This window comes from Ornithodoros turicata, chromosome 4 (genome assembly GCF_037126465.1).
Source record: "Ornithodoros turicata isolate Travis chromosome 4, ASM3712646v1, whole genome shotgun sequence".
In the NCBI taxonomy this organism is placed as follows: domain Eukaryota; kingdom Metazoa; phylum Arthropoda; class Arachnida; order Ixodida; family Argasidae; genus Ornithodoros; species Ornithodoros turicata.
In genome coordinates, this window is record NC_088204.1 from 58937923 (window position 1) to 59082101 (window position 144179).

At 46.7% G+C, this 144179-nt stretch overlaps 3 protein-coding genes and 1 long non-coding RNA gene across 5 annotated transcripts; 3 read left to right on the forward strand and 1 right to left on the reverse strand.

Moving 5' to 3' along the window:
* The first annotated feature begins 2203 nt into the window (after positions 1-2203).
* On the forward strand, positions 2204-3253 carry LOC135392481 (uncharacterized protein K02A2.6-like). Its single transcript, XM_064623189.1, has one exon. The coding sequence runs from the start codon at positions 2204-2206 to the stop codon at positions 3251-3253; it is 1050 nt and encodes a 349-aa protein (XP_064479259.1).
* A 13624-nt stretch (positions 3254-16877) lies between these two features.
* Positions 16878-17903, reverse strand: LOC135392482 (uncharacterized protein K02A2.6-like). The gene has a single exon (XM_064623190.1). It carries the CDS (start codon positions 17901-17903, stop codon positions 16878-16880), a length of 1026 nt encoding a protein of 341 aa, XP_064479260.1.
* A 13332-nt stretch (positions 17904-31235) lies between these two features.
* LOC135393236 (uncharacterized) lies at positions 31236-61891 on the forward strand. 2 transcript variants are annotated; one of them, XM_064623721.1, is made up of 8 exons: positions 31236-31321; positions 36056-36201; positions 36308-36425; positions 48259-48787; positions 48967-49203; positions 56010-56093; positions 59355-59511; positions 61329-61891. In XM_064623721.1, the coding sequence occupies exons 1-8, from the start codon at positions 31283-31285 to the stop codon at positions 61726-61728; spliced, it is 1710 nt and encodes a 569-aa protein (XP_064479791.1). In that variant the 5' UTR covers positions 31236-31282; the 3' UTR covers positions 61729-61891. The 2 variants fall into 2 exon arrangements, with proteins under 2 accessions (XP_064479791.1, XP_064479792.1); XM_064623722.1 differs by lacking the exon at positions 61329-61891 and having other exon boundaries at positions 48967-49151; positions 59355-59474.
* A 57584-nt stretch (positions 61892-119475) lies between these two features.
* On the forward strand, positions 119476-120317 carry LOC135393237 (uncharacterized). Its single transcript, XR_010422545.1, has 3 exons — positions 119476-119726; positions 119834-119953; positions 120280-120317. It is a non-coding gene; the product is annotated as an uncharacterized LOC135393237 (long non-coding RNA).
* Positions 120318-144179: the final 23862 nt, after the last annotated feature.

A 144179-nucleotide genomic window follows, 5' to 3' on the forward strand; every position in this document is an offset into this window, starting at 1 on the left:
TGGCCTCATGAGGGCCCTCACTGCGGGCCTCATGAGGGACAATGCCTCACGACTGTCCTCGTGAGGAATATTCAGCGTGGTCTGGCCTCACTCACCCTCACCTCACGACGACGAGGTGAGGGTGAGGCGTCTTCATGAGGGTCCTCATGAGTGAGGACGCCCAGCTATGGCCGAAACCCTGTTGAAAGCTCACATTAAAGGAATCACACCAGTACTACACCCAAGTACAGACTGGGATGTACATTATGGATGTCTTTCTTTTTGTTTTTCGCTTTTGTTCTTTCGCTTTTTCGATTATTGGCGACGACACATACAGGACCTTATGGCGTAATCGACGTCCAAAGCTTCAACCAGAACCAACAGCTTTGTCAACTTTGTCGGGCCAACCGTTGACACTTCTGGGGAAGATCTCGGTTACCGTTCAGCTGGACGACATCTCGCATGTTGTACCCCTACGAGTAGTGAAGGGAGCTGGCTCATCTCTCTTAGGGCTCGACTGGTTCCAGTGCCTCGGAATCTCCGTCAAGGTCAACCAGATACGCATGGCTGAGACCATCGATACTGTACTGGCACAGTATTCGGACGTCTTCGATCCGGCCTTTAACGGACACAGTGGCACTCCAGTGAACATCACCATGAAACAGGAGGCACCACCAAAGTTCTTGAAAGCTCGGCCTGTACCTTTTGCACTCCGGGACGCGGTGTTTAAGGAACTCGAGAAGCTCCAAACGCAAGGTATCTTGAAACCTGTGCAAGCCTCAAAAGGGCTACGCCAATTGTGATCGTTCGGAAATACCCTCCGGATTTGCGGGGATTAACGAACGACAGTAAACGCAAGCGTGGAATTGGCGTCGTACCCGCTGCCAACGATAGACCAGCTTCTGTCAACGTTGCGAGGAGGAAGGTTTTTCTCAAGAGTGGACCTGACTCAAGCATATCAACAGCTTCGCGCAGACGAAGCCACGGAGGAAGCACTAACAATCACTACACTCAAGATATTGTTCAAGGTGAAACGTCTACCGTTCGGAGTCTCCGTCTTCCCGCTGGTCCCCGTCTCCCCATGGGGCTTGACAGCGTGGTCGTCTATCTTGATGATATTTGGATTTCCGCAGCAACAATGGAAGAACACTGCGGACGTCTCACAGCCGTACTACAGAGGCTCAGGAAAGCTAGGCTAAAAGCAAAACGGGGGAAATGCATCTTTGGCGTGCAAGAGCTTGAGTTTTTCGGACACATCGTCAACGCAGAAGGCGTTCGATCTTCTCACAGCAAAATACAGGCTATCGCCTATGCTCCACCACCCACAAATAAAGCGCAGCTGCAGTCCTTCCTGGGCATGCTGGCGTTCTACTCTAAATTCATCAAAGACCGAGCTACGATTGCAGAGAGTATGCATAGGCTTTTGGATGCGGAGGCCCCTTGGCGTTGGGAAGAAAAGCATCAGAGGGCATTCGACGAGCTGAAAGGAAGGTTGCTGTCCGCTCCGGTCCTGCAGAACTATGACGAGAAGAAACCCCTGTTCTTGTCCTGTGACGCCTCGCCGTACGGACTCGGCGCAGTCCTGGCACAGCCTGACGATCAAGGGAACGAGGCTCCAATTGCATTCGCTTCGCGCACACTGGGGAAAGCTGAGCGCAACTATGCACAGTTGGATAAAGAGGGCTTAGCAATCGTGTTTGCAGTGACGCACTTCCACCAGTATACCGCAGGGAGAGAGTCATCATCTACAGCGACCACAAACCCCTACTGGGCATCATGGGCGCGGACCGCCCAATTCCTGCAGTTTTATCTCCACGTATGACAAGATGGTGCCTGTTGCTCGGGGCGTACAGCTATAAACTCCATTACAGGCCGGGAAAACGCCATCAAAACGCCGACGCTCTCAGCAGACTGCCTCTACCTGTAGAAGAGGATGAACCGGCTTGACCTGGAGATGTGTTCATGATCGAGGCGGTTTCCATTCCCCCTCTCACGCCTTCGGATTTTTCGCAGTCAACTGCACAGGGTACAACCCACTTAAGAGTGTATCAAGGTGTGCAGTCGGGTTACGTCTCAGATTGAACCGGGAAAGATTTCCTGCCCTTCAACGTAAGAAGGAACGAACTTTCTACCCACAAAGGTTGCATACTTTGGGGTTTGCGAGTGGTTATTCCCCCAGCGCTACAGTCGCAAGCTCACCCTGCTTCACGCTGGCCACAGAAGAATGACAGCCATAAAGCATGCTGCAAATTATTTCTGGTGGCCACAACTCCACACTGCCATCGAGAACGCCGTAAGCAGCTGCCACACGTGTCAGCGCTATGCCAAGTCTCTGCCCAGACAACCACCACCACCGTGGTCTCGTGCTCGCGTCGCTTGGTCTGTCCTCCACATGGATCTCGCTGGACCGATTCACAGCCAATCCCACCTCGCTGTAGTTGACGCCGTCACGAAGTGGCTCGAGGTGCGACCTGTGTCCACCGCAACAAGCTCCGCCCTCATCGACGCGCTACGCGCCATCTTTGCTACTTTCGGACTTCCGCAACTCGTGGTCAGTGATAATGGCACCGCCTTCGCTTCCAGCGAGATGAAGCCGTTCTTCAGCCGCAATGGTATCCGCCACGTAACCAGCGCCCCATATCATCCCTCTACAAACGGCCAGGCGGAGAGGATGGTTCAGGAGTTCAAGCGGGCGCTGAAGAAACACACCCAAGGAAGTATTCACTGTCGTCTGTCGAGATTCCTCCTGAGCCAGCATATCACAGCGCATGCGGTAACCAAGGGGACGCCAGCCAAACAAATGTTTGGAAGGGAATTGAGGACTGCCCTGGACGCAATTCACCCGCATTACGAGGACTCGCCCCCCGGCATCCAAGCCCAGCTTGACGACCACTTCAAGGTCGGCCAGACCGCTTGGTTCAGGACTTTCACCAATAATGGAAAGTGGTGCCAAGTGGAAGTCTGCAGGAAGGTCGGCAAACGTTCCTACGAGGGCCTCACACAGGATGGACGACTGCTTCGTCGGCATGTGGATCACATGCGCAGGTCCTCTTCGCCGGTTGACAGTACACCACTTCTCACGTCAAGCTTCCGGTTCCCCACTGGTGACATAAATTCGCCACCTGCAAGGCTGCCGGTGCCGCCAAACGACTCGCCTTGCCCCACAGACGTGGTCCACATCACTTCCAAAGCTCGTTCGAGACATTCCTCAATTACTTTCCACAGCGGCGGAGCATCCGCCTCACGACGACGCTCCACTACCGGCAGCACCTAGGGACATCATATCGGGGTCTACGTCATCTCGTGGTAGACCACTCAAGAAACCTGTGCGTTTCGGACATTCAGTTTCAGATTAAGGGGGGAAAAAGTGCAATATAGTGACGACGACAAAGTTGCGGAACTGTTCACGCGCTGCGCGTCCTGTTGTGTTCTGACTCTTGCTGTAAGCTTCCGTTGGGAGCGGATGGTTTTCTTCGGGCTCTCTGGTTTTGAAATAAACCTTTTGATGGTTCATCTGCTGGCTCTCGATGATGTAACACTTCCTCCACAAGATCAAGGAACCCTGACTGGACTGTAATAGCCGTATCACTGTCTCGTCCCCCATATGCCTCTGCTACGAACGCAATATGCCCACTGAAAATAATATCTAATAGAAACTTTACTGTCATGCCACTTTTGTAGTTAGAGCATAGGCTTCGCTGTCTCTCAACAGGAGCAGGTGTTTCTTTCTTGGTTTCGGTGCAGTTAATGAGATACTTGCATGCATGATAATGTTCTTTGAACCATACCAGCATAGTGGGTTGAACAGTGTCACGAGATGGAGGAAATATGCATTTCTGTGTTGCGGTTACCAAGTTGGTCAGAATAGAAAAAAATATTCGGCTTGCAGTCGTTCGGTGAACTTCAAATAGGACACCCAGACTAGCAAAAATGATTCCTAGCTTAAGTTTCATTAAAAACGTAAGGAGTTTGTTCGGGACAGTGACATCCACCGGCCTTACCCGGAAGCTTGCAAGCAGGCTAAGAAGTAAGGTGAAGCCTCGTGGGCTTACCCCTCATAAGTCTTGCAATGTTGCCACGTCATTAGGAACATTTTCATATCCTTGAAAGGTGCAGACACGCTCTGTAGGGCCAGAAGAAGCTGACTTTGTCTCGGGCATAGCCTGAACTGCGGCTTCAGTCTGACAGGCGCGGCTGACCTGCGTATACTGCAAGTATTCTCCAAAATTGTCCAGGTGGACATGGAAAATAAAGTGGTAGTGACTATGCAGCTGCCATCTGTTTGTGTTTCCTGCATGATACATTATTTGTTACATTGATGTTACTTATCCATATACTTGGTGAACAAATTAAAAAGGGTTAATATCTGGGCGGTTTCATACCTCATATTACCCCATTGCCGGGGAGACCAGCAAGAACGGACATCGCCAAAATTATAAAGGCAACTGGATGCGATGTTGAATAAACAGTTTCTCAGTCAGTGCTGCTTGTGTCCGTCCTTTTTTGCCTCCCCCGGCACTGCGGTTTTTCTATTTTTTAACGTGTCCAAGCGTTTTGTCGCTTTTATTTGCTAATTTGTCAACTCTGTGGTTGATAGATCAACCAAAATTAAAAGATACTGGTAAAATCAGTGAAAAGCAACAAAAACTCTGTTGGCAGGAATGCGTTATATTTACCACAGATGAGTGTTGACACGGCGCTTTTCCATCAGGCAGCTCATAGTGATCATTAATGTTCATTTCTTGCATGCGCACGTCCGAAACAGCAGTAACGCTTTCTGTCACGTGTGCCGTGACGATGCTGTGTGACATCACATGGCACGTCTTTTCGATCTGTAATTTCAAGCGACTGCAATTAGCAAGTACACACGAAAAAGATGATTACCAAAGTTACCGTGTCGGTAACTAAAGCAGGTGTGTGTCTGGGTTTGTTTACCTTGCGTAGCGTTCAGTCGACGCAAGTCCAGCGGTAGACTTTCCTTTGTAGACTGATGGAAAGACCATTGGAATATAGAATGGATGTGCTTGATCAGGAAGCAGTACACGGAGCAAGATAACTTACACGGAACGCAACTTTAAAAAGTTTGCTTACTTGACTCGACTTACGGCAGCTCTCCACAGTCCTCACCGTCTCTTCTCGTACCATTTGGTCAGAAAGCAATAAAACTTTATGGCGGGCTGCTTGCCTCTTAGGCTCTTACGCTAACGTGACTGTTGTGGCACCCTACCACACAGCAGTACCTTCCGTTTTTTCTTCTTTTCGGGTTCTCTGTGTGATCGGCTCAGATAGGACAATATGAATTTTCGAACAACTGAGAAATAACGACAGCGGCACCTTCCGCATGGATGGCCGCAACGCGGTGTGACCTCATGGTGGCAGAGCTTTACGCTGCGTCTCTCCTTAAAGGGGCGCGAGCATCGCTCGACAACTTTAGTGCACGGTGCCTGTATTTCTGCACAACCGCATGTTCCAGGTTAAAATACGCGTGTATGAAGGGGCGCTCCCCTCTTGTCTGTTTTATTTTATTCTTCATTTGTCTTTCTTTCGTCTTTTTCGCTTACTTTTGTCACAAGAGCGGCAGAATTAAACGGGTGATTAATTCAACCTCTCCGTAGTTTTGATAGTGTAACTAACTAACTAACTACCCATGCATCACCGTCTTTAAACAGGACGCGAACTAAATTAGTTTTGTATTCGCATGACACTGGAAATAGTATTGTGGATTTGAAATGCCATATTGTATGCATGGGTGTACCGAGAAGGGGGGGGGGCAAGGGGGGCCGTGGCCCTCCTGGAACTCCAAGGTCCCTTGTGAAAATGGTACACTCTTTAGTCATAGGTCGTAATGATTGTTCACTGATGCCATGATAGGAACCTCCGCACACCCACAGTGTCCCACAAAGTGCGCAATGTCCGCCTCCAGAAAAAGATGTGTTGGGGGGGGGGGGGTGCACTCCTGTCTTCCCCCCACCCAGAGGCGCTTTGCCCCCCTTGGAAAAAATCCTGGGAACGCCCATGCTTTTATGTAAATCCGAATTTAAATCGTCATTAAAGGGGAAGACACATCGATTTGACACAAATTTATATGCCGCTTAAACATGGTTTGATTTGATAACGCAACTTGATTTCCATTTGACTTGCTACCTCTTTTAAAACGAGGTTTCGATCTAAATCCGATCTGTTCTTTTCGTACCGTTTTTACTGTTTACTGCTTTTACATATTTGCAAGTATATCAAATTACGTCCAATTTGTAGGGCTGGCGCGAACGAGTTCCGAAATTTACGTGTGGTGGCGCAATATTTCTCAGCAGTAAAGCAAACCAGTCCAAGAAATTCTGTCTCGTCTTTATACGTAAAGTTACGTTCTAAATAAAATAAAACGTCTATTACCTGCACTCCCTCTTCAACGCATTATCCCGCATAAAAAAAAGTCGGAAAAACAGTTGCTTCCTTTCTCCGACTTTTTAAAGCTAATTTCTATTAAAGCTCAAACTGTGCGTAGCCTTCACCACTGTGAATGTTTTGTATTCATATAGCGTGAAAAAATATGAGTGCTCTAGTTTTCATGATGTTGTGCATGCACGTCCTTTATCCATGAAACCTATACTTTGCAATGAGATGTATTTTAAGGCAAGTTGACAAATTTATGTCCTCCTTTCAGATGAGAGCAGTTGTACATATCTGAATGGCTCAGAATCATTTCGTGCCTTGTTGAAGAAACGGAAACAATGCACTCTCATTACCGTAAAGTGAAAGTTTCTGAGGTTTATTTAACACACGATGGAACCTCATCGTACGGCACCCCGTATTTAACGTTTCTCGCAGAAGAGTGCCGTGTACCCCACCAAAACGTTATTTGCGACCTTGTCCGGGTTGGTATTTGCATCTTCGGGACCGGAAGGTGTACACGCTGCTCACTGACACACCGATACCAGCCCAGCACTAAATGCTAGTACATTTGCTATCTGGTCCAGCCCATCGAACGTTATTGCATTCTTCTTTCATTGTTATGAGATGCCCGACTCAGTATCGGTCGGTAATGTCGGTATGCCAAGCTACATCAATAATGAGGAAGATAGTATCGGTTTAAACGGTTCATACTTTTCGTTGCAACTACACTCTTAGAAAATAGGGTGGAGCAGTTACACCTTTCAGGAGGTAATCGTTGTCGCATATGTTGTGCCTAAAAGGTTCCCAAGTTGGACAGCATAGCACGTTGTTCGCCAACCATTGTCACGAATGATATGGTTATCGCTTCTGATTCGGTGAGCGAGGGGGCGTACGCCTTTTTGTAGAAATCAGGATATATGATAATTTCTTTTTCCATCCTTTTTCACCCTCTATCAGATGCAAGCACCGTGCTTATTGCACGCTCTAAAACAGCCACCCTCACACCACCAAAGCGCATGACATTTGTTTTATATCATAGCCTAAAAATATAGCCAGCTGGGGCTGCCCTATCCCATATACATGACTCCTCTGTGGGCCCCTGCATCAGGTCATTCACCCCACACTCTTAAAAATGAACTTGACCGCATAGCACGCTCCTAGCCAACCATCATCTCGAATGATATCGTTATCGGCCCTGATTTGTTGAAAACGGAAGGTGTACGCTTTTTTTGTGACAATTATGAAGAGCATAAGTGTGTAGAGGACGATGGTCTTCCTCTACATGAGCCCCGACCGGCGATGATGGTATGCCACGGAGCGGCGATGACCGTGGCCTATCTCCGTGGCCGCGCCGGTGGAACTGAGGCAGGTGCTCCAGGCGCGTGGCCATCTTCGTCGTTGTCCACGGCCCGCTACAGGGCTCCCCCCTCAGACGCGGAGCGGCGATAAGAAAGATGGAAGAATCACGTCTATACCGGAGGGAGAGAGCGAGAGCGGCCGTGGATGACGTGCACTACAGGACGAATTCGTGGGACGGCACAATACCCGTTGCGTGAAGCTCTCGATGAGCGAGGCAGATGAAGGGCGAATCGTTGGGCGTGAGAGTCGTGGCCTGGGGTGCCGCAACCGGCACGGGAGCGTGAGCTCATAGGGTCCCAGGAAATGATGCTGCGTACCCGTGAGGATTGCCGTGAAGACTGCCGAGACGCTGGCTAATGCGGGCCGTGGCGTCGGCGGCCGCGACTGCCGAAACCGGCAGGCGAGCACTTTGCTCTGTTGTCGCGGCCGGCTGCGAATGAGCGTCGAGAGGCGGAAGGGAAGTGGCGGGTAGTGAGTGTGCCGGGGTCCGTGCACAGCGCAGGGCGGTCTCCGGGATCCGTCAAGCGATGGTCGGTTAGAGGATCGTATGACCAGTGAGCGGTTGGAGCGTTGCATGGTCGTCCGAATCGGTACCGTGGAGGGGGACGGTACGTGAGCGTCGGCGAGTCAGTTGACAGGAGAAGGGCAGTCGTGATGCTGTCGTCGTGAGCCTGATGGTGAAATGCTGCACGGCTGCAGAGGTGGGCGGGCCGTGCTGGACGGTGAGGCCGCAGGTGGAAAGGCGCCGGGTACGTTAACGGCGAGGTTTGCTGGCGGTGGGTCCATGTATAGTGCGCTGTGGTAGTGCTCGTCGAAGGCGTCGTCAGGAATTTGGGATAGTAACGAGCCGAATTGTATCCGAACATGGTGTTCGTTGTTCGGGTCACCAATGTAGAGGACGGTGGTCTTCCTCTACATGAGCCCCGACCGGCGATGATGGTATGCCACGGAGCGGCGATGACCGTGGCCTATCTCCATGGCCGCGCCGGTGGAACTGAGGCAGGTGCTCCAGGCGCGTGGCCATCTTCGTCGTTGTCCACGGCCCGCTACAAGTGTCACAAAAAGGCGTACGCCTCCCGCTTTCAACAAATCAGGACCGATAACCATATCATTCTAGATTATGGTTGGCTAGGAGCGTGCTATGCGGTGAAGTTCGTTTTTAAGAGTGCAGCGTCTCTGGGACCATGGTGCGCTCGGCGTAAACGAATGGCAATGTACGCAGCTCGTTGAATATTCCAACAGTCATCCGCTGACCCCATGACTTCATGTAAAAAGTTCTACATTGAAATCCACATAAAGGTCGTGTTAATCCAATGCGGGGTGATTTCACGTTTGTCTAGCCAACCTCATTCGATTCATTTTTTGAAACAAATATTGAAGCAATCATTTTCTTAATTGTCATTCATATGTGGGCCACAGTGTTTGACATCGCGTATCTTTATAACCGTACATGGAGAAAGAGAAGGAACCCTAAAACAAAGTGTGTGGAACAAAGTACTTTTGAAGCATGTGTAAGCGATACGAAATCTTTATACTCTCCCTCTATGTCTATAAATAGACAACATGAGGTGCCATTCAGTTCGAGCTCCCACCACACACAATTCGAGATAGCACATCGACACGGTATGGGGTTCGATAGCAGAAGGGGTTAATCGATTTCTTTTCTCTCTCTCACTTCATAGGACTGATGAAAAGCACATTTTCTGTAGGACGCATGGTCCTCGATGTTGTAAGAACCTTCTTCCAATGGATACATGAAGAGAAGTGCCGGAGGGAATCTATGAATCTTTCATGAACAAAAGATTCAGCCCCAATGATAGGATAAACAACTCCGTGGACAAGATCTTACGCATGTACTACATTGCGAAATCGAGCGAGAACAAGAAGTCGCAATTATATTCAAGATATCACGTAATCTCGATGAAGTCCTAAAGAAATTGGGTTACGAAGACATCGTACCTGTAGATATCTTTCAAGCTCTCCTTCTGCTACGCTTGCTAGTCTATCGGTGGAATCAATCTTGTTATATAATTTACGAAGCAAGCAGCCGTTTTATCTTCCCAAGGATTGAGTAAAACTGTACCACTCTCCGGTACCATAAACGTTTTTTGCATCAAAAATCTATGGATGATTACACACTCAATGTGTGTAAACAATGAAGATTTTGCACTGTCACTAGATACCTTCCTATAGCTACAGAAGGGGAACATGTGCTTACTGCACGTAGTTGGTCTCTCCACCAGATAGCGTGTGCACGGGGGATTTGTTTTATATCATCAAAATAGTCATGGGGTTGCTCCATTCCCGCAACCATTTCGTGCGAACCTTATGAACGTTTGTCGCAAAAAGACGTACGCTTCCCACAAGTCAAGCTTACATTTTTTTCCCAAGGATTGAGTAAAACTGTACAACGCTCCGGTAAAATAAACGTTTTTTGCATAAAAAAAATATGGATGATCACATCCTCAATGTTTCTAACAATCAAGATTTCACGATGTCACTAGATACCTTCCTAGCTACCCGAAGGGCAATATGCTTACCGGACGTACTTGGTCGCTCCGCCACAGAACGTGCACGCAGGGGATTTGTTTAATGTCCTAAAAATAGTCGTCGTGGTTGCTCCATTCCCAAAATTGTTTTGCGCGAACTTTACAAACATTTGTCACAAAAAGGCATATGCTTCCCACAAGTCAAGTTTACATTTTTTGAACTATGGACACATTCCAGCGACTCATTTCGTGAGTAAATACATGGATGTGTGCGTGGGAACTTTATGAAATATTTTCAGTCATGATTTGTGGTTGTGAGCATTGCACCTCTGTTTTCCAATAATCTTGATGCGAATGAGCTGAAATAAATAAAGAAGATGGAAAAGTTGTTTATTGCTTAAAAACACGGTGTCCTTTATTCACAACACTCTAGCGAGGACGTCTTCTAACGTGAAGACAACTCGTTCCTTTCCCGCGACGACAGTAATGTCCAAGCTCGTGTGGTTCTTTTGCCAGTAGCCACGCATCACGGGGATGGAAAATCCGGCATTTATGGTTGTCTCGTCGATGGGTTTTCCGTTTCTATATCGCTCCAACAATTCCAACTTGTATCTCACAAACAGTCTTATTTGGAATAGCTCTTAAAATGTCACTAAGATCACTCTCTTCTCCGTGTCCATTTAAAAAGTTGCTTAGACGCTGTAAATCTGTGAGCATGAGTTTGCATACGAACTGATCCATCTCAGACGACATACTGTATTTTGAAATTGGAAAATACACGTCTTTATTTACGGGTAATTACCGGTCTTCACGCTTTTGAAGATGTCAAGCCGCTGCTCATCACTTTTTCTTAGTGAAGATTATGTCAGGGGATCTCTTACCATCCTTGAATCTCTCCAGTGTTAGATTTCACAATTTCTTCCAAATCTGTTAACTGCTTAAAAAACTTCTGGGCACCATTATACATGTCATTTTCCATTAGGAGTCCCACGTATATCGCCTCCCCCCAACACATAGTTTCGATCTTGCGCAAGTCAAACTCGTAGAGGTTTGCATTCTTCGGAACAGAGCTTATTTTCTGAATCGCCCGGTTTCTTTAATTTATCGAGCTTCGCGAAGAGATGACATATCTCACTTGTATTATGATGACTTCTTGCTATGGCACTCTACACACAGAATGAATTGAAAATAAGGACAAATAATAGGTTAGTTTCCTCATAACCCCTGGAGTCGGCTCAGTAATCTCAGACAAGTAGCTTCTTGAAGCGCAGATCTCGAACGAGTTATATATATATACATCGCAACTTTTATATAATGCCCCGGTGGTGGGATGTGGCTATTATTTAGCGGATGGTTTTGATTTGTATTGTAATTCGCATTGTTGTTGGTGAACGATAGCATTAAACGATAGCATTAAACGATAGCACTTAAGCTAATTGCGGTGAATAAAGCGTTGTTGGTCATCGGCGTGAGTCCATAGCTCGCTGCCGCGATCATGATCGCGGCAGCCTTGCCAGTGCTTCGTGATCGCACTCATGATCGCGATCATCAGGCTTTGATAAGGCATTGCGATCATGATTGCGCCGACCTATGCGTGAGTCTGGTCGGATACCTCGCCTGTCCCCGTGCGGCCGCTTGGCGGGATACACCAGATATCGCACTCCTACCGCAGATTTTGCTTTAAGATGTTTCTGCCACAGGTGAAGCATTTCTGGCAAGGCAAAATTACCTTAGCTTACACAGGGTACAGAACGCGATCTAGTTAATTTATCACATGAAATACGTTACACTGTAGTTACGTGGGGTGTTCAAGTCAAACCGGGACTTTTCATTTTTCGCAAAAGTAAAATGAACTTACAGGCGAGAAATTAGTTTTATTTTTCAACGTAATCTCCAGCTACACTAATGCACTTGCCCCAGTGTTTCACGAGGGCTTGGATGCCAGCAGCGTAGAAATCCTTATCGGCGCGTAGCAGCCATGATAGGACCGCATTCTTGACCTCGTCGTCGCAGATGAAGTGGCGGCCCCCAAGAACGCCTGTGGCCCGAAGAGATGGAAATTGCAGAGGGCGAGGTCTAGACTGTAAGGGGGATGTGGCAGCAACTCCCAGCCAAGTTCTTATAAGGTGCGTGTCCTGAGATGCGCGGTATGCGGGCGTGCATTGTCCTGTAGGAGGAGGACTCCTTTGGTGATGAGGTCCGGCCGCTTTTGCTTCAGCGCCTTATGCACATCCCTGAGAACCTGGCAGTAATATGCACTATTGGTGGTGGTACCACTGGGCAGAAAATCAACATGAACAACGCCATCCTTGTCCCAGAAAACCGTGACCATGACCTTACCCGCAGACTGGGTGGTTCGGAAAGAGAGAGAGAATACCTGTTTATTTACAAACATTGGAGCTGAGTGACACCATGAGGGGTGTGCTGCTCCATTTCTTGAAAGCGTTTCAATAACGCACGAATAAAATATACATACAGAACAGAAAACACATGCGACAACACAAACACACACAATAAATATATACATGACTTAGGATGTGAGGTACATGTGAGGTGCTGTTGTGATTTAATTTACATAAGTGTTAGTAACGGGTGATGATACGGGAGTCTTTTAAATAGTTGCAGAATGCTGTTAATGCGGCCGTCTGATGCGTTTCATTTTGCCAGGGTCCAATGATCTTCACGAAAGAGACAGGTCGATCATCCAGCTTAGCGAGCGTGCTCTCAAGCCTTGATCGTTCTGTAGAGTACTTTCGGCACTGCATTATTATGTATAGTGTGTCTTCGGTGGTGCCACACGTAGGGCAGTCAGATGAGGCCGATGGTCTGTAGCGATTCACAACACTGTTGGTTAGTAGCGAGCCATCAGGTTGAAGGTTAAGTAGTCTGATGAACGAAGATATAGGATTTCCACAGTTTGACTGATTTTTCCTTAGTAGTTCGAGTGACATTTCGCATCATCTGGTGTGAACGGTATGGGCGACACAGTTGCTTGGCTGTGAGCCATTCTTGCTGTAGCGTCCGCAGTTTCGCTTCCTGGTATGCCACAATGGGAGGGAACCCACTGGAGCGTAACTGTTTTTCCACTATTAACTATATCTTGATGGGAACATAAATTTTATAGACTAGGGAGTTGTTCATGTCCGGGAATTGTAGCGATTGGATGGCAGCTTTCGAGTCTGTGCAGGTTATCCAGATGGGGTTGTCTGTTGTGCTGATATATTTGAATGCCTTGTATATAGCGTAGAGCTCTGCGTTTGTTGAGGAGGTCCTGTGCGAGAGCCTATAGCCTTCCGTGAACGCACAGTGTATCGCACTAGAGGATCCTGTGTCGGTGCATGACCCGTCCGTAAACATTTTCTCAGCCTCTGAGTAAAAGTCGCGAAGATAGGCGATCGTTGACATCTTCAGAACAACTGCCGGTGTGTCCATTTTCTTTTTGATACCAGGAATATCTAGAGCTGTTGGGACAGGTTGAAGTGTCTAAGGAGGAAAGGGTCGGTGGAAGTCCTTCATTCGATGTCTGGGGAGATTCTGAGCCAGGTCGTGAAAGCATGCGTGTAATGTTGAACGGTTTCGCTGTTGAAGCTTGGATACTAGAGGGTGAGAACTATGTCTGGTGATCAGTCGAATTATGTGTCTTTGAGACTCCTGGTCGCGGAGAACTTTTATTGGAGGTTTCCTAGCTTCTGCAAGGACCAGATTTGTTCGCGTCAGCCTTGGTAGCCCAAGTATGGTGCGCTGACTTTGAGCGATGATAGACTGAAGCTTCTTCTCTTGAAATGGCGAGAGACCATGTATGACAGGGAGGCTGTATGTCAAAGTTTGTCTGAGGGAACGGTGAAGAGTGCGAAGAGCTGTGGTGTTTCCTGATCGGTATCCTCCCAGTGCTCGTATGATATTAAGACATGGTTTGGTCCGAATACGTATGCGCTCAATTTAGTCTGTCCAGGTTAGATTTCTATTAAGTTGTATGCCGAGGAATTTGTGTTTTGTTACACGCTTGACTGGTTTCTCTTGAAGTGTTAACTCGAACTTTGGTAGTCGTTTAGCAGTGAATGGCAGGTACACTGTTTTCTCCGGAGATACATCCATCGCTCTCTCTTCAAGGAAGAGTTCAATCGATGTCAGAGCGTACTAGAGCTTGCTTTTCAGGTGTCTTGCCTGTATACCACTTGCCCAGAAGCAGATATCATCTGCATATACCGTCCACTGTACTGTAGACGGCAGTACTTTGATAATCGATAAATTTTGATACTTTGATAAACAATAAAGAGAGTGTGGCTGAGAACCCCCCCCCCCCTTGAGGAACCCCCTGAGATGTCTGGTGGCGGTGAGAATCTCCCTTATTGGTCCTCATGAAGATTGTTCGCCAGGTCAGGTGTGCTCAATCCATCGGATGGTTTTGCCATCGACTCCCAGCTCCAGTATGGCTGCGAGTATGTGCGCGGGGCTGGCTGTGTCGAAGGCCCTCCGAATATCTAGGAAAACTGCTATTACAATAAGCTTATTGGCTTTCGCTTGTTGAACGTATGTGACTAAGTCTACCACGCAATCCATTGTGCACCGCGCTCGACGAAATCCAGCAAGTTGTTCTGGTAAGCTTTTGTTTTCTTCAAGGTACTATTTGAGTCGGTTATTAATGATACGTTCCATAGTTTTTTAGCAAACAGCTGCTGAGGCATATGTGGCGCTATGATTCTGTCAGGCCTTGCTGCTTCAGTACGCTTGAGGATGGGGATGACTGTTGCCTCATTCCACTGTGGTGGAATAATGGAAGTCTCCCAACTGGCGTTAAATATTTCCAAAATGACTTTTGTGGCTTTGGGGCCCAGATTTGCTATGCACTGATAGGTGATGCCGTCTGGTCCAGGGGATGTTTTCTTTTTCAGTGATTGTTTAATTGCCTGTTGAAGTTCTTGGAGTGTAAAGGGACAATCTAAGTCTTGATTTGGTTGTCCTGCTTCAATCCGTAGTTTTATCAGTGCCATCCTCTGTGAATGTTAATGAAGTATACTTGTATAATTTTTTGATTTGGTTGTAATTTCGGCGAGGAACTTGTCTGCAACCTCCACGTCTGATAAATTGTTGACTATAGCAATTGATTTGGAGGGGTTCGTTTGAAGATGTATTGAGCGCAGGCTCTTGACGACCTGCCACATGCGAATAATGGGTGTCGAAACTGTGAGGCTGGAGCACATTTCTTTCCAGTGAATGTTTGCGAGGCGTTTGAGATGCTTCTTGACGCGGGCTTGGGTAGCACACGCTTCTCTCCAGTGTTCGATGTCTCCTGTTCGCCGATATTTCCGTTCTGCGCGTCTTCTTATTGACGGGGCTTTTCAAATTGTGTATCAATTCTTGAGTATTTCATGGGGATAACAGTGGTCTTGGAGATGGCTTTTAGATTTTCCTTGATGGTTTCTGTAAAACCAGAAGCGGTTGTCTCAGTCTTCAATGTGTTGATCTTCCTCAAGGCCTGCCAGTTATATAGCATGGTGGTGCGTCGCAGTGTAGAGCGATGAACCTTAATATGGCTAATTAGGATCGGAATACGATCGCTACCTCGATGTTCTGGGTCAGTTGACCAGGTCAGATCATTTGCTAAATCCCGTGAGCATATGGAAAGATCCAAGACACTGGAGTATGAGATGCCTCGACGGTGACCCATCGTTTAATATGCACATGTCGTACTCTGATGTTATGGCGTCAATAATTCTACCTCTGTGACTGGTTTTTGATCCTCCCCAGAGTGGCGAGTGAGCATTAAAGTCTCCGCAGAGCAGATACGGTTCTGTGAGGCGGCTAAGAAGAATGTCTATACAAGACTTGTCTACCTTAGCTTTGGGATGTATGTAGATGTTCACAATTGTAAAGGTATTTCCCATGAGTGTGATTGTACAGGCAACATAGTGAATTCCATTTGTTGAGTTGGAAGCAATCAGTACTTGAGGGATATCCCTCCGAATGGCCAGTATTGCTTTTGATGATGCCGGTGCCGAGAAGTGGATATGATACTGAGATAGGCGGCAGGATGGGCCTACATCGGCTTCAGAAAGTGCTAATATTGGAATAGGTTGTCTGTAGAGAAAGTTTCTTATATCACCAATTTTGTCTTTGAGGCCGTTACAATTCCACTGCAGGATACTTGTTTTGGTGTAGATGCTACTCATTCCGCAGTCTTCTAAGAATTTGCATTAGCTGTGTCTCAAATGAGAGCATCTGTGTCATGTCTTTCAGAACCAGCACACCATTAACAGACACAACAAACTTTATTGGTCAGCGGCGTGCGGACCCCAACTGAACATTACATGAGAAGCGGTTGCAGTGAAGAAGAGACAGATCGTGACATGTGCTTAAATAGGAAAGGTGGTGGGCGTAGCCCGTTATCACACAAGTGCCAAGCGCGCATGTTACCACACTTGATACTACATATCACTTCTCCACCCTTATACAGAAAGACACTTATGCAATTCGTCTATTTTTTGTCTTTACGCATTAAATGCTATACTGCATGCAAATATAAAATAGCCACAAAGTTCAGAAACCATAAGCCATAAATGAAACTTTCTTCAAACACTGAATAAAGCATTCATTTGATGCCACAACTTAGTGAGTTTACAGAACCACTTAATGAGTTAATACTAAAAAAATTGCAGCAATTCATGTTGGACGATAGAAATCGGGTGGACGTCTTTGACGCTGAGGATATCGTCGCGCGGCGACCGCAGCCTGTCTTTCGATAGGCGCGTTGCATGTGCCAGGTTCGGAACTTCCAGTAGAGTCCCACCACAGGTCGTTTGCTGATGATCCTTGGTGCTGAACTTGATCAGGATACCCAGAGGTCAGAAGCTGGTCCTGATGTCTTCTCCAGACATGAAATCCCGTCCGGGTTGATACCTTCACCTGAAAAGACACTGGCCCCGACTGTCCAACAATCACACCTCTTAACCACTTAGGGTGGCCCCGGTAATTTCGCACAAGCACTGTATCTCCAACGTTGAATGTTCTTCCGCGAGCACGTCTGTTGATGGCACCCTTGAACTGTCGATGTTGGACTTCGGAGTGCAGCGATGGCCTTACAAGATCCAATCTGGATCGTAGACGCCTACCCATCATGAGTGTTGCCGTACATTCCCTTGTAGTGGCATGTGGCGTGTTGCGGTAAGTCATCAGGAAATTGTACAATCGCAGATGTAGAGGATGAACGTTGCTCTTCTTAAGCCCTTGCTTCAGGGACTGAACAAATCGTTCTGCGATGCCATTTGTCGAAGGGAGATACGGCGCGGTTAGCACGTGGCGAATTCCGTTAGCACGCACAAAACTTTTGAATTCTTCTGAGGTAAATTGTGTACCATTATCTGATACGATAGTCTCTGGCAATCCATACCTGCTGAAGGCTTCCCGCAATTTCTGAATTGTCGCTGAAGACGTCGTGGAAGACATCTCCCACACCTCCGGCCACTTGGAATGCGCGTCAACTAAAATGAGAAACATTTTGTTCATGAACGGTCCCATAAAATCAATGTGCACTCTTTGCCACGGCTTCGTTGGCCATACCCAGGGATGCACTGGCGCTGAACATGGATTGTTGCGTTGCTGCTGACACTGATTGCAGATTCCTGCCGTCTCTTCTATGTCAACATCAATCGATGGCCACCAGATGTAACTGCGTCCCAATTCTTTCATTCGCACGATTCCTGTGTGGGAATTATGTAGTTCGTCAAGCATTTTCCTCCTCAGTGTTGGTGGAACAATGACACGTAGTCCCCAAAGAAGACATTCTGGACAGTTCGTGGCGACGTTGAAAGAAAGGTTTTAACTCCTTATCTGTGACATGCGCAGGCCATCCGTGGAGTGTGTACACCATCACGGTTGATAACACGGGATTTCTTTTTGTTTCTTTGGCGATGTCTTTGCAGGTCACAGGAAGCGTGTCCATCCAGAGATGAAAAAAAGAACTGACATCGTCATGCTGTTCGCCTTCTGTGCTCGGCAGTGGTAGCCTTGATAAGCAGTAGGGTTCAACGTTATCTTCTGACGAACGGTGTTCAAGTGAAAAATCGTAAGCAGACAAGAAAACCGCCCATCGCTGCAGGCGTGCAGCGGCGATGGTTGGTATTCCTCGTTTTGGCCCGAAAATAAACTGAAGTGGCTTGTGATCCGTCAGAAGTTGGAAATGCCGGCCGTATATGTACGCATGAAATTTCTTGACGGCGAATCCTAATGTCAAACCTTCTTTTTCGAGCTGACTATAGTTCCTTTCGGCACTTGACAACGTCCTTGACGCGTATGCAATGGGTCTAATGCTGTCTGGTCCTATGTGCGACAGAACGGCACCTACCCCATACGGGGAGGCATCACATCCAAGCTGAATCGGCTTTGCTGGGTCGTAGTGTGTTAATACTGCAGTCGAAGCAAGCATGTACTTCACCTCTTCGTACGCATTTTGAGCCCCAAATCCACGGTTTGTCCTTACACAGAAGGTTGTTCAGCGGATGCAACACAGACGATAAGTTCGGAAGGAACTTTCCATAGTAATTTATCATTCCAAGAAATGACTTTAGTTGTCGCTTATCTTTTGGGTTGGGCGCACACAAAACAGCTTTGACTTTTTCTTGCCGTTGGCCTGATGCTCTCAGAATCAATTAAGTGTCCCAAATATTCCAGTCTTGGTCTAAAAAAGTCACATTTGTCGCGTTGTACTCTAACACCCTTTTCCAGGAGAGTCTTTAGAACTGCTTCTAAGTTGCGCAAGTGATCTTCGTCTGTCTTGCCAGTGACTAGAATGTCGTCTAGGTAGCACGTAACACCAGGTAACTTTTTCAGCATTGAGTCCATAACTTTCTGGAAAATCATGGGCGCTGGGGTTATCCCGAATGGTAGGCGGTTCACGGCGTACAAGCCTAAGTGAGTGTTGATGGCCAAATATTTCTTAGAGTCGTCAGCCACTTCGAGTTGTTGATATGCGCGACTGAGATCGATGCGCGAAAAGTTTTTTCCACCACCCAGGTCGGCTAACAGGTCATCGATTCGTGGTAGTGGGTATTGGACACTGTCTAAAATTGGGTTGATCGTGACCTTGTAATCACCACACAATCGTATCTGTCCATTTCTTTTAACGACAGGCACCACGGGTGTCGCAAATTCCGACGTTTCAATATGAGTAATAATTCCCATTGCTTCCATGTCTTTCAATTCCTTTTCTACCCTTGGCTTTAGCGCGAACGCTACTGGGCGCGCCTTCAAAAAACATGGCCGAGCATTTTCTTTCAAGTGCAGCTTTACAACTTCTCCCTTTATGTGGCCCAGGTCGCCTTTGAATAAGCTAGAGTACATTGAACACAGTTCCGATATGGCTCTAGAACAATTCTTGTTTTCCTGCGCTCTTGATGCGTCAAGTTTATGCACGCTAGTCCAGTCAAATTTGATATGCTCTAGCCAATCGCGCCCAATCAGTGATGGACCATGGTCACGGATGACATGCAGAGGAAGACTAACGTTGACCTCTGTACTCCACTGTCACTTCCAGTACTCCCAACGGCTTCAACATTTCGCCCGTGTACGTGCGCAGAACGACATTTGTACAGTTTAGGCTGACATCAAAAAACCTTCGCAGATATAGTTGTCTTCCGAAATGACTGACACCGCAGCGCCGGTGTCGAGCTCCATGTTCACCTTTTGGCCTTCAATGTCAACTTCAAAACATATGGGAGCAATGCTGCCTTCCAAGCTGTTCAATTGAATCGGCGAACAGTCGCTACTCGTTATGCTCAGATTTCGGAAAGATTTCACCGTGCCTCTTGCTTGCATTCCTTTCACAGTTCGTTTTGATAAGCACGCTCGTTGAATGTGACCTTTCTTCCCGCATCGAAAACATTTCGCACTGCTGAACGGACAGTCTTTGCTGATATGTGCGGTTGCTTTACAGCGGTAGCACGATGTGCGCTGTGGTTTTTGCTGGGGTGGCTCAGTCTTTCCGCGAGTTACTTGGAGTCTGTACTTCTGCTGTTAAGTTATGGTCTTCATGGCAGCTAGAAGCATTCTTACTCGCTTGCTCCAGTGAGAGCGCTTTTTCTACAGCTCTTTCAAATGTCAGAGTTTCGTCTTCAGCAAAAAGACACTTTTGTATATCCATTCGCTGGAGTCCGGTTACGAATCGGTCTCTCATGGTTTCGTCTAAGTTTGTACCGAATTTGTAGGTTTGTGCCAGATGCTTGAGAGCAGCAACAAAATCTGCAATAGTATCGGAATCTTTTTGCTTTCTTACATGGAATTTCGCTCTTTCCGCAATGACGGAGGGCTTTGGTGATAGATGTGCTCTGAGCGCCTGCTTTAATTCGTCTATAGTCTTTGCAGTAGGCTCTGACGGTGCAACAAGGTCGGTTAAGATACGATAAGTTTTTGGTCCTCAGGGGGTGCGTCCGAATAGTGATGCGTCGCACATGCCGTCATAGTGTGCGTCACATGTGCGCCTTCGAGCCAAAGTATTCGGACGAGCACTCTGAGCACCGCTACGCGCGCTATCTGGTACTGATCGTCTGCAACGTCTATTTAATAAAAAAGGCTCCAGAGGGCGCATAGCATGAGGTGCTGCAAAATCGGGCATAGTAGCAGACGACAATTTCTCGGAATTCAGCATGGACACCGAGGCAGTTTTCATTTGTCTTGCAGTTTATCTACATGCGCAGAGAGAGTGAGGTCCACATTCCAGACAATGTGTGTAGAAGTCGTGCACGACAACTGACGGAAGGACGAAAAGTAAGCAGAGCGTAGTAATGTTCCCAAAAGAAGCACTCCGGAGGAGAAGAGACTACGAGAACTCTAATTCTGGCAACGGCAGCGTGATGTAGTACTGGGATCGGCTTCCTGCACATTTATCCTGCCCAAGGCACCCTGCAATCGTGCATGACACCCATCATGCAACCTCGTGAGCAACGGTTGTGTTTGACAACTTATCCAAGGCTGAAAGCGACAATCCCGCACGGGGAGCATTTGTGTGTAGTTTTATTAATCTATTCGCAAATAAATCACAAAACCGTTAAACAAGTTCCGTCTGCTCCGTAAAACGTCGTGTTTCGTTTAACATTCCTACTTCAATACTTGTTGGGGACTGGCAGTGATGGCGTCTCCCGGGTTGCTTATCACCGATCACCTGATCTTATGGGTCTTCCTCCCGATTTTCCAGACATTTCAGCCTATCTTCCTGCATTTCTCATTCCCGTGGAGAGGTGCGAAAACTCGTGTCGCTTTAAAATTAACTAAAGAGCGAAGGATCAAATGTTTAGTGCTAACACGTATCTCATATGAGAGACTAAACTCACAAGCGTAATTGTTCCGCTCTGTTTCGCCTTCGCGGTATGCCCATTTATCGTGGTATTGCGCAAACGAAAGAGCAAAGGAAAGCGCCGCCAGCCGCCGAAAACTGTCGTCTGCTAAGCTGTTCGACGAACGCGCCCTCCCCCGAAACACGGCAGAAGCGGGAAATGCGAAACGCACTCCGCGAAGTCTGCATCGGAGGAGACCTCCCAAAGTGCGCCTTCTGTGACGCACATGTGCGCCTATGGAGAATTCGGATGGCGCACCATTATGGCGGCACGTCCGGTGTGCGGTATGCGGTGACGCATCTCAGACTATTCGAACGCACCCCCAATGAGAGTGATGAAAGCATGGACCTCCAGTTCCTTAGGTATTGAATTTACTGCCAAATACGATGAAACGCGCTGCTCGTACAGCTTGGGACAAAAGTTTACGGAACACGGCATTGGCGTATTTCTTCATGGGAGCGGCCCCCTGCTACATATCAAGAAGATATCAAATAAGAAACGGGTGTCCGGCTATTTTGTCCATCTCTCAATGAGTGCGTCCACCTCTGTTTTCTGCTAGGGTGTCGCTCAAATGGAGAAATGTGACAACCCCGTGTTCCGTAAACTTTTGTCCCAAGCTGTACGTCGTCCATTCTGATATAGACTCATCAAATGGCTCAATACTGCCAATTAAAGGCGTACCTGTGCTCATGGTGCGGTGTGCTGTAGAGGGTTCATCACCGGACGTCATGTTGTCGCTTTATAGTATCCCAATAGGCACAATATCCAAAACGCTGCTGAACACGAAGTTGAGCAAGGCAGGGTATCCAACTCTCGTCGCCATTTATGTCATGTCTTTCAGAACCAGCACACCATTAACAGACACAACAAACTTTATTGGTCCGCGGCGTGCGGACCCCAACTGAACATTACATGAGAAGCGTGACATGTGCTTAAATAGGAAAGGTGGTGGGCGTAGCCCGTTATCACACAAGTGCCAAGCGCGCATGTTATCACACTTGATACTACATACCAATCTGTTTGACCTCTGGTAGGTTTTGAGCGTTGGGGATTGCTGCTACGACTGCTTTGAGCGCTGCCATGAGGAATGGAATGATTGATAGGACTAGTGATGCCTCTGACTGCTCTTGTGAGGCGAACGGTGGTGGCGGGGGTGGTGTTTTGGGGGACGGCCTTCGTGGAAGAGGAGGTGGAACTTGCTTTGGGGCTTGGCCGGGCTGTCCGTCCAGTGTGAGTTGAGATGATTTTGTGGCCCACTTCTTGAGGAAACGTTGGCGGAGTGGTGGATAGTCCTTGTAGTATGTGTGAGGCGCTGGTGCTGACTTTGGCACTGGGACAGATGCCTCTGCTCGTGGTGCTTCAAGTTGATCTTTGAACACGGGAACTGTATCCCTCCTTTTCCAGTGATCTTCTTCGCATGCTCCAGCCCTGACTGCTTGAACCGCTACACGTCGTCTAGGGCAGCCCCCATATGCGGCAGCGTGCGGCCCATTGCAGTTGGCGCATTTTCTTTCTCTTCGATTTGGGCATGTCTTGTGCACATGGGGCCCGGCGCAAATTTTGCACCTTTGTGATCCCCGGCAGTTCTTTGCTAGGTGACCATATCGAAGGCACTTGAAGCATTGTGTGGGACTGAAGAGTTCCGACACTTGGTAAGTGTCGAACCCCAGTGTAACTGAGTCTGGCATTTGCATATCGGACCTGAACGTTATGATTCTGTGTATTCCTTGCAACGGAGGATTCATGCTCATTAAACTTGAAAAGCTGTTGCCTATGTACTTCAACGGCACCCGCATCCCTCAGGAACTCTAGAAGTTGTTCATCTGTGTACGGTGTGCGAACTCCTGTTATTTTCCCGATGTTCCGCGCATATGAGACTGGAACTCTCGTCGTAACCTCGACACCAGCGAGGATTGTTAATGCTAAGAGGCTTTTGGCTGCGGGTAATGGTGCTACTGTGATAACAAGCGAGCTATCTGTCGCGATCCTATGCGTCTTGATCTTTTCTTGGGCTGCCATCATGACCTCTTTCGCTATGGGGGTGCTTCGGAACTTCTTGGGAGCTGGCGAGCCCGAATGCTTCCACTGTTTTGATGCGCGTTTAGACTCAGGAGTGAAATGGTGCACCCAGGTTTCATCGCACGTGATGATCCGATCAAAGAACGGCTGTCCTTCAGTGTCGAAACGGTACCTTAACTCTTGGGAGATTTCCACTCTTCTCTGCCGGTCAAAGAGCTGCCTCGGGACCCAACGGGCACTAACTTTCCGAAACTGGAGGTGTTCATGAATGATAGTGTTCAACATTCCCACAGAAAGGTCCGTCTTTCGAGCCAATTCGAGACATGTTATCCGTCGGTCCTTGAGGATCAGGCGCTCCACAAGTTGGATGTTCTCAGGAACTCTGACACTGGGCTTTGAGCCGCCCCGGCCGGGATCGTCCTGCACTGATGTACGGTCGTCTCGGAACCGTTTGCACCACTCAAACGCGTTGCCGCGGCTAAGTGTATCGTGGCCATACTGAGCCTGAAGTCTTCTGTGAATTTCAGATGACTTTACGTCTTCATTCGCGAGAAACTTCATGACAATTCGCTGTTCGATGTGCGCGCTCACGTCGTTGTCGGCCATCTTGTCCAGCACGTGTCCTCTGTTTTGTAAAAACGTTGGACCACCACGTGGTGAACGCGCAGGCCTGTCGGTTTTGAAAATTACGAAAAAGAAGTAGCGCGAGCCATTTTCACACTCAGGAGACAGAAAGTCCCGGTTTGACTTGAACACCCCTCGTATATGAGCCAAACAAAATCAAGAAATAATAACATAATTCGGGAGTCAGTGTATATGCAAATATGCTTATCAATGCTGTTTGCAAACTTGCTTGGTGGCGGTACACAAGCGATTAACTTTAAAGCAATTGATTGTTCACATCGTTTGACATGTTTAAGAAAAGAACATGATATTTTTTCCTGGAAGTGCTTCATTATGGTGGTCATCTCACACGGGTATAGGCTCTTCGTGGGGAACTCATACTCCCAGACACAGCGTACGGAACCTGGTTTAATCGTAGCGATTAAACGTATTTAAACGTAGTATAATCAAACATTTTGTAACAGAAGCCGTCGCATGGCTGGAAGAATGGAAACAGTTGTAGGCAACAACAGTAACTCCTAATTCCTGTGAGACCTACGCTTTGGTACACTATGCCTATAGCACTCAGAAAGCCGTCTATTCTTGTCTGAGCCACTGTCGCCGGCGAAAGCATGAGCAAAAAAAAAAAAAAACACAAAAAAAAACACTATCATTGCAAGCTCAATGTCAGATAAAATATCTCGGCTGTAAGTAACGACATACTTCGTACACCGTTTTTAGACACATAAATAGTGCACCGACTTTGGACACATGCAGCAGCGAGATGTCTACGATAATGTGTTGCCTAGAGAAGGACATGGTGGCGGAAAAGTTGCGGCATAGTATTTACGTTACTTTTAATTGGTAGTGGTAGCGGAATCGCGTTACTTTTTGAAATTTGTAACAAGGATAGTATTGCGCTACTTTTTTGTGGACTAGCAGGTAGCGGTATTGCGTTACTCTGTGTTGGTAGCGGGTACAACACTGATCTCCACTCACCGCGCATGCGCGCCGCGGCGTGGCTACAGACAGACACCGCCGCGATTCTTGCGTAGCGAGGACTATAATACTAACGCATTAATAAATTACATCTGGGAAGAAGTATACGGGTATGTTTGCTCCTGAAAGTGCACTGTTATTTAAAGGGGCCGTAAACAGGCCCAAACATTTCACAAATAAGGGTACCCCATGAAAGTACGCGGGTCATAATACCCAAATGTACATTTCGTTCGGCTCGTGCCAGCTCAGTGATCCATATAACTGCTTTCAAAGATGAGTAACCAGCGCGCCTCTCTCCACCACGCATACGTCACATGGCTACGTACCTTTTGCCGTCCCACCAAGGGGGGCTCCGGACATGACATTCCGAATTACCAGCCAGGCATCATTATCAGCTGTGAGGCGGAGTGCTCAGTTTGTGTGGAACTACATTTTGTGCTTCGTGTTTCCGAAATTCAGCGTCACGACATCTCCACCATCTTCGGCTGGCGCAAACCTCAACACTTGGGCTGCTATCATATGACGCGATTCGAAGCAGGGTACGTCCCAGCCACGACGTCACATGGCCAGCACGATAACCACTGTGCCATGCGAGCTGGTGACGAGCTGGTGACGCTGGCACGCTAACCACTGTGCCATGCGTGACTCACACCAAAGTACGGCAACCCAGTCGTCGGAACCATTCGAAGATGATGAAGATGACCCATCGCGGACCCACCTAATAGCGAATTCGGGTGGTCATTTCGTAGCAAGACGGCCGAGCGCTCGGAAATTGCTAGGTCGGCGACCGAGCTGGATCACGTGACCGTTGCCACCCGAACATGATTAGTAGTAGGAGGTCTTGTCCAGGCTCAGTCATGTCCAGTTAGAAACATGGACCCCTGGGCCCTGCCCCTGAGCCCTGCGCGTATTTTCCCTGCGTGGCACGTGTGTGGAGGGTAAGAACAATATAACAAAACAAGAAACATGCACGGGTGAATAGCAGAGAAACACTGTAAACGGTGCATCGTTCAAAACGTTTCTCTGCTATTCATCCGTGCATGTTTATCGTTTTGATTGATTCTTTTTCAATTATTTTCCTGCATGTGTCTGTTGTTTACCGTTGGTAGATGCATCGTTTAGAGTGTTTCTCTGCTATTCACCCGTGCATGTATCTTGTTTTGTTATATTGTTCTTCAACTATTTATCCTTTGTGTACCTCTTGTTTACGTGTTGGATTTTGGCTCTCTATTAGCTGTTGATCTTGTTTCAGTAGTATTTTCCTGTCTGTTGTTTACACGTTGGCAGATGCGCCGTTTAGAGTGTTTCTCTGCTATTCGTCCGTGCATGTTTATCGTTTTGATAGATTCTTTTTTCATTTATTTTCCTGCATCTGTCTGTTGTCTATGTGATAGGTTTTGGTTCTCTATTAGCCGTTGATCGTGTTTCTCATTATTTCCGTATGCCTATGCTGTTTACTTAACAAGAAAATGATTAATTGTGTAATGTTGGAATAATCTTCCCTATTGCGCTCGAAAATGTTCATAACTGTCAGGTGTACGCCTCCCGTCTTCAACAAATCAGGGTAGATATTATTAGAGCTGATTGTTGGCTAGGAGTGTGCTATGTGTTGAAGTTCATTTTTTAAATATATTTTCTGTATTGAATTCATAAAACAAAGTAAGGTTTGTAATGTCTCTTAGAATGAAAATTGTATGGGGAAGTCACGATGATGATTTTATGATAGTGACAGATTATTCTCCTCCTCTGTTGTTTTGATTAACCAATGTAGTGTTATAGATTTGATTTCCTCTTGTGTTCATGTCCCATGGTCTTCCAGGTTCTCTGCTGTCCATATACATATATCGGCACATGAAATTAAAGCTCCAGTATGGTGGTCACGTATAATAATGTTCGACTTTTTATAATAAAACTTTTAATTTTGATTGTAATCATATTGATTAAAAATATCTTTTTTGATTAAATGTGTCATAATGGAATATTAGCTGTTGTGCATGAAGTTACGTATCAAAACTTTGTAATTAAAACTCCACTAGAGTGCTCATGTTAGACTTTTATAATAAAACTTTTAATTTTGATACACGCACCACCTGAAAAAAAATCATTCAGCCGGCCCAGGCTGAAAAATAGCCAAAGGAGTCAGCCCAGTGTGTACAACCATAAGTGTACGCTCAGCTCTTCAGCCAGCTGGTAAACACACGGACAGCCCATCATCTGCGCACCGCCCACCGCGCGCTGAAAAAAAAATCGCTAGAGAAGTCGGCCCATACGGAAAAATCGCCAAAGAAGTCGGCCCAGGGCGCACCGAGCCCGTTGGCCTGCTGGTAAGCACCCGGACAGCCCCTCACCTGCGCGCCACCCGCCGCGCGCAAAAAAAAAAAAAATAATAAAAACTCGCTAGAGAAGTCGGCTCAGCTATTGTTCTTGAAGTTACATATCAGAACTTTGTAATTAAAACTCCACTATGGTGCTCATGTGAAACTTTTTATAGTAAAACTTGTAATTTGATTGTAATCATATTTAATAAATATCTTCTCTGATTACATGTGCTATCCCTTCTACTTAATTGAAAACTTCCATTAATAATAAAAAAATGTTGTGTATGATGCGTGATACAATTCAATGCTATTGCATCATGCCTGTAATAAGTATAATCTTTGTTTGTTGTATTGTGTTTCTTCTGCTTCAGGTTTTTGGCTAAGTTTTTCTCCTTCACACATAGCCATAACATAATTCTCGACACTAATGACTTTAGTAAATATATTTTCACTTGTACTTTTGTGTATGGCTATCCTTTGCATGTAAACAGCCTACTGCACACCTGTTGTAGCGGGAAATATTGTGATTGAAGTCGGCACAGGTTGAAAAATGATGAAAGAAGTTGGCCCAGGCTGAAAAAATGTGAGCGAGTAAGCGCTCACGCAACCCTCTGGCCACGCTCCGCCCACCGGTAAGAGCCTCCACCCGAGCGCCGCCTGTCGCGCACGGGAAAAAGTCGCGAAAAAAATCGGCGCAGATTGAAAAATGTCGAAAGAAGTTGGCCCAGGCTGAAAAATATGAGAGGGTAAACGCGCACGCAGCCCTCCCCTCGCCGATAAGCGCGCGGACAACCCTCCACACACGTGCCGCGCAGGGAAAATACGCGCAGGGCTCAGGGGCAGGGCCCAGGGGTCCATGTTTCTAACTGGACATGACTGAGCCTGGACAAGACCTCCTACTACTATGATTGCTAGGAATCTAGCGGTTTTAGGTACTTGGATCACGCTAGGGCCGTCGCGGTCGCAAGTCTTCGAGTTCTGTCGTCTGCTAAGCCACGTGATTTCAACATGCGGGCCAATGAGGGCACTCGCCACCGTTGCAGTGCGGATGTGACGACACCGGATACAGTTGAGCAATCTGCTGCTCGATCGTTTTGAGACCGGGCAAAAAAGTGCTAGCTAGCAAATTCCGAGCGCTCGGAAAGCGCCACGCGAACATGCGAGATTTGCTTCATTTTGACCAAGCGAACATGAGTGCTCGAGATCTGGTAAAAAAAGTTGCTCCGAAATGACCACCCGAATTCGCCATAAGATTACGGTGGAGCTGTAGCGCCGGATATTCATTCGCGTTTGCGGTGTGCTACTGCGCGGAAAACGTAGTGCGCGTGTAATACATAAATTTAACGCATTTCTTTTCCAGTTTGAGGTTGTAACTGTTTAGATTTTGAATAGACGAAGACTTACACCTATTTCCGCAAGCGAAATAAAATCATTCGTGGAACCCTTAATTGTAATTAGTGAGGAAAGCGCCACGTCAAAATGACGCAAACTTTAAGAGCGCAGGGCGGAGCTAAAAAGCGGAAGACTGCAGTGAATATTTCGTCCGTATGGAAACGCCTTTTTGGTTTCGAGCGCCAGTAATTCCAAGGAGCTTTCACTGCCTACAGAGAAATGCGCACCTTGCATACCTGTTTACGGCCCCTTTAATTTGCTTCCCATTAAACAAAAATATCAAATTCTGCTACAAAACACTTCACAATAGAAGTGTTTTGCCCTGGCTTTTCAAACTTTCTTTCTCTTTTTTTTATAAAGGATTCGAAAGATTCGTAAGATTCGTGGATTTGCAGAACCTTTCTTAGATTTGGATTCGGAAAATTGTGGATTCGTCTCATCTCTAAAATAAATGTTTCTTTTAGCCAAAAGTCGCTTCGGTTCGTCAGTTATTTTGAATACGGCGGCAGGCATGAAATCCGGTAGAAGTCGATGGTAGCCAGAATCGGTCGAAAGGTCAGCCAAACGTTAAGGTTCCTGATTAACCGACTTCATAATGCATAATGTGTACAATGTTGCAGTTTCATTGGTCGTGTGCTCAGTGTTGTGTGAATTATCTCAAACTATTGTCTCTATGGGGAGCTGTTGGAGCCTAGTTCGGACACGCCGTCGACCTCCTCATTATGAGTAGCAATGTGTAGGCTGCCGTGCCACCGAAACTTTCGAGGAATTTCGACATTTTTTAAAGCGATTCATCGCCAGGTAAGTGCTATTTCTTTCTATGGTACCCCTCGCATGAATAAACGTTACACGCAAATGCTTTTGAACATGCATGACAGCGCTGTAGAAGACTTCTCTAAGAACTTAGCTGTGCAGTCTCACATGGTTGCGGTTTTAGAGCTCCATTATGCTTTTTGCGTTGCTTTTGGGATGACGGGCTATGTTTTGAAGAAAGGTTGGTTCAGTACAATTTGAAAGCACATATGTATAGTGTATTTGATTGATTGACTGATTATAAAAGGGAAAAGTTGGAGAAAAACGTAATATTTCACTTCAGACGAAATGTAACGATTTCGTCAGGTTGGCTGCGTACTGCAGCTGTGCTTCCAACCCTTGCATGCCCACAAAACTGAAGGCCTTCAGCTCGAGGTAAGTTGTCGTGGTTATGCGAAATATGTTAGATATGACGTGTCCGCCCGATATGACGCATAAAGCCAATGGCTATCGTAATTTGCAATTCAGAGTGTCACAGCGGACACACTACGGCCGCGTGTGAAAAGAAATCAAAGCCCTGATGGAGGGTATCGATGAAATGGACACTACAAGATTTCTGCCCTGGAGCTTTTGTTCCCGTGATGACGGTCAATATTTTTCAAGCAGATCTTGTCATGCCATCCTGACAACGTTAAGTCTATTTGCTCTGCATATATTCGTCGTAACTCACATTCTCATTTTTTTTTCCTTTATCACACTACCAAATGTATTCAATATTATGTGTCAGCCGTCTTCCTCTATCAGAATCTAGCCTACACTTCGGTCACAGCTTTATACAGCTATCTCATCGCGACGTTTGCTTGAAGAAATAAAAGGTACACAAGCGAGCTGGTGTAACGTTGAACTCCAGGCAACTTACTCTCTGCTCCTTGTGTATATAGTTGATGTTGCCGCACTACCAATGCAGGTTGCATCCCAGAGAAAGATGTTTCTTTTATTATTATTACAGAAGTACTAGGCAGTAGTAGAAATCTACTGACAGCTAGGCGCTAGTTTGCAGGCGCTGGGGATAAAGACGGTGACCAAGAGGCTCACAGAAGACAACCCCTGGTGCAATACCATGGGCTCGTATTTATGAAAGGAGCCCCTGTGTCTCTTTAGGACAAAATGAATGTTACTGTGTGTAGGGCTAGGTTTCATAGTCAGGGTACTTTTCTTTTTTGCAAGTTCACACCAATTTTGAGTGCTTCAGTGTCACCAATAAAACTTTTCACTGTGAAACATTGTGTGATTATTGAAATACATTCTAATATGTAGATGTATTGGTAAAAATAATACCAGGCGCGAGAGGGGAAACAGCGAATCGGGTTCTTCTAGTCCACGTAACGTCTGCGCTTTCTCATGTATTTTTTTTTTCAAGAGCTCCCTCGCACATTCACACACACTGTACTTCACCTCTGTACACATACATTCATCATCCTCATCAACCATAGCTGGGTAAGTGAGACACGTTTAGCTAATAACTTACCCCTGACCAATCGCCCTTGGTAGATAACGGCCAGTGAGCAGTGACTAAGGAAGCAGAGGAAGAAGAAGATTAATGTGACGGTGGGTTCTGCTCTATTCTCAGCTAAAGCGTCGTTCTCCTACAGCGAAGATGCGTACAGCCATAATGCGCACCAAATTCACATGCAAGGCAAGTCTGTCTCTGCTCAGACTACGTTCCACTAGAACAGTTCCCGGGCAACACCTATGGGCTCGTTATTGGTAATTATTTCACAGATGCACAGATGCTGTTCCGAAGACCTGCTTATGGGTTTTAAAAATTAGTGACCGCGTTTAAAAGTAATAATGCGTGGAAGTGAACGAAAGTGACATGCCGAATCGAAAAGTATACAAATTATGGGGTGTAGTTCTCTCGACGGGCTTTTTGAACAAAGGGAATAAACATCAAATGACAAATGATCTGACCAGAAAAAAGAGAAAATAACGGATAAAAAGAAACAGGAATCAACGTCGTACGTCGTGCGAAACGTATAAAAATCAAAATTGATCGCCGGTTTCTTCAGGATGATCAGCCATGTTTCCTCATGTTCTCAGGACCCAACCGGCGGCAGTCTCATTCCAATCTGTCCCAATCTGTCACAGCCTGTTATTTAAAGTGCAAGCAAAAAGTTATGTGCGTTTGTAACATCCCATGAAACCCTTCCGAAACAGCAGATCGACGGCCCTATTAAGCCAAGCCTAACAGGGGTGGAGGCCACCGTCTTTTCTAAGGTGGGGAAGTGTTGTGACACTGAGGGTCACGTGGGGAGCAAATGAGAAAGTCGTCTGCTAAGCAATATAGTACTATAGAGTGAAGTAGCTGAGGATTTGAAAGGATACAAAACCTTCTTTTGTTTTTTATTGGGATTAGCAGATTTGTATTTGAAAAGATTTTGAAAATGCTTTATTTCACAAAATACAGGTTTCAGTCTCCAAACAGTGTAGGAGGTCAACAAAATTTAGAAAGAAATAAGGGAGAATGTGTGGTTAGAGTATTGTTGAAAGTAAAAAAAAAAAAAGTGGTGTCCTGTGTTATGTCCAGAACCTTTTGCAGACTGTGTTAACATAGACCATCTGTGACTGTAGGCGGTGAAAATGGCGTAGATGCAGTGTAGCTGGTGGATGCACTCTATAATGTAAAAGCCTCAGTTTGGGCACATAGGGGGATGACACACAACACACGACTCAAACCAGCAAACCAGCTGACAGAAAACTTTTGCTGGTTTGAGTCGTGTGTTGCGTGTCGTCCCTCTGAATACTGTGCACTGATGTTAGCTTAGTCCACGTATGAATTGCACTCGTTGGAGACTGCATTCGCGTAGAGTGCAACTGTCACCAAGTTTAACTTATGCCACGTTTTTACGTAGTTCGCTCGTTGGAGACTGTTCACGTAGGCTGTACAATTGCCACCAAGGTTAGGTTAGGCCACGTTTTCTTCGTATTTCAATCTCTGTAGGCTGTTCACGTAGACTGTTATCCGTCACCAAGACGTAACCAAGGTTAGGCCACGGATCTACGTATTTCACCCATTGCAGACTGCGTTCACGTAGACTGTGCATCCATCACCACTGTTAGATTAGGCCATGTTTTTACGTATTTCTCTCGTTGGAGGCTATGTTCACGTAGAGTAGACTATGCATCCACGAAGTTCATCGACCACTGTGCATCCACCACCTATCAACCAAGGTGAGGTTAGGCCACGGTTTTACATATTTCACTCGTTGGCGGCTGTGTTCACGTAGAGTATCATCCGCCACCAAGATGTAAGCAAGGTTAGGCCACGGTTTTAGGCATTTCGCGCGTTGGAGACTGTCCAGTAGACTGTCCAACTGTCACCGAGGTAATATTAGGCCACGTTTTTACGTATTTCAATCTCTGGAGACTGTTCACGTAGACTGTTATCTGTCACCAATACGTAACCAAGGTTAGGCAACAGATTTACGTATTTCACTCATTGGAGACTGTGTTCATGTAGACCATGCATCCAACAACAAGGTTAGGCTATGCCACGTTTTTACGTATTTCACTTGTTGGAGGCTATGCTCACGTAGCCTGTGCAAGCATCACAAGGTTGGGTTAGGCCACGTTTTTACGTATTTCGCTCGTTGGAGACTGTGTTCGCGTAGCCTGCGCATCCATCATCAACGTTAGGTTAGGCAAGGGTTTTACATATTTCACTTGTTGGGGACTGTGTTCACGCAGGCTGCATCCGTCACCAAGGTTAGGTTAGGCCACGTTTTTACGCATTTCACCCGCTGGAGACTGTTTACGTAGACTGGGTAACTGTCACCAAGGTCAGGTTAGAACATGTTGTTACGTATTTCACTCGCTGGAGACAGTGTTCACGTAGACAAGTTTTGCCCGTTTGTTGTGTTGGAGTGAGACTGGGTCAGCATCGTGCAATCGGAGGCTTTGTCAATGAGTAAACCAATGCAAAAGGAAAATATTGTGAGGGTAGTTGGGGTTGACATATTACATAAATGCATTACTCAGTTTGTGCTCTTTCCGGTAGTACCATTTTCTGTTTTTCATTATTTTTTATGAAGAAACCATAAGCCCCGCTACGGAACTACATTTTAAAAAGATGTGCTGGCTATAACGTTTTTATATGCATTTTTGTGTGATATTAAGCACGTCTGCTACATTAGAACGATGGCCTTGCTAAGCATAATGGAGATGGATGGATGGTGTCTGTCTCCAAACAACTCTTCTACGAGCCCTTTCGCTGGAGTTTGACGTATTGATAGCGTACGCATAGCATCTACGCATTGGTAGCATATAGCAGCGTGAACATCTAAGCGCTGTATAGCTAGTTCCCACATACAGCGCTTTGCTCTATAGCCGTGGAAAACAGCGCTGTTTTTTTCCTTCCACCACTGCTGTACACCGTTAGAATAGAGTGCTGGACAGTTTTGAACTCCTGTCAACTTTTCCTGCACCGATTTGTAGCGCGAATTCCTCCTCGCCAATCACGATGCTCCGATGGCTGTCGCAACGATGACGTCGCGGAAGCGGTGGGCTGTTTTGCTTCCGCCATCCAAGTAGTAAGGCAACAACGCGAAGATGGCTGCCGGCTTTCCGTGCTTGTTCGACCTTACTGATTCCTCTACGACAAGTCATCACCTAATTTAAGGATACTCTAATACAATAGAACCGGCTGGGCGAAATCGGTCAGGAACTTGGAGTGACAGGTATATCTAGAGAAAACTCGTGTGGGAGGCAGCGTCTGTCTGTCACGTAGCCTCGGCAGGAGCACGTTTGATGAGCCTTCTAGATCCCGGAAACGAAAGATCGCCCGAACTCAGAAGCGTCGCTGTAGCTGAACGCAGCGTTGCCACAGCAAAACAGTAACAGCAGGTTAATGCGCCAGTGCATGGCAATGACAGCCCCGGCACGATCGCAGATCACACCTTCTAGGTACGGATACCGTGCGCCGACCCGAGCAGGATAGCACACTCGGATGTTATGGGAACGGCAAGCGGAAAAACAGCGCTAGGTTTCAAGGGCTTTTTTTCTAGCGCTATAGAGCGAAGCTCTGGGAACTGACATCACATATGCAAAGTGTATGCAAACAAAGCAGAGTGGCATTGGCAAACACAACGAGTTGCCTGTTCATCGGACGGACTTCTGGTGGCGCAGGACGACGCATTTTTGCGTACGAAAACTACTGATGTGATGTGATGTGAAAATGGAAGAAAAAAATGGACGAAAGCTACAGAAAAATCGTGGAAACCATACTCATCGTAAAAGAATAAACAGAGCGTCGAAAACATCTGCATCCATGAATTAGATCAGGGCAACATGGCGGTCTCAGGAGAGTGTTGTGCAGGTACTTGTAGGGGCATCACTGAATCACTGAGCATCCATATGGGACATCGTTTCCGTTTCTTCACTGATTGCTCTTCTAGTGGTACCTGCACATAACTTCCCTGAGACCACCATGTTGTCCCATTCTAATGCATGGAAGCCGTTGTTTTCGTCGCTCTGTTTATTTTTTACGGCTTCCACGATCTTTCTGTAGCTTTCGCACGCATAAATGCTGCACTGTGCGACGCACACGGCCACGCACAGGCCGTCTGGACATAACCCTAAGTGGCATTTGCACATGTAGCTCGTTGTCTACTTAACTGACGGCCTCGTACTTGGTCGTCTGAGCCCGGGGTGGACGTGAACCCAGTGCGAGGAGCAAGCATGGAAATCTGACATCAAGCTCGCCTGATGTTTCCGCGACAGGGGTTGGTGAAGCAAATCACTCACACACTTACACAGTGGAGAGCACTGACAGGCCACGCCCACGTGTCGTCGCGCATACGACCCTTCGCGCGGGAATTCCAAGTCGTGTGGATTGCAATTATTTGACGCCAATTAAAAATTACATCGCTCAAGTGGGTGAAAAGTGAAGGCGAGAGTCGAGAAATTCGGGAGTGCACAATCCGTTGAAACAAAAGTCTACAATTTGATACTTGGAGAGCGAACTAACCATTTCCGCTCCCGCAGAGAAGAGGAAACACAAAGTGAAAACTCGATTTTATAACTACGGAAACGAATATATTTCATCGGAGGGTGCACACTGCTGTGTCTTACGTTTACTAATAGCAAAATCCTATAAGTTTGGTTAAGGAATGCCGAAAATGGAGGCCGACAAGGCATGCGTCAGCCGGCTCCTTGAGCTACAGTGTATCTTGCTGCGTCGGGGGATCTCTCTGGATCCTCGACTGAGCACCTGGACTCTCGTTCCCCGAATAAAAAAAAAAAAAAAAAGCTCTCCTCCCCTCATTCTTGAGTGAACGACCATATAGCATCAGCATGGTCCCAGTTACATGCACTGCAGCGTGGTGTAAAAACCTGTTTCCTAATTCACATTGTAGGGCACTTTTGTTTACAGATTGAGCTGCTCTTTTTGCTCTACTCCTTCAGCACAGCGCTTCCGCATTCGGGAATATTTTTGATGTTGCGAACCAAGGCTTGTCTCCATCACCTGCAATACGATCCCGATATATGCAGCGATATCAACGACCATCCAGAGGAAAGGTAACTCGGGGTTTCCATGAATGATGACGAATGAACCCCGATTGAAAGACGTGCGACCGCAATGAAATATGACTGGGTGCAACATGCCCGAATAATAATATTGCAGGAACGAGGTTTATCGTCTGGCAAGCATCTTCGCTCTCCTATCGGAAGCCCTGCTGACATTGCTCTCTGCACTCATTGCCATCTTAGCCGGGCCGTGGTGCGATACGTACGGCTACAAGGTGTGTACCATGTTATCATTCGACGAGTAACGGCGATTGGAAAGTCGGAAGCGAAATGGTTAATGACTGGTGGAATCTTCCGCGCTCTTGAAGCTCAGAGGACGGATAGCGTCTTCAGGAGATCCCATCATTGATTAGTCTCTCCCACACCGCACGTGTGTAAAATATTTATCCTGAAGATGAAATCTGTCCCACTCTCGGACAGATTTGCTCGGACAGACAGACGGGCTCGGGCCTCTCCAGTCTCCACTGATTTTGAGAGTTGTACTTCAATATGCGTTGCGTGTGGAAGCCATCACATCAGCCAGCAGAGTGTCCCATGTTTTTGAAATAAACAAGAGAAACCGAATCGTAATCGAAAAGAATAGCCTCCATCGGCTACTGCACCTCTTCGGGTGTCACCAAGCTGTGCGACTGAGATAAAAATGTGCTCATCCACCACCCCGCTATAAGTGGACATGCATCCTTCTGCGCAACACCCACAGGAACTGGTGCGTGATGGTAGAATGAATGTCGTTTTGCCAGTAGAGAAAAAGGGGGCAAAGTGGTAAAATTCTCTTTTCGGCCTGTTGGTGGCGTCATCACCACTCCATGTGGAATGTTCATCGAGCAAGACTAAGGTGGGTGGGTAGAGAAAATTTCATGGCGGTACACGGAGCCCGCGTTGGAGCATGGTGAATATTTTGTAACAATGCTCGAACAGGTATACAATTCGCAGCCTGTTGCTAACCGGCATGTTAATGACTGATCAGCGGATACCAACTGTGCACGGATGACCCGACTGACACGTTCGATGAGAGTTGTACGCTGTCAACGGTGCGTTCATACTGGCCATCAGTCTAGATCAGCCTTTCACAGCGTTTGCGATATCACAATGTGTCATAGCCATCGGTGTTGGGGATTTGAAATCTCGGATTTGATTTAAATCCACAAAAGAAACTGGTAGATTTTGGATTTGATTGGCGGCTTCATTGTAATGGGGTTCAGGTGAAATCACACTTTTCCTTTGGGATTTGGATTTGGATTGAATCATTTTTTTGTAAAATATTTGGATTTGGATTCGAATTTACATGACTTGCCATGAAATCCAGCTTATATGCATGAGCGATGCGCGTGTTAGCGCGACCGTGGCGCAACGCTTGCTCCGGCTCTGGCTGCCCCTGCTATGCTTTGTAATGTAATGCCCGCAGTAAATGCAATACATTTAAATATTCGGCAAATAGGCCACTCAGAAGACCTCGGCGACTCTTCATAGGATAAAAGGCTGTTCTTCCGGGGTTCTGCCCGAACACTGCAACGACGGTTTTGCGCGCTGCATACGTCAATTTACGGCCTATACTTCATGCGCGGGGAGAAAAAAAGCGCTAGGAGGACCCATCTTATCCTTCCTACTCCACCAATTTGTGCAGTGTTGTATCATTACGCTGCTCCCCATCTCTTTACTTCACGCATTCGTTCGTACATACTGCAGAGCAAGAAATGTATTATGTGGCAGGTGTACACTGCCAAGACCAGCGACAAGCAATAAGCACGGCGTTTCCTGCAGAAAAATATTCGTCCTGCAATCAAGTTCCCATTTCGTTTTGCCGCAGGTTATGTTCATGAGTCTCCACTGATGTCTTCGATACGTTTCGCCTCTTCCTTAGTTACGCAGCTGTTAGGAATTCATGTTAGTAATTAGGCATAGTTTGCAAAAATGCCCGCTTCGAAAACTGCGGGCGATTATGCAACCATTTTATAGCTGTTCAACAGTGTCAGTTCCTCTCCGGATTTGTGATGGATTTGAAAAAGGATTTGATGTCGGTGCTGAAAATAAATCCGGATTTAAAGGGATATTTGATTTCCTCGAATACATTTCAATCTGGACTTGATTTGGATTTGATTTAGCGCCTTCTGCAAACTGCGGATTTGGTTTATATTCGATTTGTTTCCTCAAGTTCCCAACACTGATAGACAAACCACCTCAAAAACCAGCGGCGTGCGCTAACCAACCACCACTAAGACCCTGACCGTTGCACGCAATGTGATGCAACCTGCAACAATGACACAGATGCAAATTTCGCAACATTGATAAGCGCCACACTTTTATCCGCCACACTGTTTCGTGACACACCCAAACAAACAAAACAAAGACAAATGTCCACTTCTGTTTCAGTGAATACACGAGGGGCGCTTATTCTCTTTGTCTTGTCATTGTGTTCTTCTTGTTGTTAACGTTTCGGTGGCGTGGCGGATAACGTTGGCAGACAATTAACAACAGCAGCAAAAGCCTTTTATCCGCCACCGGTTTTAGAGCGTGCCGCAACGGAGAGAAGTTGCGGTGTGAACCAGGCATCCCACCAGCACATTAGCTGGGTCCATTATAGTCGGGGCACTGGAACTACCGGTCCTATAAAGGACCAAGTTTACCATTATTCTTCTAATAACTGTTGCAGCACGGGAGTATTTGTCCAAGATTGTCAATAACAGATCAATATTGACTGGTTATTGGAAATATGGTCGCAATATAGTTAGCAAACAGGTGATATTGGCTGAGGGTGTGCGATGTGGTCAGCCGAGAACTAAACAATATTGGATCGAAGCGGACAATACGGCCCGAATGTAGTCGAAGAGCAAACAATATTGGCAATGTGGACTACATATAGCCATCAGCCAAAGAATATTACCTGAAAACTGGCAGTCATAGCATGCATATATAACCGTCTGCAAGACAATATTTCATGAAAGCATACTGCAGGTAACCGAAGAACGTTGGGTGATATTGGCCATAAATGGTCTACAGATAGCCGTCGGCAAAACAATATTGGATGAAAACGGGCAATATGGTCCACATATAGACGTCGCCCAAACAATATTCCATGAAAGGCGGTCTATGTGGTTCCACGGTGGGCATATGTTGGATAGATGGGATGCAACTGCTGACCCAATTTTGCAACGGCAAACAGGTCCAAGAGGGATCGATATCGGCATGCCTGCTTTCAGCTCAGATACGGCCACTGTATTTCCCATACTGTACCAATTAGGGGAGTAGTGGCATCCCATCTATCTAATATTATATATTTTTATTTAAGTGCATTTTTATACAAAATATTATGTAGAGCCGCAAGGCATGCTCGTGAATGTCCAGAGATTCATGTTTTGAAATGTTTTGTCATTTCCATACTATTGAAGCGAGAAAAAGAAAAATACACAGAAAGAAACTAAGACGTACATCACATATTATTCACACATGTACATTGTTTTTTTTTAATAACCTTCAAAAATGACTATTTCGAGCACTGCGCTCCCTCACAACACTGGCCTCGTATCTTCGTAACCGGCAAGCCTATGCCGTTGATTTTTTCCGACGCACATTGCTTATACGCTGCCAGATTGTTGGCTCTCTCTTTGAGGTTGTAGGTTTTGCAGGTGTCTAGATCAAAAACCGTAAAATCGCCTCATGTGCAAAAAATCTCACTTTTCCGGAGCGCAATCATTTTCTATGAAGACCAGAAAGTTAACATGAGTGACAACATTCTGTTCGTCTTAAAACACACCTTCCACTCTTATAAAACACGTTGTTCGAAAATCTTGCGATGTTGTTCATGACAAGTTGAACACGGTGTACTGAAAAATATTCAGTTTAGAAGTGGCTGAAGTTAATTTTCCGAATTTCCATGCACCCCTCCCGTGGCTGGTACGTTACTGGCGCAGCGAGGGCGGACAGAGGACTTTCATTCCTTCATGGCTTCATGTTACATTTGAGTTCAAATATCAATACATAGAGACAGACCTTACGCTCCGGAGATTGACATGAATGTTGGCTATACGCGCAAAACACAAATTGAAAGCACGTGCAGTCCTTGATTGATGACAAACAGAAAAGGGGGCAAAGTCTAACAGCAGAAGGCTACTTTCCTCCATGCACTCCTCGAAGTTTTTGCCGTGAACACTTCACGAACGCCATTACTTGCTTTCCCATACATGTGAGGACGGTATTCCAGGAACGCGCTGGAAGTGTTCCCATTCTCGTTATTTTTCTTATGTACGAAAGTTAAATAAGATAGTTTGCGCCGGCAGATGAATCATTTGAATATTGGGCAGCTTCGTATTTCTAATGACCTTATTTGTCGCACATCTCAAGTTGTACAGTGTGACATCGGCTCTTTCAGTGTCCCGCTGCAGTAGATACCCATTTTGCTACTAGATAGCTTGTGCTTCATACTTCTAACACCGCAGTCCGCACAGAACACACTGTCTACGTCATGAACTGTGTTCATTGTACACCCTTACGTAAGGAGCGCTGAGGTTTTTGTGTTCTCACACACAGCAGGAATAGAAAGTGTTAAAAAGCGATTAAAACCGGGCTGTTTGAAAACTGTTATGTATTGGGTTGTTTATGTGTCGGGTTTTTTGTTATCGCATGGGTTATGTAAGCGCAGTCCGAAGACGACGACGATGGGCGCTCGACAAAGAGAACAGTGCGCTGGCCAAGCCGGTACTGTCTGTACCCAGGGGACTACCAATAAAAGGTAATCCAGCTACATCGGTGTTCGCTTATGCTTATAAGCCATCAGGAACTCACGGAAACTCGGATCTAACACTGGCGACGAGACGGAAGCAGGATGGCAGCGACTGAGGTATATTCAGAACAGTTTCAAGGTACCGACTGGGCCACATGGGCGGAACGCTTGACGTTCTTTTTCAAAGCGCAAGGAATCACAGACCCTGTTAAAAAAAGGGCTCAACTGCTTACAAGGTGCGGACCCCAGACGTTTGCGACGATTCGAGCTTTGCTCGCTCCTCGGAGCTTGCATGACGCCACGTACCAGGAGATTGTGGAACTCCTCCGCAAGCACTACGACCCGCAACCCTCCGAGGTTTCCAGCAGATGCAAATTCCAAAGGAGAGTTCAACAATCGGGGGAATCCATTAATACAACAGGACTGCGTAAACTTGCAGCTGACTGTAACTTCGGTGCTGCGTCCACTCCGACAGGAACAGCGGTGGAAACAGCGGCGTCATCAACAGGTGCTGGCACCGCTACATCACCAACGACTTCGTCCACAATGCTGCCGCTTGATATTATGCTCAGAGATAGGTTTGTCTGTGGCATAAAGGATAGCAATCTGCAACAACGACTATTTGCGGAAAGGGACCTAACGTTCAGCAAAGCACTGGATTTTGCGTTGCGGGCAGAAAGTGCAGCGGCTGAGCAGCATGGCGTGCAAGCATCTCAGGAAGAAGTACAAAAAGTAAAGCTCCAACAGAAAGACGGAAATAAGACAAGGAAAAACCAACGCAAAGTTAGTTGCTACCGTTGTGAAGGAACAGACATTGCAAGAGACTGCAAGTACAAGAATGCCCGATGTAGATTCTGCAGGAAGGTGGGCCACATTGAAGCTGCGTGTCGTAAGAAAAAAGCAGCTGGCGAAAGCGACACCAACCTGTTGACAAAAGACGATGATGGAGCAACATCACTGGATGATCTGTACCAAGTCGCGCAGAAGGTATCGAAATCCAAGTTCTTAACAACGTTACTCGTTAACGACAAGCCATTACAGTTCGAAGTGGACTCTTTGGCGGCTTGCTCACTCATTGCCGAGGAAATGTACAAAAACACGTGGCCAGAGAAGCCGCCCTCACTAGCTCCGGGAACAGTACAGCTCAAAACATGGTCGGGTGAAGGGCTCGACATCTCAGGATCCACAACTGTCGTAGTCCAGTCCAGGAGGAAGAAGTGCATGTTGCCGCTATTAGTAATAAGGGGATCAGGAGCAAGTCTGCTTGGCAGAAATTGGTTTCGACCACTACAGATCGAAGTAAGCGGAATCAACTATATCAACGGCGACTGCCTAGAACGAATACTCGAGGAACACAAAGAGGTCTTTGGAAAGGGCATCCAAGGCCACAGAGGCGATCGGGTAGACATCCAGCTTCAGGATAGAGCAACGCCGAAATTCTGCAGGGCAAGGCCTGTGCCATTTGCCCTACGCGAAGCCGTATGCAGGGGATCATCGAGCCGGTGCAGCATTCCGAGTGGGCAACTCCGGTGGTGTGCGTTCGGAAGAAGGACAACACCATACCGCTATGTGGGGACTATCGGAGCACAATTAATGCAGCAGCTCCTGCTATATTTCAGAGGTTTGTCGAGAAGCTTCTAGTTGGCATTGACGGCATCGCAGTCTACCTAGACGACATCATTATCAGTGGAGCAGACCAACAACAGCACAATCGACGGCTGGAAACAGTACTGGCCAGACTGGAAGGGTCCGAACTGAGACTTAAGAAAGCAAAGGCAAATTTGCACGTACCGAAGTGGAATTCTTAGGACATAAGATCACAGGTTCGGGCGTGCGGTCGACAGATGCAAAAATACGGGCACTACTGAAAGCTCCTGAGCCAACGTCGAAAGAGACCTTACAGTCATTCCTCGGGATGTTAGCCTTCTATGATCGTTTTCTGAACGACAGAGCAACTACGGCAGCATCACTCTATGAACTGCTTGCGAAAAACGCAACGTGGAAGTGGACCAGGGAACACAAGACTGCATTTGAGGCGCTCAAGGAACAGATTTGCCATGCTCCTGTGCTGGCCCACTACGACCCACACAGACCACTGATACTATCATGCGACGCTTCGCCGTACGGCGTGGGTGCGGTACTGGCGCAAAAAGACAATGAAGGCAACGAAAGACCTATCGCTTTCGCATCCAGGACGTTGGGACGAGCAGAGAGAAATTACTCTCAACTAGACAAAGAAGGTCTGGCAATCGTGTATGCGGTCGTACATTTCCACATGTACTTGGCTGGTCGACACGTGCAAATATACACTGACCACAAGCCGTTACTCGGGATCCTCGGAGCTACGAAACCTGTGCCACAGTTGATGTCGCCCCAAATGCTGAGATGGTGCGTTAAGCTTGCTGCCTATAGCTACGATCTAAGCTATCGTCCTGGGAAGCTGAACTCGAATGCCGACGTTTTGAGCAGGCTGCCGTTGCCGTCTACAAATGATGAGCCGTGCCACCCAGCGGATGTGCTAAGATTCGAAGCATTAAGCCGTTCTCCTCTAACGGCAGAAGAAATCTCGTCAGCCACGCAGAGCGATCCAGTTCCTTCCGAAGTGTACAGCGCTATTAAAGCAGGGACGTTCTACAAGTTACGAGACGCACAGTTTCGCCAGTTTCTGGCAAGAGCCACGGAATTTTCCTTGCACAGAGGCTGTATTCTGCGTGGATCAAGAGTGGTCATTCCACAAAGCAAAAAGAAGCAGGCGCTAGAGTTGGTGCACGCTGGTCACCGTGGCATCGTGGCTATGAAAGCCTGTACTCGGAGTTACATGTGGTGGTGTGGTATCGACGACGACATCGAGATGATGGCCAAGACGTGCATCAGTTGCGGGAAGAATCAGAAGTCTCGCGCGAAGGTGGTACAGGCAGAGTGGACTCGACCCAGCAGCCCATGGCACACCATTCATCTAGACTTTGCTGGACCTATTTGAGGTATCACATTCCTAGTAATAGTGGATGCCTATAGCAAGTGGATGGAGGTCCGGCAAGTGGAAAGTCCAAACTCGGCTACTGTGATACGAGTGCTCCGCGGCCTCTTTGCGTCATTTGGAATTCCGCAAAAAGCAGTGTCGGATAATGGAACTGCTTTTGTGTCCGAGGAGATGAAGGAATTCTACCGGAGAAACGGGGTTAAGTGCGTCACGGCAGCACTTTATCACCCTGCTACCAATGGGCAAGCCGAAAGAATGGTCGGTTATTTTAAACGGGCATTGTCGAAAGAAACATCGGGAACGCTGGCTACGCAAGTTTCAAGGATACTGTATAAGCAGCACACAACGTGTCACGCGACAACGGGGAAGACCCCCGCAAGACTGATGTTCGTGCGAGAATTACCCCCGGCTCTGGATGGTCTCCTACCGAAACGTCACACCAGCCAGCTCGATAAGCTACCAGAATCAAGGACACCCCATGAAGGTGACGTGGTGCTCATCAAAAGCTTCAGGAGGAAGCCAACATGGGTGCAAGGAGACGTGACCAGAAGAGTGGGTCGCCGTCCGTGGATGGTGCGCACAGAGGACGGCGAATGCCGACGTCATATCGATGACATTAGGCTACTCCGACGTAAGGCACAACTGTTGGACACTGGTACTTCGCCTCTTCTGGCTTGGGACATAGGCGATACTGAGGATCAAGTTACCAAGAATGAGGAAACGTCGTCCGTTCCATCTCCATTGGAAGGACGGCCTAAGCGAGTCCGAAAGAAACCAGATCGATATGGAGACTTTGTTTCGGAATAGATTCATTGTAGTTTGGGTTTAACTTAAGGGGAAGAAAGTGTTATGTATTGGGTTGTTTATGTGGCGGGTTCTTTGTTATCGCATGGGTTATGTAAGCGCAGCCCGAAGACGACGACGATGGGCGCGCGACAAAGAGAACAGTGCGCTGGCTAAGCCGGTACTGTCTGTAAGCAGGGGACTACCAATAAAAGGTAATCGAGGTACATCGATGTTCGCTTATGCTTATAAGCCATCAGGAACTAGCAGAAACTCGGATCTAACAAAAACTAACAGGAGGACAGGTTCTCTGGAGGCGTTTGCTTGGTTCCTCATGTGTGATAAGGTTTTTTGATTATGTCTTCCTTGGCTTCCACTAGGGGGCGGTGTGAGTAGTAAAGTACATAAGCCGCCACACGTGGGGCGGTAAGTGTTGTCCTTTCGCGTCCCCTGCACTGGAGTTCTATCGCCTTTAAAATAGTGTTCTGCCTAGACGAAGTGGCATGAAGACAACAGGCGCGATGGAAAGGGGAGCCTTCTCTTCTTCTATCGACCGCCTCTCCAATAACTACTCAAAGCCAATCATGTTTCACTGCTTTATGGCTCATGATCTCAGCCGCTCTGCAGGAAATGCGCAGCTTCTTGGTTCACACCTTGTGTGTGACCTTCGTCAAATTACGGCGCCATAAAATACTACAGCGGCTTCAACACCACAGGGGTGGCACCCAATGTATTGCTCCATAGACGAAAGCGTGCTGAGCGAACGCAATGCATCCTGGACAGGTCCTGGTCTGACGTCACAGCAAACGTCAAGCCTATGGTCCAAGGCACACGTGATCTTAAAGACTGCGGCGTCCGTGATCGGCGGCCAAACCGTTTGTAAACAATGCGGTTGTTGTTTCTGCACGACGTTTTGGATGTCTTTCGATCACGGTAATTATTTTTATCCTATGATCTCGCAGCAAATTGCGCAGTTTTGCACTTAAGGCCACGTACTGTTGACGACTTCCAGAGATGTAATGACGACCGCGCGTTAAGACCCACCGAGTCGATGCGATGTTTAAACTATGGAGAAATGGGCTACCATGTTGCGGAAGGAGCACAGCATAGTTTACTCTGGCAAAATACGTTCATCTCTTGGCTTTATGATGACGGAAATATGTCGGTAAGCCGCAGAACGACACGCAAACAAAGTCACATGGCATCAAAATGACGTTTTCTATGACGTGCGTCCAGGACAAGATGGCAGTTTTGCCAAAAGCACCCTCTTGATGGTAGCTCCAACAATGGCGGGTTTGTGTCACTCCTGTGTTCAACACCGCTCTATTCATGTTGCTGTGACGGAGTTACTTTTGGGTGTGCGCAACGGAACCGGGCCTCTTCTCAAGGGATTTCTTTTTCACCACGCCATGTGAACTTGTCATGAACAATGTGTGAGGAACATGAACCACGTCACGAGTGGGCGAATATCAATTACGCTACGGAAGATGCGCGTTTTTGCACTAATACTCCTCACTAAACGCGCGTTAGGAAGTCCAACAAGGTGTTTTATACAAATGGAAAGGGCCTTTAAAAACGAACAGAACGATGTCACTCATGTTAAGTTTCTGCTATGTACAGAAAAGCAATTACGCGCCGAAAAAGTGCGATTTTTTTTGCAAATGGGGCGAGTTTGCCATTTTTTATCTAGACACCTTCAAAACCTATAACATAGATATAGAGCAAACAGCACAGCAGCACATAGGTGATAAGTGTGGAAAGAAATTAACTTAATGGTTGCGAAGATACGAGGTTTCAAAACTGTGAGGAAGCCCAGTGCTCGAAATGTTCATACTTGAAGACTATAAACAAAAAACAAAAACTAATATATTTGCAGCTACTTCCTCCGCCAATGCACTTCCTAAGCACTAGGCTTCATTTATACTGGGACGAAAAAGTCTGAGAGGTCGACCGGACCACCCTGCCTGGCGCAGCGTGAAATCAGTCTACCGCGGACACGTTTATCCGCGATAGTCATTTGATTTGTTTGCCAGTAATGAGGTAGAGTATCGCCCCTGGTGATGAAACTCCTTATTCGTCATCTCAAAATAAGGTTGTTTGCAGCCCTGTAACGCCCGGCGTCGATGGCCTTCATGCTGTTGTGTCGCTATTAGCGCATTACTACTATATTGTGCCTGAATACTAGCTCCCTCTGTGTTGGGTGGCGTCACCCTTTGTACAAGCGAATGCCGCCAAGCTGCCATATTGACTCCCACGGTTACCATGCGTGATTACTGTGTACCGATTTCGCCAACGTCTACATGCCTCCTTTGCTACGAATTTACTCAGCTCTAAAATGCAGTGTGTCGCTTACCGAATCGCTACACTTTTGTGAGCGTATCGCGAGCTGTGCGTAGGAGTTAATAATGCGGAAATTCTGGCAGACGACGCGGTTGTCTGCACCCTATGCAGAGGGAGGTAGTATTGAATCACCTCAACTACTATACTTATCATTTTGTGTCGTAACGCAACGAAGGCGCACTGAGGTATTTTGTTTCCTTTGTAGGCTTGTTCTCTCGGTTTACCTGTTAGTCCAATATATAGCACAGTATACGTGCTGAAATCATTAGCATAAAAAAAAAATATACCGCTCAGCCACATTGACGACACAGAAGACCCACGTCTGCTCGTAGTGACAATTAACTTGGTAGGACAGTTCATCATTTCTGAGGAAAGGCAGACTTCTGCCAGCGAACCAGTCAGCTTTTGATTAAGAAAGCACCATCCCTCTATTCCATATCTTAAAATTTGGCTCGGCCTATGTACTTGGCCTACTGTTTTCCAACGGTATTGTCCATATAACTGCTTCATCGACCACGTTATTCATGTAAATACCTGTAGATAAGAGACTCGACTCGTTCCATTTGCTTTATCGGACATCATGGCACGTACATATTTATATCACTTAAATACACTGTAAAGCAGCGGAGCTGCAATCTCAGAAAATATATAGATTCCTTAGCTTCAGTCCTTGTGTACTCTTACGTCAAAATCTTCGTCCCAACTGCACTCGTAGCTTTTTACAAAATTAAAATAGAAAATTACGGGCAACACTGTGTCACCAGCAACTGCGCATTGCTCGTCAAGTGTGGCGCAAAACTACATTGCATGCGCACAACGCTGAGCCCGAAACAAAAGAAGTCGGCTACGTAGCCACCAGTAGCAGCGAGCCAGTCGGGAACATCGATCATTGTCGCTCAATAAATTCAGCAGACGTAACCCCAAGCCGTTTTATCTCAATTTTACTAGCGTTCCCTCCCACATGTATAACTTGTCGTGCTGGGTTTACAAATAACAACCTGTTAAACTATGCCGCCTGCGTAACCCGTCTGTCTGCAGCTTTACAGTACGTTTGAACTGAGAGGGAAAAATGTACGTTGCAGTTTCTTTCGTCCATAACTCACAAACGACGCAAGGGGTGAATCTCGTTCCCTTTGGGTTGGAGTAAAGGTAACGGCATCCTTCACCACACTAGGAGAAATTTTTGTACTCAAGTGCCGCTAATAAGGAAATTGTGTTGCAAACGCAGGGTCCACTCACCATCACCGTAGTCGGGGCATGTGGGACCACGATATGTGGCTTCTTAGTCGCCTTCCTGGGTAAAGACTCTTCCATGTGGTACAACGTCCTCTGCGTTCTTCCGCAAGGCATAACTGGCGGCATCGTACTAATGCGGGCTTGCTGCTATGCCGCCATCACCAAGGAAGTCGACTTGCTGCGCGCGCTCAGATTCTTCGCCCTCGACATGGTCGGTCTTCTGGGCAGGTTTGGAGGCGTCGTCCTGGGCTGGCTTCTAAGTCACATCATAGGGCATGCGCTATGCCTCTTGGTTGCTGGGTTCTGTCAAGCCGGTCTCTTATTATTCGTTACGAATAACCCAGACTTGATGGATCCCACATTGATTGACAGCGGGACGTGCAAGAGGTTGGCGCACCTCTTCTCGATGACCAATATAAAGGCTGCCTTTAACATTTTCGGTGGTAACAAGAAGGAAGATGTCATTTCTGCTCTCAAGATGCTCTTCATGTTGCTTACATTGATTAGCATTATGAATATGGGTAAGCAGCTTGTCTATCTTTGTTATACGGACCTGACGACAGCTATACGCATCGCTCAAAGGGTTATATCATACAAATAACGGCACGGACCAGCATGATAGTAAAATCTCGACTAAACATCGACAAGTACATAGACTATTAGGGGCTTGATAAGTCCTCGCAATTGTTATTCTGTTTAGGGCCGGAGGAGATAATGCAGCCGTATACGAGGACCGTGCTCGGCTGGTCGGTGATTACTTACACCTGGATATCAGGGGTCGGCAACGTGGTTACAGCTTTAGGAGGAATCCTGGCGGTCGTCTGCTGTAATATGGTCTGCTGTTCAGCGCTCCACCTTATCGCAATCGGAGTATTTTCGGCTATGGTACGAAATATCATCATCGGTGTGTCCACCTCTCCGGCCCCTTTTTTGTGCAGTAAGTCCCTATTTAAACAGCCGTGCGGATCTCGGAAGCTCAACGTGTTACGACGCATCGGATGAACTCTGGAAAAAAAAAAAAAAAAAAAACCCGGAAGCGCGCTTGTTTCTAGTACAACCGTGCCGAATATTTCATGTGGTGATACAGTACAGGTTGCTCGTAACCTGGTATGTCGAATCAGCGGCGTAGCCAGAAAAATATTTCGGGAGGGGTTCTATGCGGATCTTATGTGGGAAAGGAGGATTTCCCCCTAGGTTCCCTCTCCCAAATGCACTACCAAACGTACCATTTCGGGAGAGGTTTGAACCCCCTAATCCCCCTCTGGCTACACCAGTGTGTCAAATCCTACGCCAGCGCGTCCTTGTGTAACATACACTGATACGCATACAGGGTGTCCCAGAAAACGTGTCATTGAATTATAATAAAAAAAACTACGCCACCTAGATTCACGCGGTCAACGGCATTTGTTCTTACTAGATTTTTGCCGACTCCTGATGTGAATGTCATGTATCGTAAGTTTAATTATGTAAATATTTGCGATCTCAACTCGGAAATTTGCCAAGTAAAGGTCACTTTTTTACCCCACCGATATGAAGAGCGTGCCGAATTCACTTAAGTTCATGATAATTGACAGTGATATTCATGAGCTATCCCATCGAAAAAAAAAAATAGCCGAGCATCATGCTTTTCGTAGCACCGAAACATAACGTGCGACGACTTTTTGAGCGCAATCGCTCTCAGTCCGACGAAAGGAGGTTCGAAACGCAGCCCACAGAGTGATAGTAGAAAAAGTGACAGTTCCTGAAATTTGGAGAGGGAAAGTGAGATCCCAGCGAAAGTCGGACGCGATAAGCCATACCTGTATTATCTCTTTCTATGTTGCAGGTGTGGGCTGGGTTTCCAACCTCCTTTCGTCGGACTGACAAGGATTGCGCTGAAACATTTGTCGCGCGCTGCCTCCGTGCACCCTTAAAAATGAACTTCACATCATTGCACGCTCCTAGCGAACCACCATCTCGAATGATATCGTTATCCCAGGGGGCTTAATCGTTTCACACGTTCAACTTAACGGCACGAGACAGCTGAAGGAGTCGTTCAGGCTAACGAAATGAGCAACTTTATCGATGCTTTGCTGTGGTCACAATCTGTGCTCCTCGTGAAGCTTCATCTTTGTGGTTATTTTGCACGTTGCGAGCGCTCACGTGTTGTGATGTCACCGCCCTGAGCGAAGAACAGGCTGGCAGCGAGGCTGCATCTTCTCTGACCAATAGGACTGTTTCATTTGTTCTGCATTCGCATTCTCGTGCTCTCATACATGCTCATTGCGTTCCAATGCTCGTTCCCAGGCTCCTTCATCATCTTTTTTTTCTTCCCGTCGCTAGTCGTGTGAAAATAATTAACAAACATGTACGTCACTGTAAGGATAATCGTCGAGCAATACGCAAAAAAAATGTAAATCATTTTCCTACCATGACGATGGTGTCGGGTGAGAATGTTCTTAAGTATGATACGAGAACTAGTGTGTGCTGAGTTCTAGGGCACGTGGGAGTTCGAGACCAGAAAGGAAAGACGTAGTGGTATCAGAAGTATCAAAAGAAGAAAGAGGAGGAGGCTGCCCGTTCTCCTCAACGTGTACACTTATTTCAGTAACTTTATGTAAATTTTTCTTTCAAGCATGGAAGTACAACGCGCAGCATTACTGTCAGGCTTCATAAACAGTGTGAGCAGAATTTCTTCCCGGACGGAACAACTTTACAAAATCTATCTGGTCCAGTTGAAAGGCCATCCTGACGCCTAAAATAAAATAAATTTGCAGTGCAACGTTTTTCTAGTGAGCTTGAACAGAACGTTAGTGAACTGTTTTAACTCCATGTTAACACCGCGAAGCAACAGAATGTTATGAAACTGTTCAAGACAATCGACCTCAGAAAATCCACAGAATCCTTTGCTCTTCCGTTCATTACTACATCAACTCTATGTCCGCAATGTACTATTAAAGAGAACAATTCGAACACTACCATATGCATCCATTTTTTCTTTGTTGTTCATCACAACACCCGTAGCTATCAAGACGGAGTGAAGTACACGGTCGCAAGTCCTCACAAACGGTGCGGAGAGCGCGTTTCTTGGAGGACGGAAGAACTTTACAAAATCTGTTTCGTCCAGTTGAGAGTCATCCTGACGCCATCATGGGGCACAGCTGCTAGTGTGATCGCCCAAGCGAAAAATCACTCCGCCATCTTTCTTGTGCAGCTTCAACGTCAGCGAGTCGTTCCGAATAACGAAACGAAGAAACTTATCGACTCCCAGCTGTGGCACAATCTCTGCTCCTCGTTTAGCTTCTTCGTTGAGGCTATCGTGCTCGTAACGAGCCGTTGCGTGTTGTGATGTCACCGCCCTGAACGAACTACAGCTGCCAACGAGACTGCACTCTTGTCGACCAATGAGGTTGTTTAATTTTGTTTGGATGGCTCGCATGGTTTGTCTATGGCTTGTCGTTGTCACTTCTTCGTCTTCTTTCTCGTCTTCATCTGCATCTTCTCGAGAATATCTCACAGCCCTCATGTAACCACTGGTGCAAATACGATGAAAGGGGGAGCAAGTCATTTTGTACACAGGTCGTGGAGCAATACATGTTCGTTTCTGCAGAAATTCCGTTTCTGCAAATCTCCAAATGAAGATGTTTCACATTCTAACGAGTGGGTAGACCTACTCGTTAGGCAAACGATCTAATTCGATCGTAACTGGACCGAGAGATTACGCCCCTGTCACTTTAACGAAAAGAGCGCGTCATACACCACGTGCTCGAGCTCCCGAGTGGCTCGCGCCTCGTTAGATCATGAGCCATGTAGGCGATGATGCCTGTGAGCACGTGAACACATTCGTTAGACAGACGACACCGTTGGTCGTTACGCGAGCAAGAGATTACGCCTTTGTCCCGTTTACGGAAAAAGCGCGTCACACGAAACGTGTCACGTGTTCGTGTTAACGAGAGCTCCGCCCCTCGTTGGCTCGCGAACGATGGAAGTGATTAAGCCCCCAGATTTGTTGAAAACGGGAGGCGCACGCCTTTTCTGTGACAATTATGAACAGCATAAGTGCCACAAAAAAGGCGTGCGCCTCCCGTTTCCATCAAATCAGGGCAGATAACGATATCATTCGAGATGATGGTTGGCTAAGAGCGTGCTATGCGGTGAAGTTCATTTTTATGAGTGTAGAGCATGATATTCGGCTATTTTTTCGGATGGGATAGCCCCTGAATATCTCTGTCAATTATCATTAATTTGAGTAAATTAGACACGCTCTTCACATTCGTGGGGTGAAAAGGTGACCTTTACTTGCCAAATTTCCGACTTCAGTTCGCAAAAACTTACATCATTAAACTTCCGTTACACGGCATTCACATTAGGAGGTGGCAAAAACCTAGTAAGAACAAATGCCGTTGACTGCATGATTCTAGGTGGTGTAGTTTTTTTATTATAATTCAATTACACGTTTTCTGGGACACCCTGTATAACCAGGGGTCGAAACCGGAACTGAACCGGAACCGAAACCCGCAAAAAGCCGTTATTTTTTGCCGAACTGAACCCGAACCGAACCGGAAAGATTTTTTCTCTCCCCTTGAACGAATCGGAACTGATCCGAAAAAACATGATGCGGCAACCGGTACGCCAGATGGTAAAAACGGCACGCGACTGCCGCGCACCAGCTCCCTGCATCGCTTCACAGCTAACTGTTGTACGCTGTTGTACGCCTATCATGTTAGGTTGAGCGAATCGGTGTAAGCCGCACTTGCACTATTTTGCTACATCAAGGCTACACAATCACGCTGCACTAAAACGACAAGCGAAACTCGCCAGTAGTTCGAAATTTTTGCAAAGTCGAGATCAGGTTGTTGTTCCAGAGATAGACAGCCCTTGTAGAAAATACCTCAACTCATTAAAAAGACACGTTCTCTATTGCATTGGTAGAGCTCAGAAACAAAAAAGTGCAAAAAACTTCGTGATAAGACGCGCCAATCGCGGCCGCCCTCATCTTGCCGAATTGATAGAGCGGATATAACAAATTGATAAACCAAGGAGTGGTGAGTCAATTCACCTCCTACCGTCTCACCTCCAAAAGGTTCACGACATCCCTGTACATTTTTGTGACTCGAGGTGTGAAAAAATAATAATAGTAAGATGTGCTACACAAGAGCTATACACTTTACATTGCTGCCTCGGCTGCCTTCTTCCATTCAGCGTCGCAGTATGAACAGCATCCCCACAAGCAACAGGGACAACTAACAACCACGGGAAAGAGGTTGGCGTGTGGTTCAGAGCATAGAGGAAGCTCTGCTGTACGCCATTTCCCAGCACTTTTCGGTGCAGTAGAAGATGACCTGCTGTGAACTGCATGGTTCTGTGTGTACCTATGAAGTGTAGAGGCTAGGGTGCAAGAGGAAGGAAGGAGGAGTAAGCCATCGCCAGAACCTGATGTTGCACCTCACATGTTGTACGCTGATTAGCGCAAGCACACGTAAACTGGTTCCAACCGATTAATATCGGTTCAAACCGTTATTTTGGTTGCGCTGAACCCGAACCCGAATCAACGGTATTCATGTTCGGCGAGCTTTTATGGCGAATTGCACTGGTTGTTTTAGTGCAGAAAAAGTTGCACTGGTGCGAGCGTGCATGTTTCACTGGTTGTTTCAGTGCAGTGTGCACCTTGTTTCGCTGGTCGTCTCAGTATGGCCCACATTGACTATTGTAACAGCTGTGCAGCGGAACACTGCGCTCATTCCCGCCTCCCTCCTTTCACTGGCATTCCCAACTTCCGAGCGGTCGACAAAGATGGCTACAGCGGAATCGTTCGAGTCTCTGCGGGTGTTCGACGATAAACTGCACACGTCTGCTACGACAGCTCAAGCAGCAGCAAGGGGGGGGGGGGGGGGGGGGGGGTAACGGTGAAAATGTCTCACTATACACCGTAGCTTTCGACACTAAAGTCCTAAAGTTGCGAAGTACGCCGAGGGCACCGTCCATCGCAACTCTATAACGACACTCGCACCGCCTATCATGTTAGGTTGAGCGAATCGGTGTAAGCCGCACTTGCACTATTTTGCTACATCAAGGCCACACCAGCACGCTGCACTAAAACGACAAGCGAAACTCGCCATTAGTTCGAAATTTTTGCAAAGTCGAGATCAGGTTTTTGTTCCAGAGATAGACAGCCCTTGTAGAAAATACCTCAACTCACTAAAAAGACACGTTCTCTATTGCATTGGTAGAGCTCAGAAACAAAAAAGTACAAAAAGCTTCGTGATAAGACGCGCCAATCGCGGCCGCCCTCATTTCGCAGTGAAGAAGGGATCGCCGTTAGCTCCCCTTAGTTTCCCTATAAGCGTCACGCTGGCGGCTGCCGCTGTGTCTCCACCCTAGTCCTGAGTTACAATATATCGCTTTCTTATCATTCTTCGCTTCTTGCTGCTTCATTATTTCGTTCTTGGGATGAAAAACTGTGGGCACTGATAAAGACAGAGCTCTATCGACAGTGTGTTTGATAGAGCCTGCTTGTCTGCGATGTGGTTCCAGTTCAATTGAGGCATGGCGTAATGCAAAGCATGCAAAAGAGAAATATCTGCGGAAGAAGCATAAAAACACCTAATAGTTGACTTATCTCTTTCTAAACTACATTAATTTTAAAATGCATTAAGTTTAAATTAAGTTTAATTGTCGCGTCTTGCCCAATTTTTCTGTTCAACACCGTATAACCAACAGTGCCCATATTTTGCATATATCTAGATGAATGAATAAAGAAACAGAATGTGGACTTACATTGACAGAATAAGCCTGCGAAACGCTGCTGCACAGATGACAAGAAAAAGGACCACAGAAAATCTCGTCTTCTTGCCGGATCTTTACATTCCAGGCAGAAGTAGCCGTCTTTTTTTCTGTTTCTTTTTTTTTTCTTCTTCAACGTATAGGCCAATCTGGACAATTATCACATGCAATAAAGCGGACATGCAGAACCGCTAAAGTTTTTCAAGCTATGGAGCAACGCGTCTCTGAGGCAGGTGATATCGAACAAAAAAGTGTCGCATCTGCCCCGTGTCTCATCTTGCCCCACCTTACCCTATATATTGGAGGAAATAAACTAAGGAGATGCCCTAAGCGCCTCTCCCAATGCAAGCGGGCGTGCTGTGACCGGCGCCAGGCATTATGGTGAGCTGCCCACACACGTCATCAAAAATGGCGTCCTCCATGCCCGTGGCGTATCTTACCTGAATACGGAGCTCCATGCTTCCAGTTTCATAACGTCTTTGGATCTGGAAGCTATCATAATCGTTGAAACACAATATATATCATCTCAGTGTGGAAGCAATGGATCACTAAATTGCTAAAAGACGAGCGTACGCCATCGCGACATTGCCTCGCTTCTCTTCTGTTCTGCTGAACTTTCGCTGTGATTTATTACGCAGCAAATGTTGAAACACCCCATAGCCTTCAAAGTGTTGTGCAGATGGGCTCGTTGACGGTCAGAGGTTTGGTGAAGATGGGGTTTGCTAAACTTCGAAGCCTCCGCGCAGACTGCCATAACCCACACAAGTGGGGATCACGTGACCGGGCAAGTAGATGGGCGTGGCACTGCCAGGAGCGACCGCTACAGGAGTCCGACGGCTCTCCGTGTTTATAGTCCTCTACTTAGTTTCTTACCACCATGCTCTATATAGAAATTGCAGAAGGTGGCGCACACGCGTTTGTTCAATCTAACACGTCGATAAGCGACGAGCAAAAACTAACAATGTTTTATTCCCAATGTAGATTACCTGCCTGCAATATCGCAGGGTGTTGGACCACCAGGTGTTAAGTCGTCCTTCGCTAGGCTCGCACCTGCGGACGAAACTGGTCAGTATGCACTGAATTTTATTTCTTCATTAACACTTGTCAGGACTCACATTGCTTCGATATGTGTCGCTAGGTATAGGTGTTTCATAAAAGTGTCCGTTGCTGAATAATTCGTAAACTGGTGGCGCTATCGAAAACCTTTCTTCTCAGATCCTTAGACGCCGATCCAGAACTGAGCAATGAGCGGCTCGTTTGCATAAACTCATTAATTAAGTAAAACTCTTAACTCTAAAACTTACTTCGGACGCTTTCAAAACCTCTGTTTCAAGGATCGGGACCCTCAGCGAACTCCTCCCCCCAACAAAAAAGAAGAAAAAGAACTAACAATAAATAAATAAATAAATAAATAAATAAAATAAAATAAATAAAAATAAAACATCGCGTCAACACTCGGTACTTTTTTATTACGATTAGTTACGGCATATTTCTTGCGCACAGCAGTGTGTCAGTGCATTCGCTCAACGCTATCTGGCTGTCCAGGTTTTCATCCGCCTAGTTCACACACATGGGGTGACGGAATATAAGGGACGGACGGAAAAGACGATTCGGTATGGGTCATCTCCTTCCCGAGTAGTACGCAGCCCTCGCGGTGCATTCGTCGTCATCACGATAAAGGCCATTGAACATGATCGTGGCACCCCCAAGCTTTTAATGTGTCAACTTCCCGGAGAGCATTGGATCCAATTACACGCTTGGCGGTTCGCTGGCCAATCTATCGTGTGACATGAGGAATCACCTACCGAACGACAACACCACAAGCGCCGCGTAGCAGTCGAGTGTAGCAGGAGAGGCTTCGGTGTTCATAATCCATCACCACGGATGTGAGCCAAGCGGATGAAGATGTAATTGACAGCTGGATAACCAAGTGAAAAAGCGCATTGGTACGCGGGCACCCGTAAGAAATACAACTTTAGTTGAATGATGATGAGTGGGGAGTTCCATCGCTAGGGGCGATACTCTATCCCATTGCTGGCGGTAATGTAGTGGTAATATAATAATGAGTCACCTCATAGCGAAGACTGAAGTTCTATATGGTGTCTAAAAACTTGCGGACTGCTTTGAGGGCATAGCGTTGGTGGGCTGGATTTGGCCATGGGCCAAGCAGTTTTGACATACGAGAGGGCTCAAGAAATACGTTGGTAAATTGATATGTAATAAGTAATAAGTTGAAACCGACTAATTACTCTAAAAAAATAACCAAGTGTGGACGCTTTTTTTTACCGGAATATTTTTCGCTGAAGCTTGCGATTGGTAAAACAGGCGTCCCGAAAGTTTTGTTTAATTAATGAGCGTATACAAACCAGGTGCAGGCAGGTGCAGCGCGTGTGAGCAGATGAGTTAGACCTTGAGTTCCCTACGGAGGAATGCAACACGCTTAGATCGTCTTCGTTTATATCCAACAATAGACCTCTCCCTGTTTGTAAACAAATGACGTCATAGCGTTCGACAGCGCCACAAATTTGGTAGAGTTGAACAAGAGGTGAACAAGGAGCTAGAGGTGAACAAGGTCGCACCCGAAAGCCACGGTCTTGAGGGGATTACGATGGTCCCTGAAAGGGACGCGACCTTCGGTCCTACTTTTCTTTCAATAGGGGACAGCGAACAAGTGGCCGTTCCTGGAACCAAGCCCTCTCCTTCCCCTTTGTTTCGGTTTCAGTGTGTCTACCAACGTCATGATGACATTTCTCTGGTAGAGGTCTATTCGAACGCTTTGCATCTTACTCCCTGTGGGCGCACAATGGTTCAGCTTCATTTCAATGGCAGCGGTTCTTACTTCCTGAATAAAATACGGTAATTGATTCAGTATCACGTTTTATGGCAAAAACTGCCACGAAGGAACCGGAGAGAAAGCAAGAAAATATGTACACCTCAGTAAAAAGCGAATTAAAAGTAACTTGGAACTTAACTTAACTTACTTTGGCAAAGTTACCTGAGAAAGGAACGAGTTCCTCTGAAAGTTACCACGGCGCAAAAGTACCGAGTTCAGTTACAAGTTACCAAAAAAAGGAACTTAGTTACAGTAACGAGTTACTTGTAACGAGTTACCTCGAACTCTGCTGCTATGAGAATAACATTGGAGTGAAAAGTGATTTCTGGACCTGCTTTATGTTTCTCCGGAGCGTTTGAATTGTTTTTAGTTCCGTGTTGGTGCCGCGAAGCAACTGTGTGGCTATGAACGGCTTACAGACGTAAACAGATCGAAAGAGGACAGCAGGAACAGACACGGGGAGTGGGGGAGAAAACCCAGGAAGAAACTCGCACAGCACAGCTGGTGGTAGGACCCGAATCCACGGCCTCCCAGTCTTCTACAGGACCTTTACTATCACCAACGAGCGGGACGCCTCAACCCGCTTGGCCATGCCGGTCGTAGTGTCTGAATCAAACCAGGGGACGATGATGTTAGGGGCTTTCTTGCTGCAGTAGAAAGCGTAGTTTTGATGCGACAGACGGTATGGAAGAGGAAACCAGTCTAAAATTAGAACGAAGAAGAAAATTCAACAGTGGACGGCATATAAATGAGCTAAAGCTCAATGTGGATATGTGCGTCATTATGTAATTACAAATCCTGCACGTAACCAATATCACACGAAATTCAAATTTAACATACGACTTTGCGGAACCGTGAGGATTCTTTGCCAAAAGAAAAGGCGATGCTGACTATATTGTTCACATAATACGTGAGATATATGTATACGAAAGGGAGTAGGAAGAGGCGAAAAGCGAGGTACAACCACACACATACACTCTTAAGAATGAACTTCACCGCATAGCACGCTCTTAGCCAACCATCATCTCGAATGATATCGTTATCTGCCCTGATTTGATGGAAACGGGAGGCGTACGCCTTTTTTGTGACGCTTATGCTGTTCATAATTGTCACAGAAAAGGCGTACGCCTCTTGTTTTCAACAAATCAGGTCAGATAACGATATCATTCGAGATGGTGGTTGGCTAGGAGCGTGCAATGAGGTGAAGTTCATTTTTAAGAGCGTATGCGTTCAGTGTGGTGCCAGTATGTATCTTGCATCCGATTTCCATGAGCACAAACGATAATGAATCGATCCTGGTGAACTAAAACAGACACAACTGGAGCTCCCCAAACTGAAGGGAGGAAAACATCCATTTGAACCAGAATTGTTGTCCGCCCATGCCGTTATATAGAGCTGGCGGGGTGCACGTATTGAGCAGCGGGATTACGAACAGCTGTAGGACTCGAACCCACATCTTCTGGATTACCTAACCTCCTGCTTTCTTCTCCCAGGCAAATTTTTGGTGTTCGTGACGGCATGCGAGTCCGTGATGGGCATCGTTTCTCGAGTATCCGCGTCAGTACTGTACTATCCAAGTACGGCCATTTATCCAGGACTTCTGTTCATCGTCTTTGCTGTCCTTGGGGTGCCAGCATTTATCGTTATAGGGTATGCTTTCTCCTTAGACGGCTTGACTTTTGCCACCTTACGAAGCAGAGGTGTGAGGTAGTTTTGTTAGACCACGCTGCTGTACATCAAATCAAAATAGTTGCCGGCATTTATCATCATAGTATATGCTTTTGTATAGCTCGATGGTATAACTTTGCATGGCGTATAACGTACAGTACAAAGCAGGAGGCGACATAGTTTAACTATACAACTATAGTTTCACTATATAATAGTTTAACTATATAGTTTAATATAAGCGACATAGTTTAACTGCGTGTTGCTTGTAAACCGAACACAACAAGTTGCACATGGGACAGCGAACGCTAAATACTTTTAATTTGCCAGCAAAATTGTGGTAGAACAACTCACGGCGACGTCTGGTAGGAAGTTTATTCCCAATTTATCTAGTAACAACTATGTATGCTCCCCACTGACTTTCTGCTCATGTCGGCTACGTATAGCCAACACTAATAACTACAACGAGCAGTTTCTGAAACCTTTTAAAGGAGCATTAAAGTGGTACCCAACATGGCCAAAAACTGCAGTCATGTTGTAAAGCAGTATGCGAAATGCATTCCTACGAAATATTTCTGTCCAAAGTCGCTTCACCGCGGCGCAACTAATTTGCAAAATCGCTGACGTTGCGATAGGTCGGAGCGCTCGAACTGCAGACCACACCCACTCTAGTGTGACGCTTGTGGTAGAGAGCCCCCTGATTCGTTGGTAGAAAAACCGTCCGCTATAGGAACATTGCGAGCTGTTTCTTGTTGACTGCTAGTCATTACATGATTTATATCACGTTTTCTGAAAAAGCATACGTATATGCAGCCCGACAAAATAAGATCACATTGCGATCACAAGAGTAATATCCGATTATCAATCACCAACGCGCGTGTCTGTCGTAAGTCAACGATGCAATAGCAGCAGATATTCCCCCTCGGTCGGAATGGCGATGAAACTACCGTACGTACACACTCGTCCACGGACGTGCCCACCAATTGCCACGTCCCGATGACGTCACTTTCCTGGTGCGACAGCACAGTACACAATACCAGTACCACACCAGGAAAAGGCGCAGGACGCACTCGCTGCTCATAAAAGCCAGTAAGCAAGCAATGACGGCCCTGTTGTGGCGCTACCTGTTAGCCATTGAGCCAACTATCTATCTAATTGACTAACTAACTGTGCGGTAAAAACGGTCAGTGAGGCTGCACGCTGTCGGGAAGCGCTGGGGTATCGCTTTACATCACACAGGTAGATTCGTGCCACACCACTCGCTCTTCCCGTGGTGTCAGCGGTCCCAAAAAATCAAGGTCGTGTCGTTGATAGCCTTCAAGTCTACCGTTTCGAACATCACGCAGCCGGAGAACACCTATCGTCTCCGAAGCGATAGCAGACGCTCCGGTCTGCGCGGTGCTGCTCACCTCGATCATGTGATCCCAGGTCCAATGAAGAGCGTCCCTACCACTCACGTCACACAGTGACGCGCGTGGCGGCGCTCATCACGTGTCTATCGTGAAGGCGAAGGAGGGTGTTTGGCGCACGGGAGATTCCGGAGGCTATTGCAGGCGTCCCGATTTCGCTACGGTTGTACTAATTGTATGAAAACTGTTTTCGGGTGCCTAACATTCCATACCGACCAAAAACAGAAACAAAGTTGTGTGCCCCTAGACTGCTCCTTTAACCCATGATCTAGAGTCGTCCGTTAAAGAGGCATACCCATAGCATCTTAAACGTCAATCACAGTGTTACCCCTGTGCTCGTAGCCGCTTAGCATATAAGGTGGCTTCTTGAATGACACGTACTTGCCATCACAGTCTTGTCAAGCCAGCAATGGAAAGCGAAGAAGAAGCGCGCACCACAGCAACAGCACCACCAGAGACCAAGGTCACTGCACAACCTACCGCAGATCAAGTTGCCATTGCACGAAAAGTGCTCGAACATGTCCCTCCAGGTGCTGTCGAGCAAGTCCTATTACCAAGACTTGTACAAGCTGCACAAGCACCTGGAACCGTTCCGCCCGGTAGACCACCACCCGCCTTTCCTATACCACCCGGCGTTATGCGAGCCGTGTTACCACCCACAGGACAGCAGGCTGGCGGTGCGGCATCTGCTGGGCAGCGGCTTGCAGGTATAGCGCCCGTCTTAATGCAAGCTGCTCAAAGACCTCCTGGAACCAGGCCTAGCGGTCAGCCTCCCAGCAGACCGGCTAAATGAGGTCCATCAAAACACGCCACTACAGTTTCTAATCAATGTGCAAATGTTTGTGCAAAGAGGCGGGTCACAAACTTTTTATGAAGATGACCCACGGTCAGTGTTTTAGGATAACTTCGGAGGCGTATCATGATATTGCCGCATAAATAAAGAACGTTAAAATTTTGTCGAGTGTCATCATTACTCCTGTATTCAGTTTAGATGGGAAAAAGTAGTGGTCGCAAGTGCTAAGTTGCCATATTAAAACAAACGTAAGTGGTCCATTTGATGCTTGGGAAAAGAGGCAATGCAAGCGACGTACCACGCTGCACAATTTTAATCGCAAGCATTTCTGCACTATGTATCTGGCGTTGGAATCACAAATACGATCGTAAGTAACGATGAAATGCGCCTGAGATGCCGCAGCTTGCGACGGGCGTACGACGGCGTCGTAAGCGGGATTCAGAAAGCTGTCATAGTGGAGAGAGTCATTTCCTGTCACGTGCAACCCTGAGAGAAACTGCCAACGGGTGCAAGACAACGTTTTCACTATGATAACAATGACGAAAGTGAGCAATCCTACCAATAGTAGTCGTCCCGTTAGAAGTCGTCCGTCCACAATTGTGTTATTACACGTGCTCTTGGTCTTTCGGTAGCCATATAATGGATGGCATGCAATCACAGGTGAAACGCATTCGACGACCCAGCAGGAATATTCCCAGTATGTTCGTCTCGAGGGGGAGGGTTGTTCTGTAGGGGGGGTGGCACCCATATTTGCAGCATTTCTGGCTCTTTTGGCCTTTCCTGCGGACAAGTTGGAGGTGTGTCACAAGAAATTTGGGGGTGTCTTAGCGGAGTGTAGGGGATGCTTGGAAAATCCTTGCGACCCGATTTTACGGAGCGCAAAATTGAAGCATTTGTTGAAGGTTATCAAGCAAAACAGTGTTACGGGGATGGTCCCGAAGGGTCTGTGGCAAAGTGCAATGCGTGGGCGCGTATTAAGGAGTCTCAAAATCCACTGCTGCCAAATACGCCGCCATCTCTCTTCGTAAGACCGCTCGGGAGCTCTCGTGGGATTCCGCCGTAAGCTGCGAAGATTTTACGACGCGCGCCCTTCGCGAATCTATACTTCGTCATACCTTTCCTGTACGACGGAAAGATTCTGTCGCACGAACTTTTTGTGAATCCGACCCCTGCATTCCATGAGGTAACGCAACCAATTTGTTATGACACACCTCAGTTATTATTTTGTGCTCAACAGTATGACATGTAGTAAAACTTGTCGAAGAAGCGAGCGATTGAGAGTGACACAGCCACATGTAAAAATATACAAAATGACAATGGAAAAATGCAAAGGTTTAAGGATACACACAGGAGAAACACGTATAAAGTTTAATAGCAGTAGAAATGGCAAACAGGAGTAGAGGAGGGAGAGACAAGTTTACTAAGCAATACTCGATAAATTTAGAGAGTATACATATGTGGGATGCAAGAGAATAGAATCAATGTGTTGAACTGATTGTTGCACAAAACAGACACTTCTCCATGACTACATATACGTTACCGGCGAAACCATGCATTCTATAGAATGCCTAGACATTTTATAAACTGCCTGAAATCGGCCAGCCAAGTACGAAATGAAATGCGTTTCATACATCGTTAAAGGGTCTCTGACCAGAACCTGGTCAATGTCTTTGTTTGTATGGATAACGAACCTACATGGTGCCTCCAAGTTACAACTGAAACGTTTCGTCTCTGCGGAGCCGCCAACTATTCCAAACAAGGAGCCGAAAAGCGGTTTCGATTTCTGCCCTCAACTCGAGCGATCAACGCAAAACTCTAGCTATTATGCAGTGGTTTTCCCATGTGTATGACGTCAAACGCCCGCTACGTTTATTGGTGAAAAGTCCACACCGGAAGTTCGGGTGGTTTGCGCAACTTCCGTATTGCTGGGTGCTTTTTCAATATGGACGCGGAAGCACAGCGGAGTCGACAAGTCAGCTTTTCAGCTACCTTTCAGCAGCTGAGAGGCACCTGCTACGTGCAGCAGAGTTTGGAGGCCTTGCTTTTGAAATGTTGAGCCGCGAATCGACTTCAGCATGAAGAGGAAGTTCCAACGACAGACTGTTAGATGAGCTTTCAGCATCCATCACGATGAAGCACATGAACAGTTTGTGTAAATTTCATGTTTGACGGCGCCGTGTAAACGGGCCGGAGTGGTTCATTGCATAATAATGCCGAAAGAAGTCGAGTGCTTATGTTGCAAGGAGCTGCTCTTAAAGTAGCATATTTAGAACTTCGAGGCAGCACGAACCTAGCGCTCATATTCACAAATAAGAAGCGTACGTGTCTCATGCACAATCATGCTGGTTGGTTTCAATACAAAATAGTTTTTCTGAACTTTTCGTTATTGTTCGTCACTTATTCAGAAAGAGTGCAGCTGAATTAATACTCGGCGTCCTACTACCTTTAGCTTTGTTCAAAGCTTGCGTGTCTCATACAGGAAATAGATACGTACACTACATACCAACAGTTCGTGAGATGGATGTTGCACAAACCTGAAAAAAAAAACAAGAGAATCGTTATACCAGTCTGCGCGGTGAACAGGATACGCAAAGCCTTTCCCATAGTAACTACTACATGCTTTAAATACCCAAGATAGTAGGTGGAAGTACCCCCTACAGGAGGTGCCCTTGCAATTTCAGCTGTAGACTAATGATGCAACTATAATAATGACCCCCCCTCCCCCCGAACTTTTTTCAACACTCCTCCATGCTTGGGATTCTGGATAAACCACTGTGCTGACCCCTGACACAAAGCACCATCTCATCAGCCTGCTCCGCCTGGTAAGAATTACATTGGGCTCTCAATTCCACCACAGACACAAATCCAATCCTGTTCTGACGCATCCTTTTGTCCACCCATTCAGTCAATGTCGTAAGTGTTGTTCGAACTCTTACTGTCTGATAGCACCCAAATAGTATTGTTTAGGCACCTCAAGTATTTTAATGATCGTTATGTGGAAGTAAATCAGACTGTTATGCAGGTTACCCTGTGTGTGACCTCGGTTCCTGCTCTCAGTCCTCCAGAAGTGCTCACTACACAAGTTGATTATCGAAAACCTCAATCTTCCATGCATGATGTAAAACCCCAGTTCGCTTGCTTCCTAGCCATTTTTTCATTCTCAATCTTCTTTTTGTGTGCAAAGTGCACACCCAGTTCGAGTAGGATGTAGACCTTGAGGAACCAAGCTTTGTATCTTGGGCTGCTCGAATACTCAAATAGGCATGTTTTAGTCAAAGAAGATGTAACATGAAATGTGGTTCATATCGTGGCACTCAGATAATATCTTCATAATATGTCTGCAGAGATTGCTCCAAAATAGCATATGTGATGCAGCGTTATACATTAAAATCATGATTCACCTGATACAGACGGCAGCCTTTGTAACTGTGTCTGACACATTTTTAGCAGCCACTGTTTTAAAATATGCATTAAAAATGCTCTAATTATGAAAGTATCACGAAGTTTTTCATTTCATTTGTTTACTTAAAGACCCTTGTGAAGGGATTTACATAAATGCGGGAGGTTTTTTATCAAAAAAAAGACAAATACCAAAATGATTTACACAAAATTCGTTCACTCACCACAAAGAAATTCATTCGATCTGAAAACGACCATAGCACTTGGAAATAAATGACGATACATTTTGTTCTGATGCTATGTGGGCAGGAACGTCATTCCAGTTTGACACCATCAGCTGGTGCGGAGAGTAGAGGAAATTTTTTTGTTTGTGTAGGTGGAGCAAGTACTTTGTGCGTCATCAAGTACTCATCAAGTCTTGGAAGTAACTTGTGAGGGGATTGACAGTAAGTGGGGTGGGGAGGAGTGTGACTGTAATATAACTTATGAAAGAATGCCAGGCCTGATACCTTTCATCTGGTAATCAAAGGAGTAAGAAAGAGTTTGGCTTTAATGGCTGAGACGCTGGAAAAAGGATGATAATCACGAGCAACAAACCGTGCGGTTCTGTACAAATTCTACTTTGTCGATTAAGAGATGTTGGGATGGGTTCCAGATTGCAGAGGCATATTCCAGTTCTTTTGAACATGGCAGTTGATGTTCTGAGACTGGAACACATAGAAAAGGCAAATACATACAAAGTATCAAGTGCCTAAGAAATGAATGATGAAAGAAGGCAGTCACTGGAAAGGTTAGCCACTAGTAGGACTTGAACCCACATCTTCTGTATTACCGATCCAGGGCCCTTACCAATTGAGCTAAGCGAACACGCCTCTCCAGTGACTTCCAAGGGTGCAGATGTAACCTAGGAATAGATTTATGGGCAGGAGAACATTAGTCACTGTTATTATGCAGGCATAGCTCTCTGTCCAGTATGATCACCGCAGAGCACATTTACAGGAACTCACAGGCACAAAACTTGCATAATAAATATGTAATAACCTCAAACAGCTATTATATATAATAACTGGGACATGGAACTCCAATAGCAGATGGTCTGGCAGTACAACACAGGTAATCTTGCCATCACTATATTTTTCCCAAAATGCTGAAAATAAATCGATAGAATTACTGCAGTGAACTGCTCAATTTTTCACCTCAGATATATTTTTAGCACTCTGTCTTTCATGTTTCAAAATATACATGCATCGAACCTGCAGAAGCTTGTGTGTGTAAGTAGAGTCACACATCTCATGTGCAACAGGCAGGTCTAAGTTGTATTGAGATATGTCAATTCCCTACACGTGCTCACCACCTGTAGATTCCTTTAAAGGGAACAAAAAACTTTTTGTTAGTAACAACTTCACTCTATATGCTACATTTATAAAAGAAATTGGTCTCGTACCTGACGGACAACTGTCATGACCATTGCCAGATGTCTTCCTCTCGTGTTCCTTCCACTTCCATGAAGTCATCACCCTAACATTGTTAAAAAAAAAAGCCATATAAATGCGATAACTGAGATATTACCACTACGAGCATACACCAAATCACAACCACATAAATAAAATACACAATTGCACCGAGCTGTCCACCATCTTCACACACACACACACAAAAAAAATACATAACAGACTGGACTGTCTCTAATAACACTTCAACAAGTTTGTGTAACTCTGTTTTGAAACTGGACACAGGAAGGCCATTTCCAATCAGCTGAAAAAATTTGTTCGGAAGAGGAACAGTTTCTGCTGATTTCTGTAGTTGGTCCGTAGCAGTGGAACCTTGTAAGGTGGTACAGTAATAGATTTCATACCGTAATGGCAAGTGTTTGGGATGGCGCTAAAAGATCCTGAATTTGCAAGGCAATTTTGTGTAAATGTCTGATTTCCAAGTGAACGCTTTGTCTACTGTATTTTGCATGTGTTGAAGGAGCTGAGGGGCTGGATGGATGGATTGTAGTGGCACCCCTGGTGGGCCTCTTTGCAACGAGGGTCCAGCACATTGCACCTGTAGACAACCTGTAGACATGGTTGTCGTATACCAGGCTTTCTTTCTTTCTTTTTTTGTGCACTGCAGTTTTATCGTAGTTGCCCTCTGTGGTGTTTCCCCAGATTAGACAACAATAGTACAGCTTGGGGTAAACTAAGGATTTCAACTGCGTTGGTTTAGAATCCAGAACCCTTCTTTACTATGTGCAGTATGCTGCATATTATAAGGAAAACAAATAGAAGAAAACTTGTACCTGATCCCTGCCTTGTATTTCCAACATTTGGTTCCACATCTTGTCCAAGGAAGTCATGAACTACATTGGTGCACACTGCTGTGAGAATTATAATGTTACATCTAGATGCGGAATACACAGCTTCATTTTACGTACTGTAAATGTTGCTTACTGCATGGCCGCATACTGCTACACTGCATGAATGTTGCAATTGGCATGGCTGCATTCAACAACACTCGGAATTGTACAGTAATCTTTTGATTTAGTGCGTAAACTTCAATTTTCTTTAATCCGTATTTTGCTTTGTTGCGTAAATGATCTCCTAACATCTGCATGCCACAACGTAATTCTCACAAGGAGAGTTATCACGGTATAAATTATACAGAAGACACTAACCTCGTCACGTCCAGATGCAACAGTCTTGGAAGATAGATTCAAGGAAAGCACCGCGGACTGCTGTAGGCGGAGGTTCTTTGTACTCAAACTGAGGGGTCCGTCTCATAGTCTGCATTCTTCAAATACGATTGGCAAAATCCGCTGCAACCATACCTGCCGCGGGAGGCGCTAGATCCTGAGGGGTATCATTCGTTGTGTTCGTACGCCTCGGCGGCGGTGGCTATGAATGTAGTGCCCTGGTCAGCGCATGAAGACATCGATTGTTCTCAGTCGTCGGTTTCGCGCTGTCGTCGGTTGACGTGCGTGTGTGGTGTGCTTCTTGTTTCATGCTAATTACCACATGGAGGTAAGTAATTTTAGTTCCTTGGTGTTTGTACTCCCGAATCTTTAGTGAAACATTCGCGACCTGTTTCAGCTGTGGTGAAATCAGTTAAATAAGTTCAATTTCGGTAGATTTGCAGGCAACAGTGCTGCATGATGCGACGATCAAATTTGGACAACCAAAAAAGTTTATCTGTTCTCATATAGTCTTCGATAGCTTATAAATAGCCTCAGTGATGATTTAACGTGTGATACAGTTAGAATTTAGGGCTCAAAACCCTGCAATCAGCAGCAGTTACGAATGATACCCCTCAGGTTTTAAGCTCCGATCAAGACACAACAAACGAACGACGTTTTCCTGTTCTCGTGCAGCTTTCGATAGCTTATAGAAGCATCAGTAAGTGATTTAACGTGTGATACAGTTGGAATTTAGGGCTCAAAACACTGCAGTCAAGCAGCAGTTACGAATGATACCCCTCAGGTTTTAAGCTTCGACCAAATTACAGCAACCGAACGACGTTTTCCTGTTCTCGTGCAGCTTCGATAGCTTATACAAGCCTCAATGAGTGATTTAACGTGTGATACAGTTAGAATTTAGTGCTCAAAACCCTGCGGTCAAGCAGCAGTTACGAATGATACCCCTCAGGTTTTAAGCCCCGATCCGATTTGAACAATCAAACAATATTCTTCTTTTCTCATATGGCCTTTGATAGCTTACAAATGCCACAGTGAGTGATCCGATGGTTTAATTTTCAAAAATTATAGAGGATTTTATAAATGACATTGCCAAAACCTAAGGCTTGCAAATGATAATTACGTAGAGTGAAATGCTATCCAGCATGTTAAAAGCTGCAATCTTGAAGCTTTTTGTTGCCTAAATGCATTTCTTTCTATTGTTTCCAGGTGGAACCCCTGTAGCTGACCAAAAAGGCCAGGACTGTCAGATGCCATATATGAATTGGGTATGGGATAGAGAGAAATATTGAGATTCTATTGGAGAATTTGCATACCCCTGCTTATGCTACTCCTCACTAGGCCAACCAAAGCAGGCACCCAATTGTTCTCGTGCTGAGCTGACGGATTCGTAACTGACATTCTTTACTTATAATTCTCAGTAATTTCACACTACTCACAATTATGTTTTACTTTCAGTTCAAGTTCTTCAAACAGAGCTGACCCAACAGAAGGCCTCTGGTGGCACACTGTAATCAAGTGCGCCACTCCCACAGGATTATTGCATTGGCCTTTTGCATTCATGCCTGAATGCTGTCCAGGGCATCCCACAGGCACCAGCTGCATGACGATGCCCCACCCCACAGATTGTCTTATGCCAACAGCGTGCTCCCGTAGGGAACTATAGACACTAGAAGATGGACTGTGGACATGCTAAGGAATTCTTCAGTAGCTTCATGGTGCACTGGAGAAGAAGCAGCAGACCTGGACGAAGTAAACAAACGGCCCTTATCAGGGCCACCATATGTCTGCCACAATGGCTAGCGTTCTGCTGGTAGAAGAAACCCTGACGGTGATAGAAGATCACTGAACTAACCATAATTCAAGCATGATGGCTACAACAGTGCTGATAGAAAACAATCATTGCAGTTGCAAATGCCATACATTTCACTAAGCACTGTATTTTTGATGACAGTAATATTTTGAGTTGAAGGAGTCATGTTCTGCCACTTTTTGGATGGTCAAAGTATGCATCACAGAACATATTGCTAAGGTGAACAGTATGTGGAACCGACTATAACTCCTGTTATTCATTCGCACAGAAAATATGAAGCAGAAAATGTCGAGGTTGTTGCGAGAGACCTGTACTATGTCTGTTCTATGTCTTTTGCAAAAGCTATCACCGTTTCTCAACAAAAGTGAGGTGGAGAATGTACTGGACGCCTCCATTTTTCCCCTTTCTCTCCGTACTGTAAAGGTAGTTCTTTTTGTGTAGTCCAATAATATGAGAATTTGAAAAAAGGTCTTTGGGTGTACTTGACATAATTGTGTGCCAGTCTATATCATTGAACCCCCGTGGCACTGAGGACAAAACTTTACCTAGACAGTATATTTGGGTCCTAAGAACGCCATTGGAGCCACAGGGCATATTGACTTTACACCACATCATGCAGGGCCACAAGGAAAAGAAACGATTGTAGTTACCATAAAACTTTGGCATATCATACATAACATTGTACACAAAAACAGGACCGACATAGTTATTGTGGAGCCGGATAGTGGATAACACCAAAAATTAATGGGCTTACTAGGCTAACGCCAATAAATGGGCGGCCTTCCAAATAGAGTGCTGAAAGTATGAAAAACTATTCGACCTTCACAAAGGCTTAGCAGAATGTTCTGTAGCACTCCAAATTATCCATTTACTTACTGTATTGCTGCCTTAGCTCACAGTTGGAAAAATAAGTATAGAAAATCAAAGAGAAAGAGCTAGCTGGCATATTCACAGTGGGTTATGGCTGCGGGTTTGCTATGTTGTGTTTAATGAGAAGTGCAGAAATTTGGGCTAGTTGGTACATAACTGCAAAAGGGAGAGTATACAGATGGAACAATGGAGGGACAGAGCTGCTTACAACTAAACTATAATGATAAGAAACCCGACGCAGTCATGTGCGCAGGTGCACTGCTATCCCATCATGTCAAAACAACGAGTACAGTGCTAGACAAATGTTAGAGAACACGCTCCGGCGCATTCCTTCCTCAGGGTGACAGCAAATGGGACCGTATAGACTTAGACATGTGCGTATAGGTAGCCCAGTCACCTGTATGCAAGTCCGTACGATACCATTCGCTGCCAGCTTGTCACTCGGAGGGAGGAGTGTGCCAGAGCATGTTCCATAAACTTTTGTCCAGCACTTTACAAGTATAAAACTGATTAACAATGTAGAGTGGGCTAGTTGGTATGACATCTTAGACTATGGAGCTACAGCAGACAAGGACAATACACCACTCCATAATCAACTGGTTTATTTCTGGAAAAGGAAGGTTGAGCGTTGGGATTGGGGGTTTTGAGACGAACTGATTAAAAAGGAACTTTACACCTAGTGGTGATCTTTTCCTGCTGTCCATGTCTGCCATAGCTCCGTAGTCGAAGTCTGTACAAGTATGTCAGACAAGACCCTCAAAATGACATTTTTAGGCATGTGCAAACAAAACCACCGTAGTGATAAGGGGTGACACAAGTGAAAAAAATGCCTATGATTTGAATAAAAATTCAAGTTTCTTATCCACCAGACAAATAGAAGCTTCAGTAGTACAACTGGAAGAGCCACTTCTTATTTCAGCCACTTCGACTACCTTTCTTTCGAACTGACAGTTTGCTTTTCTTTTTGGCTGAGTTCTTTCAAAAGCCGGGTTTTAATGTCACTATTTGATACAGTATAAGAATTAGGATGGACAGAAGATCGACTCAATCCTCGCATTAGCTACGGTGTGCTAGTGTACCATACCGCACGCGAATACCAGGTTGCCGTGTCCGTAATTTTGTGAGGTTCGAGAGCCACAAGAACTGCTCGCATGCAGTGTATTCTACCTAACATGGACAGCGCAGCAGCAGGGCTGAAAACAATGCCTGAAAATCTGTTCTCCTTATTCGTCTTTAAATTTCGAGAGGGTAGCTTCGTTCTCTTTGGTGGCCAAGAGGCCGCGTGTTTGAGATCCCTGTAGATAGGGCAATCGCTTTCGAAACTAAACAACAAGGATCAGAAACATAACGCTGTCCTATATCTGCGCAAAAGCACCATAGCTCATGCACAAAGCAAGTCTTCCAAAGACATGAACGGGTTTTTCCGGGGAACCACCACCGTGGGAAAACAAACACAAGTGCAGGTGGTAAATGTGAATCACGTGTCGCCCCCAAGATTCTTCTAGAATTTCTTTGACAGATGTTCAAAATTTAGTTTGCAGTTTGTTGAGTTTATATACGTATATCCAACACCGCAGGTCCCGTGATTTCTGTCCTTTTTTCTTTCTTTCTTTTGTTTATGATTCATTTACTACAGCAATTCACATATAACATCGACTTAGTGAAAGTACACTTTATATAGTAATTGTAATTTTTAATGCTTTTCATATCTTAGGGCTCCTCTTTGTTCGGTTTTTCGATAGTTCTGTCTTCCGACTTTCCAGCTTTCTGATAGTTCGGTCTCATGATTTTCGGCATTATATGATTGCCACATGCTCTTGGGCCCCGGATCCCGACAGCCTCGAAATACCCTTATCTCGTGACCACTTCTCCTTCCAACTGGTTACAAAAAGTGAAGTGTCCATAACCAAAGTATATTGATATGCAGATTAAGTAGAAAGGAAGAGGGGCAGATAAAAATGACAAAAACATAAGAGAAGGCGACAAATTGTCTTCGATCAAAGATACTTCTTTATTGATACTAAGGTCACAAAATGATCACGATGATCGGGTATGTTTAGGGTAAATCGTGCAACACAGTCTCCAAAGAAAATGACAAAAATATATACACAGTACCGAGAGGATAGAGAGGTAGAAAGCGAGCTGGTGGTATAGATCCATAACACAGACAAGGTTGTCGTTTTTTGTCCCCCAGTCTCAGGTTTTTAATTTAGAGATAACCATATATAAAGTAATTGAACCTCTGTATGCAATAAGCAAGCCATGCATGTAATGCAATACTCTTTCGTGTATTTTTGCTGCAATGACGTCCACATGCCAACATGTACCTGCCATAGAAAATTTAGGACCGTATTGCAATTTATTGACCTGTTACAGGAGGGTAAGAAACGAGAAATGTATGTGTGTTAATAGGATGGGCAGCCAGGTCTTGCCCCTTTTCTACACACGCATACAAATGATAGCTTAAATTGAACTGCGGCTTCCACTCGAAAAACACGTTCTTCCTAACTAACACGACTGTGTCGGCAGTGATGCTGAGCGTTGTAATCGAAAAGAAATAAGAAAAAAAAAAACGTGAGCACTAAGCTAATAAGTCATATTATGCTGGTCACATACGATATATTTTCAAGATTGTGCTCGTTTAGCAGCACGATACACTCGACCTAGACTGCTCTGCAACGCACAGGTGACTTCACCCTACCTGGTTCTTCAGCAATCAAAGTACGACTTGTGAAAGCTGCTTGTATTTGCGCGATAACCCTGTGTGCATGCGGTGTTACATTGGAAAATGATGTATCATGCTCACGGACAATTTCTGCTAACTCACAGACCCAAAAAACACAAACATATATGTTACACATTTTCCATTGCATTAGTCGAGGTAACCCGGCTGCAATTACTTTACCAAATGCTCGAAGTTTTTTCGGTTTGGGATTTTTCGACTTATCCCCTTCTTGCATACAGGGGTTCAATCGTCAACTGAAGGGAAACTAAACTAACACTCTACCGAACGCTAATTCTTCCTAAATTAGAGTATGCCGCTTCGGTGTGGGATCCAGGGCAACAGTCACTCATTCACCAACTGGAAATGGTTCAGAACCGTGCTGCACGGTTTATTCTCGGAAATTATAGTCGTACAGCCAGTGTCACTGCGATGAAATCAGCCCTTAACCTATCTTCCTTGACTGTTCGCCGCCAGTTTGCTCGACTCTGTCTGTTCCATAAGGTATATTACTACAACGAAACGCTAAAACTCCATTTAATTGCACATCCATCATACGTCTCATCAAGGCTTGATCATCGCCAGAAAGTTGGCGTCCCATCCTGCACTACTAAAACGTGTTTTGACTCATTTTTACCTAAAACCTCACTGGAATGGAATCATCTCCCGGGTCACCTTACCTCCATCACTGACGGTAGACAGTTCAGAAAACTGCTTCACGACCACTTGAATGCAGCGTAAGATTATTTAAGCTTTACATATACTAATCTGATTGTCCACCAGTGATACTATCTATGCTCGTGTTTTTGGTTCGTTGTGTTTTTTTTTATTATTATTATTATTTTTTATTGTATTCCACGTTGTTCCTGCTTTGTTTCAAGCCCCTCCCCTGTTTAAAGCTGTAGCCCTGAGGGTAAATAAATAAATAAACTATATACATGCCATCAGCACAAAGCTTGCCTGTCTGTATTTAAAAGAAACACACGGGGCACCAACTTTATGAACGAATCTGTTAGCAGTAAGCAGAACAATGTGCTTCCCATGGAGAAAAACGACATTCCTATACCTAAACGTTGTTCGGCCTAGTTGGGCCGAGCTTGCGAAAAAGAGGGTTCGGCCAAGCTTTGATTGACATCGGCCTTACTCGGGCCAACTGAATACCGCCAACTTTGGGCCAGTATGTGACAAACCGTCCTAACAAACACGGGGACCAGTATGCAATGCCGTTGGGGCCATTGTAGAACCAATCTTGGTTTCTAGTCCATTGGTCGGGCATTAGTTGGCTAGATAGCGTCCCATGAGGCAGCAATGACGGGCCAAGTATGGTCCAAATCTAATAAGATTCTCAACCAAGCATGGTTATGAGGTATCCATGCAGCTTCTGCACCCCTCTACGCGATGTTCTATTCTATAACACCAGTGTGCCTTACAACTGTATCAGGCAGGTGTGTATATTGCAAAAATCAAATCCAAAGGTTGAAAGTGCTCCTGCTGGTCGTGTGTGGCCTGTCTTAACATCGTTTTGCCGCTATTGGAATAGATATGTATACGTACCAACCTGCTCGATAGCTGTTATTGTCAAAGGTTACACATGGAAATTCCTACTCGTTTAAGTAATGCTCTCCGTGTCATTATGGCTCAATTTATGAAGCTGGTTTGCACCTTGTCTGAAAATAAGTTTGCAAGCTGAAGAAAAAATGTAGAAATGGACTTGTGTACATCGAATTGAACGACATAGACTAGCATCGTTGCTTTGTTGTTTCGTTTCGAGCAGCAGCTGCTGTTTGGGGCTTGGGGTTTACCCCCCCCCCCCCTCCCAAATTGTAAGTTTGGTTAGTGCATTTGGAAGAGATGATAATGAAATCCTCCTCACCCATGTAAAGTCCCCATAGAACTCCTCCAGAAATATTTTTGGACTAGGCCACTGCTTTGAGCCCAACGCAGTTTACGAACTGCCTTCGCAGGTGACATTATGACGACGTCAGCCCAAGTTGCAGCGACTTGTGCCAACCAAATACCGATCTCCGGCAGATTTTCGGCAATTTGCACTTTGACTTTTTGTCTAGCTGGACACAACGCTATTGAAATATGTAACATTCCCATGTAGCATTCCTTTCCTTGCTTTTTTTTTTCTCAATAAACATATCCCCCTCCCTTGAGTTTGAAGAACCCAGAAGACGACGAGGACGATACAAGACTCAAATACGAACTAAAAAAAAATGTTATAGAGTACATCAGTTCTCTTGCACTATATTAATTTGTTCATACATGATCATTGTTTTCAATATAGTAGTGTGGTATTGCAGCGAAATTGTAAAAGCTCCTCGTGACATATTGTACCCGGACTATTTCCACACGCATAGGTGTCAACTTCTATTCTTCGAAATCTGAAATATTCCTCATATTTTCTTGATATCTTTACATTTTTACTGCAGGACCGGTTCCCAAGCGTAGGAAAGTGTACAGTTTGGTTGAAGATGCCAGAAAATTGTAATTGCGGGAAGAATCAGATAATGACAATAATTGTTGTATATGTATATTTTTCCTTTTATTAAATCGGTTAGACGTTCGGCGTCGTGGTGTGTATCTCTCTCTTTCTTTGTGCTGTTTTTACATCGTACCATCTTCCCCAAGTGTCTGCGTTAGTTTGGTTACATTTGTAAATTTGAAACTTATTCATCTCAACTAACTGTCATTCATCTCTCAGGCTAACCTGGCACGATATACTTTCAGTGAATAGCAGCAGGATGCTCTTAAGTTGACCACCTGGCCATGTTTTCTATCAAATTCCCCAAATTTCTGGATTCTGCAGAGGATTTGACAAACCCGGATTTGAAATGGGATTTGATTTGGCATGAAAAAAGGCAAATAAGCAAGAAAGATGCTTTCACTTTGTTTTCCATAATATTAAACGGGCATAGTACTCGAGTTAAAAGGGGTGCATACAGATTCGCCCTACTTTGGATTGTGCATGTACAGTGCGCGATCCGCCCGAAATGTTTTAAATGCAGGAACTAGAGAGGGTTCAGGATATTGCGGCTATAGATGAGTTGCATGGATGTTAGTATAAGCGAGATAAAGTCCAGATTAGGTTGGGATAGTTTGTCGACAAGGAAACAACAGTTACGTTTACAATTTTTAGATAAGGTTACTACTAATAAAATTAGTATGACAAAGGAACCTCCTCTAATTACTTGGAACCTCCATCGTACATCTCATCGAGATTGATAATCACAGGAAAATTTAGCCCAACGGATGTATAGAGCTGATTTGTTCGGGACCTGAGTACGTGTTGTTTTATATACATGTGTACCCGGGTACCCGGGAGGTACCCGGGTTCGAATCCCGGTGCCTGCTGCGCTGTCTGGGGTTTTTCCTGGGTTTTCCTCAGTCGCTTTGAGACATATGTCGGCACAGTTCCCCTAGAAGTCGGCCCAGGACGCACATTTCCCCAGGGCGTCAGTCGTGACGTTGCCCACATACGTGAGGCCGACAACGGCAAGCCCTTTCCTCATCACCACCACCACCTATATACATGTGTGCTTCTCAGTTTTTCTTTGCTGTACTTATTGCTTACTTTTATTTGTATGTATCCCCGCCACAGTAATGTCGTAAGGCGTTGTTGCGTAATAGCAGAAATAAATAAATACAGAAAGAAACTGTAATTTTGGATACATATAATGATTTCATTTGCTTCTCGAAAAAGAGTTGACTTTAACCCAATTTGTTTCATCAAATTCATATCACTGGCGTGAGGTCCCTCATGATGACCCATGAGAAACATAGCGGTGATGCACAGTACCCCTGACAAATTACAAAGTGCTTCGCATGCTTCCGATACACTTTCAACGTTTCGAATATGAGCGGGCTTCCATAGCCATGACGGCTTCAACCTTCAACACACAAACCCAACAAACTACAAAGCAGGCAAAAAGTTCCCAGTATTTCAACAACGCGAAAAAGATCGTCCGTGCAACATTCGTGTTAAAGAACAGGCCTATTAATAAACAGTACAACAAAATAGATGAAATTGAAATAATGGCTTCATTTTTCCCGCGCAGGCAACTAGAATGCAAGGCGTCCCACACAGCAGCCAATGAGAAGTAGGAGCTACATTTTTGCGCGAAAGCACCAGGAAGAGTGAGTGACGCGGCAATGATACCCCTCAGGATCTAGCGTCTTGTACCTGCCGCTGCGGTTGAACGCGCAGTATCGTACGGAACTGAACGCCCGCCGAATAATCTCGCTTTGACGACACAACCGAGGCACGTCAAATGAAGTAAGGGCTGTACCTCGATAAATTGGTCGTTGTTCCAAAAGATATAACTAAAGAAAACTTGGAAATACACACACTACGCTAACGCAGTGAAATAGCGCGCTGGATCCCGAAAGTCGTCGTAGCTCGTAGCCTCGTAGCCCCTCTTTCCACGGAAGTCGCTAATTGGATTATTGCAGTTATAAAACAGGTCGTAGATTTCGAAGTATATACATACTTTTTATTTCCAGACATTGTGACAACAGTATATCGGCGTAAAAATGTTGGTTCTTGCTGAAAGTTGTTGTTGTAGTGCTCGATCACGTGACGGCATTCTGCGCGCTGATTGCATGGGCGATTGACGTCATCCCGGTGGGATATCACTGATCTCGATTGTAAAAGGCTGGATAGCGGATAGGGAGCGCGAGCGTGAAGAAACCGGCCGCCATCTTACGGTGCCCACAACAGCCGGCGCAGCGATCATGGCAACTTCTTGCAATTACGGTCGTACCAACCGTACTGGCAAGGTTACAGGGCCTAAACTTATACAGGTGAGTCACTCTTCATCAAGGAATAAATAGGCGTCCATTCTGTACATTTATTTGACCATTATGAAATGTTTTTTTGCCCAAAACGAGCACTGGATGCAGGTTGCTTGATCGCTCTTCCGACGTTCAATCGAGCACACTTGCATTTTACCCGGCGGCAAATACAGTTTGAGTGCATAATATGCTTGAAAGAACATGTTACACTACACATGTAGTGTTGTCATCAATATATGTGCGAACACTCGAGCGCTTTTTTGCATGCATTGCTAGCATGGTACACGGTGTTCTCTGCGGAAGCAAGTGCCACATTCATTTCTTTGAATTACCTTCGCGCACAAGTTCGCTATTACGTCATAATAAGACCACGATTGTCACATTTTTTCATGTATTGGTATTGTTTTGTGCCTTGGTTTGATTTGTGACAAAGAATCCTACGTAACGGTGGTGTGGCGCGACTTGAATAACGCCTTTGTGTCTGAGCTGTATCGTCAGCTTGTTACGATAGTAATAATTTGTAGCGTGTCGTGCTATTTGTAGCAGTTTTAAGGCAAAAGTGGTCTCTCAATACAGGTTTCGTCATGAGGGCTGCCCAGTGAATAATCTGTGCAGTGTGATACGGCTGGGTGTACAGGTAAGTATCACGTTCCTCATCCACTGGTTTCTACTTTACAGGAAGGAACAACCTCAGTGCACGCACTGTGGTTAGCCTCTCTCAGTTTTGCATATTTTCTTACATGTTCACATCAGAAACACACCTTACACTTTAGGCTCCTTCACCCAGCAATATAATAATTAGAGATTACAATTCTTTTTAGAAGAGTTCCCCATATTCTTTTTAGAATAGTTTTTAATCTTTTTAATTATTAGAAGATACAGGGATTGTAAACCATGTTTTAAACTGATGTTTTAACATTTGTCCAATGCATTTATTAAACAACATATTCATTTTTAACTGGTTGCACCCAAACCAATGTTCTGATGTATTATTTCCTTTGTTGTCGAAAAAAAAATTAAAAATTGAAATTAAAAGTTGGAATAATCATCATCAATGCAGGTTACTTCACAGCTGCCTCGACATACTCAAGAAATGGGTGCAGAACCTGCGTAATGCCCGCAAACTTTGACTACCACAGCATCTCCAGAAAGTAAAGGGATATGTGTCACATGGGATTTTTAAAGGCATTCACAGTATATAATACCTTGTATGAACTGTTGTAGATCTAAGCAGCTTCTACAGTACACTCTCAGAAATTAAAACTTCTCAGGGAACTGTGATAATTGTTTCAGTTAATAGGCATGCACATACGCTATATGAAGACAATTATTTATTGAGAATGCACTTCTCTTGCTACTCATGTTGTTTACATCTACTGTTGATCACATTCATTTATCACATATTATATTCTTATATATTATTACTATATTATCACATATTCGATCACATTAAATTTAAAATTTAGCATATATGAGAAAATATCAGTGGGGAAGTTGCTATTCATTGCTCATTCCAACCTAAAATTGAGTGCTACAAATTTAGAGAGCGTACCTGACCATTGTCATTCCTCCTAAAATATATATTGCCATTGTAGCAAGGTCACAAAACAATAAATGTAGCCTTTTGCGACCTCCCTGCACGTTCATTGTATCCTGAAACGCATAAGTGCAAGAAATAAATCTTGAACTTGAATAAACTTGATGTTGTATAAACTTGACATAAAATGTTGAATAATATAATGAATGATATAAAATATTGAATAAACTTGAAGTCGTATTTTCTCTTTACTCATCATCAGTGATCTTCATTACAAAAGCATATCGTGTTAGACTTTTTTGTTTGCGTTTCACAGACTGGGTACACGAGGGCCAAAATGACAAAATCACAACTGTTTCAACGTCCAAATAGTCCTGTTGCAATTTGAAGACCATACGTGGAGCTGCATTGTTTGGAACATGCTCCACATAACAAGCATGACAAAGTCAGCACTGGATAGCAGGACCCCGTCCCCAAGCAGCTTTTCTCACGCTGCAGTTGTATTCAACAAAATCATGCGAGTGCTAGAGAAGGACATTCAGTTTGGCACAACCGCGCCAGCAAATAATCAGAACAAATAAAGGAAGAAGCAAACAAACAAAGAAGGGCTGTACTTTAAAAAAAGATAAGTCCTGTGTCTCAAGGAGGTGTTACCACTTTCTAAGTAACTTAATTGATTAAGCTTACATCACTACCTGATTAACTGTCCCAACGAGCGTGATCTAATTGCGTGAAGTATTTAGGGCTGCTTCGGTGTGTCCATATTTGCGAGGCAAAGCACCGCTGTCGTTTACTAAAAGACTGTTTCTGCGGCGATGCTTGATATAAATCATACTAAACCCATACACGACTAACACAACGGCTGTGATTCTACAGTACGATCTCTTTCTGCCATGCGAGTATATATCACCCCAGACCGTTCTTTATGGAACAATTTTTGTCCAGAACGCAGCACGGGATATTACATACATGGTTGTTATTAACCTCACATCGTTTCTTATTGAAATATTGGCTGGGAAACGTACTGTAGTACAATCCCCAGCGCTGCACTGCCGTGACAGTCTAGTTTCGGAATGCAAAACATAACGTAATTAAGAATCGAACGACAGGACACCTGTGAAACACTAGTAGTATAGAAATGTGTCCTATAGCCAAGAGTTTTCTCTAATCCAATTCTAATCCAATTCCAATCCAATTCTAAGCCATAATCCAGTTATAATCCAACACAATCCAGTTCTAAGCCAACACAAGCCAAATCCAAAGCCATCTCATTGGCCGCCATTAGCTCCGCCCACTTCACGTTGATTGGCCCATGCTAAGCCTACTGATCTGATTGGCCGCCATTAGCTCCGCCCACTTCACGTTGATTGGCCCATGCTAAGCCTACTGATCTTTGATTGGCTGACCGTAGCTCCGCTCCTTCATGCTAATTAGTTGGTTTGGCTCCGCCCAGTTCACGCTGAATGGCCCGTGCTAAGCCTAGACTGATCATTGATTGGTTGACTGTAGCTCCGCCCCTTTATACTAACTATTCGTCTCTGCCCACTTCACGCTGATTGGTGCATGCGTATCGCTGAGCACAGCTCCGCCCCTTTGTGCCGATTAACTGGCTCCGCTGATTGGTCCATTCGAAGCCTACTGATCACTCTCCACGTTTTCCAGACTTTCTAAGCCCTCTGATTGGCCGTCCCCCGTTTAAGCCTACCGATTGGCCCCATTCTAAGCCCACTGATTGGCTGACTAAGTCCGCTGAACATAGCCTTCGTTAGCGCCCGCCGGATGGCGCGCTCGGCAGCGACCCTGCTGCGGCTTTATCTCAGACGTCCAAACTTACCTCATGCCGCCAGATGGCGCGACTCAGGTGCATCAACTCCACGCTGTTCCACTTTGAGGCGTCACACGAGCGAGAGAACTTTGTCGAGATGTGCTGCCACATATTGCGCTCCCGTATCACCGCAAACAAGTTGCGGGAAATCATACGCGAAATCTTGGATGAATACCTGTCGGCTTACAGGGAGCAATCACTGCGCGAGCTTCAGGAACTATGTCAGGAAGAAATAAGAGTCCTGGAGACGATCATCAATCGCGCTAGGAGCTATGGATGAAAATAAAGATGCATCACACCTCGCTACACAGTCTGCTCGAGTTATTCCACGATGCGCATGCAGTTCCAACACCCCGCTCGAATTCTCATCTCCGGCGCGTCCATGTGTGGGAAGACGGTGCTCACGCAGAATATAATGAGACACCCCGAGTCATTTAGCGTTCCACCGCAGAAGATACTCTACGTACGAAAGTATGCAGCCGGCTGGGAAAAGGATTTCGACGGTGTGGAGTTTATGGACAGGATACCCGCAGATTGGGATGAGCGATATCCCACTCTCATAGTTATTGACGATCAAATCACGGAAAAGGGGGTTCTATCAGAGGTAGAGTCGTTGTTTGTACGTGGTAGCCATCATAAGAATGCGTCAGTGATCCTGATCACACAAGCCTTGTTCTATCACAATGCCGCTTTTCGAACGATATCGCTGAACGCCAGTTATATCATATTGTTCCGGAACGCTCGGTCCGTACAACAGATTGAAACCTTCGGACGTCAGGTGTTCGCGAAACAGGGGCTCTCCTATTTTCTCGACGCATATAACCAGGCGACGGAGAATGCGCACGGTTATTTAGTTGTGGATCTGCACGCGCTAACACCTCCCTCTCGTAGCCTGCGAACGGGTATTTTACCGCACGACCGGCAGTTCCTGTTTACGCCCGCGAAATGACGGCCGATCTTAGAAGACATCTCACGCTCCTCAAAGTATTGGCCGCCAGCAAACCGATGCACCGCGCGGAGTTACTTAAAGAGCTCAGCTGCGACGACATTCGAATCCTTTCGGAAATCTGTCTGAATATTCTACGCGGAAATATCCCACTTTCGACGGAACTTCACAAAAACCTGAAGAAACACAAAAAAATCCTCTGCTTCCTCGCTTACAAGTCACTTCATAAGTGCCCCCGGCAGTTGAAGAAATATATTAGGGGACAACGAGGTGGTCTTATTCCCATACTTCCACTGCTCCTCTCAGGGCTATCAAGTCTCGTGGCGGGAGTCGCCGGGGGAGCGATATCCAAAGCCATCGGTCATGGCTCATAGAATAGAAATAGGTGAAGTTCTGAAATCTAACGATTCGGACGATGTAAAAGTGGGCAAAATACTGGAAGCCCTCTATTACTTGCTGAAGCGCGCTCACTATCATCCTCCTCCTCCTCCTCCTCCTCCTCTGGAACCTGTCCATTCGGAGCCCGAACCGGATCCCAATCAATTCGATTTTAATCTTCTGCCCTCCGGCGTTGATAAAGCACGTGCGAAATCTGTGCTAAAAGAATTGAAGAAAGTTTTCACCTGGCAGGCGGATAATGTGCTAGTATATAGAGGGAAGCGAATCAAACGCTCAAACATTGTGGCTCTCGTGAGCTACTTAGCACGTCGTAGCGCGCTCATCAAGAAACCCCTCTGGTACAAAAAAGTATCGAAAATTATAAGCGCTCTGAAAATACACCGCATTGCTCGCTGGAGCAAATATGGGGCCCTATAGAAAGATCAAGGAGAATGGGTTAGGAGGAGTGGATCGGTACCGACGTTATCACAAGCTCACGCGCGCAGAAGCCGCGGAACAGCTGAAAAAAGAAGATGCTTACACCCTTCACAAGCCTGTGAAGAAAAAATTTAAGCGGCGCTCCATCATCGCAACTCACGTGCAGGATTTATATCAGGCAGACCTTCTCGATATGCGTAAATATCAGAAATTTAACAAGGGCTTCAGGTACATCTTAACGGCCATAGATACGCTATCGAGGTACCTGTACATGGTCCCCATTCGCACAAAGCGCCCGCAAGACGTAAAGAAAGCCTTCCAACGAGTTTTCCGTCACGGAATTCCGAAGAATTTGCTCACGGATCGCGGGAGCGAATTTTGGGGTTCCCCCGTTCGTCAGTACTTTCAGTCGCTACTAAATCACTATAGCACGCAAAGCGGAATGAAAGCGGCCTTCTGTGAACGCGTGCAGAGAACAATTAGAGAAAGAATAGCCAGGCATTTCACTAGTACGGGGAAGTTTAATTATATCAACGCGCTGCCGAAGATAGTGGCCAACTATAACGACTCGGTACACTCCGTCACGGGCGAAAAGCCGAAAAACGTGAACGCCGGAAATGAAGTAGCTCTGTTCAACAGATTGAATTGTAAGACGACCCCGCGCGAGAGCAAGTACAAAGCAGGGGATCAGGTGAGGCTCGCGTTAGATCGCGGCGTGTTCGCCAAAGGCTACGATCAAAGGTGGACGGCCGAAGTGTTCCAGGTGTCGCGAACGAGAAAGACCGATCCGCCCGTAGTGTACGTGAAAGATTCGACGGGAAAAGAAATACTGGGATCATTCTACGAGCAGGAGCTGCAGCCAGCCCACCATCTTTCCTCGTACGATAAGAGACTCATTTCCGCGGTGATTAGAAAGAAGAAAATTAACGGGGTATTGCACTACTTGGTCCGTTGGTTCGGATACGCCAAAGATCACGATTCTTGGGTGCCCGCCAGCGATGTCAGAAAATGAATTTTACGTGTATCTGCTCTCGAACGCCAGCATGGACCTGTACCCGTCCAACACACTGAATGACTTCACGATCGCGTTAGATAAGCCGCTACACCTGAATGATTCGTACGTCGTCGGTCTAGAGGGATTTTCCATTCCCAACAGCTTCCTGAACGTGAACCAAGCGCCTGATAACCTGATAACGCTATCAACGGAGAAGTGGGAAACAAAACAGCTCACGTTCGAAGATACGGACACGCTATTGAATAAAATATTCCCCGAATATGGGATAGAGTGGACTTACGAGGAAGATCACTACATGTTTAAGCTACCATCGCGCGTGCGCTCGGCGAAACTAATCGACAGACCGCTGCATCTCGCCTTTGGAATCGTCGACATCGACGGAGATCACCCGGAGGGTGGTAAAGTACGCGCCGTCCCAAACGTGTTACCGCTCGCGGAGGAAAGAGCCGTTATGATGCGAGTTCGCCGGGTGATAGTGATCAATAACGATCTAATTTTAGAACCCCGATCGCTAATTACCGACACATTCAACGAATTCTTCAGAGCGACGAACGATACAGAATCACGGGTGGAATACAAAGACAACACTTACTCGCTTTCTCTCCCGACGAATTTCAACTTGTCGACCGAGTTCCTGGACCTCATTCAGGTGCAGCACATCCATGTTGAAGGATCCCGAAAACGCATCACGTGTAATCCCATAGTGAAGACGTACCGCATCCACATAAACACTCAAGAGACGGAAAGTCGGCGCATTTCACTTCCACCAAATTACTACGAAACACCCGAAGCTCTCGTGAGCGCCATCCATGAGCGTCTGCAGCCGGAGGCTTCCCTCATGTACGATGCATGGGCGAGGAAGTGTTCGTTGAGCTTGCGGGAAAACGTGTCGCTTACATTATCCGATTACTTTGCGTACCTACTGGGTTTTGGCGCGAAAACCGTATTTACCGAAAACGATACGGGCGTCGACGAAGTGACCATAGATCTTCCCATTAACTGTATTATGATATACACGGATCTCTTCGCGCCCTCCGTAGTGGGAAACGGGCGGCATCCGATACTGAAATTAATTCCATTCGTATACGATAGAACGAAAGAACAACTGAGTTTCAGCTTTCTTCCCGTTCAGTATTTTAAGTTAGTGCAGCGCGAAATTTCCTCAATCACCGTCTCTATACGCGACGACACGGGTCGCAAGCTACCGCTACAAAATCGTGGTAGATCGACGCTGACGCTGCACTTTAAGCATGTACACTAAAGCAGTACCAATCTACGGATTTGGCGTTGCGACGGTATACAGGTCGCATCTGTACCAGAGGGGAGGCAATTTCTTTTCTCAGCTCGGGCGTTTCGCTATTCCACACTTTAAACGCGTATCGCCCTACTTAAAAAAGACGGCTGTTGCGGCCGCTAAGCGCGTGGCCAAAAATCTGTCGGAGGGAGACTCTTTCCGAAGTGCGCTTAAAAGATCGGCGAAAGATACGGGCCGTGAAATTCTCCGCGACCTCGGAGGGGCTGGCGGGCGAAGAAAGAGGAAAAAACCGGACGTCTTCGACGGCATAAATCACGCCGGTTGCGCGGCCACAATTTAGTTGCGAGATGGACACGATTAACGTCGTACATCCCGACACTCCTCTGTTGGATAAGTCGGAAACACAGTTATTTTCCGTGCCGGGAACGCAGTGGCATATACTGAAGGGAGAATATGAGGTATTCTACCCGGTCGCTGACATATCCTCAGTCATAGAGTTCCAGCTTTCGAATTTGGGGCACCACTATCTCGATTTGAACTCCGCGTACATAGTGACGAAAGTCCGCATCGTACGTGACGATGGTTCGCTACCAGAAACACAGGCTGGCGATCGGACGACCTACGACGAGGTCTACCCCGTCAACGCGTTAGCTCGCTTTTCAAGAACGTAGCCGTCTTCTTGAATCAGACCATGATTACGAATAATGATTTGTATAGCTATAGAAGCTACCTGGATATTTTGCTTCATGCCAGCACCACGGAGCAAAATACCGTGCATAAAGCAGGTCTGTACACGCAAGAAGAAGCGCGTCAATCGGAAAACAACATTCGCGCTCATGGACCGACCGAACGATACAACCTCACACGTGGCGGCAAGACCATCGACCTGGTTTCCAAGATCAACTCGGACATTTTCCTGCAGCCTAAGCTACTCATATCGGGAGTGGAAATTAGGCTTGTTTTTTATCAAGGCTCCGACGCGTTCCGCATTATGAAGACCGATCAGGAGCAGCACACACATAAAGTGGAAATCATGAGTGCCACCTTGTACATAAAGAAAATCACCGTGTCTCCCAGCCTATTCCTCGGACACGAAACGGAATTGCAGCAGCGCAAGGCTCTCTACACACTGGCCGGAAGTGAATCGCGTATTCGTTCGCTACCAGTTGGCAACCTGGATGCATGCCTGGAAGATTTATTTCCAGAGAAGATACCGCCTAAGGTGGTGGTCGCATTCGTGCCCACCCTAGCCTACCAGGGAGCATTCAATCGGGACCCGTACCGATTCGTGAACTGCGACATTGAGTCGGCGACGCTCACCGTGAACGGGACGCAGCGAATAGACACGTTCGACTTCAACAATAACCTGAACCACCGAAGCTACTTCAACCTCCTGGAGCAGCTATGTGAGAAGCACGTCTCCTACGAATAGGACCACTACGTTGGAAACAAGTTCCTACTGTACTACGACCTGGATCCCGATCAATCCTCCGTCCACCTGTCACCGATCAGGCGTGGAAACGTTCGTCTGCAACTCAAGTTCCGACGTGCCTTGGCCGAACCCACGACCGTATTGATACTGTCCGAGAGTGTGCGAATTATGTCCATCGATAAGAACAGGAACGTCACACTGGATTAGCGATGTTCGAGCAAGATATCGAGAGACTCCTGAAGTACAACGATTACACTTCGGCACTCTTCCGTGGTGTATACGCTCGAGACGACCGTCTGCCCGCGCTGGATAGACCGGGTATAATCGTGGTGAACACCGATCGGCGACAGCAGGCTGGGGAGCACTGGATTCTGTACGCGAAAATGAAGGACGACCTCATCTACTTTGATCCCTTCGAATTGCCACCCATCGAACCCGAGCTGAAACGCCTCACCGTCGACGAATATAATGATGTCTGTATTCAAAGCCTGTATTCTCCAATGTGTGGTGTGTACTGTTGTATCGTGGCGACATTGTTGGCGAAAGGGAAATCACTGAAGAGCATTGTATCCCTGTTTTCCGATAATCTCGCCGCTAATGACCTAAAATCAATAAAGCTGCTAGAAAAGTTGTTTGTCGCTTAAAAACGCCTGGTGTCCTTTATTCTCTATAGCTCCCCCACAAACTATACTTGCTTAGTCAATGAATACACGCTATAGCTCCCTATCATATCATTCTATCAATACAGCTTCCCATCATATCAGCCTATCTTCCTAATCCATCACAACAACACAACATTTAAAATCAGAAATACATGTATTTTTATTTTACTGCTGATTACATATGGGACGCGGACTTTCGCTGGTCTCGCGGTCACTTCTTCTTCGCGTGAGTAAAGATGATGTCGGGCGATGCGACTCTTTTACCGTCCCTGAATCTCTCCTTCTTCTCTAGTTTCAGATCTGGTAATTCTCGCATTTCTTGCAAATCTTCATCTGTGAGTCGCTTAAAACGACTGGGTAGGTACACCTTTACGCGTTTATCGTTGTCCATCAGGAGTTCCACGTACACGGACTCCCCGTACATAGTATCCACTTTGCGCAAGTCCAACACGTCGAGCTTTTCGTTGTTCGGAACAGTGCTCATTTTCTGAATGTCCCCATCACCGGGTTTCTTTAGTTTATCCAGCTTCTCGAAAATATATGACATATCTCTCAGTGCAAGTTCCTACGCACGCCAAATGAACTGAAAATGAGGACAACTATTACCTAACTTTCCTCATCTTGAAGACAATAGTGAAACATACCTTTCTCGTTGTGCGCTTCACCGGGAGTCGACCGACGGCTTCACAGACCTCAAATGAGTTGTATATATCGCAACTTTTATATAAAGCATCCCTGGAGGAGCGCAAGGGTGGTGCGATTCTGTTTACACAATCACGCAGGAACAGCATGTGATTTATGATGCGCGCGCGCGAAGGACATTTGGAACTTCTTGGAAACCAAAGTGCATAAGCGAACCCTTTGTTTTTGGTTACAGAAAGCTTGCTGATATAAAACAGATGGCCCAACTTGTTGAGACATGCAGCGCCGCGGCCGAGGCTCCATGACCTCATTTCTTGACAAACATGATTTACGACCTCCAAAGCATGGCAGTACGCGAGCTTTGATACAAAACAGATGGCCCCAACGTGTTGGGATGGCCGATGAAGCTCCGTGACCTCATTTCTCGGAACACATGATTTACGACTGCCAAAGCATGGGAATATGCGAGCTTTGATATAAAACACATGGCCCCAACGTGTTGACACGTGCACCACGACCGCGGAGGCCCCTTGACCTCATTTCTTGGAACACATGATTTACGAATTTTTTATAATTTACGGTTTATAAGCCGCGCGATCGCCTCAGGGGGGAACAGTCTGCTTTCACTCGCTTCAAAAGTAAGTTATTCGCCTCACTTGTTGCACGTTTCTTACGGATCCGTTTATTTTCAGTGCCTCGGTGTGTGTTCTTCTTTTTTGATCCGCACGATATCGAGGATGAATCGGACGACGATTCTCGGGACGGCGCACCTCCTACACTGTCTGCTCACGTGATGCGATCGCACCCCGAAGTGGATACATCTTTCCTGCCCTTCTTCCAGACTGACAGTGCATTTAGAGGTGTCGTTAAAAGGTACGTGCTATTGGCATCTGTTCACGATCAGGGAGTAGAGGATTTGCGACAATATTTAATGAGTCACTTTCACGATATGGTCGCTATATTCAGCGCGCAAAGAATACCCTTTAGGTTTTGCATTTGCTCGGATGTTTTAATGGTAAAGAAAACTCGTGGGGAGATAATCGCGCACATTGCCCACTTTATGGCGTTTGCTCGCGAAGTCCACAGCGGCGGAGCCATCGCTAATACCCTGATGGATGTGATTCAGGAGTCCACGGGACGCGTAGAAAATTATCAGCGGGAAGGGAGCGGGTTCGTGTCCACCGACGTCCAAAACGTTCAAATGTGCATTTCCGCCGTGAAAACGAAAAAATTCGGATGCAATGGGACACTTCCCGATCATTTGGCTAAGCGCAGGAACGTGCTAACAAATATTCATTTACCAGCACGTAAGGAGGGTGAGTGTTTTAAATACAACACGCTCGCCCTCCTGCATCCACAGAGTTGGAATACATGGTCAAAAAAATATGAAAATTACGCAGCGAAGTACTGGTGGCCTAGTCGCTTCCCCATTTCCTACTCTGACCTGGACGAATTCGAAGACAAAAACATGATATCCGTGTACGTATACGAGTACGTCGATCAGGGAGTGCACGTGTCGCGACCTCCAAAACTCGAGTATGAAAAGAACATTCACTTATTGGCTATAGACCAGCATTTTTTTGGAATCAAGTCCCTTGAGCGGTTACTGATTAGGAAAGACAAGCGTTTCGTCTGCGAGCGTTGCACGCGCTCTTTCCTGAAGGAAGAGAGCATGGCGAAACATCGTCGCCTGTGCGCGGACGTAAACGAAATCATATTGGAATTTTGCGAACCAGGCAAAAACTTTGTAGAGTTTACTAAAATACAGTACAAGCAGCAGTACAACTACGTCGTCGCATTGGACACGGAGAGCGTACTCGCGCCCAGTGGTGTTGGCATGCAGCGTCACGTCACCTCGAGCTTCTGTGCCGTGCTCGTACGCACCCACGACTCGAAGGTGATGCGCATCAGGACGCACCATGGTGAAGATTCTGCGAGGCAGTGCGTCAGAGCTTTGATGGAAATGCGGGATGAGATGATCGCCCTGAACGCCTGCCCCGCGGAAATGGTGCTGAATGATGAGCAACGAGCGCGGCACAGAGCTGCCACCCACTGCGTGTACTGCGGGCGAGAGTTTGCGCAAGATCTACCCCGTGTCTGGCACCACGACCATTCCAAGCGTTGTACTGCCGGCGAGACAAATTACATCGCGACGCTGTGCAACCCCTGTAACGTGGCGTGCACGACGCGGGAAAAACTGCCCATCATGGTGCACAATCTGGCCTACGATTTGGCCGGACTACTGCGGGAATTTCACCTTCTCGGGTGGAAGCGAGCTCCCTTCATCGTGGCCAGTTCCATGGAAAAAATCCGATCGTTCGAAACTGGCACCTTCCTATTCAGAGATACCATGCAGTACTTAAATTCGTCGCTGGGAGAGCTCGTGGAAACCGTCAAATCCATGGGGGGCGCAGAGGCGTTCCAATGCCTGAAGCAGATATTTGGAGACGACTACAAAATTTTGCTTCGTAAAGGTGTATTCCCGTACAGCCACGTTAGCTCGTTCGCGGTCTACGACGAATTGGCTCTGCCGGCAAAATCCGCCTTCCGAAACGATCTGACGGGGGAGGATATAAGCGATGAAGACTATCAGTACGCGCTGCACGTATTTGAACATTTTGGATGCTCGAATCTGAGGGATTATAATGCATTGTACCTGAAAACGGATGCCCTGTTACATGCTGACGTAATGCAGCACTTCCGACGCCTGTGCTACGACGCACGCGGTTTGGAATTGCTTCATTGCGTTTCTCTGGCATCCTATTCGTGGCAGTGCGCTCTAAATTACACGCGGGCAAAATTGGAGCTGATCATCGACGAGGACATGTACCGGACCATCGAATCGGGTGTTAGAGGCGGACTCTGTCAGGCGAGCAGGCGTCATTTACGGGCTAACAACCCGCTGTGCAGTGGCTACGATCCCGATAAAGAGGAGGTGTACATATCGTACATAGATTGCAACAATCTTTACGGATTCAGTATGATAAAGCACCTCCCCGTCGGCGATTTCGAATGGGTCGAGGATTTTAGCTCCGTGGATTTTATGCGTCATCCCACAGATTCGGATGTGGGATACGTGTACGTGTGCGATTTGGAGTATCCAAAATCTATCCACGCGCTGACGCGGTACTTCCCCCTGGCTCCTGAGAAGGTGGTCGTCCCGAAGGAATGGCTCTCACCATTCCAGCGAGGGCTCCTCGAAGAGTTAATGTATCAGCCGGCGAACAGCAAAAAGCTGCTGCTCACGTGCAAGGACAAGGTCGAGTACGTTGTTCATTACGCGCTGCTCGCACTCTATTGTAGACTGGGCATGCGGGTGACAAAAATTCACCGATTTCTAAAATTTCGTCAGGCACCATTCCTGCGTCCCTACATCGAGGACAATGTTGCCAGACGCGTCGCATCGAGCACGACGTTCGAGAAAAATTTCTATAAAATCTCAAATAATGCGGTCTTCGGGCGTACGCTACTAAATAAATTTAAAATGCGGGACATTCGAGTAGCCTTCGATAAGGAGACGGCGAGTCGCCTCGGGAGTCGGGCGGAATGTGTACGAATGGAAATTTTGTCCCCCAATTGCGTCATGTACGAAATGCGCAAAAGAAAAGTGCGATGCGATTTCCCACTGCAGATTGGCTTCACGATTTTAGAACTGAGTAAGTTAACCATGTACTCGTTCTACTATGAAACCCTGTTGAGTAAGCTCACTTGTCCGGTGATTACGTGCTACTTTGACACGGATTCTCTGATCCTCTGCCTATTCTGCAAGGACTACGAAGATCAGTTACGCGCGATCGACGACGACCATTTAGATTTGTCTTCCTTCGATCGTGATCATCCCCTGTACAGCGAGAGGAATCGCGGTAGACTTGGCGCGTTCAAAAGTGAAACGGGTAGCGTACCCATTGAGGAAGTAATATGCTTGAAAGCCAAAATGTATTCCATCAAATTAGCCGGGGGAAAACAAATTGCAAGAGCTAAAGGGGTCAAAAAGAACATTGTGCGCAAACACCTCCTCCATGATACGTACCGCGATACCCTATTCAAGCACGCTAGCGTATCGCACGAACAGGTGTCAATAGTGGGAAAGAAACAGTGCATGTACACCATCAGAAATGTGAAAAGAAGTCTGATGGCGTACGACGACAAACGATACCTCTACAATGACGTAGACTCCTACCCGTACGGAAGCTGCGAATATGGTAAGCTCGAGGGAATGACGTAGATAGCGAGATTTCACCTGGCGTTCTTTCCCCCCCGCCGCACAGATAATGCAGTGGATGAGTAGGAGTAGTATCATTTGACCTGCGTCACTGGAAGGATGTGGCACCTCGTTCTCTTCTCGCTCGTCTCGTGCGCGCTGGCGCTGGACGCTGGCAACTGTACTGCGAGCATCAAGCTGGAGAAGGATAAGCACACGTACGCGCACGAATGCCCTGGCGACATCTTGGCCATCAGAGAGTGGCACGTGGTACCTATGCGATCCGGTATTAACCTGAATAGGAACGCTACTGGATCGCTGCGTACGTGCCTTCACTCGCTGGACGTGAGCGACAGCTACGAAGATATCCAGTGCACGCGGATGTGCCAGCTCACGGAGGACGAAATTTTTCTCAGTCGCTGTCCCGGAGATGTCTACATGATCCGTCACTTCCGTGGAACCACGCCCAGCATCAAAGGAATCAATCTCTCCAAGACCGCCATGCTTTTTCTCAAACATGTACTCAATAAACGTTGAAAGGTATTTTTTCCCTGTCTGTCTGAGATAAAGCCGCAGCAGGGTCGCTGCCGAGCGCGCCATCGGGCGGGCGCTAACGAAGGCTATGTGCAGCGGACTTAGTCAGCCAATCAGTGGGCTTAGAATGGGGCCAATCGGTAGGCTTAAACGGGGGACGGGCAATCAGAGGGCTTAGAAAGTCTGGAAAATGTGGAGAGTGATCAGTAGGCTTCGAATGGACCAATCAGCGGAGCCAGTTAATCGGCACAAAGGGGCGGAGCTGTGCTCAGCGATACGCATGCACCAATCAGCGTGAAGTGGGCAGAGACGAGTAATTAGCATAAAGGGGCGGAGCTAGAGTCAAGCAATCAATGATCAGTCAAGGCTTAGCACGGGCCATTCAGCGTGAACTGGGCGGAGCCAAACCAACTAATTAGCATGAAGGAGCGGAGCTACGGTCAGCCAATCAAAGATCAGTAGGCTTAGCATGGGCCAATCAACGTGAAGTGGGCGGCGCTAATGGCGGCCAATCAGATCAGTAGGCTGAGCATGGGCCAATCAACGTGAAGTGGGCGGAGCTAATGGCGGCCAATCAGATGGCTTTGGATTTGGCTTGTGTTGGCTTAGAACTGGATTGTGTTGGATTATAACTGGATTATGGCTTAGAATTGGATTGGAATTGGATTAGAGAAAACTCTTGGCTATAGGACACATTTCTATACTACTAACACTGTTAGGATACATCAGTATACTGGCACCTTACAAAATTGTGTGATGACAAACAACGATCAACGCCTGCAGCGCAATAAATACTCACAATCTCCGTTGCCTCCCATTGTTTTCTATGGGCGCACACTGCGTTTTAGGGCTTCCCAACATGGCGGCCCGAATGCACGCCTCTCCCCCACGAGCCCCTCTCCCATGCGCGATCCAGCCTTTATACATAGAGATCAGTGGGTGGGATGACCAGACGAGTTTTCTATATATGCGTACGTTTTCTTGGTTTGACGCTAGGTGTGCCAGCGTCGGCGTGAACCGCGATGTTCAAAATTCGAGTTTACGAAAACTACGAGGTGTTGAGGCATGAATTTTCGTATATGAAGTTGCTTTTGTGTATTCTATCGGTAGCCACTGCGGAAAAGGCTCTCCAGCTTCTGGTCAGAGACCCTTTAAGGCATTCTATAGAGTGTATTCATCTAAGTCACGTGATGACGCGGCATGCGCAGTCAGCTCGTCCCACTGGCGGTCACTTTTCGTGGTAGCGGCATTGGAAGATAACAAACTGCGCGATTTTTACACGCAGCAAGCATAGTTTTCGTAAAAGAAACAGAAAGGACAACAATGGCGAAGTGTCTTCTGAATAAAAGAAGGAAATGCACGCCGACCGGATTTCAAGACACCGTTGTACACTTCGTGTTCGAGCAAACGGTGGATTATCTCGGCAGCTGCGCCGAAAAAGTGTCCACCCCAACGGCGGCCAAACGCATTCGTTTGACGCCATGTGGATACTTCCTATCGAATATATAAAGAATGTGTAGCCATGGCAGGCAAAGTGCAAAAATGTTTTGTTTTCGTCGTGGCGCCACAGTGTAGTGTGTCTACACAAAAAGAAAATACAGACAAAAATTAACCGAGCCAGACACGACGCGTGAACAGTTTACTTGAACCCACTCTGGTTGAGTGCCTATGAAAAAAAAAACCTAAAACAAACCAAGTCAGTAACGACAGATGAACAGTCTACTTGAACGCCTGAACGCCAGTCACGATACCTGAACAGTCTACTTGAACCCTATCTGGTTGAGTGCCTATGCAAAAAGAAAAAAAAAGACCTAAAACAAACCAAGTCAGTAACGACAGATGAACAATCTGCTTGGACACAATCTGGTTGAGTGCCTATGCAAAAAGAAGAAAAAACCTAAAACAAAACAAGTCAGTCACGACGCCTGAACAGCCTGCTTGAACTCACTCTGGTTGAGCGCCTATGCAAAAAGAACAAAAACCTAAAACAAACCAAGGCACTAACGAAAGATGAACAGTCCACTTGGACCCACTCTGGTTGAGTGCCTATGCAAAAATAAAAATAAATCCTAAAACAAACCAAGTCAGTCACGACGCCTGAAGAGTCTACTTGAACCCACTCTGGTTGAGTGCCTATGCAAAAAGAAGAAAAAACCGAAAGGAAACCAAGTCAGTCACGACGCCTGAACAGTCTACTTGAACGCACTGCTACAATCGATATGGAAACGAAATCTGGCCTGGGATACTCTGCTACCGCTTGATCTTCAGGATAAGTGGCGAGATCTGACACAGGATGCGACTGCGATAGACTGCGACCATCGCGCGGAAGCTGCCGTCATGGAGATTTCCACTCCCGATGAACGCATACGCGGGATCCTACGCCGCATGCTCCTGGCGGGTTCCTTCCAGGTGGGGCAAAGTCGCCATCTTCCCATGTATTTCAGCGAGAAAACAACGCGTAGTTTGTTCGTGATGCTTGTATTTCTCTTTTTGTGTGTTCCAGCCTCAGAACAGTTACTTTCAATCGTGTTGAGATGTCTACATGGCTCCAGTGTTTTATGTGTGATTGTTGTCTTCGGAATCTGTGTTTGCTTTTGTGAGTTTTCCGAGTACGAAAGAAATGGACGTCCGTGCAGTGTGTGTTCGTATGGAGCAGTTTGATAGAGTGAGGTTGTTTCGTACGCATGGAATGAAAAGGAGTCGTTTACTTTACATAGTTACTTCACTTAGTTACCTAGCAAAGCCACAAAAAGATTACATATCTTATTGCATTGTTCACATTTACATGAAATTGACACGACATTTACATGAAATGTACACACAGAAGCAAGATAAACATTAAGTTACATTATGTTGAATGCATGAACATTTGCACGGATAGGCAAAGCATCACAAATTGTCTCCCTGTTATTTTTGTTTTTCGCCAACATCAACACCTTAAACTGTGCTACCAAGCATATGTGATGATGGATATAAACAACAGCAAAGAGAACCACATGGCAAGTGTACCAAGCGCAATGAACACGATCCATTAAAGTACTCATCAAGTATATTGTAGTTGCTATATTGCTGATTGGTGGTGACAAAGAGGTTGAAAGCAATTACTTTTTTAATGGTTGCTTAGCTTGTGCTTTTTGTGAAGCAGGACCAGTTCATTTCTCACTCGTAAATACCAACTGGACCTGACAGAATAATTATTGAACCTCTGTGTGCAATATGGGAATGTCCTTGTTGTGATGGCATCTAACGACTATAGAGTGCACCAGCAAAATAAAGTTAAGAACCGTATTTCATTTTGTTGCTGCTACAGGAGATGGATAGTTATATTAGACCCTTTTTCTACCCACTCATACAAATCGTGTAGCTTCAATTTTGTTACGATGTGGACATGAACTTAGGCTTCCATTCGGGAAACGTGTTCACCATACCTCACGTGACAGTGTCAGCAGTGTAATCGGAGAAACATGTGCACTATACTAATAAGTCGTGTTAAATGCTGGTCAACTTGGATATTATTTCTAAGAGTGTTTTCGTTTTGCAGCACAATAAGCACAACCATAGCTGCTCTGGTTATACCTGGTTATTCTAAGCCAATACATCCTGCCTGCTATCACCATTGTGAGCCATCATGATCTGACTCGTAGACATATTTTTCTGTCTTTTTTTTCACCAAATCGCTGTGCTTGGGGGTGTTATATTAAAAATGTGAGAATTCATTTCCTGGATTTTGTTGAATTAGACGCACCCTAAAACGGTGCTAACAACGTATGCATGTAGATGTGCATAGACACATTTTAGATTTGCGTTATTCAAAGAATACCAACCACAATTAATTACCTTGCCACTTTCACTTGAAGCTTTTTCGGTTCGGATTTTTTTTTTTTGCTTATTCCCTTGATGCGCGCGCGCACGCACACGCACACACACACGCGCGCACACATACACGCACAAGCACACACGCGCACACACACACATTCAACTGGCATTTCCACTCTCACAACACTTGCCACTTGTGCGACTACAAAACGTTATTTTGCGAACTCACCATATGTCCAGAGCATAGGATCCTGGTACTGATCACTGAATATTAAATGGACTACTAGGACATAATTTCGTACAAAAAAGAGACAAGATCAGGATATCAGACATATATCAGGATTATATGTTTCATATGAAGTACTACAGGCTTTCTACAGCATAACAAAAATGCAGGAAACAAAACCTGGAACGTTATATCTGATGCGTCCGTTTTAGAACAACCTTTGTGCTACACATGAAAAGGGTGAAATGTAAAAATATGAAAGAAAAACATCTGTGCCTTCTTGCCCCCGTTTTCATTCATCACATAACAAGTAAAACAAGTCGCCCATTTTGAAGGAATATGATTCAGTTATCTTTGCTCTTCGTTTTCTTCCCGTTAACTATCATCTTGCTTACTTCACTCTGCAATTTTATTTGTTCAAACACCAAACCAAACTGTACTGACTGTTGTACTGACAACTTAACGGCACAGTGTCAGCAATGAAATCACGGATGGTGAACATGATTTTATTCAAAAATAAGCTACTGCATTTAGTATAGCACAACACGTCTGAAAATTTTTATGGTCCTGACTTTGGATTGCTGAAGGACTAAGTAGCACAGTAGATGGGTAGAAATCCAGCGAACCGGTAGAGATGTAGGAAGGGAGTTGCCTCAGGACAGAAGCCGCCGATATTTCGAACAGAGACTGTTCTTCTTCTGGGCACCGTCCTCATCATTGGCATGGTATTTAAAGGGTTAGGTGTGACGTGTTTAAAGGTTCATGCGAATTGTGGGTCAACAGCCCGGAGGGAAGAAAGGTCCGTACGGGTTTTTACGGCGGGAGTGAATGGCTGCTTTGTTAGAGTGTGGAGGGGATTATGTGAACGTAGTGATCTAGGCTACACACCGGTTGCAGAAAAATGGAAGGTTCACGAACACGTGGACGAAACGGGACAACAGGCAAGAATTCGCAAGCATAGCGAAAGATAAGGAGGTTAGTGGTTACGTGGGGAAAATTCCAGAACGAGCAATTTTTTTTTTAAATATATATTTGTAATACAAAGTTGTGGCATGCAATAAAGAGAGCAGAAAGCAGTGGCCATGCAGAACATAACAGATGATAATGGAGGTAGATGGGAAAAGCATATTTTATTTGTGAAGTGTTTCTAGGGTGCCTTGTGATTTGTTGATACCGGACGGGTGAAGAGCGTTGAACTTGTATATGAGATAAGACTCCCTATCACGTCTGCCACGTGTGGATCTAAACCCGGTTTCTAGAATATATAGTTTAATGTTGTCAAAATTGTGACCAAGAACGTTAAAGTGTTCGGCGACTGCTTTGGGGAATTTGTTGGACGTGTCGGTTCTGTGTCCGGTAAGGCGGTTGTTCATTTGTTGGCCGGTTTCACCAATGTATTGCATAGAGCAGTCGCCGCATTCAATGCAGTATATAACATTGGAGATTGTGCATGTGAATGCGTGGGGGTGGGTGTAATTGCTCGCAGTGCTTTTGATGGAGTTAGCGTGTTGAACGTGCTTGCATGTTTTGCAGCGCGGGAGGTTGCAGGGTCGTGTTCCCGTGTACGGGGCGCTCGTTTTGCTGATTTTGGCATTGACCAAGGAGTCTGCCAGGTTTCTTGCGCGTCGGTATGTCACCTGTATGGGATTTGTGAATATGTTGTTAAGTCGGTCACTGCTTTGGAGGAGGGGCTCGTGCTTCTGTAGAATGGCTTTGATGTTTGGAAGTGCGTTGGAATATCTTGTGATGAAGCTTATTTGGCACGCGTCGGGATTTTTTCGGTTTTCCAGAACCTCGTTTCGATCGAGTGTGAGTGCCTTGCGACGGAATTCGGTTAGGAGGGAGTCTGGATAGTCCCTTTGGGCAAGTGTACTGCAGAGTTCGTCAAGCTTCTCAGCGTAATCTGTGTCGTTTGAACAAATTCTGCGTAGTCTTACACTCTGCCCATTAGGAATTCCAACCTTACAGTGACGCGGGTGGTGACTCTTGAAGTGAAGGTATTGTTGTTTGTCAGTTGGCTTTTTGTACAGGGTTGTGACGAGGTTGCCGTTGTCTAGTGATATCGTGGTGTCGAGGAAGTTAATTAAGTGAGTTGACTGTTGTGATGTGAACTTTATGTTGCTATGCGCGGTGTTCAGTAGATCTACGAACTTTTGAAATTCATGTTCCCCGTGTTCCCATATTATCAGTATATCATCGATGTATCGAAGGTACACCGTGGGTTTTAATGAGAGGGCGCTGAGAACTTTGTTTTCTAGGAACCCCATGAAGATATTTGCGTATGTGGGTGCAACAGGTGTGCCCATACTTGTACCGTGTACTTGTAGGTAGTATTCACCATTGAACTCGAAGTAGTTCAGTCTAAGAACCAAGTCCATTAGAGCGAGTACGGTTTCCGTGTCTTTTCTGGTGTTTGTAGTAGAAAGGGTATTACAGAGGGCTGTGATTCCGTCGTTGTGTGGGATGTTAGTATACAGTGATGTCACATCCAGCGTGGCTAGCATTGTGTCCCTACCAAATGTACGAGTGTTGTTTATATCTCTGATTATTCTGAGGAGGTGGGGTGTGTCTTGTACATGCGATGGCAGTGTTGTCGGAATATGGTTTAAATAGCGGTCCAGGAATTTCGAGAGTCTTTCTGTTGGTGTGTTGTTATTAGATACAATTGGCCTGCCGGGGATGTCAGCCGTATAGAGCTCGTTGGCGTGTACCTTGTGGATTTTGGGCAGTAAATAGAAACGACCTGCGTCTGTGTTTGATGGGGTGAGATATCTGAGGTCATCACGTGTGATGAGCTTTCGTTCGTGGAGGTCCTGTATGGTATGGGTTATTAGCGCCGTGTACTCCTTTGTTGGGTCATGGTCCAGCTTGAGGTAGTGTTGCGTATTGTTGAGTTGCCTATGTGCTTCAGAGATATATTTATCTGTGGGCCAGATGACGATACTCCCACCCTTATCTGCGGGCTTGATAATGACATCATCTCTGTCAGCTAGCGCATTGATGATGTCACGTTGTGTTTTAGTGAGGTTGTGACCACGCGAGCTTTGGGAAATACCGCGAAGGATGTCGTTGCTTACTTGTTTAATGTACAGGTCTAGTGCGGGTTCTCGGCCGTGATTTGGTGTCCAGGTTGATGGTAGTCGGAGGTCGTTGTTGTTTTCTTGTGTTGTATGAGCGAAGAATTCTCTAAGGCGTAGCCGTCTCGCAAAGTCTGATATGTCTTTGTGGATTTCGTATTCGTTACCAGAATTGAGTGTAGGGCAGAATGTTAACCCCCTAGAGAGGACTTGTAGTTCGTCGCTGGTTAGTGAGCGTGATATATCTATTACGGTGCTTGCGTCAGCGTTTTCTCGGGGTGGCTCAGCGATGTTGCGGAGAGTTGTGGTTGTGGTGCTGGAAATGATTTGTTCGGCTGCTGCGTGTGTCGTGTTAGTGGGTCCGGTATCCGTGTCGTTGTTGGAATTAGGTTTTCCGAGTTTTGAGTGTTCCTTGTTAGCTAGCTCGCGGTTGAGTTGTTGAATGTGTAGTTCGAGAGTGTTTGCCTCCGCGTCGGTGAGACTGATATTGTTCATATGGGCCTAGATCGTAGAGAGTTGCGCGTGGCACTGTTTCTTTAATATTTCAAGAAACGTACGGGCTGTGTTGTTAAGGGCTGATGCCCACTCTAGCTCTAGTTCAGGTGTCAGTTTTCCTAATGCAGGAACTGTTTTAGGGGTGAGGCCTTTAGGTACTGTGTTGTGAGCCAGGTGGTAGGTGTAGATCCGTAGATGATGTAGGTATCGGCTACGTTTCTCCATGAGTTTTCGCATTCGTAGGAAGTTCGTTGACTGCATGGTAGGCTGGTGATTAGATAGTCAACGGTGTTTTCTGCGTGATGTGCGCGTGCGTCGTGTCTGTGGGGTCGGTGGCTGTGGGGTCAGTGGCTGGGGAGACTCGCTGTGTTCCTCGATGTCATCTGTCTGTGTTTGCGTGCTTGTGGTTTTCCGTGTCACAGTTTGCGTGAACTTTGTGTGTGTGCGGGTTGTGTTTGGAGTGTTGTCGTTTGCCGCGTGTGTATGCGTGGGTGCAGTGGTCGTTGTGGTCCCCTTTGATGCCATCGTGTGTTCTGGCGTGTTTGCGGTGCTGGCACTTGAAGTGTAAGCTGGTTGAGGATGTTGTGTTTGAGCGTTTGTCAGTGCAGGACGGCATCTATGGACCATTAGGTGTTTGATGTTGTGTGCCATAGCTCGTACGCCTGCGTGGTTTGGGTGGATGCCGTCCCGAGCGAGATGTGCTTCAGCGTGGTATTCGAAAGCTGCGTGTGTGATAACCATAACGTTGGTGTGTACCTGACGCATGTGGATGAGGTGGTTGTTGACAGCGCGCGCCTTCCTGTCGAACTCGTGTAGCCATGTGTCCTGGTATATGTATGTTCGGTGTTTGTTCTGTCTTCGGGGAAGTATCGTTGTCAGTACTATTGCAGCGCCTGGTCTGTTGTTTGTGATGAAGGAAACTAGTGTTTCGAATTCCTGGATGACATGTTGTGCTGTCGAGCGTGCGATGTCGTTGGTCCCTACGTGGAGTATGAAGTGCGTGATGTTCGGTGGGGCGGCGGTTACGTGTGTCATGATGTCTCGTATTCTTGCGCCGCTTGAGAAGTGTATGTGAGGTCCGTGTTCTCCGTGCGGGATGTGTTCGTGTATGTACTTGTAACAGCTATCCCCTAGGAGTGCGACATGTGAGAAAGAGAGGACGGGTTGCTTACCTCCTGAGGCCATCGGATCGTCAGTAGCGAACGTAGATGGGTAGAAATCTACGGATCCACACCTACCACCTGGCTCACAACACAGTACCTAAAGGCCTCACCCCTAAAACAGTTCCTGCATTACGAAAACTGACACCTGAACTAGAGCTAGAGTGGGCATCAGCCCTTAACAACACAGCCCGTACGTTTCTTGAAATATTAAAGAAACAGTGTCACGCGCAACTCGCTACGATCCAGGCCCATATGAACAATATCAGTCTCACCGACGCGGAGGCAAACACTCTCGAACTACACATTCAACAACTCAACCGCGAGCTAGCTAACAAGGAACACTCAAAACTCGGAAAACCTAATTCCAACAACGACACGGATACCGGACCCACTAACACGACACACGCAGCAGCCGAACAAATCATTTCCAGCACCACAACCACAACTCTCCGCAACATCGCTGAGCCACCCCGAGAAAACGCTGACGCAAGCACCGTAATAGATATATCACGCTCACTAACCAGCGACGAACTACAAGTCCTCTCTAGGGGGTTAACATTCTGCCCTACACTCAATTCTGTTAACGAATACGAAATCCACAAAGACATATCAGACTTTGCGAGACGGCTACGCCTTAGAGAATTCTTCGCTCATACAACACAAGAAAACAACAACGACCTCCGACTACCATCAACCTGGACACCAAATCACGGCCGAGAACCCGCACTAGACCTGTACATTAAACAAGTAAGCAACGACATCCTTCGCGGTATTTCCCAAAGCTCGCGTGGTCACAACCTCACTAAAACACAACGTGACATCATCAATGCGCTAGCTGACAGAGATGATGTCATTATCAAGCCCGCAGATAAGGGTGGGAGTATCGTCATCTGGCCCACAGATAAATATATCTCTGAAGCACATAGGCAACTCAACAATACGCAACACTACCTCAAACTGGACCATGACCCAACAAAGGAGTACACGGCGCTAATAACCCATACCATACAGGACCTCCACGAACGAAAGCTCATCACACGTGATGACCTCAGATATCTCACCCCATCAAACACAGACGCAGGTCGTTTCTATTTACTGCCCAAAATCCACAAGGTACACGCCAACGAGCTCTATACGGCTGACATCCCCGGCAGGCCAATTGTATCTAATAACAACACACCAACAGAAAGACTCTCGAAATTCCTGGACCACTATTTAAACCATATTCCGACAACACTGCCATCGCATGTACAAGACACCCCACCTCCTCAGAATAATCAGAGATATAAACAACACTCGTACATTTGGTAGGGACACAATACTAGCCACGCTGGATGTGACATCATTGTATACTAACATCCCACACAACGACGGAATCACAGCCCTCTGTAATACCCTTTCTACTACAAACACCAGAAAAGACTCGGAAACCATACTCGCTCTAATGGACTTGGTTCTTAAACTGAACTACTTCGAGTTCAATGGTGAATACTACCTACAAGTACACGGTACAAGTATGGGCACACCTGTTGCACCCACATACGCAAATATCTTCATGGGGTTCCTAGAAAACAAAGTTCTCAGCGCCCTCTCATTAAAACCCACGGTGTACCTTCGATACATCGATGATATACTGATAATATGGGAACACGGGGAACATGAATTTCAAAAGTTCGTAGATCTACTGAACACCGCGAATAGCAACATAAAGTTCACATCACAACAGTCAACTCACTTAATTAACTTCCTCGACACCACGATATCACTAGACAACGGCAACCTCGTCACAACCCTGTACAAAAAGCCAACTGACAAACAACAATACCTTCACTTCAAGAGTCACCACCCGCGTCACTGTAAGGTTGGAATTCCTAATGGGCAGAGTGTAAGACTACGCAGAATTTGTTCAAACGACACAGATTACGCTGAGAAGCTTGACGAACTCTGCAGTACACTTGCCCAAAGGGACTATCCAGACTCCCTCCTAACCGAATTCCGTCGCAAGGCACTCACACTCGATCGAAACGAGGTTCTGGAAAACCGAAAAAATCCCGACGCGTGCCAAATAAGCTTCATCACAAGATATTCCAACGCACTTCCAAACATCAAAGCCATTCTACAGAAGCACGAGCCCCTCCTCCAAAGCAGTGACCGACTTAACAACATATTCACAAATCCCATACAGGTGACATACCGACGCGCAAGAAACCTGGCAGACTCCTTGGACAATGCCAAAATCAGCAAAACGAGCGCCCCGTACACGGGAACACGACCCTGCAACCTCCCGCGCTGCAAAACATGCAAGCACGTTCAACACGCTAACTCCATCAAAAGCACTGCGAGCAATTACACCCACCCCGTTAACCACGCATTCACATGCACAAGCTCCAATGTTATATACTGCATTGAATGCGGCGACTGCTCTATGCAATACATTGGTGAAACCGGCCAACAAATGAACAACCGCCTTACCGGACACAGAACCGACACGTCCAACAAATTCCCCAAAGCAGTCGCCGAACACTTTAACGTTCTTGGTCACAATTTTGACAACATTAAACTATATATTCTAGAAACCGGGTTTAGATCCACACGTGACAGACGTGATAGGGAGTCTTATCTCATATACAAGTTCAACGCTCTTCACCCGTCCGGTATCAACAAATCACAAGGCACCCTAGAAACACTTCACAAATAAAATATGCTTTTCCCATCTACCTCCATTATCATCTGTTATGTTCTGCATGGCCACTGCTTTCTGCTCTCTTTATTGCATGCCACAACTTTGTATTACAAATATATATTTAAAAAAAATTTGCTCGTTCTGGAATTTTCCCCACGTAACCACTAACCTCCTTATCTTTCGCTATGCTTGCGAATTCTTGCCTGTTGTCCCGTTTCGTCCACGTGTTCGTGAACCTTCCATTTTTCTGCAACCGGTCTGTAGCCTAGATCACTACGTTCACATAATCCCCTCCACACTCTAACAAAGCAGCCATTCACTCCCGCCGTAAAAACCCGTACGGACCCTTTCTTCCCTCCGGGCTGTTGACCCACAATTCGCATGAACCTTTAAACACGTCACACCTAACCCTTTAAATACCATGCCAATGATGAGGACGGTGCCCAGAAGAAGAACAGTCTCTGTTCGAAATATCGGCGGCTTCTGTCCTGAGGCAACTCCCTTCCTAAGTAGCACAGTAGTTATGTCTTCTCAACTTGCAAAGCTTGTCGACGCTGCCTTCCGTTCTCCCAAATGCCCCTATTTGATGAGAACGCGCTGGGTAAAAGTACTTGGAGCACAGTACCCAGTACACACATTGAAAAGTACTTAAAATAAAATACAAATACTCATTTCAGTGTTAGATACTTACCGCCTAACACAGAATATTTGTTACACCAAAGCAACATTCACATATTATATTTCAGCTCCGTCTGAAACACGATGTGTTTATATGTACATAGCATATGCAAGCTGGAAAGATGTCAGCGCAAGTGCATGAAGGGTGTGGAATTCTAGAGACCTGCAATACAAAAATAAGGCAAAGAAGTCATCGAGAGGTACATCAATGACTCAGATGTATAACTGATATAGGTGGAACTGCTATACACATAGAATTGTAGCATAATTTCACATTCATAGAGGAGTTAGCAAAGCCGCAGTATCAGTATAATGATTGCGCTTTATGTTGCACATCCAAGCGTTTTCGTGCTGTATTGTTTGGATCACAGGTGAAATGAAAACTAGATTATCAGAACCTTCAATACCACAGATATCTCACAAAACCCGCGCTTCGAAAATATATATACATTTAAAAGAGGCTAGAAAATAATCCAGAAGATGTATCCAGATATGAATCGGTAATCCAGAAGATGTGGGTTAGAGCCCTACAGCTGGCTAACCTTCTCAGTGACTTTCATCTTCCATAGAAAATATATCTTGCTTTTTGCGTAGTACGAATTTGCAACAATATATTCACTGGATAAGTAAGATAACTGTGATACGTAAATAAGTTACGTCGTAGAATCACGCGCATATGAAGCCAATTCAGAAAAACAAACTACAACAATTCAATGTGCATGAAAGTGCAGTACCTACTTGTGGAAAGGTACTCCTTATCCTCTGTCCCACCTTCGATTACAGTCGTCTACGGCGCATTTGCATGGCATGTTCACATTATTGCACAGGAAACCGGAAAGCAAACGCAGATGATTGCCGATAAGGAGTGTTTTGTAGCGGTTTTAACAAACAGCGTCTTGAGGCGCTAATTAAAGTTACCTTTGCGTAGCTTATGGTCTGACAGCCACAAAGCAGAAACCGAAACTTGCATTGAGGTGAACCACTTTATCTAAATAGAACGGTAAAATGCACAGTACGCAACTCATTTCTGTTTCTAATCGTTTTGTTCGGTCATCTACGAAACTTTTCTTTGGTATGAGCAAGAGAAAGCAGGAAAAACGGAACCATTACATAGTTGAGATTTCTTTCGCCAAAACTAGCGGGATGCATCAACTCCGATCGGACAACTCGGGGGCACAATATTGCAGCCTCCATCATTTGACGGCGATTCTGAAGGAGTTTGGGTCACCTGGATCCTTCGGCTCGGCAACACGTCACGATGACGTGGTGCCGAGCCGGCTGTGGTCCCGTCAAGTTGCCCGCTGTGTCTCCGCTCCGCAGCTCGCCACGGCGCGGCGCCAGCTGTCCTCCCTTCGCCGCTCCGTTTAAATTCGCTGCCGAGAATACTCCTCGCGTGATGAAGGTAAAATTTTGGTTCTAGAGTCGGAAAAAGGTTTTCTTTCTGATGAAAACGAGAAAAAAAATCATTTCATAGTCCTTTTAAGCTGCGTATGGCTTGCGCGATTTTTCTGTAGATTTTGCACGCATAAATACGGCATCGTGCGCCACCAGTAAGTAAACAACGAGCTAAGTGCGCAAATGACGGTTAGGTTTATCTGCGCACACCATGTAGAAAGTGCACCCTAGTCATAGTACATTGTGCATCATATTGTACCGCATGAACAGAGAGCACATTAGTGAGTGCAAAAAGAAAACAAACGTGCCCCAGCATTTAAAACTGGCCTAAAACCTGTATGTTTGATTTACACATGTTAGGTCCTGTGATAACCCGTTGACGTGATGAACGGGCAACAACTACAAATAATCTTGAAAGCAGAAGAAGTTAGAAAACAGCAAAGGGAGGACGACGAAGAAAACGCCAGCACAAAAAAAAAACGAGGATAATCCCACAGAACACCACGAAGAACATGGCAGGAAAAAGGCACCGTCGCAGGAAAAATAAAAAGGCGACGCCAGCCAAGGACGCGACGGTCGTCGCCGCCACTGTGCCACGCCAGACTGCGGCAAGGCCCAGCACGCTGCTCGACGCAGAAGACGAGCCTCCTATAGACGTAAGCCTATTCGCTAAGGTGCTTATCAAGGACATCGGAGCCCTGGTATTACCACCATTGCTGTGGAGCATGTTTGTGCTTCTAACCATAGTGCGCTTCCACATTGCCAAAGACATCTATGCTCCTGAGGTGAATGCACTGCATCCTATTAGAGCAGTGATTAAGCAAGACCAAACGCAGCACCTACTGCAATGTGGAGCAATCAGTAGCACCGTCATGAGCACGAACAAGGCGTACGTTGCCACGAATATATCTCCTCGCTGTCTCAACCCGGTGTACAAGACATCTGTCCTCTACCCGAACTGCCTTCGACAAAAGAGGATGAATGAATGGAAGGATGAACAACGCAAGGGCTTCTCTCAGCGAAGTAAACCATACGAAATATCCCCTCGTGATGTCACTGGCGTTACGTTTTCTTGGCGATACCTACGTAACACACAAGAAACTGGATTTCGGGTCGCAGATGCTTGCTTTGCGATGCCCCTCGTTTCTATTGTCTCGACACTTGAACATACTGGTCAGAACGGAGATCACGGAGACTTGCATCGTCTGGGAGAAATCTGGCGACGTGTCAAGCAAACCAATATTGTCCAGGCTAACACCATACAAGGTAATGCCGTGCTATCATTGTCGCATAAGATTGTTGGTTTCCGGGTGAGCTTAACTACAGAGGTGCTCTTACGGTCGAACTACATTCCCTACGTGCCTAGTCTGAGGAAAGTATCTAAGAATGCCCGCGCCACTTACTACATAACTTGGCATTTGCTGCAGCTTTTTGACTGTCACACGTCAAGTGGACTTCGCCGTGAAGAAAGCGCATTTAAAGAAATCGGAGACAAAACGCACCACGAAGAGCAGAGCCCCTCCAGGGGGTGTATCATGGTGACCTTCGCAGTAACGCTCATGCAAACTGAAAGCATGGTGCAATTCTCTTGGATAATTCTTGTAGAGCTCCGGATTGCATACACCCGCGTCAGTTCGATCCGAAAAATGGTCAGCATTTCGCCTTCGATTGCAAACAATGCTCTCCTGAACGAGTACTGCGACGATCTCAACGTGAATGGTTACAACGCCCACGTCTTCGGGTTGTTGGTGAATGCCAAAGCACACTTCGCAAAGAAGTCTTCCGAAGTCTTACCGGGACGCAAAGGGACCTCGACCTTAGAAATTCGAAGAAAGATGCCCCATCGTAGCCTTGAACAACGTGGCTTCGTGCGCAACTCTCGGCATCTACCATTACTAGAGGGATAATGTCGACGTCAAGCTGCCCAGAGTTCGTAAGAGCGTTGAAGGAAATGTGGAATAAACCTCCACTCAAAAAAGAAAAATGTGTGCAACTCTACTCAATGCTGTCACCTTTTCTCTGCTGAAATCGCCGGTGTATTTTTTATTGTCAATGTAATTACTGTAGAGCCCGTATTCCTAGGCAAATGGCTATTTTTTCGTATGATCCTAAGAGTGCATTTTCAATACAGGAGCACGAATTGGGTGTTGGGGAACCTCCTATGGGGTTTCGATAGTGCCTATAAATGCCTACTCCGACGTTGGTGCCTATGTTGTTGTAGGTGCATAAAACTCTGATTAGACATCGAAAAATGCCTATAATGGCGTTTAACAAGTGGCGACAGTCCGTTTTGCAGGCGAAATTGCCACCGGTCACCACACACGACATTTTGGCACCATCGATATCGCTTCAAAGAAGCGATTATCTCAAAGGTACTGGAATGTAAGCAAGGAATTGAAAATCGGTTACTCAGTAAACTCGCTTGCTCGTTCCTTCTCTCTCTTCCAGAATTGCGTTTTTGTTCCTTGGATCGCTATTATAAAATATAGGCACGTTTCGTAACGGTTTTGCCGAAATCGAACTCTCAGCGCTGTTGCGTGCTTACATAGAAAAGAGCTTTTTAGTTTCCATGTTTCCTTTTTTACAACTACGTAATTTGACACACAGTAAAATGCTGGGGAGGGGACGTGACGTGCGAAGGTAGGTACAATAACTGTAGTTTGGCAACCTTTGGGGATGTTGTCCCCCTTTCCTGGAGTCAGTGCCAGCATGAAAAGTCCAAAGAAATGTCCAGAAACATCACTGTACAGTAGAGCACATAACCACAAAGTGCAGCATATAACCACTGTAAAATAGAGCGACTATTGGTTGTAATCGGCATATTACGGATTTACCATATATGTACTCGATCCTCCGACAGAATGAACTCCTGTAATGATTTTGAGAACAGCTGGGGAACTTCTATCGGCAACTGGTTCCAAATGCGCACTCCCTAATGCTGAAGAGTCCTGGTATCATAGACATTATTTGCACTTGAAATGATAAGCTTTATATCTGTTTGCATCCTAGTTGGTCTGCGCGGTTGCTGCAGGCTGGAGACGTCAATTGGAATGTTATTTCTGATTACGTTTTTCATTATTTGAGCCCATCGCTGAACCACTAACTGCTCCAAAGTAAGAAACTGCAGAGTATTGAAAAGTACCTTGGACGGGGAACGGTTATTGGTACCTGCTTTAATCCTAACCGCACGTTTCTGTAACGTTATTAGTACATGGTATGTACTACCCCATGTTTCCAAACAGTAGGTGAGGTGAGTCAGTATAAAAGAGAAGTACAACAGTTTCATTACGTGCAGTGGAAATATGTGCCTATACTTGATAAGTGAATGACAGCCATATGCCAATTTTCTTCTAAGTGACTGTATATGTGGCTTCCAACATAGTGTGTTATCAAGTATTATGCCCAGGTACCGAACCTGATTGGACTGCGTTATGGGACTATCACACAACTTCATTTGAAAGCTGCTGGTGTCTATCTGACTTTTAAAAGAGTGAAATATAAGAAATGTGGTTTTATTTGTATTTAAGGTTAGCTGATTACGAAGCAACCATCTTTCTAGTGCACGCAAATCTCCTTGCATGGTGTCTGAGATACCCTTAAGTGTTGGACTCGATATAAATAAGCATGTGCCGTCTGCATAAAGGTAAGAAGTAAAGACTTTTAAGCTGTTTGGGAGATCATTTACATATAGGGCGAACAGCATCGGCCCCAGCACAGAGCCCTGCGGTACACCGACATTTATGTCCAAATACGCAGATGATGTCCCATCGATAGTTACCAGCTGTTTACGCCCTGACAGGTAGCTACGGAAGAAGCTATTTATGTGTCCCCTAATTCCGTATGAGTTTAATTTATCCAACAGTATAGCGTGATTGACAGTATCAAAGGCTTTTCTTAAATCTAGAAACAGCCCCAGCACAAGTTTTCTGTCATTGAGAGCAGTGTTGATAAACTGGCTTACTGCTAAAGTGGCTGTTGCAGTGGATCTGCGCGCTCTAAAACCATGTTGACTGTCGCTAATCACGCCATACTTTTCAAGAAAGGGCGTCACTCTCTTACATATTTTTTTTAATATTATATTTATTGTGTTAAGAACAGAGATAGGGCGGTAATTTTCAAGAACATCTTGATCACCACCTTTAAATATCGGAACAACCTTGGCAACTTTCAAAGCATCGGGATAAACCCCTAATGAGACTGAGTGGTTGTAAAGATAACATAACGGATGGCTAAGTATGTCCACCATCCTCTTAATTGTCGAGACACTTATATTATCAACACCCATTGCTGTATTGGACTTCATGCTGTGGATTATGCCGATTACCTCCTGTACATCAATAGGTTCAAAAACAAAGCTGTTGCTAGGAGTTTGTTCTACTTGCTCTGCGAGCTCTCCATCGCCATTTCCAATAAAAGCATGGGCAAGACTTTGCCCTATCGAGACAAAGTAATGATTGCGATTCTCACACAACTCTTGATGTGTAACCCCAGCCCTGTCTCTGTCTGGGAGGACCTGAACTTTTGGTGTAGCAATTACAGAGTTGGTAATTTTCCACATCTGCTTACTATCCCCATGAGAGCGAGATATAATGTCATGGTAATACCTTGATTTCACTTGGCGCAACTCCTTACTTACTAAATTTCTGTAGTATCTGTACCTATTTAAATAATATGCGTTATCCTTGCGTTGTCTAAATTTGCGATACCATTTTTGCTTTATCTTTAGAATGTTCAAAACTCTGTCATCCAAGGACAAAGTGGTGCGTCGTACGCCTTGCCTACCATCTTCCTTGAATCATATATAGCGCTTCTCACCAGGGCCACAAATACGTCTAATTCAACATTAACGTCTGTGTTACACATCAATGAATAATTCATACAGGAGAGTTGCTGACGTAGTCGTGAATAGTTAATGTGATATTTAGATGGTCTGGTGACATTATGACGCAGGTCCATATTTGGGATAACAGTAAACACAGGGTAATGATCTGTGATATCATAATTCAAAACACCGAAATAATCGTCAGCGTTTTCAATATTAGAAAGATAGTGATCTATGGCAGAACTTGTGCAGGCTGTAACACGTGTGGGAGAATTGATTAAATTACGGAAACCGAAAGAAGAAAACAGACATTCATAGGCAGCACCGCCGTCGTGTAAGGTATCAATGTTAAAGTCCCCGGCGATAAACACCCGTTTTAAACAACGCATAAACAACGCAGCAATTGTAAACAATGAGTTTTCAAACGCTTCAAGGAATATCGATATGTTACATCTCGGAGCTCGATAAACCACTCCCACTATAACACTCCCTGGCAATTCTAAAAAGAGAGCCTCACAGAACCCTGGTATCTCAAGAACGATATCAGCTCGGAGATTACATTTCACATTTTTATGCACAAATAGGCAGACACCGCCTCCTCTATGTCGTGACTAACAATCGGGGTTGAGAATAGAACACATAGTCATGAAGGTGATAACACTCATCTCGCATTAGCCATGTCTTCGTTAGAGCTATAACGTCAAATTTAGAAGTTAGCGTGGACAATAGAGCAACTAGTTGATCGAAATTCTTACGAACACTCCTTATGTTCAAATTTAATAGCTTAAACATGGTACCATTGGACAGGTTGTTCAATTCAGTAATCGATACAATATCATCCATATAAACAGTTTAGGAGTAGGCAACAAAATAGCACATAACGAAATTACACACAATGTGACAGCTGTAATTCCCGTAGTTTTTTTTTTTTTTTTTCAGACTGAATCTGGACAGCTTTAGAATTCTCAGTTCTACGGACGAATATCTTTCCGTCCTTGACCCATGCGTACCCCCACTTATTTTCTTTTTTTTTCTTAGCTTCAAGAGCTTAAGCTCTTGACACAGGTGCTCATTAACATAGACTGGCTCGTTGTGCTCATACCCAAAGTCCGAAGTGGTCAGTCGCCTACGCCTTGACGCGGACACTAACGAATCTCTAGCTTCTCGAGAGAAAAACCCAGCAATAATATTTAGCTTTGACGGGTCCTGCGTAGGCACCCTATGAGCAACCTCAATTGCGTCTGGAGATAAATCCACACCCAGTTTCGTGGCTATTTGATTTGATTTGATTTGACTTTACTGGCGCAAGGATATCAAAGATCATGCTGCGCCGAATAATTTTGTTGAGTTACTCTACATTAGGTCCAGTTCAGTCAGGTATTTGCATTATCAGAGACTATGAATTTCCTATGCCCATTGTCAGATCTGAGACTGTGTATGTTCTCATCATGCTGCAGAGCCCACATCATTGTGACACTGGGTAAGGACAACCCAGCTCGCTACCGGCCGAATGGTGCCAAACGTGCGGGCAGGTCGCAGCAAAGTTAGTATGGGGTGATGTGTAATGTACATAGAAGATGATCTGTGGTTTAATAAAGTATATGGTTGTGTACGAATATAACATGTCGCAACGAAAAGAGCTTTGATGTACCCACCAGGCGAGGGAGTCAACAATATTCCTCTGTTTCATTGTGAAACTTCAGAGGTACATCTGGCGAGAGGCTCACCGAACCCTCTACCCAGAGGGATTCCGAGGGTGCCCCCGGCGAGGGAGTCACCTATATTGCTCTGTCATTCTGGACTTCGGGGCACACTCGGGCGAGGGTTTACAGCCCTGCTCCAGCAACCTATGTTGCTAAATAAACTGCAGGAGCTTAATGTCTTTCAAAAAAGCCAACACCGCATTAAAAGCGACCAGTGGTTCATCTCCCACAAGTAACCTCAAGTGGAGCGGAATGCACAAATCGTACAACTTTTTGAAGTGTCTTCGTCTAAGCTGCTGATATGCAGGACATACCAACAGAAGGTAAAGGACTGTGACGACCTCACCGCAGAACTCACAAATGGGTGGGTCTTCTCCCATAAGCAAGTGTGCATGGGTGAGGTGCGTATGACCAATGCGCAGTCTACAGTGGACCACTGTTTCTCTGCGGTCCGCGCTTATGCCGCAATTTCTGTTTATGAGCTCAGGCTTTATCATATGGAGCTTGTTTCCGCTCTGGTCATTCCATCTAGCTTGCCAATCGGAATGTATAACCCTACGGACTACTGTTCGGAAGTCATGCAACAATATCCTCCGTTCAGTTGGTTCACTATGCAGTGCTCGTGCAGCTTCACGATCTGCAAGTTCATTTCCTTCTATCCCACTATGGCTTGGGATCCACGTGAGTTGGACAGTATGTCCGGTCGTTGAAAGCGCGGATATCGCGTTTTGGATGTGTCGCGCTAGATAATTGTTGTTCTGTTCATCAGATGCTATAGCCAGGAGTGAGCTCAACGAGTCTGAGTATATAACTGAGTTTTGGATTCCATGCTCTTGAATGTGATCAACAACCATTTTTATTGCGTATAACTCCGTAGTAAGGATACTAGAATCCATATTTAATTTCTGCCGTTTCCTAATTGTATTTCCAACAAAAGCACATGCAACTCCACACATGCCTTTTGTTCCGTCAGTATAGAACTCCTCATGTTTGTCAAACCTCTCTTTGACCTGCAGAAATTCTTGTTTTATTATCAGTGGGTTAATCACCTTCTTGTCGAACTTTCTCAGCATGAGATTACACTGAACCTTTTTCTTCTCCCACGGTAGGGAACTATCCACTACACTGAATAGCGGATTCTGAAAATCACTGAAGTTCAATCTGGGGGCTTCCTGTTCTAGACGCATGCTTATTGGTGGGACTGCACTGGCTTTGTTTTCAAAGAGTCGTTTGTGATTGAGATTTCGAAGATTGACCGAGCTAAATGATAGGTGGATATCATCCACGTATAATGAATACGGAATGCTGTGGGGAATGACCTCAGATATATAGAGTTCAGCTTCATTATGAAAAGGGTGACACTGAGGATACACCCTTGCGGAACTCCGTTCTCTTGGATAAAGTGACGAGAGTAAACATCTCCTAATCGGACTCGAAATACCTGATCCCGCAAAAAGCTTTGTATGAACTTGATTATGCGCCCACGAAATCCGTACCGCTCGAGATCCCGTATTATGCCATATTTCCAGACAGTGTCATAAGCTCTTTTCAAGTCAAAGAATACAGAGATGCAGTATTGTTTCTGTAAAAACGCCTCCCGAATTTGCGTTCCCAAGCGGATGAAGTGGTCTGTTGTAGAACGGCATTTCCGAAAGCCACACTGATATTTGTCGAGAACACCTTTGCTTTCTAGTATGTATGTTAAACGGTTATTAACCATTCGCTCCATGATCTTCGCGATACAGCTGGTCAGCGCAATTGGTCTGTAACTACTAGGTGATGACGGTTCTTTCCCTGGTTTAAGAATGGGAACAATGATAGCTTCCTTCCATCCTGCTGGGAGCTCCCTCTTTCCCCACACCCGATTAAAGAAGTTTAATAGTGATCTCTGTGATTCAGCTGAGAGATGTTTTATCATTTCAGTATGCATTAAGTCTGGTCCTGGTGCCGTTTTTTAGCTGCACGCAAAGCTTGCTGAAGTTCTTCCCAGGTGTAGTCTGTATTGTATGGTTCATAACCAGAAAATGTAGTAGTAATTCTTTTCCGTTCTTCAGTATTTTTGTATTTTACAAAGTTAGGGCTGTAGTGTGCCGAGCTGGATACGTGCTCGAAATGTTCTCCTAAGGCGTTGGCCTGTTCTTGATGATGATGATGATGATTGGGAGTTTAATGGCGCATTGACAACAAAGATCATAATGCGCCATAAACTGAGGTATGATTGAGACATTGGTGATGTTATGATTATTTAAGAGTAAACACGATGACTAATAAAAGATGAGTGTATACGTGTAAGACTACAGAAGGCTAATAACGCCAACGTCTCTCAGGAAATCAAAGACGCTTCTAAAAGGGACGAGAGCCTCGTCACCAAGCAATAGGGCTGGGTGAAGAGGTAAGAAGTATTTATAAAATACATTGAAGTGATGTTTGCGATGGATTTCATGATGTGTGCATGCGATGAGTATGTGTACAACAGACAGGAGCTGACCACAGTGCGCACACTGAGGTGGCTCCTCTCCCCGAAGTAAGAACCCGCGTGTAAGGTACGTATGGCCTATACGTAACCTTGCTCGTAAAGTGCACAACAGGCGGTTTTCCAGCCGGTCTCCTGTATCCTGAATTTGAGGTTTAATTAAGTGGAGCTTGTTATTTGTTTGTGTGTTCCAAAATGATTGCCACATTCTGTGCAGTGATTTCTTGAGTGTCAATCTCATGTCTTGTACGGACATATCAAAAGGTGTGATGTTATTTTGGAGAGCAGCTGCAGCTGCTTGATCTGCCAACTCATTTCCTTTGATGCCTACATGGCTGGGCACCCAGCATAGGATGAGAGAGTAGCCCTTTGTTTTTATCGAACTGGCTAAGGATCTTGCTCGCTGCACAAGAAAGTTTTTTGTTATGTGCTGATTACAGATTGCATTAATGGAGCTCAAGGAGTCTGTATATACTACCGAAGACTTTATGGAATTTTGAAGGATGTAGTTGAGCGCCAAGATGATGGCGTAAACCTCGGCAGTCAAAATCGATGCAGAGGTTTTTATACGATGAGACCTTGTGTGCGTGCCACAAATCATGGCACAACTCACACCTGCACTAGACTTGGACCCGTCTGTGTAAATCTCAGTATGGTTATCAAAACTGTCTTTCAAGTGTGCAAACTCTTCTTGGAGTACTGATGAAGCAGTGTCTTGTTTCTTGTATTTTGCCAAGGAAGTGTCATATCTTGGAGGTGGTTCCCAGGGTGGGATCGTCCTGCTACACTCTACAACTTGTAGGTCACAGGACGTGAAACCGTGGCAATCAAACTCTGATGCAATTCGCAAGGAGAATGGAGGGACCACAGAGGGCTTGTTAATAAACAGCTGTTTAAAGCGTGTGTGCTTGACGCAAGTCGAGGCTGGATTTTGGGGTTGACTATGTATTCTAAGTGCGTACGACGTACCGAGGTAAGAACGCCGTCTTTTCAAGGAGCATTCCTTTGATTCAACGTATAGACTCTGTACTGGAGACGTTCGGAAGGCGCCAAGCACGAGCCTGAGCCCCTGGTGATGGACAGGGTCCAGGGCTTTCAACACCGACTCGCGAGCAGAGCCGTAGACAAAGGACCCATAATCAAGTTTCGAGCGAATACATGCAGTATAAACTTTGTGCAGTGTCTCCTGGTCTGCACCCCAAGATCTGTGAGAAATTATTTTTAGAATGTTTAATGATTTGACACACTTTATCTTTAGGTTTTGGACATGAGCCTTGAAGGTCAGCTTCGAGTCGAAAGTGATGCCAAGAAATTTGGCTTCTGGTTGAACAAGGATATCTCGTCGGTTAAGCTGCAGCGTAGGTGGTGAAAAGAGTCCTCTAATCCTAGAGAAATGGACACACACAGTTTTCTCAACTGAAAATTTAAATCCATTTGATGAAGACCACTTGGCCATATTATTGATGGCTACCTGCATCTGTCGTTCGCATATTGACAGGTTCGCGGAGCAACAAGATATTTGAATGTCATCCACGTACAAGGAGAAAGATATGGAGCGTGGGATGACACTGGTCACAGAGTTGATTTTCACAATAAATAAGACAACACTGAGAACGGATCCCTGCGGGACACCATTCTCTTGTACGAACGGGCGGGATAGAGTGGTTCCCAGTCGCACTCTAAAGGATCTGTGCTGGAGGAAGTTTGAAATGCATCTAAGGAGTCTGCCCTCCACGCCAAAGGAGTAAAGATCCTGCAGAATACCGTGTCGCCACGCAGTGTCATACGCTTTCTCTAAATCAAAGAAAACGGATAGGCAATGTTGTCTTCTGACGAAGGCTTCACGGATTGTGGTTTCTAGCCGAACAAGGTGATCCATAGTGGAGCACCCCGTTCGAAAACCACATTGAAATTCAGAAAGGCAATTATTTTCTTCCAAATGATGAACCAGCCGGTTATTGACCATTCGCTCAAATGTCTTCCCAATACAACTCGTAAGGGCGATAGGTCTGTAACTGGCTGGGTTCGATGCTTCCTTTCTTGGCTTGAGAAGGGGAATGACAGTCGCAGTCTTCCACAATAATGGTAATGTTCCCTCTGCCCAAACGCGGTTAAAGAAAAGGAGCAACAATTTTTTTGAGTCATCGGACAAGTGCCACAGCATAGAGTAGGTTACTCTGTCTGGGCCCGGGGCAGTGGCTTTAGCAGCGAATAGGGATCGCTGAAGCTCCACCATCGTGAACCGCTGATTGTACACGTACTGATCACCACCACTCATGGGAATTTTTCGTTTCTCAGCGTTTGTTTTTATTCTGAGAAATTCGTGACTGTAGTGGGATGAATCGGAGACACGTTCAAAATGTTGTCCGAGCGCATCCGCCTGTTCTTGAAGGCTTCCGCACACTTGCCCGTTGACTTCTAAGAGAGGGATTGTATAACTGCGGTGTTCTCCTCTGATTTTGCGAAGTCTGTCCCACACTACTTTGGAGGGGGTACTGTGAGATAGAGAAGACACGAAGTTGTGCCAAGATGACCGCTTTGCTTGTTTCCGCGTCCATCTGGCCTTGGCTCTCGCCTTTTTAAACAAAAGAAGATTTTGTGATGTGGGGTACCTCCGAAATGTACCCCACGCACGATTTTGAAGTTTACGAGTTTTCTTGCACTCGCTGTTCCACCATGGCTTCGGTCGTTTCGGTAGACGACCGGAAGTCTGGGGAATGGATTGTGTTGCTGCATCGAGGATGACGTTGGTAATTACATTGTTGGCCTCTTCAATCGTCATCCTCTCCACAGGGATTAACGACAGGTCACATTTTTTAGAGAAAGCATTCCAGTCAGCATGTTGGAGCTTCCATCTAGGGCGGCATGCTGTCAGACTATTGACTGCACACATATACTTCAGGACCACTGGAAAGTGATCACTCCCAAGTGGGTTTTCTTCCACGCTCCATTCTATATCTTGATATAGAGATGGACTGCAAAGCGATAAATCTAAGACCGAAAAAGACTGACTCGAACAGTGGACGTACGTAGGTGCTCCTGTATTTAAAAGACAGATGGAGGTTGATAACAAGACCCTTTCCAACATTTTCCCTCGGCCGTCGGTTCTTGCACTGCCCCACAGCGGATTGTGGGCGTTAAAGTCGCCTAAGAGTATAAATGGAGTTGGAAGTTGGCTGATTAAGTGTTCTATATCCCTCTGTGCAAAACTTCCTGATGGTGGCAAATAGACCGAGCAGATAGTGACAATTCTGTCCAGACACATCTGCACGGCTACGGCTTCCAAGTCTGTAACTAAGTGGACTTCTTTGGACGGAACAGTTCCTCGTGTGACGACAGCCACGCCACCAGATGCGCGAGTGGCGTCTGTTCGATCTCTTCGAAATACATTGTGTCTACGAATTGGATTTGGTGTGTGTGTGTTTAAGTATGTTTCTTGGAGGCAGAAACATGCTGCATTGTACTTGTCGAAGAGATCGTTAATGTCGTCTAAGTTAGAAAGTAAACCACGGCAGTTCCACTGGAGGAAGTGGTTCATAACGGTCACACTAAAAAGGAGGAAAAGAAAGCGCAGCACTTGGTGACAACGACTAGAAAGGACTTGTACCATTTAGGGGGGTTGGACCCTTCGCGGGGGTTGTTTCTGTTGCTCATTCCCTTTGAAACCCCTTCCTCGTCCTTTTTCTCGTTTTTCCTTCCGTTGTGAAGGAATGCTGGGGAGGCTCGACGATGACTTCTGCGACATGCAGTCATCATCATCGACCTCCATACTTTGGGTGCCTCTTTGGGAAGGGGTTTTTACGACCCCGTCCCAAACTGATTGTGTGCCATCGACCTTAGAGGAGGCCATGGCTGTTTCTCTGTGGCCAGTTGAACGGCTGGCCTCCGTAACTGCAGGAGTCACCTGAGTGTCTCCAGCCTCCTGTTGGGGAGTGTAGGGTGGGAACTCAGAGACCTGCGAGCAGGTTTGAGTTTCCACAGATTTCCTTGGTGGTGCCACTCCCCTGCGCACCACTTCGGAGAAAGATCCTTTCATTTGAAATTCGTATTGTGTCTTTGCAGCTCTGTATGGAATGTTTTGTACGGTTTTGATCTTTATGATTTCTTTTTCTTCTTTCCAACGTGGACACGATCGAGAGTACACCGGGTGGTTGCCCTGGCAGTTGGCACAACGGTACTCATTGCTGCAAGTCTCTGGCGAATGGTCTTTGCCAGAGCACTTTGGGCAGGTGGAGTGTCCGCGGCAGACAAGCGAACTGTGCCCAAAATGCTGGCACTTGAAACAACGTCTTGGGTTTGGAATGTATGGTCTGACATTGCAACTGAGGTAACCAGCCTTTATATTAGAAGGTAACGCATGTAGTTGAAAAGAAAGAATAATGTGCTTGGTTGGGATTTCCTTACCATCCCTCCTCATAATGATCCGTTTTGCAGAGACCACGCCCTGCTCACTCAGTCCATCTTCAATCTCAGATTCTGTGCATTCCAGGAGTTCATCTTCTGATATTACACCTTTGGTTATGTTCAGTGTGCGGTGTACGTTAACACTTACAGGTATGTTCCCGATGTTTGACAGTGTCTGTAGTGCCGTGCTTTGATGTTTGTTCTGCACTTCGACCTGGATATCCCCAGCATTCAGTTTTCTTGCATTATAAGATTTACCGATTACTTTTTCGAGTTCCTTCGCCACAATAAAAGGAGAAATTTTCGCAAGTGGCTTTCCCTCTTCCTTAGACTGAATTATTAGGAACTTCGGAAACCAAGGGTCTGGAGACAGATCAAGCAGATTCGGTTCAGGTCTCTCGGTGCGGCTCCGTTTTAGGCGCCGATCTGTTTTTTTAGAGTGGTGGTTATCCATATAAGAAGATATTATTGTTCAGTGCAGCAGGCGTGTCGCCCACCATGGAGCCCAACTTAGGGAACGCGCCCCGCACGCTAACACCTACCTCTGCACTATACCCTAGTGCAGCTTCTGGAGAGTGAAAAGACTGCCCAAGGTTGACCCTTGCCGCCAAAGAAGGTGAAGGGAGGAAAAGGAAGACAGTGAAGGAGTAGAGAAAGAAAAAGTAATGAAAGGGGAGATGGCGACTAGCTGAATAATCCTGGCCGGGCCTTCCAGGACCACCCGTCTATGGGAAGCAGGGGCCAAAGCGGTGTGTTGCTTTCCCGGAGGGGCCCCGAAGGGTCCTAAACAACCTCCGGGTCCACTCAACCGCCAGGATCCCCCTTTCCCCAGACACGGGAAAGCCACGCACAGCTATAGGTGGGGGTCTCCCTCCTGCGGCGACCCAACCGTGAATGCAGGAGGGGGCTACTGCGGCTGCTGCCGGGCGATGGGGGCGCCAATTTCCCGACGCCGGGTGGCCTGTTCTTGAAGACGTTTATAGGGGACCCCATTGACATGTATCAGGGGTATCGTGAAGCCTCGATATTCACCCTGTATTTTATTTAGTCTGTCCCATACCACTTTGGAAGATGTGTTACAGTTAACGGACGTGAGAAATTCGCGCCAAGATCTCCTTTTTTCCTGTCGTTGAATCCGTCTTGCTGCCGCACGCTTCCTCTTAAAATCTATTAGATTGTCTTGCGTGGGACATCTACGGAATTTTCCCCAAGCTTTCCTCTGCGCTCTAAATGACATCTTGCATTCATCTGTCCACCATGGTTTGGGTCGCTTGGGCAAGAATGTCGACGTCTTTGGGATGTTTTTCTCAGCAGCATTTTGTATTGATGCTACTATATTTTGGTTTACTTTGTCGATTGACACGTCGTTGGACGATAGTGATTCTAGTTTGCATGCATCCTGAAATGCTGCCCAATCTGCTTGGGACAGTTTCCATCGTCGTGGTCGTCTGGGGAGTGAGCTATTGGTAGACATATATTTCAGGTTGGTTGGATAATGGTCACTTCCATATGGATAATCCTCCACTGACCACTCGAGATATTGGTACACTGACGCTGAGCACAGCGACACATCTAGAAAAGAAGAACTACGGTGTGTTACGTTATAGTATGTGGGTGTTCCAGAGTTTGGGACACGTATGGAGTGGTTATGCATCATGCTCTCAATAATCTTGCCACGCGTATCAGCTCGGTCGCTGCCCCAAAGAGGATTATTTGCATTGAGATCACCCAGTATTATAAACGGACGTGGCAGCTGCGACACAAGGCGCTCCAAATCCTCAGGTTCGAAGGCAAAGTTTGGAGGTAATGAACAGAGGGTCAGAACTCTGTCCACGCATATCTGCACCGCTACTGCTTCAAAATCTGTCACCAAAGGAATTTCCACAGCTGGCAAAACCTTTTTTGTCAGTATTGCAACCCCTCCTGCTGGTCGCATTGAATTCATCCTCGTTTTTGAAAAAAGGTTAAAATACTTGAAAGGGTTTTTACTCTGCCCACTAAGGAAGGTTTCCTGAAGACACATGGCAACAGTATTATTCTTTTCAGTTATTTTATATATATCCTCCAGATTACTCCGCATGCCTCGACAATTCCATTGTGTAAATGAGATGACCATAATTGAATGTATAATTTTACAACAAAAAGGTTGCCACTCCTTTTAACTACATGGAGGGTTCACCTGTTTTTCCTCTGTCTCTGCCTTTAGGGCCCTTGCCTTTTGGAGCGTCGGATCGGGGAGGTACGCTAGACACGTCTCGTGCCACTTTAAGCGACTCTCGCTCATCCTCATCCGACAGCTCCATAGGTTGCTGGTTTATTCTCTCTGTGACTGTGCTACCACCGTCAGAAGAGGGAACGTCTAAAGTTATCGGAGGTAGTCCCCCGAGACTACCGAAATCTGTTTGGCACGCAACGGCCACCAGCTTTGGTGTCCGTGCAACTCGTCTTGTGTTTTGGGAGATGGTAGGTTTGGACGCAGACCCCATCGAGGTCTGATTTCCAACGGACGTCGAGGGCAGTGCCATCCCCCTGAGCACTGCCTCCGAGTATGTACCTGTTCTCCCGAAGTCGAACTGAGCCTTTGCGGCTTTGTATGATATGTTCTGGACTGTTTTCAGCTTAAAGATCTGCTTCTCTTCTTTCCACCGAGGGCACGATCGCGAGTATACAGGGTGGTCCCCTGAACAGTTCATGCACTTTACTGCGTTATTGCAAGTTTCATAAGAGTGGTCCTTTCCCGCGAATTTCGGGCATGTAGCCTCACCTCGGCAAGTTTGCGAGCCATGTCCGAACCGTTGACATTTAAAACACCGACGAGGGTTTGGAATATATGGCCTAACGCGACATTCTATGTATCCTGCTTTTACGGTCGTTGGCACAGTATGAAGACAAAAAGACAATATGATATGTTTGGTCAAAATTTCATTGCCATTCCTGCGAATTTTTATTCGCTGCGCAGCAACCACTCCTTGTGTTGACAGACCTTCCACGATTTCGCTTTCAGAACTGGTCAGGAGGTCATCTTCTGAGATTACGCCCTTTACAGTGTTCAACTGACGGTGGAGCGTAACACATACTGGCGTTCCGGCAATGTCTTTCATAGCTAGTAGCACATCACTCTGTCTTTTTGTTTCGATTTTTAGTTGCAAATCACCCGAGGTCAGCTTTTTTGCCGAGTACGATTTTCCTAATGCAGCGTCAATGGACTTTGCAATCAGGAATGGCGATATTTTGCTCAAGGGTTTTTCGTCGTTTGTTGACTGAACAATTAGATACCTCGGGAAGGACAGCTCTGTCAGGGAGCGTTCTATGTGTTTTAAGTCGATTTTCACTATCTCCTCGGTGCGGCTCCTTTTCGGGGGCGATCATGTTTTTTGTTTTGATTTTGAGTACCCATAAGAGTGTAAAGAAATATTCAGAACCCGCGTTGTACCACCCACCATCGAGTCCAACCAAGGGGACGTGTTCGACACGTCAGTACTTAGGCGAGAACTATACCCAAGTGCAGTGAAGTCTCAAGGATGGAAGACACTGCCCGAGGTTTATCCTTGCCGCCACCGGGAGAATAAAGAAAGAGAGTAGAGGAAGTAGATCAGAGAAAAAAAGGGGGAGAATAGGCTGGAAAAAGCGGGGTGGCAATTGAACTGGATGACCCTGGACGGACCCTCCAGGGCCGCCCGTCTAGGAGAGGCTGGGGCCAAAGGGGTGTGTTGTCTTCCCTGAGGGGCCCCAAGGGGTCCACACAACCTCAGCGTTGACTCAACCACCAGGTCTCCCTTTTCCTCCGACACGGGAATGCCGCGCACAGTTCTACGCGGGGGTCTCAACTCTCACGGTGACCCGGCCAAGGGTGAGAGCGGGCTATTACGACAGGTTTCACCCGTCGGGCGATGGGGGCGCCACTTTCCCGACGCCGGGTTCGTGGCTATTTCGCAAACTAGGTCGGTGCTGTTCTCCTTAGGCCTCAACGGAAAGTTTCTTATTTCTACATTGTTCCTGCATGAGTACTGCTTAAGACTAACCACCTCGGCCCGAAGCACAGACAGTTCACGTTCCAGGGAACAGTTTTTACTTGTAACTTGTGCAACTTCCATTTTTAACGCAGCCGTCTCTTCTTGAACGGACTTAAACGCAGTTTTCATTTCTTCAAATGAATCGCTCATGTATTGCATGGAAGTGGACAATTCTAAGCGTTCTTTCTCAAGAAGAGACTTGACATTGGTTATTTCTGTTGTCACATGCTTAGTCAGTTGACTGAACTGAGCAGTCAGATCGGCTATGGCCTTATGAATTTCCTTTACCTGTGCTACGTTGGCCATATTTATATGCAGGAAGTCAGCAATCAAATATCATGCACGTAGCTTCAATGACAACAAATTCTCAGACAGCGGCACAGCGTACCAGGTGCAAACACGGAATATAAAGTTTAAACCAACCTGCAATTCAGAATAAGACGCTTAGACGTGTATCACACAGCTCCCCCGCTGCCAAAAGAGTAGTGCGTCGGGTCCGTAATCCGGCTTTTAACAGTTCATTACAAACATTGGTGGGCGTTTCCTGTTGCTGCGCTCCGAGATATTGTTGTTGTTCCCTGCCGAAGTCAAGCACTGGTAGATAGGTGTGATGTTCCCAGACAGGCAACACGAAATCTGCAATTCAGAATAAGACGCTTAGACGTGTATCACACAGCTCCACCGCTGCCAAAAGAGTAGTGCGTCGGGTCCGTAATCCGGCTTTTAACAGTTCATTCCAAACATTGGTGGGCGTTTCCTGTTGCTGCGCTCCGAGATATTGTTGTTGTTCCCTGCCGAAGTCAAGCACTGGTAGATAGGTGTGATGTTCCCAGACAGGCAACACGAAATCTGCAATTCAGAATAAGACGCTTAGACGTGTATCACACAGCTCCACCGCTGCCAAAAGAGTAGTGCGTCGGGTCCGTAATCCGGCTTTTAACTGTTCATTCCAAACATTGGTGGGCGTTTCCTGCTGCTGCGCTCCAAGATATTGTTGTTGTTCCCTGCCGAAGACAAGCACTGGTAGATAGGTGTGATGTTCCCAGACAGGCAACACGAAATCTGCAATTCAGAATAAGACGCTTAGACGTGTATCACACAGCTCCACCGCTGCCAAAAGAGTAGTGCGTCGGGTCCGTAATCCGGCTTTTAACAGTTCATTCCAAACATTGGTGGGCGTTTCCTGTTGCTGCGCTCCGAGATATTGTTGTTGTTCCCTGCCGAAGTCAAGCACTGGTAGACAGGTGTGATGTTCCCAGACAGGCAACACGAAATCTGCAATTCAGAATAAGACGCTTAGACGTGTATCACACAGCTCCACCGCTGCCAAAAGAGTAGTGCGTCGGGTCCGTAATCCGGCTTTTAACAGTTCATTCCAAACATTGGTGGGCGTTTCCTGTTGCTGCGCTCAGAGATATTGTTGTTGTTCCCTGCCGAAGTCAAGCACTGGTAGATAGGTGTGATGTTCCCAGACAGGCAACACGAAATCTGCAATTCAGAATAAGACGCTTAGACGTGTATCACACAGCTCCACCGCTGCCAAAAGAGTAGTGCGTCGGGTCCGTAATCCGGCTTTTAACAGTTCATTCCAAACATTGGTGGGCGTTTCCTGTTGCTGCGCTCAGAGATATTGTTGTTGTTCCCTGCCGAAGTCAAGCACTGGTAGATAGGTGTGATGTTCCCAGACAGGCAACACGAAATCTGCAATTCAGAATAAGACGCTTAGACGTGTATCACACAGCTCCACCGCTGCCAAAAGAGTAGTGCGTCGGGTCCGTAATCCGGCTTTTAACAGTTCATTCCAAACATTGGTGGGCGTTTCCTGTTGCTGCGCTCCGAGATATTGTTGTTGTTCCCTGCCGAAGTCAAGCAGTGGTAGATAGGTGTGATGTTCCCAGACAGGCAACACGAAATCTGCAATTCAGAATAAGACGCTTAGACGTGTATCACACAGCTCCACCGCTGCCAAAAGAGCAGTGCGTCGGGTCCGTAATCCGGCTTTTAACAGTTCATTCCAAACATTGGTGGGCGTTTCCTGTTGCTGCGCTCAGAGATATTGTTGTTGTTCCCTGCCGAAGTCAAGCACTGGTAGATAGGTGTGATGTTCCCAGACAGGCAACACGAAATCTGCAATTCAGAATAAGACGCTTAGACGTGTATCACACAGCTCCACCGCTGCCAAAAGAGTAGTGCGTCGGGTCCGTAATCCGGCTTTTAACAGTTCATTCCAAACATTGGTGGGCGTTTCCTGTTGCTGCGCTCAGAGATATTGTTGTTGTTCCCTGCCGAAGTCAAGCACTGGTAGATAGGTGTGATGTTCCCAGACAGGCAACACGAAATCTGCAATTCAGAATAAGACGCTTAGACGTGTATCACACAGCTCCACCGCTGCCAAAAGAGTAGTGCGTCGGGTCCGTAATCTGGCTTTTAACAGTTCATTCAAAACATTGGTGGGCGTTTCCTGTTGCTGCGCTCCGAGATATTGTTGTTGTTCCCTGCCGAAGTCAAGCACTGGTATAGGTGTGATGTTCCCAGACAGGCAACACGAAATCTGCAATGCAGAATAAGACGCTTAGACGTGTATCACACAGCTCCACCGCTGCCAAAAGAGTAGTGCGTCGGGTCCGTAATCCGGCTTTTAACACTTCATTCCAAACATTGGTGGGCGTTTCCTGTTGCTGCGCTCAGAGATATTGTTGTTGTTCCCTGCCGAAGTCAAGCACTGGTAGATAGGTGTGATGTTCCCAGACAGGCAACACGAAATCTGCAATTCAGAATAAGACGCTTAGACGTGTATCACACAGCTCCACCGCTGCCAAAAGAGTAGTGCGTCGGGTCCGTAATCCGGCTTTTAACTGTTCATTCCAAACATTGGTGGGCGTTTCCTGCTGCTGCGCTCCAAGATATTGTTGTTGTTCCCTGCCGAAGACAAGCACTGGTAGATAGGTGTGATGTTCCCAGACAGGCAACACGAAATCTGCAATTCAGAATAAGACGCTTAGACGTGTATCACACAGCTCCACCGCTGCCAAAAGAGTAGTGCGTCGGGTCCGTAATCCGGCTTTTAACAGTTCATTACAAACATTGGTGGGCGTTTCCTGTTGCTGCGCTCCGAGATATTGTTGTTGTTCCCTGCCGAAGTCAAGCACTGGTAGATAGGTGTGATGTTCCCAGACAGGCAACACGAAATCTGCAATTCAGAATAAGACGCTTAGACGTGTATCACACAGCTCCACCGCTGCCAAAAGAGTAGTGCGTCGGGTCCGTAATCCGGCTTTTAACAGTTCATTCCAAACATTGGTGGGCGTTTCCTGTTGCTGCGCTCCGAGATATTGTTGTTGTTCCCTGCCGAAGTCAAGCACTGGTAGATAGGTGTGATGTTCCCAGACAGGCAACACGAAATCTGCAATTCAGAATAAGACGCTTAGACGTGTATCACACAGCTCCACCGCTGCCAAAAGAGTAGTGCGTCGGGTCCGTAATCCGGCTTTTAACTGTTCATTCCAAACATTGGTGGGCGTTTCCTGCTGCTGCGCTCCAAGATATTGTTGTTGTTCCCTGCCGAAGACAAGCACTGGTAGATAGGTGTGATGTTCCCAGACAGGCAACACGAAATCTGCAATTCAGAATAAGACGCTTAGACGTGTATCACACAGCTCCACCGCTGCCAAAAGAGTAGTGCGTCGGGTCCGTAATCCGGCTTTTAACAGTTCATTCCAAACATTGGTGGGCGTTTCCTGTTGCTGCGCTCCGAGATATTGTTGTTGTTCCCTGCCGAAGTCAAGCACTGGTAGACAGGTGTGATGTTCCCAGACAGGCAACACGAAATCTGCAATTCAGAATAAGACGCTTAGACGTGTATCACACAGCTCCACCGCTGCCAAAAGAGTAGTGCGTCGGGTCCGTAATCCGGCTTTTAACAGTTCATTCCAAACATTGGTGGGCGTTTCCTGTTGCTGCGCTCAGAGATATTGTTGTTGTTCCCTGCCGAAGTCAAGCACTGGTAGATAGGTGTGATGTTCCCAGACAGGCAACACGAAATCTGCAATTCAGAATAAGACGCTTAGACGTGTATCACACAGCTCCACCGCTGCCAAAAGAGTAGTGCGTCGGGTCCGTAATCCGGCTTTTAACAGTTCATTCCAAACATTGGTGGGCGTTTCCTGTTGCTGCGCTCAGAGATATTGTTGTTGTTCCCTGCCGAAGTCAAGCACTGGTAGATAGGTGTGATGTTCCCAGACAGGCAACACGAAATCTGCAATTCAGAATAAGACGCTTAGACGTGTATCACACAGCTCCACCGCTGCCAAAAGAGTAGTGCGTCGGGTCCGTAATCCGGCTTTTAACACTTCATTCCAAACATTGGTGGGCGTTTCCTGTTGCTGCGCTCAGAGATATTGTTGTTGTTCCCTGCCGAAGTCAAGCACTGGTAGATAGGTGTGATGTTCCCAGACAGGCAACACGAAATCTGCAATTCAGAATAAGACGCTTAGACGTGTATCACACAGCTCCACCGCTGCCAAAAGAGTAGTGCGTCGGGTCCGTAATCCGGCTTTTAACTGTTCATTCCAAACATTGGTGGGCGTTTCCTGCTGCTGCGCTCCAAGATATTGTTGTTGTTCCCTGCCGAAGACAAGCACTGGTAGATAGGTGTGATGTTCCCAGACAGGCAACACGAAATCTGCAATTCAGAATAAGACGCTTAGACGTGTATCACACAGCTCCACCGCTGCCAAAAGAGTAGTGCGTCGGGTCCGTAATCCGGCTTTTAACAGTTCATTACAAACATTGGTGGGCGTTTCCTGTTGCTGCGCTCCGAGATATTGTTGTTGTTCCCTGCCGAAGTCAAGCACTGGTAGATAGGTGTGATGTTCCCAGACAGGCAACACGAAATCTGCAATTCAGAATAAGACGCTTAGACGTGTATCACACAGCTCCACCGCTGCCAAAAGAGTAGTGCGTCGGGTCCGTAATCCGGCTTTTAACAGTTCATTCCAAACATTGGTGGGCGTTTCCTGTTGCTGCGCTCCGAGATATTGTTGTTGTTCCCTGCCGAAGTCAAGCACTGGTAGATAGGTGTGATGTTCCCAGACAGGCAACACGAAATCTGCAATTCAGAATAAGACGCTTAGACGTGTATCACACAGCTCCACCGCTGCCAAAAGAGTAGTGCGTCGGGTCCGTAATCCGGCTTTTAACTGTTCATTCCAAACATTGGTGGGCGTTTCCTGCTGCTGCGCTCCAAGATATTGTTGTTGTTCCCTGCCGAAGACAAGCACTGGTAGATAGGTGTGATGTTCCCAGACAGGCAACACGAAATCTGCAATTCAGAATAAGACGCTTAGACGTGTATCACACAGCTCCACCGCTGCCAAAAGAGTAGTGCGTCGGGTCCGTAATCCGGCTTTTAACAGTTCATTCCAAACATTGGTGGGCGTTTCCTGTTGCTGCGCTCCGAGATATTGTTGTTGTTCCCTGCCGAAGTCAAGCACTGGTAGACAGGTGTGATGTTCCCAGACAGGCAACACGAAATCTGCAATTCAGAATAAGACGCTTAGACGTGTATCACACAGCTCCACCGCTGCCAAAAGAGTAGTGCGTCGGGTCCGTAATCCGGCTTTTAACAGTTCATTCCAAACATTGGTGGGCGTTTCCTGTTGCTGCGCTCCGAGATATTGTTGTTGTTCCCTGCCGAAGTCAAGCAGTGGTAGATAGGTGTGATGTTCCCAGACAGGCAACACGAAATCTGCAATTCAGAATAAGACGCTTAGACGTGTATCACACAGCTCCACCGCTGCCAAAAGAGTAGTGCGTCGGGTCCGTAATCCGGCTTTTAACTGTTCATTCCAAACATTGGTGGGCGTTTCCTGCTGCTGCGCTCCAAGATATTGTTGTTGTTCCCTGCCGAAGACAAGCACTGGTAGATAGGTGTGATGTTCCCAGACAGGCAACACGAAATCTGCAATTCAGAATAAGACGCTTAGACGTGTATCACACAGCTCCACCGCTGCCAAAAGAGTAGTGCGTCGGGTCCGTAATCCGGCTTTTAACAGTTCATTCCAAACATTGGTGGGCGTTTCCTGTTGCTGCGCTCCGAGATATTGTTGTTGTTCCCTGCCGAAGTCAAGCACTGGTAGACAGGTGTGATGTTCCCAGACAGGCAACACGAAATCTGCAATTCAGAATAAGACGCTTAGACGTGTATCACACAGCTCCACCGCTGCCAAAAGAGTAGTGCGTCGGGTCCGTAATCCGGCTTTTAACAGTTCATTCCAAACATTGGTGGGCGTTTCCTGTTGCTGCGCTCAGAGATATTGTTGTTGTTCCCTGCCGAAGTCAAGCACTGGTAGATAGGTGTGATGTTCCCAGACAGGCAACACGAAATCTGCAATTCAGAATAAGACGCTTAGACGTGTATCACACAGCTCCACCGCTGCCAAAAGAGTAGTGCGTCGGGTCCGTAATCCGGCTTTTAACAGTTCATTCCAAACATTGGTGGGCGTTTCCTGTTGCTGCGCTCAGAGATATTGTTGTTGTTCCCTGCCGAAGTCAAGCACTGGTAGATAGGTGTGATGTTCCCAGACAGGCAACACGAAATCTGCAATTCAGAATAAGACGCTTAGACGTGTATCACACAGCTCCACCGCTGCCAAAAGAGTAGTGCGTCGGGTCCGTAATCCGGCTTTTAACAGTTCATTCCAAACATTGGTGGGCGTTTCCTGTTGCTGCGCTCCGAGATATTGTTGTTGTTCCCTGCCGAAGTCAAGCAGTGGTAGATAGGTGTGATGTTCCCAGACAGGCAACACGAAATCTGCAATTCAGAATAAGACGCTTAGACGTGTATCACACAGCTCCACCGCTGCCAAAAGAGCAGTGCGTCGGGTCCGTAATCCGGCTTTTAACAGTTCATTCCAAACATTGGTGGGCGTTTCCTGTTGCTGCGCTCAGAGATATTGTTGTTGTTCCCTGCCGAAGTCAAGCACTGGTAGATAGGTGTGATGTTCCCAGACAGGCAACACGAAATCTGCAATTCAGAATAAGACGCTTAGACGTGTATCACACAGCTCCACCGCTGCCAAAAGAGTAGTGCGTCGGGTCCGTAATCCGGCTTTTAACAGTTCATTCCAAACATTGGTGGGCGTTTCCTGTTGCTGCGCTCAGAGATATTGTTGTTGTTCCCTGCCGAAGTCAAGCACTGGTAGATAGGTGTGATGTTCCCAGACAGGCAACACGAAATCTGCAATTCAGAATAAGACGCTTAGACGTGTATCACACAGCTCCACCGCTGCCAAAAGAGTAGTGCGTCGGGTCCGTAATCTGGCTTTTAACAGTTCATTCAAAACATTGGTGGGCGTTTCCTGTTGCTGCGCTCCGAGATATTGTTGTTGTTCCCTGCCGAAGTCAAGCACTGGTATAGGTGTGATGTTCCCAGACAGGCAACACGAAATCTGCAATGCAGAATAAGACGCTTAGACGTGTATCACACAGCTCCACCGCTGCCAAAAGAGTAGTGCGTCGGGTCCGTAATCCGGCTTTTAACACTTCATTCCAAACATTGGTGGGCGTTTCCTGTTGCTGCGCTCAGAGATATTGTTGTTGTTCCCTGCCGAAGTCAAGCACTGGTAGATAGGTGTGATGTTCCCAGACAGGCAACACGAAATCTGCAATTCAGAATAAGACGCTTAGACGTGTATCACACAGCTCCACCGCTGCCAAAAGAGTAGTGCGTCGGGTCCGTAATCCGGCTTTTAACTGTTCATTCCAAACATTGGTGGGCGTTTCCTGCTGCTGCGCTCCAAGATATTGTTGTTGTTCCCTGCCGAAGACAAGCACTGGTAGATAGGTGTGATGTTCCCAGACAGGCAACACGAAATCTGCAATTCAGAATAAGACGCTTAGACGTGTATCACACAGCTCCACCGCTGCCAAAAGAGTAGTGCGTCGGGTCCGTAATCCGGCTTTTAACAGTTCATTACAAACATTGGTGGGCGTTTCCTGTTGCTGCGCTCCGAGATATTGTTGTTGTTCCCTGCCGAAGTCAAGCACTGGTAGATAGGTGTGATGTTCCCAGACAGGCAACACGAAATCTGCAATTCAGAATAAGACGCTTAGACGTGTATCACACAGCTCCACCGCTGCCAAAAGAGTAGTGCGTCGGGTCCGTAATCCGGCTTTTAACAGTTCATTCCAAACATTGGTGGGCGTTTCCTGTTGCTGCGCTCCGAGATATTGTTGTTGTTCCCTGCCGAAGTCAAGCACTGGTAGATAGGTGTGATGTTCCCAGACAGGCAACACGAAATCTGCAATTCAGAATAAGACGCTTAGACGTGTATCACACAGCTCCACCGCTGCCAAAAGAGTAGTGCGTCGGGTCCGTAATCCGGCTTTTAACTGTTCATTCCAAACATTGGTGGGCGTTTCCTGCTGCTGCGCTCCAAGATATTGTTGTTGTTCCCTGCCGAAGACAAGCACTGGTAGATAGGTGTGATGTTCCCAGACAGGCAACACGAAATCTGCAATTCAGAATAAGACGCTTAGACGTGTATCACACAGCTCCACCGCTGCCAAAAGAGTAGTGCGTCGGGTCCGTAATCCGGCTTTTAACAGTTCATTCCAAACATTGGTGGGCGTTTCCTGTTGCTGCGCTCCGAGATATTGTTGTTGTTCCCTGCCGAAGTCAAGCACTGGTAGACAGGTGTGATGTTCCCAGACAGGCAACACGAAATCTGCAATTCAGAATAAGACGCTTAGACGTGTATCACACAGCTCCACCGCTGCCAAAAGAGTAGTGCGTCGGGTCCGTAATCCGGCTTTTAACAGTTCATTCCAAACATTGGTGGGCGTTTCCTGTTGCTGCGCTCAGAGATATTGTTGTTGTTCCCTGCCGAAGTCAAGCACTGGTAGATAGGTGTGATGTTCCCAGACAGGCAACACGAAATCTGCAATTCAGAATAAGACGCTTAGACGTGTATCACACAGCTCCACCGCTGCCAAAAGAGTAGTGCGTCGGGTCCGTAATCCGGCTTTTAACAGTTCATTCCAAACATTGGTGGGCGTTTCCTGTTGCTGCGCTCAGAGATATTGTTGTTGTTCCCTGCCGAAGTCAAGCACTGGTAGATAGGTGTGATGTTCCCAGACAGGCAACACGAAATCTGCAATTCAGAATAAGACGCTTAGACGTGTATCACACAGCTCCACCGCTGCCAAAAGAGTAGTGCGTCGGGTCCGTAATCCGGCTTTTAACAGTTCATTCCAAACATTGGTGGGCGTTTCCTGTTGCTGCGCTCCGAGATATTGTTGTTGTTCCCTGCCGAAGTCAAGCAGTGGTAGATAGGTGTGATGTTCCCAGACAGGCAACACGAAATCTGCAATTCAGAATAAGACGCTTAGACGTGTATCACACAGCTCCACCGCTGCCAAAAGAGCAGTGCGTCGGGTCCGTAATCCGGCTTTTAACAGTTCATTCCAAACATTGGTGGGCGTTTCCTGTTGCTGCGCTCAGAGATATTGTTGTTGTTCCCTGCCGAAGTCAAGCACTGGTAGATAGGTGTGATGTTCCCAGACAGGCAACACGAAATCTGCAATTCAGAATAAGACGCTTAGACGTGTATCACACAGCTCCACCGCTGCCAAAAGAGTAGTGCGTCGGGTCCGTAATCCGGCTTTTAACAGTTTGTAGCAGCAGCGTCATAATCATCACCAGCACCGCCATCGGTTACGCGCAGCACTGCGCGTGACCCGAGCTTTCGTTTTCGGTTCATCGCCATTAACCGTCATTAAACCCATCAACCTCAGTAGAGCCTGGTCGCCTCATTTCTCGCTCTACAACTGGTGACCCGGACGTGATCCAACGTTCCACCATCATGAACGGCGACCAGCACTCCAGCAGCTCTTCGCCTCCCAGCCGGCCACCGCCACTTCCACCGCTTGAGGCTTCTGTGGCACCGCTCCGCCTGCCGCCTTTCTCCATCTCCGACCCTCAGCTGTGGTTTGCGCAGGCGGAGGTTCTCTTCGACGGACGCCGCGTCACTTCTCAAGCCTCAAGGTTTGGCTATGCCATCGCAAACCTTCCTCCCGAAGCTGCGGCGGAAGTCCGTGACCTAATAATCCACCCTCACCCCGAGTTGCCCTACGACACCTTACGGGACGAGTTAATTCGCCGTACATCTGCTTCGGAGGAGCGGCGATTGCAGCAGCTTCTGAACAGGGAAGAGCTCGGCGATCGACGGCCCACACAGCTACTACGCCGCATGCGCGACCTCGCGGGCAACCCTACCACGGACGACTCACTACTACGCGAGCTCTTCCTACAACGTTTGCCCCACAACGTACGCATGATCCTGGCCGCCGGCGAAAATTCCCGCCTGGATGACTTGGCGAAGATGGCGGACCGTATTCTGGATTTTGCTGGCCTTCCATCTCCAGGAGCCGTTGCCGCCCTGGCCCCCCGCACCTCCCCTCCACCGGTGGACGTTGCAATCAATGCCATCAGCACGTCGCTCCAGCAACTCCAGACTACGGTGGCGGCCCTGGTGAACCGGGTGGACGCCATTCCCCCGCAGCGACCACGTTCCCCTCGGCGCCCGTTTTGCCGTCGCTGCTCGCCATCCCGTCAACGGTCTCCTTCGCCCTCTCAGCACCACTTCTGCTGGTATCATCGAAAATTCGGCGATGCCGCAAGGAACTGCCAGGCCCCTTGCTCGTGGCCGGGAAACGCTCCCCCCAACCATTAACGGCTGGCGTGGCTGGGGGCGACAACAGCCGGCTCTTCCGGATCACGGACCGCGTGTCCGGCTGTCGCTTCCTGGTGGACACCGGGGCTGACGTGAGCGTCGTTCCACCAACCCCCGCAGAAAAACGACACAGACAACCAGACTTGGCTTTGCAGGCCGTCAACAAGTCCACCATCTCAACTTACGGTCAACGCTCCGTCACCCTTGACCTCGGCCTGCGCAGAGTATTTCGTTGGGTTTTTACCATCGCCGACCTCCCCTTCGCAATCCTTGGCGCCGACTTCCTCCACCATTTCGACCTTCTTGTGGATATTAGACGCCAGCGCCTCGTCGACAATACTACTTCTTTGCACGTTTATGGAGCCCCAGCGCATATAGCCGCCATTAGTCCCACCATACGGCTACCGTTGCCCACTGCTTTCGCCGACATTGTCACGGAGTTCCCCGCTGTCCTGCGCCAATCTCACGCCTCTTGCCCACCTCGCCACAGCGTCACTCACCACATCGTGACACGGGGCCCCCCTGTCTTCGCTCGCCCCAGACGGCTGGCTCCGGAGCGCCTCGTCATTGCCAAGAGGGAATTCGAGCACATGCTCGAACTGGGGATCATTCGGCCTTCCTCCAGCCCGTGGTCTTCCGCTCTCCACATGGTGCCCAAAGCAACACCTGGTGATTGGCGCCCATGTGGGGACTACCGTGCACTCAACATCGTCACGGTACCGGACAGATACCCGCTTCCCCATATTCAGGACTTCACCGCGAATCTTGACGGAGCGACCATCTTCTCCAAGATAGACCTCATCAAAGCCTATCACCAAATTCCCGTCCATCCCCCTGACATCCCGAAGACTGCTATAACCACCCCTTTTGGCCTCTTTGAATACGTGCGGATGCCCTTTGGCCTGCGTAATGCTGCGCAGACATTCCAACGATTCATCAACGAAGTGCTCCGCGGCCTGGACTTCGCATTCGCATACATGGATGACATCCTCGTCGCAAGTCCATCTCCGGAGGCTCATCGCGCCCATCTGCGCGCCCTGTTCTCACGCCTGGAGGACTACGGAGTCTCCATCAATGCCGCGAAGTGCGAGTTTGGCGTTACCACCCTTACCTTCCTGGGACACACCATCACCCCGCAAGGCATCCGGCCACTCGCATCCAAGGTCCAGGCCATCCGAGACTTTCCTGCCCCCACTTCTCGCAAAGGACTTCGTTCATTCCTTGGCCTCGTGACTTTCTACCGACGTTTTGTGCCTCGCTGTGCTGCCTTGCTCCAGCCTCTCTACGCAGCTCTCGGCGCTGACCATCCGAAAGAGGCCCGTGCTGCCCCTCTGGAGTGGACACCGACAGCAGAACGCGCGTTCGAAGAGGTCAAGCAGGCCCTGGCAGATGCTGTGCTGCTCCACCATCCTCGTCCTGACGCCGAGACAGCGTTGTTCGTCGACGCCTCCACTGCTGCTGTCGGCGCAGTCTTGCAGCAGCGTCAGGATGGCCACTGGAAACCTCTCGGTTTCTTTTCCCAGCGCCTCTCGCCAGCCGAAACACGCTACAGCACCTTCGGGCGTGAGCTCCTCGCCGCCTACCTGGCATGCAGACACTACCGCCATTTTCTCGAGGGCCGCCCGTTTGTGCTGTACACCGACCACAAGCCTCTCATGTTCGCCCTGCGATCGGCCTCCCTCAACCACTCGCCTCGTGAAACCCGCCACATGTGCTACCTCTTGGAGTTCACGACCGATGTGCGACACGTCGCAGGCGAAGACAATACCGCTGCCGACGCACTCTCGCGGCCGGACGTCAATGCTCTCCATCCGCCCCCCGCGGTCGATTTGGACGGCATCGCCCAGGCGCAACAGGCTGATGAAGAGCTCGCCGCCCTTCGTTCATCCCCCGCCTCATCCACCACTTTTCGGGAGATATCGCTCCCCGGTTCGACGGCAAGTCTATGGTGCGACACCTCTACTGGTACCCCCGCGCCCTTTCGTTCCCCTGGCCTTCCGCCGGCATGTTTTCAACGCCCTCCACTCGCTGTCCCACCCTGGCGTGCGCGGCACGCAAAAGATCGTCGCAGAGCGCTACATATGGCCTCGCATGAATGCCGATGTCCGTGACTGGGCGCGGGCCTGCCTGGCCTGCCAGCGGTCCAAAATCTACCGCCACACCATCTCGCCTCCATCGCGGTTCCTTCCGCCAGATGCACGTTTCGACCAGGTCCACATCGACTTGGTCGGCCCGCTTCCTCCGGCCAAAGGCTACCGCTACCTGCTCTCGTGCATCGACCGCTTTACCCGCTGGCCGGAGGTAACGCCGATCCCTGACATCACGGCAGAGACGGTGGCCCACGCATTCCTCTTCTCCTGGGTTTCCCGATTCGGCGTCCCGTCCACTGTAACCACGGACAGAGGACGCCAGTTTGAATCGGCCCTCTTCGGTCACCTGTGCAGCGCCCTCGGAACCCATCACATCCGAACCACGGCCTACCATCCGGCTGCCAACGGCCTGGTCGAGCGCCTTCATCGGCAGCTCAAGGCGTCCCTCCGCGCCACTGACCACGGCGACACAACCTGGCCCGAGCGTCTACCCTTCGTCCTGCTTGGCCTTCGCGCCGCGATCCGCCAGGATGACTGCAGCGCGGCCCACATGGTCTACGGCTGCCCGCTCCGCCTTCCCGGAGCATTCTTCACCCCATCGGCCCCGCTCGTGCACGACCCTTCCTCCTACATCGACCGTCTCCGCCAGCTCTTCCGGGACCTCAAGCCCACGCCTACCCGCTCCGGTCCCGCAACACGCGTGTTCGTGAGCCCCGACCTTAATCAAGCCACCCACGTCTTCGTCCGCCGGGACTCTGTGCGCTCCAGCTTGCAGCCTCCCTATGACGGCCCCTACAGGGTCATCTCGCGAGCCGGGAAGTTTTTCCGCCTCGATCTTCCGCGGGGACCTGACACTGTGGCCATCGACAGGCTCAAGCCCGCATTCCTGGAGTCGGCACCTCTGGTATCGCCCGACCAGCCCTCCCTACGTCCGTGCTCAGCTCCTGTCTCCAGCATTCCTCCCCCTCCACGTCGAGTGCATTGGGCGCCGCAGCTCGCACACTACGAGCCGCCCGCCGCCTCGGGTCCGGCTCCTGCACTCCTTGGCCTCGGCGCCCGACCTTTCCGCCAACCTCGGCCCTCCTCGCCAGCCTTGTCATCCGCCACGGGGGGGAGCCCTGTAGCAGCAGCGTCATAATCATCACCAGCACCGCCATCGGTTACGCGCAGCACTGCGCGTGACCCGAGCTTTCGTTTTCGGTTCATCGCCATTAACCGTCATTAAACCCATCAACCTCAGTAGAGCCTGGTCGCCTCATTTCTCGCTCTACAAGTTCATTCCAAACATTGGTGGGCGTTTCCTGTTGCTGCGCTCAGAGATATTGTTGTTGTTCCCTGCCGAAGTCAAGCACTGGTAGATAGGTGTGATGTTCCCAGACAGGCAACACGAAATCTGCAATTCAGAATAAGACGCTTAGACGTGTATCACACAGCTCCACCGCTGCCAAAAGAGTAGTGCGTCGGGTCCGTAATCCGGCTTTTAACAGTTCATTCCAAACATTGGTGGGCGTTTCCTGTTGCTGCGCTCAGAGATATTGTTGTTGTTCCCTGCCGAAGTCAAGCACTGGTAGATAGGTGTGATGTTCCCAGACAGGCAACACGAAATCTGCAATTCAGAATAAGACGCTTAGACGTGTATCACACAGCTCCACCGCTGCCAAAAGAGTAGTGCGTCGGGTCCGTAATCTGGCTTTTAACAGTTCATTCAAAACATTGGTGGGCGTTTCCTGTTGCTGCGCTCCGAGATATTGTTGTTGTTCCCTGCCGAAGTCAAGCACTGGTATAGGTGTGATGTTCCCAGACAGGCAACACGAAATCTGCAATGCAGAATAAGACGCTTAGACGTGTATCACACAGCTCCACCGCTGCCAAAAGAGTAGTGCGTCGGGTCCGTAATCCGGCTTTTAACACTTCATTCCAAACATTGGTGGGCGTTTCCTGTTGCTGCGCTCAGAGATATTGTTGTTGTTCCCTGCCGAAGTCAAGCACTGGTAGATAGGTGTGATGTTCCCAGACAGGCAACACGAAATCTGCAATTCAGAATAAGACGCTTAGACGTGTATCACACAGCTCCACCGCTGCCAAAAGAGTAGTGCGTCGGGTCCGTAATCCGGCTTTTAACAGTTCATTCCAAACATTGGTGGGCGTTTCCTGTTGCTGCGCTCAGAGATATTGTTGTTGTTCCCTGCCGAAGTCAAGCACTGGTAGATAGGTGTGATGTTCCCAGACAGGCAACACGAAATCTGCAATTCAGAATAAGACGCTTAGACGTGTATCACACAGCTCCACCGCTGCCAAAAGAGTAGTGCGTCGGGTCCGTAATCCGGCTTTTAACAGTTCATTCCAAACATTGGTGGGCGTTTCCTGTTGCTGCGCTCAGAGATATTGTTGTTGTTCCCTGCCGAAGTCAAGCACTGGTAGATAGGTGTGATGTTCCCAGACAGGCAACACGAAATCTGCAATTCAGAATAAGACGCTTAGACGTGTATCACACAGCTCCACCGCTGCCAAAAGAGTAGTGCGTCGGGTCCGTAATCCGGCTTTTAACAGTTCATTCCAAACATTGGTGGGCGTTTCCTGTTGCTGCGCTCAGAGATATTGTTGTTGTTCCCTGCCGAAGTCAAGCACTGGTAGATAGGTGTGATGTTCCCAGACAGGCAACACGGAATCTGCAATTCAGAATAAGACGCTTAGACGTGTATCACACAGCTCCACCGCTGCCAAAAGAGTAGTGCGTCGGGTCCGTAATCCGGCTTTTAACAGTTCATTCCAAACATTGGTGGGCGTTTCCTGTTGCTGCGCTCAGAGATATTGTTGTTGTTCCCTGCCGAAGTCAAGCACTGGTAGATAGGTGTGATGTTCCCAGACAGGCAACACGAAATCTGCAATTCAGAATAAGACGCTTAGACGTGTATCACACAGCTCCACCGCTGCCAAAAGAGTAGTGCGTCGGGTCCGTAATCCGGCTTTTAACAGTTCATTCCAAACATTGGTGGGCGTTTCCTGTTGCTGCGCTCCGAGACATTGTTGTTGTTCCCTGCCGAAGTCAAGCACTGGTATAGGTGTGATGTTCCCAGACAGGCAACACGAAATCTGCAATTCAGAATAAGACGCTTAGACGTGTATCACACAGCTCCACCGCTGCCAAAAGAGTAGTGCGTCGGGTCCGTAATCCGGCTTTTAACAGTTCATTCCAAACATTGGTGGGCGTTTCCTGTTGCTGCGCTCAGAGATATTGTTGTTGTTCCCTGCCGAAGTCAAGCACTGGTAGATAGGTGTGATGTTCCCAGACAGGCAACACGAAATCTGCAATTCAGAATAAGACGCTTAGACGTGTATCACACAGCTCCACCGCTGCCAAAAGAGTAGTGCGTCAGGTCCGTAATCCGGCTTTTAACAGTTCATTCCAAACATTGGTGGGCGTTTCCTGTTGCTGCGCTCCAAGATATTGTTGTTGTTCCCTGCCGAAGTCAAGCACTGGTAGACAGGTGTGATGTTCCCAGACAGGCAACACGAAATCTGCAATTCCGAATAAGACGCTTAGACGTGTATCACACAGCTCCACCGCTGCCAAAAGAGTAGTGCGTCAGGTCCGTAATCCGGCTTTTAACAGTTCATTCCAAACATTGGTGGGCGTTTCCTGTTGCTGCGCTCCGAGATATTGTTGTTGTTCCCTGCCGAAGTCAAGCACTGGTAGATAGGTGTGATGTTCCCAGACAGGCAACACGAAATCTGCAATTCCGAATAAGACGCTTAGACGTGTATCACACAGCTCCACCGCTGCCAAAAGAGTAGTGCGTCAGGTCCGTAATCCGGCTTTTAACAGTTCATTCCAAACATTGGTGGGCGTTTCCTGTTGCTGCGCTCCGAGATATTGTTGTTGTTCCCTGCCGAAGTCAAGCACTGGTAGATAGGTGTGATGTTCCCAGACAGGCAACACGAAATCTGCAATTCCGAATAAGACGCTTAGACGTGTATCACACAGCTCCACCGCTGCCAAAAGAGTAGTGCGTCAGGTCCGTAATCCGGCTTTTAACAGTTCATTCCAAACATTGGTGGGCGTTTCCTGTTGCTGCGCTCCGAGATATTGTTGTTGTTCCCTGCCGAAGTCAAGCACTGGTAGATAGGTGTGATGTTCCCAGACAGGCAACACGAAATCTGCAATTCAGAATAAGACGCTTAGACGTGTATCACACAGCTCCACCGCTGCCAAAAGAGTAGTGCGTCGGGTCCGTAATCCGGCTTTTAACTGTTCATTCCAAACATTGGTGGGCGTTTCCTGCTGCTGCGCTCCAAGATATTGTTGTTGTTCCCTGCCGAAGACAAGCACTGGTAGATAGGTGTGATGTTCCCAGACAGGCAACACGAAATCTGCAATTCAGAATAAGACGCTTAGACGTGTATCACACAGCTCCACCGCTGCCAAAAGAGTAGTGCGTCGGGTCCGTAATCCGGCTTTTAACTGTTCATTCCAAACATTGGTGGGCGTTTCCTGCTGCTGCGCTCCAAGATATTGTTGTTGTTCCCTGCCGAAGACAAGCACTGGTAGATAGGTGTGATGTTCCCAGACAGGCAACACGAAATCTGCAATTCAGAATAAGACGCTTAGACGTGTATCACACAGCTCCACCGCTGCCAAAAGAGTAGTGCGTCGGGTCCGTAATCCGGCTTTTAACTGTTCATTCCAAACATTGGTGGGCGTTTCCTGCTGCTGCGCTCCAAGATATTGTTGTTGTTCCCTGCCGAAGACAAGCACTGGTAGATAGGTGTGATGTTCCCAGACAGGCAACACGAAATCTGCAATTCAGAATAAGACGCTTAGACGTGTATCACACAGCTCCACCGCTGCCAAAAGAGTAGTGCGTCGGGTCCGTAATCCGGCTTTTAACAGTTCATTCCAAACATTGGTGGGCGTTTCCTGTTGCTGCGCTCCGAGATATTGTTGTTGTTCCCTGCCGAAGTCAAGCACTGGTAGACAGGTGTGATGTTCCCAGACAGGCAACACGAAATCTGCAATTCAGAATAAGACGCTTAGACGTGTATCACACAGCTCCACCGCTGCCAAAAGAGTAGTGCGTCGGGTCCGTAATCCGGCTTTTAACAGTTCATTCCAAACATTGGTGGGCGTTTCCTGTTGCTGCGCTCCGAGATATTGTTGTTGTTCCCTGCCGAAGTCAAGCACTGGTAGATAGGTGTGATGTTCCCAGACAGGCAACACGAAATCTGCAATTCAGAATAAGACGCTTAGACGTGTATCACACAGCTCCACCGCTGCCAAAAGAGTAGTGCGTCGGGTCCGTAATCCGGCTTTTAACAGTTCATTCCAAACATTGGTGGGCGTTTCCTGTTGCTGCGCTCCGAGATATTGTTCTTGTTCCCTGCCGAAGTCAAGCACTGGTAGATAGGTGTGATGTTCCCAGACAGGCAACAGTGTTGTGACTAGTTAAAATTGTGAATGGACAGCGATAGGAATGTGATCAGTTAAAATCATAGACCAAGTAAAATAGAAAGCACATTTACAACTTCATAAAACAGCTGTATAAAATTACAAAAGATTCATCGTGCCGGTGTCTTTTAAGAAATTAAGAACTCTGCTAAAAGGGATAATAGCCTCATCATCGAGCAACAGTGCTGGGTGAAGAGGTAAAAACTGTCTATAAAACTCCCTGAAATGATGCTGCGATGAGGTTCATGGTACGAACATGTGATGAATATGTGCAGGACGGAGAGAAGCTCACAACAGTGCGTACACTAAGGTGGCTCCTCTCCATAAAACAAAACCCATGGGTCAAGAAAGTATGACCAATGCGCGACCTTGTTCGTATAACGCATGATAACAGATTTTCTGGGAAAGTTCCCTGGCTTTGAATCTGGGGTTTAATGAGATGGAGCTTGTTGTATAACTGTGTATCCCAGAAATTCTGCCATTTTTTGTACAGTGATTAGTACACAGTAGAGTGCACATCTGTTATCTTCCTGGGGTATTTTGAACAGAGTAATATCTTTTGCAGTAGCAGCTCTAGCAGCTTGGTCTACCAAGTCACTGCCCAGTATGCCTGTATGGCTCGGCACCCAGCAGAGAATAGACAGTAGCCCTTCTTCTGTGCTGTACTGATTAGGAATTGTGCACGTTGCACAAGAACATTCTTTTGTATGTGCCTGCTACAAATGGCGCTGATGGAACTCAAAGAGTCTGTATATATTACTGATGACTTTATGCAACAATGAAGAATGTACTGGAGTGCCAAGATAATGGCATAAAGCTCTGCAGTACAGATAGATACTGCGTTGTTTATACGATGTGACTTTGTGCATGTGCCAGAAATCATGGCACAAGTCACTCATGCACTAGACCTTGACCCATCTGTGTAAATTTCGATATGATTCCCAAAGTTTTCTCTCAAGTGTTCGAATTCTTGTTGTAGCACTCGCGTAGACGTTTTCTGTTTACTGTATTTTGTCAATGTAGTGTCAGACTGTAGAAGTGGTTCCCAGGGTGCGACTCTCTTACCACAGTCTACAACTTGGGAATTAAAAGAAGAAAATTCGTGATGCTCAATATCCCACTCAATTCGCATTGAGAAAGAAGGGACAACCGAAGGCCGGTTAATAAAGATATGTTTGAACCGTGTCTTTGTAACACAAGTTAAAGCTGGTTGTTTTGGATAACTTTTTATTCTTAGGGCGTATGATGCACCAAGGTAAAATCGTAGTCTGTTCAAGGAACATTCATGTGATTCAACATATAGACTTTCGACCGGCGAGGTTCGAGCACGAGCCTGAGCCCCTGGTGGTGGACAGGGTCTAAAATTTTCAATACAGACTGACGGGCGGAGCCATAGACGACACATCCGTAATCTATCTTTGAACGAATGCAAGAGGTACACACTCTTCAGTGTTTTCTGGTCAGCACCCCATGACTTGTGTGGGACAATTTCCACTAAATTCATTGACCGACCCGACCAGGTCGGCTCGCGAACATGGTCCGGCATACGGTTTACAACACGGGGATGTTAATGGTCCGTTATCGGCAGCCTGTATCGTACTCCAACGATTTCCCGAGGTGCAGCCAATGCACACTTACGGGTACCTCCTACCCCCCAAACAAGAGCTAATTCGCGCGATTTTTAAAAACAAAATCAATATGTCACTGTAGAAAATTTTTTATTGCGTCATAGCCACAAAGTACATGGGTTCTTTATGACATCACTTCAGCAGGAATGAAAAAAATGAGTGTCACATTGAAAGTATACAATCACCAGTCCCGCATATGTACTATTTACTTCACAAATATTCACTTAAAGGTTAGCTATGCCGATATGCCAAATAGACGAAACGGTTGTGATATTCTGAAAGCCCACATCCAGCTCTCCTCAAAATGCACCTTCATTCTCCCAGTTCGGTACAGTACCATGTCAAAAAAAAAAAAATTCATTCCGAAATACACATGGGCGCAGCCATTTTTATCACGTAGATGCACCCGAACGGGCATTGTGACGTATACGCGCCTTCGTACTTGTCAGTGAATTCCAGCTGCGGC

Coding starts and splice junctions, on each gene's coding strand:
- LOC135392481 (XM_064623189.1), top strand. CDS start 2,204: ATGACAGCCATAAAGCATGCTGCAAATTATTTCTGGTGGCCACAACTC.
- LOC135392482 (XM_064623190.1), bottom strand. CDS start 17,903: ATGAAAGAATTGGGACGCAGTTACATCTGGTGGCCATCGATTGATGTT.
- LOC135393236 (XM_064623721.1), top strand. CDS start 31,283: ATGCGTACAGCCATAATGCGCACCAAATTCACATGCAAG. Junction 49,204..56,009: donor TCCGGCCCCTTTTTTGTGCA/GTAAGTCCCTAT, acceptor TTCCCAATGTAG/ATTACCTGCCTGCAATATCG. Junction 59,512..61,328: donor CCAGCATTTATCGTTATAGG/GTATGCTTTCTC, acceptor TTGCCATCACAG/TCTTGTCAAGCCAGCAATGG.